The sequence below is a fragment of the Manis pentadactyla genome, chromosome 17 (genome assembly GCF_030020395.1).
Source record: "Manis pentadactyla isolate mManPen7 chromosome 17, mManPen7.hap1, whole genome shotgun sequence".
NCBI lineage: Eukaryota > Metazoa > Chordata > Mammalia > Pholidota > Manidae > Manis > Manis pentadactyla.
Genome location: NC_080035.1, coordinates 66,356,767 through 66,485,221, shown reverse-complemented (window position 1 = coordinate 66,485,221; position 128,455 = coordinate 66,356,767). Strand labels below are relative to the sequence as shown.

At 53.2% G+C, this 128,455-nt stretch overlaps 1 protein-coding gene and 1 long non-coding RNA gene across 7 annotated transcripts; one reads left to right on the top strand and one right to left on the bottom strand.

Moving 5' to 3' along the window:
- Nucleotides 1-12,394: 12,394 nt before the first annotated feature.
- On the bottom strand, nt 12,395-17,672 carry LOC118922273 (uncharacterized). 2 transcript variants are annotated; one of them, XR_008994507.1, is made up of 3 exons: nt 17,633-17,672; nt 16,205-16,503; nt 12,395-14,253 (listed from the first exon to the last, which is right to left on the bottom strand). It is a non-coding gene; the product is annotated as an uncharacterized LOC118922273 (long non-coding RNA). The 2 variants fall into 2 exon arrangements; XR_005028676.2 differs by lacking the exon at nt 17,633-17,672 and adding an exon at nt 16,721-17,140.
- Nucleotides 17,673-17,935: 263 nt separating this feature from the next.
- Nucleotides 17,936-124,177, top strand: RASA3 (RAS p21 protein activator 3). Of its 5 annotated transcripts, none has more exons than XM_036904823.2 (24): nt 17,936-18,103; nt 53,227-53,344; nt 75,403-75,506; nt 84,575-84,669; nt 90,773-90,849; nt 99,880-99,960; nt 100,270-100,342; nt 102,621-102,697; nt 104,378-104,482; nt 105,779-105,935; nt 106,508-106,656; nt 107,120-107,234; nt 107,999-108,073; nt 108,898-109,021; nt 109,883-109,989; nt 110,674-110,751; nt 112,083-112,160; nt 113,058-113,131; nt 113,810-113,916; nt 114,438-114,520; nt 117,429-117,637; nt 118,390-118,493; nt 122,063-122,246; nt 122,862-124,177. In XM_036904823.2, the coding sequence occupies exons 1-24, from the start codon at nt 18,049-18,051 to the stop codon at nt 122,935-122,937; spliced, it is 2,505 nt and encodes an 834-aa protein (XP_036760718.1). In that variant the 5' UTR covers nt 17,936-18,048; the 3' UTR covers nt 122,938-124,177. The 5 variants fall into 5 exon arrangements, with proteins under 5 accessions (XP_036760718.1, XP_057350470.1, XP_036760719.1 ...); XM_036904824.2 differs by lacking the exon at nt 17,936-18,103 and adding an exon at nt 51,665-51,752; XM_057494487.1 differs by lacking the exons at nt 17,936-18,103; nt 75,403-75,506; nt 90,773-90,849 and adding an exon at nt 51,660-51,752.
- The last annotated feature ends 4,278 nt before the right edge of the window (nt 124,178-128,455 follow it).

The following is a 128,455-nucleotide window of genomic DNA, read 5'->3' as shown; positions in this document are numbered from 1 at the left end:
TAACCTACCATACCCTTTTCTATGCCTACATGTACACTGGGTAACATTTTGAAATTGTATTTTTAACTTTCTTGTCCTGGATCTTTCCCTTCCCTTCTCCTTTCTCCCCACCCCTTTCATGCGAACAGGTTGTGATCAGCTCTGTGCTTGTTAACATGGGGAAGGCATGCAGCAAGGTGTACTTTGAGCTTATTTTCAATTGCTTCTTTCACTTAATGATACTTATATATAATTATGTGCATATTACCTCCTTAGGTTTTTTCTTTTGTCATATGTTACACATGAACACTCTCTTTACTAAAAATTTCCACAATAAAACTGTTTGCAGACTGGGAACATTCCCCATCTCTCCTCATCTTCCCAGAAAGAGTCACTGTGAGTTGAGCATTTTCTGCTCTCTGCTCTGTGCTTTAAATGGAATGTACTGTGTACATTTACAAATATATCTATTTTTCTTTTCTACAAAAATGGGTCTATAGAAAATGCAATTATTCTGAGAATGGGCTTGTTCATTGATATATCTAAGAGATCTTTCCGCATCAGAACCTGCTTTGTTCTTTTTAATGACTGAGAAGTGTTTCATGTTATATTCATCAGACTAGTCTGAGTTATAATACTATACAAATTAGCCCTTCAGGTCACACCTGAATGGCTATAACGGTTAATTTTATGTGTCAACTTGAATGGAACACAAGATGTCCTTATCTTTGGTCACAGATTATTCTGGTTGTGTTAGATGAAATTAACATTTGAGTCAGTAGATTGAACAAAACAGATTGCCCTACCCAATGTACATGGGCCTCATCCAATCCATTAAAGGCCTGAATAGAACAAGAACAATAGAGTAAGAGGGAATTTGCTCTCTATGTCTAACTGCTGAGCTAAGACTTGGAATTTCTGCCTTAGACTGGAACTCAGGGCACCGGCTCTCCTGGGGCTCTGGCTTGCCAACTGCAGATCATGGGACTTCTCAGCCTTCATAATCACATGAGCCAGTTCCTTTTAATAAATTACATATGTACACACACACACACACACTCACACACATATTTCCTATTGGTTCTGTTTCTTAGGAAAGCCTGGATTAGTACAGTGGCCAGTTCTTCCAGGAAATCCTTGATCACTCCAACGTGGGCTTATGTGTCCTTCTCACACTTTTTAGTAACTATTTCCTCATAGAAACACAATTGTAATTGCCTCTTTATTTTCTGCCACTATAGTCTGAAGACTCCTTGAGGGCACATACTGTGGGAGGATGTGAGGAGAGGAAAGCCAACAGAATGTCCTCTATTAGTCAAACCACCCTTGGGTATTTGAATGTTTAGTAGAGTCCCCGAATCTCCAGTCACTACCTGAAGTGGGTCTCCCCAGGCTAGCATCAAAATGCTGGCAGGGCCACCTGCCTTCTAGGAAGAACAGAGACCTTGCCTTTTCCAGCTTCCAGAGGCTTCCCATGTCCTTCAGCTCATGTCTTCTTCCTCCATCATCAGCAGAGGACTGTCTTCCAACCTCTCTGACTCTGACCCACCAGCCTCCCTCTTTCACTTAAAAGGACCCTGGGGTTCCATGACATAATCCAGAATACTTCTTTATTTAAAACCCTTAACTTAGTGACCTCTGCAAGGTCTTTTTTGTTAACTTGTAACATATGCACAAGTTCCAGAATTAGCTGTGGATGTCTGGGGGGCTATTACTCTGCCCACCACATTATCTAAAGAAGTCATCCATCCAAAGTCAAGCCTTTGTCATAACAGTGTAAGAAAATACAGATGGATCAGAGAAAATCCATCCTTTCTACTGGAAATGAACTCAAAGTGCATGGACCACCCTCCCCAGGACTATCTCATTTCTTCTTTCCAACACAGTAGCCAAGAGATTTACCCACTCCTTACCAGATCATAGCTATGGAGTGGGGCGGGCAGACCTCTAAGATGCAGCCAAGCAGGAGAGTAATAAAAGTGAAGGCTGAAGAACCCCTCTGAAAGAATTTGGAGCCTCCCTGCAGGGCCACACTGAGGGCAGAGACAGGAGACAGGCATTATGACTGATTTTCAAAATAAGCCAAGGTATGAACAGTATAGTAAGAACAGGAGGGATTCCATCTTAAGGCTAAAGATTCAATTATAAAGAAAAAGCCGAATTGAAAAGCAAGATTCCTAACGTATTCTTTCGTAAACAGCCAATACCTGAACCCACCTTAAAGGCAAGGCAAACAGTCTTAACTAATATGTTCCCAGAGGGAAGCACTATCCTGGAGAGGAACCATATCAATAAATTTCTTGTGTTAAGTTTATTTTACAGAATTATCTGGAGGACTAATAATGGAAGAGATGTGGTGTTCCTCACTGGAGATAAGCATCTTGAGATCGCTTGACAAGTTTACAGCCTCTGACCCTTTGTCACATTCCTGAAAATCTTTAAAGGACAGAATCCACAGCCTTTTAACTGTGCCTCCTCTCTGAGGTTGACTGCACTCCTCTTTCTTTAAGTGTGTGCTTTTAAACAGAGCTCTCTCGCTGCCCAACTTAATGCATTTTGTCTCTCTGCACTTCCAGTGGTAAGCGTCTTTGTCTCTTTGCTATTTCGTTCTATTTCCAAGTCTTCACTCTGTCTCTGTTTCACTCCAGATAAGTAGGGAAGGGCTTCTGAGAGCTCTGATTTGGGCCTGCAAGTTCCTGACTCCTGGGTGACCCGGACAGAACTGCAGCTGTACAATCACAGTCCTTAGTAGCCTGCCCAAAAGTCTCCTTTCTTTGGGAAGCTCTCAGAACATCATCTCACTCCATTCTGTCCTCTGTGGCTCCCCCAGAACCTGGGATGGTAGGGTCTTAGTCCCCATGCCATGCAGATCCAAGCAGACATGAGATGCCAGGTGATCCCGGCCTTAGGAGTTGGCAAGGGGATTTGCCATGTGCTGAGCAGGAGTTCAGTGAGTGTCTCTCTCTCTCTCTCCTCACCCACCTTCCCCTCCCTCTGCACTTTCCTGCTCTCTGCTGCTTGCAAGGCAGCTGCCATTCACTGCTACTCTTGATCTAATGAATTCCTTCCTTACCTACACTTGTCCAACATGTTTGAGAATTCTTTCTCATCCAGAGTCAAGAACCACCACCCCCAGCCCCATCCAGGTTGAGGTTTCACCTGGTGTGCAGGGAGAGACATCCCTGGATGCAGCTGCCCAGCACCACCACTGCAGAGGAGGCAAGAAGTTCGGGGAAAAAGGACGCCCTGGAGTTAGACTGCCTTGGCTCAGATCTCAGGCAAGTTCCTCGTCTGTAGAATGGGGATGATAATTGTTCATATTTCATTGCAGTGATGCATATAGGATTCAAAGAGATAATTTATGTAAAGTGCTTAGAATAATGCTGAACATATTGTGACAATATATACCAATATATATTGCATTCCATTATACTATTAATAGCATTTATTAGTAGTGCTAATAGCCAGACAGTCTTGCTAACAAATCTTAGAGACCCAAACTAGCTGCGTGGAAACCTATCCAGCCATTTTATGGCATCCATCTCAAAATTAGACAGTTTGCCCCATTTGGACGAAGGCAGTTCTTGCTTGTCTCTGGACTGCTCAGCTCTATGGAATGGCTAACTAGCAGTAACCGGGCCACCCAACACAGTTTCTGGGGCCTCAGACGGGCCGGGCGTTTCTCCATCACAGTGACTCGGACAGGGTGGTTTGTCACACCCCATTTCATGTTTACAGTCTTTATTGAACATTTCTTATTAACCTAAATGTCCTAGTGAAAGCCATATTTTTAAATGAATAATTAGTAGAGTGAATAATAAGTGAAATTACAAAAATGTCCAAACTTTTCTTTTGATCAAGCTCATTTTTAAAAAGAAAAAATAAAATGTGCATTTAGTTTGGATTACAAGCCCTTAGTAAATGAATCATGTTGACACTTGAAGTTTGAAGTCCGTACATCTTTTATTTCATTCTGTGTGGCCAGGATCCTCAAATATTTTCATATATTAGAAGCTTTGCAGCAAACGTGTTCAGTAAAGGAAACACATACCATTGGGAGCACAATTAATCACTTTCTTCCATTTTGTTCTTTCCTGCTCTTGATGGCAGCTCGAGAACCCACTCCCTCTGCACACATCAAAACGCTGGTGGGACGCTGCCTCTCTGAAGAACCCAAACCTTGGAATGTTTCATTCAAAGCCCCCAGAGGCTCTAAGTAATGACCAATAACCACATGAGACCTCTCCATCTCCACACTACCTTTCCTTGGGATGCCCTGCCCTCGCTCCCTCCCTGGCTGCCGTGGTGGCATAAGCCTCATGGCACAGGACAGGTGCTGAGACTGCCCCAGGGGCTGGCCGGCTCTCTCAGGGCTCCCCACAGAAGGTGAGCACAGTGTTCTTGGCTATAGTAGAACTTCTATCAATGGGTCCCAGAGTGCTCTAGTTATTATAATTTCTTGTTTCAAATGTTGTTGCTGGAAATATTTAAAATCCATATCGGTTTGCTTTAGTGAGTTAATCAGTGTGATAAAGGAAATATAACGATGGAGGCTTAACCTGCGGAGTGCTGCTCTAGGCTGAGCAATGGCAATGTGACAGTGGGTCACTGCAGGGTGCAAGGGGAAGAGCACAAGAATAAACTCTGTGCTGCTACAAACTGAATGTTGGCATTCCCTCCCAAATTCTCACATTGAAACCTAACAAAGAATTTGATGTTACTAATGCCTGCTCCCCACCCGCCCGCAGGAGGGGCCTGTCCTTTGCCCAGCAACTCCAGGCCTGTCTCAGCCTGACCGAAGATCCTCTCTTCTTCTTCAGTGGCCACAGTAACAGTGAGAAGGTGGCGTGGCCTCCCTTTCCCACAGAAGCTCCATTGCCCACTAGCCAGGTGTACAGGCCTGAGCCCTCAGGGGTCCTGGCTACCAAGACCCAGCCGGCCATTGTAGGGCAAGTGACCACAAAGGCCACCCACCACTATTTCCTCTCTAGAATAATAGCTTAGTCTGGATTTGGGTTTGCTTTCTCTGCCCTTCACGTTTCTTCAGATGACCACCTGTGGGCTCTGTGACCACCTCATCTGCCCTTCAGGGTTCTGACCAATGAGCTGAAGTAGGACAGCAGCTTGTGCCCGCGGGCTCTCCGGGCTCACCACGCACAGGTGGTCACGCTTGTTCAAGTATCAGCAGTTTACAAAGAGGTGCAAACAGGATGCGTGTGAGTGCATGCATGCATGCTGGTCCGTATATGGGAATGCATGCATGCAAGTGTGTACGTTGGGGACCTACACCTGTGCCTTAAATTCAGGGATTAGATGTCACCGCTCAGGTGTCTGGGGGCGATAGAGGTCAAGAAACAAGGGCCAGGGCAGTGTACCATGGGGGTAGGCAGAACAGCTTGTCTTATGCCCCTCAAATGGCCTGTTCTCCTGCAGGAATAATTTCCACCACCTTCAGAATGGAGCAAGGCAGGACCATCTGTAGAAAGAGAACCAGACATGGACAGCAATCAAGCCGAGCATTACACTGGAACTGCTGATGTCAGCAAACGTCACACTTGGTGATGGGACACTTTCTTCCTGATCAGGGCTCAGTATTCTGCATTAGTACATATTGGTTGTGAACAATCAATTATTTTGCTACAACTTACAATTTGATGGAGATATTGGGGAAAACATGAAAAAAAGAGTGTTAATTAGGGAGGTTGGAGTTGTGGGCTCCTTAAAATTTATTGTCAAACATGTGCAAAGAGGAGATGTGACATTCAGTGCCCGGGACCGGTGGTGCCAGAGCCCTGGGCCCAGAGGGCAGCGCAGGTGGTGCTCCTCCCTAAGGACTGTGGGGCCTGGCTGGCCTGGGGCATTTCATTTCTGTGGACGTCCCGGCTAGGCGGTGTGCACATGTCAGGCGGGGTCCATGGAAGTGCGTCATGAGGCCCAGGTCTCAGAGCCTCGGAGCCAGTGAGGACCCTGCTGGGGTTGTTTGCATTTTAGCATGGTGGGCACAGCAGTGTGGGTCACTGTGCCCATTTTGTTGCAGGTATGGAATCAGCCCTAGTCTCAGGCAAAACTTCGAATCATGGAACACAGAGGAGAAGGCATTTGTCTGGCACAGGGCTCTTGAGGGAGGATGGAAATGCCCGTTCTGGCTCCTGGGCAGCTCTCCTGCTCAAGCCCTGGAGCCGAGCACTCAGGGACCGCAGGCTTGGTGCTCCGCGGCAGCAGAGTCCCAGCTACCTCCTGTGTGTGTGGTTGAGTCTGCTGTTGGTCTGTCCCCCAGTCCTCATGACACAGGACACCTTCTTCAGCAGCGGGTGGCTGTCCCTGTCAATGACAGAGAGGTGCTCCTCCTCCAGCTGTGGACAGACGGAAGAGGCCATGAGTGAAGCTAATGCTGTTCAGCCATAAAATCCAGATGTGAAAGGATTCTACACACTGACATTAGAAAGTAACATGACGTTTTGTAAAATTTAGAGCTAAGACCTAAAGAAGTGAAGTATCTAAAATTCATCTTGGACGCACAATGGTTTCTAACGTTTCTTTTTTCTATTTCAATTGCTACCTCTTTCAAAATTCCTCTTTTTCAGAGAAAATTTCTTGTGAACAAATCCAGATTAGACATTAGGAATTTATTCTGTTATCTTCCTTGTGTATTTACATTGAAAAGAAGGAAGTCTACAGTGAAAGTACAAAGTTCTGAACAATAAATCTTGGAAGCATAACTCACCAGTGGGTGGATACTGCAGGTCAGTGTGGTCCCCAGGTGAGCCTCTTGCCCAGGTTTGCCCCAGGACTGCTCCGAGTTTAAAATCAAAGTCTCATTTCCAAGAACCCCCTCAGTGCCCAGCAGGTTAGGAATGTTGGTCACTCCATTCCTGGAGCAACAGCAAAGCATCACATGGGAACTTGACAGGGGTGCAAATTCTGGGCCTGCCATGGACCTGCTGAATCAGAAGCTGCCCTTCAGGACATGATGATGCAGCTCGGGACTGGGAACCTGCTCCAGGAGGTGCAGGGCTCCTGGCTAGTCTGATGAGGGACCACAGAGGGCTTGAGTTTCACAGAAGCACCTCTAGTAATGCAGTGGCTGGGCAGGATCTGGAATAACTCCACAGGGCTGGTGAGCCTGTGGTTTGCCCACCAGCTCGCCAGGGAGCCATCCCGACTCAGCCCCGGACCTGCCAAGAGTCAGGAGCCTGGGTTTGCCTGGGTTGCTCTGGGCCACCTTCCAGGGTTCTGTCTTCACTTGTGGGCACTGTCATTATTTCCAGCAGGTGGCACGGGCTAATTACTCTTGTTAGAAATCTGAGTGCACCCATGGTTGACTTAGTTACTGAGACACCAGATGTATGTATCTGTAAAGCGCTTACAGTCAAATCATGCCATCAGCAGTGATGTAGAGAAGCTTGTAATTGGCGTAATTAGTACTTATATGCAGTAGTGTGTAATTAAAGAGAATATTCTCCCAGGCTCCCAAAACACCAAGACTGGTTATCAAAGATTTTTTGAGGGAAAGGAAATAAAGGATCACATTCTGAAATTTAGCAACTGTTTACTGATCACATTTTAATTTACTGTGTTTTATAGGTGACATGCTGATGCTGCCCAGTACTGGTCAAAATCTGTGAAGTGCCTCCACTGGGACAGAGAAGAAAACGAGATGACTCAATGATGTGTGTGGGTGCCTAAACACAATCTCTTTTATTTCTTAAGGAGAAAATTTGAGACAATGTAAAGACAGTGTCCTTATAAATTTTTGTCTATCTCCATTATTCACAGTTCCCTTCAAATAAAACGTGATATGGGTTGTTTTCTGCCACCTGAGAAATTGTCCCATGTGGTGCCAACTCCCAGTGACTTTCATGTGTGATCGCCTGCATGCTCAAGGATTGGTGTATTTTGCAAAGGAGTAGAGAACAATGATTAGGGGCTGCTCTGAGCAGGAGCAGGAGCTGCAGGCAGAGGGGGCCCCCAGCCCTCAGATCTGCCATGGGCTAGCACAGGATGCTCAGTGGTCACAGCGGCCTGATGGGGCTGCAGGGGGCCCCCGAGAGTCCCAGCTCACAGTGGCGTCCCTCAGATGCATAGGGATGCTCTAGGTTCCTGGCACTGTGTCTGCAGGGTGCTGGCCCTTGGACGCCATGGCTGGTCTCATTCCCAGATTCTGTGAGAGACGTTAGGTTGGGATCCACAATGACATGGGCCTCTCAGAGTTTTGAGCAAATAGTCCTGTAACTCGTCCCAGTAACTCAGCCGGGAATAATGCACTTCATACAGTGCTGGGGAGTCAAATACAGCTGAGCCCCCCTCAGGGCTCTGTGTGGAGCTGGGCTTCGCCTGTCAGCTCTGAGAGTCTCAGAGAACAGCCAAGATTCAAGGGCATCATGAACATGGTTGGGGATTTTTTAAATTCTGTTTTTGCAGAAGGCTTTGAATACCTGAGTCTGTGTGAACAGCCTCATGCTGGTGATCACACAGCAGTGCTTATCTATGTGTAATAAAAGCCAGCATTTAGCTTAGACGACAAAAGGAATTATGAAAACAAAGATGAAACAGAAGTACGAGGTCCCCTCAGGAAAGAAGGACCAGATACTGTCCTTCTGAATAGGGATTTCAAAATGCTATACAATCATTTTTTCTGATTATTTCATTGGGAAACTAAAATGCAATGGTGCTAACATCTTAGCAAGTGAGAACAGAGCTGGGAACAAGATGTCAGTGCTCAGGGTTTGTTGTGAGCACCTTCACTTCCCAACTCTCTACCTTAAACCCACGTGAGTTCAAGAAAATAAATCTGTGATTCCTGCTCCAGGCCATCTCAGTTGCCTTTATAAACTCAGCATTGAGGGCGAGAAACGAATTTGGGGAAACCCACCAGCAAGGAGCTCCCCTTGGGTTATGGCTCAGAAACTGTGCTGGCAGCTTCCTATCTGCTTGCCTGACAAAACCACCAGAACTCCAACCTCTGGGACCCTTGATTCATTGCTTAAGAGGGTGCTGGTCGGCAGGCTGCAGAACAGCTATGAAACTGGTAAAGTCCTCAATGACACAAAATGATTATGATGTCATGATCTTAATTCTCACTTTGATGTACCTTTAAATTTCCATTTGGATCTAACTACTTTTCTTTTTGTCAGTTTCTTTTTCAGTGGCTAACTTGGATGGCTGTGAAAGTAGTCTGTGTGTGTATGTGTGTGCACATCTGTGTGCAAACGTGTGTCTGCGTGCCTGTGGGCACACTGTATGTGTGCACGCATGTGCACATGCATGTGTGCGCATGCCCATGCATGCATGCATGTGTGGGTAGGCCAGACCAGGGAAAACGCACACACACAAATGGCAGGCTCACTTGCTGGCATCAGACTGTCCTGAGCAAGGGTGTTGAGCAGCAAGTCTCAGCTCCCTTGCCTGGCTCTGGAGAGAGGAAGGAAGTGGCTGGCTAGCTGGGAGGTGTGAGCTCGGGCTGAGACTCCCTTCTGGGAGGGCCCAGATGTAAGCAGGGGCTGGTCAGCCCTGGGAGTTCTGACCAGCTCCGGAGCATCCCTGGGTCTCAGTGTTTTCTGCTCAGCTTCTTATTGACCATGGTTCAAAAACCACAGTGTGTGAGGTTCAGAAATCCTGGGCATGCAGAAACTGGGACTGCTACTGAAAAGTTCATAGACTGGGTGTGCAGCTTTGGAGAAGTCAGCAAGCCTCTGTTTCTGCACTTGGTGGGAGTTCGGCGAGGCAGTGTGTGACATCCTAGTGTGGCGTGCGGCATGTGGCAGATGGCAGATCTCAGGCCTTTCAGTGCTGTCATTCCTAGTGCTGGGTGGATATGCCAATTTATCCATAGAACAGATTTGCAGGACTTGAAAAATAGAACCTACAGAAGCATCATTCTGAGTGCAGATCAGTGCTGGCTGTTGCTGCAAAGTAAGGTCTAAATTAGATATTTTCACCTCACCAAGTCTGGGAGAGACAGATAAGCAATCAATTCCATATGTAATAGGTCAGGTCGTGATAAATAAAGCAGAGTGAAGAGCTGAAGGATGAATGGGGTGGAGAGGGCAGTTACTGGACATGAGGCCATCAGAGAAACCCTTCTGGCAGGTGTCATCTGAGCTAAGTCTTGAAGGAAGAGCGACATGTGGCTGTCGAGGGTCGGGGGGAACAGCCAGGGCAGGGGTCCCAGTGCAGGTAGCAGGGGGGCCAGTGGACCAGGAGCACAGGAGGTGAGGTCGGTGGACGCAGAGCAAGACCTGGTGGTTGCGGCTGCACAGCAAGCCTGACCGTTTAGACGGGAGGCCGGCAGGGTTTGAGAGGAGGAGGGAGTTGGCCTGCACCAAGCTTCAGAGGATGGTTCTCACTGTGAAGTCAAAGGCAGAAGTTTATTCCTGTGCAGTGCAGGGACCATACTTGAATTCATCCCAAATTTCTGGTCTGGTAAAATAGAAATGTATTCTTTGAAAATCTCCTCAGTGAGTCTACGTCCTCTCTCAACTCCACAAGTTCACTTTACAGGTGGCCTCAGGATGCAACAGGAGCAGTGACATCCCAGGAGTCCTCTCACCACCATGAATGTGTGCCCCAAGTGCCTTGGACTGTGGACCACAGTAGAGCGAGAACAACAGGGTGCCCAGGAATGGCCCCGCTGCCCAGCGCCCATGCACACTCGCCTGCTTGGCCACTGTTCTCTGTCTGTCCAGGAGCCGCTGTCTCCACAGCGGTCGTGCAAGAGGCAGAGACGCCAAGACTGGGCCTGTGGGCACAGAAATTGGAAATTCAAGGTTCCCCCTCCAGAGGAAGGGGCCTGCTTATGGTGTTCTTTCTTAATTGAACCTGAAAACTGCAGGAGAGCCAGGATGGAGTGGAACTGTGGCCTTGCGTGCCTGGTGCCTTGTCCCATGCAGAGCCCAGGTGGGCAGTCCCAGGCCCAGGCGGACCATCAGGTAAAATGAGGAGGGGACACAGTGGCTTCTAAAGGGGTGTGTGCCTCTAGCTGTCTGGGACCTGGGTTAAAACTATGGGGAAAGACACACCTGGGGCTCAGTCTGCTGGTATGAGTATAGGAACATGAATTCAAAAGAGGTTTATGAATGTGTTCTTTTAAATTTCCCTTACTCTTGCTTTTAGAGCAGTTGAAACTGGTGATGCAGAAAATGCTTTGGAATGTGGTAATTAAACACTTTGTGTCAGTGAAAGGATCACATCACCACGGGCATTTTGTGGGTCATATTCTCGAGGGGCTCCTGGAGTTGCAGCTAGAAGGACCCACACTCTTACTTGTTTTTTCCCCACTTCCTAACCGGTGTGTCCTGAATAAGCTTGGAAGGAGCAGATGCCCCTAGAGAAGACCACAGCAGCAGGATGGGGTAGAGAGCAGATCTCACCCCTCCGCCAAGATGGGTGCTGACCTCCACACCATCTCCTCTCACTCTGTACCTGGGAGCACCAGTGTCTGGCTGGCCGTAGGTTCTGGGGCTCCTGACGGGATATGGGAGGGCTACTGACTGGAACAGGGCATTTCAAACTGTGGGTCTCAGCCAGTATGTGCTGGTGAATGGAAATAAAGGCGCCAGTGTCCATGGTATACTCCAAGGTAGCAGGAAATGCAGAGGGCATATCACTGTATTGTATTTCCACCCTATAATAGGCAATGATGACTTCAAGAGCGTGGGTTTTTGTAAGCTTGTATCATTTAATTTTTAATAATGGGTCTGTTTAACAATCAGCTGCCAAAATCCCTGAAGTTTAATGGTTGGAGCTCGTGAGCTGGTACCTCCAGTGCACCAGTGGCTCACTATCTAATTGAAAATTTTAAATTAATTAAAACTAAATAAGTCATATTAGTTTAAGTGAAGCTAGGATAGAATATAAAATGTTGGGACACATTATATCGAGTCATTGTGTGCGTGTATCAGGTTGTGACCAAAATGCATTTACTTTCAATAAGTTTGAGCAGCTGCTTCCACCCAGTGTTGGTTTGGGTGCCTGTGGGGAGGGCCACATGCCCATTCATGTTGCCCAAACCTCAGCCTTAAGAGAGCAATCCCAGTGGTCTGCTTGCTTCCTGGTGGAAGCAGAGGTAGCCAAGCCTGGGTGATGGAGCAGGTTCTGGGGAATGGGGCCCTGCACACGGGGTGGCAGAGGAGCAGGCCTGCCTGGGCTTCCTGGAGCTGCAGGTGCAAGCGCAGTTGAGTCTCCTGAGGTGTTGCAAGAAAGGACCTTCCCTTGACACCATCAACCGTTTGCTCGCAGGGCAAGGTGAGTAAACACAGGGCACACCCTTCCTGTGGGGAGCCAGATTTCAGTCTCCCCACAGGAGTGGGCGTAGGCCTGAGTGGGGCAGCAGGAGAGTCAGCCAATTACTGTCTACCACTGTGTTGTCCTGTTCAAAACATTTTTATTTTGAAATGTAGATTCACATGCAATCCTAAGGAATGATACAGAGACCCATGTGCCCTTCAGCCAGTTTCCTCCAGTGGTGACATGGCCCAGGATGGTGGTGACCATGGCGCAAGGTCACAGCCAGGAGACTGCGCTGCCGTGGCCGCCCCCCTTGGGCTGCTCCAGCTCCACCTGGACTTGCGTGTGTCTAGGTTGGTGTGACCCTGATGCGAGTGCTCCGTGTGGCCACCAGCGTGGGCAAGGCAGACTTCTCTGTCCTTCAGGGTCCCTCCTGTTGCCTTGCTCAACCACAGCCACCTGTCCCTCCCCAACCCTGACACCCCCGTCCGTCTCCATCCTTACAATTCATCCTTTAGGGGAATTGCGGCGTGTGGGACGGGCTCTCCTCTCTCAGCCAAGATCTACCCAGGCCGTCATGGGCATCAATATTTTGTTCCTTTTGCCGAGTGAAGTCTGTGAGCCGGTCACCTGCCCGAGGACCAGCTGAAGGCTGTTTCTGGGTTTGGCTGTCCCAAATAAGCTGCAGTGGACAGAGGGCTTAGTGCTTACAACATCTTTTGCAGGGCGTCTTCTTCCCTGGGGGAAGTTGCTCAGTGTGAACCTGAGCCGAGTCCCTCAGATACCAGCCTCCCTCTGCACTGGCTGCAAGCAGGCCCAGGGGGCCTGAAGTCCCCGCTGTCGTGCCTGTGGGGGCCTGGGCAGGCCTGGCAGACCCAGAGCAGAGCCAGTGTCCGCACTTCACCCATTGCCCTGTCCTGGAGCTCTGTCCTGGCATCACCAGGCTGAAAGTGGAAGGGCCCCACCCTTGCCCCAGGGCAGTGATGTTTCTCATTTGTAGGACACTGGCTAGCTGCTGTACCACAGCCCACAAACCACCCGTGGTCCACGCAGTGGCAGGCACCACTGTTATGCCCATTTCACAAACTTAGAGATCATTGGGGAGAAGAGTCACGTTCACATCAAATTATTTTGAAGGAATAGAAAGTAATTTAAGTGGTATGTCACAGACCATAAATGTAATAGACACAGTGTCAATCATTTTCATACTCAAAGTCAAATGAACATGTTACCGCCCACAGCTTTGTCTCTGCCTCTCTGCAGTCGGGGCCTTCCTGGTGACGCAGTTTGGCAAATGTCCTCCTCAGCCAGCTGCCACTGTCCACTCCTCCATGCCACCCACACCCTGAAGCTCTCGTGGACCTTGCCGGGTGCCGGGCGGCTCTCCAGTCTCCTGTGGCCATCACATCTTGGAAACGGGCCTTCAGTTTTCATGCATGCTCCATTGTACCTGCCCCTTGGAGACTCTCTACACCAGGATTTCTCTGCTGTTTGTCTTTCTTGCCTTACCATTCAGCTGAGCTAACAGCAGGCAGACAGAGCTGCAGCAGGAGCTCACAGCCCTCAGATCCCTGAGGTCCCGGGGGCAGTTGGACTTCTCTGGTGTTCCCACAGGACCGAGCAGGTTCTGGACAAAGGTTTGCTAATAAATTAGTTGCTAAACAGAGTAAACACTCATTACAATAAATTATATGTCTACTGTGTAAAATTGTATGTAAATATTATTAAAACCTTGAGACGGAAATAAAAATTCTTGTGTTGTAATGGTGGGCACATTATACATTTTGCCTTTTTGAAGTTTCTTTGCGATTATGTCGCATCTCTAAATATAATGTTTCACAGAGCAACAGCTCTTGCTGACCATTGATGAAATCTGTTTTGCACAGTTCTAACAGTGAGGCAGTTTGGGGCTCACTCTGGGTTACCGCGGCTCTGCAGTCGGGTCCCTCTGTGGTCAGGTGCTGAGTTCTCTGGGGTCCCAGGGTCACTTCTCCTCAGAGTGGGTACTGTGATTCTGCTGTGAGAATCCAGTGTCAGAATAGAGTCTTCCTAAATGGTGTGAATCAGGAAGGAGGGAAGGAAGGAAGGAGGACTATTATCATCAAATAATACTTCTTTGGGGATAATTTGATGGAGATTTTAGAAGGAAAAAAAAATCCTATCCTCCCGCCATAGCTAAGAAGACGAAATTTGGGGTCTAGTTAATTGCTGATTTCAGGATGTCTTCAAAAATACCTTGATATTTGGCTAATTAGGATCAAGAATAATAAGCAATCAAGGCATTACACAAATCTGTTCAGCAGGTAAATCCATTAACTATCGAGTTATATTTCACTCTTAACTCAAACTGACATTTGTATTGATGTTAACCAAATGGTATCCCATAAAAACTCTATTAAGGTCTTATTAGTGAAGATCGGACAGGCTTGGGCTATACCAACAATTCCCAGATGGTATTGGTTTTACACACGGAACTTCATTTCTCGCATTCACGGACAGCCTGCAGTTGACCCCAGGACAGCTGCCCTCTGTGGAGTGACCCAGGGGTCCAGGCTGCTTCTGTCTTATCTCTGAGTTTCAAAATGAGGCCTCTCACTTGCCATAGCAGGAGAGGCTGGAGAACACCACAGCAGCTTCCTTGGCTGCCAAGAGAAGGGATTCCTTCATGTTCCCAGGTGTGCAGCTCCATCCTGGGCTTGGAGAAGGGTGGACAGTGTGGCCCCCACCCTCCCAGGAGGGAGCCGCGGGTGCACATTGGCAAGGCCCACCCCATCCTATGGTGGAGGGGCCACATGTGGCAGTGTGGCTCACGTGCCCCTGGGCCCTGGGGTCCCTTCCAGGAGCAGGACAGGACGTCTGGGCTCGCACACTCAGGGGAGCCTTACTACAGGCGCACTCAGTGCGGCTTCTCTGCTCTGTGTGGCCCAAACAATGCGCATTGGAGAAAAATTATCCAGGGCATTTGTCAGCTCTGTGGCCATACATGATGGGCTGGATCTGCCCATCGCATCACATGCCTGGTGGGGGCACATCAACACAGCCCTGCAACTGGGATCCCTGAGGGGCTGAGTTTGTGGGTCCACTGCCTCCTCCAGAACTGGTATTAGAGGTGGGGCTGCTGAATTAAATGACCCTTTAGGTCTTTATGGGCAGTCACTGGCTCTGTCTCTCCCCCAGGATGTGTCACTGCTTCTGATAACCCCCTGGTATCCACTTGGCCTTCTCTGCTAGAACATCTCCTAAGCCACCAGACGACCACTCCACACCCCTACCGCTGCCATCTGTGCAGGGGGGATTCACTTGGAAGGTGACTGGATCCATGGTGAGCCACTCCTGGGCTAGGGCTCCATTCATATAGACCTCCCAAGTCCCACTCTCACTGGGGCATGACGGCCTTCAGGTTCCTGGGCACCAGTGGTGACTCAGACCCTGTACCCAACGGCCCTCAAAATGTTTAGGTGTTTTGTTTCCCCTTCTCAGGTGTACCATTACTTGAGCAAATAGCCACAGACTCCTTTGGGAAGTCCTAGGGGAATCTCCCACGTACAACGTGGCCAGGTCCTCTGCTCCCACCAGTGGGCTCTGGGGACAAGAACAGGCTCACGTCTGGAAACTGGGCTAGGGATTGTAACGTTATATTAGGACAACTTTCTTTGGCTTCTTGACACCTTCTGGGATCTCCTTTGATTATATAAATCGAGCAATACTCTTGCTAGCTGGCTGCCCCCACTGCTGAAGGTCCCACCAGCACACTGTTCATCACTTTCATAAGTGGTGTGTCCTCTGGGCTTTCCAGGAAACCTAGTCAAAGGCTTACAGAGTTTATTTACCCTCCTGTGCCCACTCTGAGTATTCGGGTGCTTGCACTCAGATGTGTGGGAGAACATTTAAAGAGGTTCCAAAGGCTGTACTGGGAGCATGGGGTACTTGCCAGTGGCCAAATCCTGTATCATGGTCGAATGATCCCAAGACAACAAACTCTAACCTCGCCCACCTTCACCTCCTGCCTCTCCAAGTCCAGCGTTCTCTGAATCTGGCTCTGCACTCAGTCTCCCAGCTCCCACTGCGTGGGTTTCTTGGGTCCTGAAGCTCCTTTGCTGAACGGACCTTTCTCCATCGGTGGACCCAACACTTCTCCAGCTGGGTGAGGCTGATGGGGTGGAGTGCTGTGGCTGGAGGCAGGTCTTGGGGCACATGTATGCCTTACAGGGTTTCTGTGTCATCGTCAAGCACAGAGAGAGCATTGCCTTTACAGAGAGAGGTGGGACACCTGTTCAGGTCCAGAAGATTTAAGGATACCTGGGATTCAAGATTTTTAAGGGCATTTACTCCAGACGACCCTCTCTCAAGCGTTGGGGTCTCCCTTCCTCCCAAGAAGGGTCCTGACCCTGACACAGCTTCCTTAGGCTGAGCACCCCACCTCCCCTGGAGCACCCCTCTCCTCGTCATCAGGCCCTGGCAGTGGTACACAGCATTGTTTTAGGCTCTCTTGCAGGAGATGAGGGTGTGTACGTACCGAGGAAGCCCTCTTTCTCTCACATTTTCTTTAATGGCCACAGACACCTCCTGGGGTCCTAGAGTTAGCAGCAACATGGGTTTGAACAAAGAGAAGCTGCTTGCCTAAACTCCACGCAAACCACCCACAAACGCCCCACGCGAGGGTCTTGAGAGGATAAACTGCCAGTGACCGAGAACCAGGCGGGAGGCTCAGTGGTCAGGGCAAAGAATGGTCATTAATTCTTCCAATTCTAAGCATTTCTTTAGGAAGTGAGGATGAAGCAGTGAAACAAACAGGCATGTATTCCAGCACACGCAGGGTGTGTGTGGTGCCCGCCCTGTGCAGATAAAGGAGAGGAAGTCGGGAGGGGGCCTGGGGGAGAGGAAGGGGCCCTGCGGATGCCTGGGGGTCAGCGGGGCAGTGCGGCCCTCGCCCTCCCTCGGCTCGTGTGAGTGGGCGCGGGAGGGCGCAGCAGAGGGCGTCGGGGGGAGATGCGAGCGGGGAGCCCGGGGCTTTCCTGCCCCCTCCTGCTCCCTGGGGGTCATCTCTGGACACACTCCGAGAGAACTCAGCTGGGCCAGGGAGTCCTTCTACGGTGATACCTTTAGGTCTGAGTTTCTTAAAACCCAGAGCACCGCCACTTCCTAAATTTCTCCACTGAGCTAATCACACAGATCCTTGCAGTGTAAGAAACCCAGGAGGTGGGGGCCAGGCCGCAATCGCTCCTGTCTCCAGGTTCTGAGACGAGGGTGGGCCGGGAGACTCCCACCCCGCTGCCCGTCAGCAACCCCGGCAGCAGCGGGGCTTCGGAGCGCCCCCGCCGGCGCCTGCGGCTCTGGGACCCAGGCCTCCCCAGGTCCTCCAGCGCGCCTCCGTCCTCCGTGCCCCCAGCCCCGGTCGCCCTCCCCTCCGGTCCCCTCCGCTCCCCACCTCCGGCGCCCCTCCAGCCCCGGCCCCTCGGCCCCCGGCGCCTCTAGCCCTCTCCCAACCCCGACTGGGCCCTTCCGATCCCACCTCTGGCACCAACCCCGCCCCGCTCCGGGCCTCAGCCAGTGGGGAGCTGCCGTTGGGCCATGGGCGTGGCCTCTCCGCTCCCGCCTCCTAGCCCTTAGCCAATGGACAGGTGGGAAGCCCCGTGGGCGGCACATACACGCCCCGCCCCCATGCAGCCCCGGCCAATGGGGAGCTAGCGGCCTGTGGGGCGGGGCGGCGGGGCGGCGGAGCGGGGCGGCGGGGCGGCGGCGTGGGGATTGCGCGGCCTCGGCCGGGAGGCTGAGGTTGCTCCCGCTGCATCCGAGGCTCCGGCGCGTCCAGCGGGGCCGCGAGCTCCCGGCGGCCCAGCGAGTATGGCGGTGGAGGAGGAGGGGCTCCGCATCTTCCAGAGCGTGAAGATCAAGATCGGTGAGCCCGACCCGGGGCGCGACGAGCGGGAGGTGGGCCGTGGGGGGCGCGGAGCGGACGGCAGACCGCCGACCCGCCCTCAGCTGCTGCGCGAGAAACTTCCTTTCTTGGGGGTTTCCTTGGGGTTTCCTGGGAGTATGGGCTCTCCGCGTGCTCCGGGGCCGTGGGGCCAGCGTGCGCGGGTCTGTGCGGTGGACGGGTGTGCGCGCGTGTGTGTGCGCACGTCTGTGCAGGTGGATGCGTGTACACGTGCGTGCGTGTGAGTCTGTGGAGGTGCTCTGCTCCCAGCTCCGTTAGGGCGGGGAGCCGCCGGAGCCACCCCGCCCCCCTCCATTGAGAACTGGCTGCAGAGCTTTTGGCCTCCAGCGCTGCCATTCAGGCCCTGTCACCGAAGCTCTGCCCTTCTCCCCGGGCTCAGAGGCTGGGGGAGGGACATGACCGCAGATTCTGCAGTGGGCTGGGAGGCTATATCTGGACTTCCTGGGTTTATCTGGAGAGATTTGCTTTTTCCCAGTTCTGTTTTATTTTGGGAAGGTGATGTGCAGTTTTTCTTCCCCAAAAATGATTGGTGCCTGGAGTGACTGTCACACATTGATGCCATAAACGTGCCGGGTGAGGGGACAGCTCATGCCAGAGAGGCTTCCGAGGAGCCCACGTGCTGAGGTCCTCAGGGGCCACGGAACTCCCTGTCCCCGGGGAGTGCCCCACATTCCCATCTGTTCCCACGTGAGAAAGGGCCGCTGGGAACAGTGCCAGGGACCCAGTGACAGTGTGAGTGTCAGTCGTTGATGACATTCGATGCTGCCTGAGGAATGCCAGTCACCCCAAGTCAGCGCGTTGTTTCCTGTCCACTTTATTTTGGTTTATGGGTCACTGCTGAGACACTGTTGATACTTGACTCGGAGGCACTACTGGTAGGATGTGGTAGCACCTCAGCCTTGAGGAGTCTGCCCGGGGAGGGTTTCTCTTGTTTACTTGGTTGAAATCTGCTGTCACTTTCATACTAAGAGACTCAGCATTGCACTCCACCAAAGTGGTGGCAAGGGACGGGCCTCTGTTAGGGTCCCATCAGCCAAGAGCCTTCACTGAGTGCTGGGTCCAGTGAGCTGTGGGGGGGTCCTGTCACCCCAGAGGATTGGAGGCACTTCCTTAATCAAGGGGGGCAAAAGGGGCTTGGGATGTGGTGGGGGTGTGTGCCAGGCTTCCTGGTGCAGCAGACAGGAGTGGATATGGGGATACTGTGGTTCAGGCCCAGCACAGCCAGCCCCAGTTCAGCTCAAGCAGGGTTCTGGGACTGTGGTATGTTAAGCAGAGAGGATTGATTTCTTTCTAGGACAGCACAGTATGTGAAGCCACAGGGTGAGGAGACACCTGAAGGTCCAGGAGAGCAGCTCTCGTGTCCTGCCAGTGCACACTCCTGGTGGGGGATTTCTGCACCGCAACGTGGAGGGCCTGGTGTGGAAGGAAGGGGGTTTGTAATTGCTGCTCTGTTAGGCTTTTTCTCTTTCGTGCTCTACTTTAAACAGGCAAGGTGCCCGGCTTGGCTGATGATGAGTGCAGGGACTGAAGCATCGGGGATCTCTAACCCCTCACAGGCACTGGGAACTGGTACTGGAGCAGCCCCCACCTTTGTGGGCTAGAGTGTGAGGGTGGGCAGAATTGCCCAGCACCAGCTGTCCTGCTCCCTGGACGTGGTTCCACATCCGAGAAGCCCATTTTCCCTTGCCTCTCAGGGCCTTCTGCCGCTGTGCTGCAGGACAGAGGCATCTGCTTTCACAGCTGGGCCGTGATAGGAGCAAGGGCCTGCTCACCAAGGCAGGGTGCCCTCCTGTATTTGAGACAGAAGTGGTCTGGACTGCTGCTGAGGGAGAGCCTAGGCCACAGACTTGTGAGTGAGCCGTAGGTGGGCTGGTCTGGGGCGTCCTGTGCCTTGAGGGAGCCCATGTTAGCAGGGCAGGCCGAGGGTGACCCTGAGCATGGAAAGTGGTCGCTCCGCTCTCCGTTTCTGCCCTTTGTGCCCTGTCCGGGTGTGGCCTGAACACCCTGATCTGGGAGGCGCCGACAAGATGAGGAGGGCCCCCCCCCCCCCCCCCGCACTTGACTTGGAGGAGGGGCGGATGTGTGCGATCACATGCCCACTTGCCTCCCGCCTTGTTCCGGGAGACACTGGCCAGGCCGCCCATTCATCTCCCAGCCCCGTCTCTAGGCTGGCTGGCTGCCTGCCCTGTGTGTGCCGCTGGCTTGCTGGACGGCCCAGGGCAAGTGTCCTCCCTCCTCCACTCTCATTTTTGCACTTGCAGAATGCAGGCCGTTGTGGCCACTGCATCCGGAGGGAGCTACAGGCCCCTGTGGTCCAGGCTTACATGAACGCCCACCCCCTCACTCCCAGGAAGAGACAGAAAGAGACATTCTCCCTAAAGGTACACCAGTAAGCAATAGCACTACTCCTGTTGCTAAGAAAAAAGGCAGAACATTTCTAGGGGTTGGAGAGATTTTTAGGTGTGGGCACTAGGCCTTTTAGCTTTTTAGTAGTTTCGGAATGTGTGATGGTACTTGGTCTCACGGAGAGGCTAACGTTGGAGAAAATGGGAAGAATCTCTTCCTCTCTTCTCCTCCCTTTTCCCTTTCTTTTTCTTTCTACCTTTTGCAAATGAGAATGTACTTAAGAAAGTGCCAGATAAAGTAAGGCATTTTTATTGCAACTGTTTCCAGTCCCTGTCCTGCCAAACCTATTGCTTTTCCCACTTATGTCTCCTAGTTATTTTGGGTAGTTCTGCATGCACGGTCCTGAGCACTGTCTGTCTTTGGTAACAGTTGCCCTGTGTGCACCAGTATCTTATGTCCTGCGAGAAGGCTTTGAGGAAGTGTGCTCTTCCGACTTTCCGTGAGTCAGGGCTTCAGGAAAGCAGCTTGGAGATCTGCAGGCTATGTCTGCTGGGCAGTGTTGCTGTGGACGCAGCACGTCTGTGAGCCTGGTGATTATAGCTTCACTCCCCAGTGCATGTTTCCTTCTTCACAGTCATCACCACTGGTTCTTCCTTGATAAATGTGTTAAATTAAGAGCAGTATACAAAGCTATTTCTCTCAAGCTGAAGAAGAGCCCTAGCCTTGTGCCCCAGCAAGAGAGAAGCCCTCTTGTTCTGCCAGTGGTCTCCATCCTGGCTTGAGGGCCCAGTCTCAGTCAGCCTGTGTGTGCGCGTGTGTGTCCGGGCGAGGCCTCCTGCTGCCTTCTCCTGTCCTTGGGTTTGCATCGGCGAAGCAGCCCTGCGGGCTTAGAGCGCCTTCTCGTGACCCGTCTCTGAAGATCAGAACTTGTCCTCCGAGGAGGTCAAAGGCAGTCTGTGTCCGGACCGAGCACAGCAGCCTGCTCAGCCCCTGTTCTCCTTCCTGGTCACACACAGAGACCCTCCAGAAGCAGGAGGTCCTGCAGGCAAGGTGCTGAGGGAGATGAGAGCAGAGCCCCTGTCTGTACCTCCCTTGGCCATTTGGCTGATGAGCACAAGGCATGGTGAGAAAGCCCAGACCACAGGTGCTGGAAGCTCAGGTTCTAGGTCCACTCTTCTGAAACTGTGATATTGTGATACTTAACCCAATTTCCTCCATGGGAAGCAGTAGTGTACCTGCCACAGGGCCGTCCAAGGATCAGATGGGTGGTGGTCCTCCTCAATAATTTAAAATAACTATTGTTAGGTGCAGTGTCTTCACAGAGCTAAGAAGAAATTGCTTCTCAATTAGAAAACGTTTTATGACTCTAAAGGAATGACATCAGCAACAGCAGCTTTTTCCGAATGTGTGTTCGGTAGTGTGGGGAGGAGCTGTGTCAGCCACACATGGTTCCTGGCATCAGGGATTTCATATTCCCTTGAGCTCACTGATGCTAAAATTAACCTGGATATTTTATTAACCGAGCTCAGCTAGCTGCCTGTGCTATTTTTAACCCCTACAGACTAATGTGCCTAATGGGCTATGCCTGGGCAGCAGTGGGGCACAGGGACCAAGGGGTACTTCAGCCCCGGCTCCAGGTTTGCCTGGGACTGGGGTGGGTTTGTTGTGCATAAGTGGGAGAGAAGGATGCACACTGTCCGTGTCTAGTTTGTGCATTTCATCTCATGTTAATTTAAATTCCTACAACTCCATGACATTGAAGCTGAGGGAGGGAGCAGGTTTGGGGTCTGAGCCTGTCTTCTTGTCCTTACTACTTACTAGGCTGTCTGTCCTTTCTGTGTGATTGTGGGTTTGAGTGGCTGGGTTAGTGAAGGGCTGGGAAAGCAAGAGGTGTGGTGTCTGAGCAGGGAGGGGCAGGGCTGCTGACGCTTACAGGCAGACCACAGGGGGCAGTCGCTGAGCAAGGGGCCCCAGCGGAAGTCGGAGAGAGATCAGGAAGATGTGGTCTTGACCAGAACACAGAAATCCAGGGCCACTTTTAAGCAGAGCCCCTGGAAACCCAGGGAGCCCCAGGAACCCCGGGGCGAGGCGTGTGGTGCAGGGGCCAGCATGGAGCCGCGTGGCTGGTGTGTAGCACTTGGTGGGAAACACAGATCAGCTTCTCTGGAGAGAATGATGCATTGTGAGTGTGTAAACACGCGTGCCTTCCTCGAGGTGTCTGGGAGTCAGAACAGTGGTGCATCATATTTTAGTTGCAGACATGCACATATTTACAGAGGAGATGGATGCATTCACTGGGAACAGTCAGGAGTGGTGGCCGCTGACCCTGAGAAGCAGGGTTTACAAGTCACACTTCAGGGTGAACGCTGTGTGCTCCTCGCTCCCTGTGGCCTTGAGTAGTGCCCCCCACCGCCTTCCTGGCCTAAGCCCTGGGGGACAGGAGCCCCGGGAGCCAGCTGAGGACAGAGACAGCTATGCTTCTCACTGATTCTGCAACTTTAGAGACATCTTAGCCCTCTCTGCCTCAGTTTCCTCATTTGTCAAAGTGGAAAGTAAGAGCTTTATGTGGAGCTTGTGTGAACAGAGACCCTCCCTTCCTGGCCCTTGTATCGAGGACCAAACGTAGGCCTGCCGGGAGGGGCTCCGGAGGAATGGCCTTGAATCTGCTGTGAAGGTTCATGAGTGGGGAGTCGTGTGGGGCAGTTGGGCAGAGTGGCTGTGCTGTGCGGGGCTGAGCCTGGTGGGACTTGGTGATGCTCGTCACCCTGAATGGTCAGAGGTGAGAGGGCAGGTGCAAGGTCTTGGTGCCCTCATGGGAGAGCGCTCACCGGCATCTGGTCCCTGCACTCTGAGCCTGTCTGGGGAGCTCACAGCGTGACCGCTGCTCTAGCCTTGAGCTGAGGGAGCACACGCAGGAGCTGCCAAAGCCAGCAGGTCCTGACCAAGTAGCAAAAGGTGCCACTCAAAGGGTGACGTCACCATGGTGCAGCTGTCAGAGGGCTGGGCCAGAGCCAGGCCAGGCTGTTTGACATGCAGGGAGTCCCCTGGGGGTGACTAGGAGGAGAAGCCAAGTGCAGAGAGTCTAAGCTCATCCCTTAAAGGACAAGTCAGGTGTGTGTACAGATTCAGAAGTGAAGATGCACACAGCCGCTTGGGGGGCTCCCGGCGGGGTATGTAGACAGGCTCTGTGGGAAGAGGGAAGCAAGTCGGAAGAGGTCTGTTTTGGGAAAGCAAGGACATTATTATTATGCAGGCATATGACATTATGGAGTAGATAGGTAAATGAAGAGTTCAAAATTCACAACTTTAAAAATTGGAACAGCGTTCTGTAGGGGACACTGAGGCCCAGGGAGGCAAGGCAGTTTGCCTAGGTCGCAGAAGGCTCCTTCTGTGCAAGAAAAGTGCTGGGGAGATGAGAGCAGGGGACAAGTCCAGAGATGAGCGAACAGCCCGTGGAGCAGAGTGAAGGCTTCGGGGGCATGGAGCTGACTGTGAGGGGCCTCGGTCTGACCCCAGACTTCCTGGCTCTGTTCCAGAAGCTGGCATGGATGAAAGAGGCTTGAAGCAGATGACTGCTGCTTTTCTAAGTGTGAGGCAGCTTCCAGATTAACAGTTTACACATTGAAACTGTGGTGTAAATGCAAGCCTATGGTCATCATTAGAAAGAGGGAGAAGGGGGGTCTGCAGCTTCGTGGCTTCCCAGCTTGCTCCCTGGATGGGACTGAGGAAGTGGTTCTCACACGAGGGTCGTTCGGTCCAACTCAAGGGCCAGCCGCGCAGCAGAGCATCAGAAGCTTTTGGTTTGGGTGAAGTTTTTTTTTTTTTTTTTTGAGAGGGCATCTCTCATATTAATTGATCAAATGGTTGTTAACAACAATAAAATTCTGTATAGGGGACTCAATGCACAGTCATTAATCAACCCCAAGCCTATATCTCAACAGTCTCCAATCTTCTGAAGCATAACGAACAAGTTCTTACGTGGTGAACAAGGTCTTACATAGTGAATAAGTTCTTACATGGTGAACAGTGCAAGGGCAGTCATCACAGAAACTTTTGGTTTTGATCACGCATCATGAACTATAAACAATCAACTCAGATATGATTATTCGTTTGATTTTTATACATGATTTATATATGAATCCCACATTTCTCCCTTATTATTATTATTATTATTATTATTATTTTAAATAAAATGCTGAAGTGGTAGGTAGATACAAGATAAAGGTAGAAAACATAGTTTAGTGCTGTAAGAGGGCAAATGTAGATGATCAGGTGTGTGCCTATAGACTAAGTATTAATCAAAGCTAGATGGGCAACAACATCCACGGATGCAGAAGATTTCTCTCAAAACAGGGGGGGTGGGGTTCTAAGCCTCACCTCTGTTGATCCCCAGTTTCTCACCTGATGGCCCCCCTGCGACTGTGCCTGTCTTAGGTTCTGCCTCCCTTGAGGAATCTTACCCGTCTCTGGCTAACCAGTCATCTTCCGGGGCCATACAGGGAAATGTAAAGTTGGTAAGTGAGAGAGAAGCAATATTGTTTGAAAAGGTTAGCTTTTTACTTCTTTGCAGATTTATGCCCTGTGGCTTTTATGCCCAGCATTTGTCTTGAGGTATCTTTACCACTTGGAAGAATTATGATACTCGGTAATTTCGTTATGAGGCACGAATTCTACTTAAGGGTTGTAATTAGGAAGGAAGAAGAAAAGCTATAGAAGTAGCAGACGGAAGAAAACATGGGAAGATTGATTATTTCTTTGACATATCTTCTTGTAGAGTAACATAAGCATGTATAGGTTTTAAACTACTAATTAAATTGTGCACACACATTAACATAATAGGAATACAGCTACATAACCAAAGCAGACCTACAATTATCAGCCATCTCCAGTTAAACCAAGAAAACCAGTTAGGCACCCTAGGCATTTGTGAAAGCTTATCAATGATATGATGGATATTGTCTTAACTGAATTTGAATAGTTTGAGAAAAATCAGACAGATTAAAACAACACATTCCTGGAAACTGTTCACATCCCATATGTTCTTTTAACAGTAGATAGTCTGTAGTCACAAGATTTTGGAGCGCTGCAACTTGCACTTCTCCTAATTCTTGGTTGAGTTCCGACAGTATAGATCCAGTCAAATTTGTTGTTTTACTGTATGCACAGGCCAGCTTAGATATCCCCTTCCTCATTCCCATGGCAAGTCCAGGAACCGGTGGGATGAATGCAGCTACAACTGCAACAGCGCCAGTATCTTTGTTGAAGTTTTTTGATGTTCATCTTCTGGAATGACTTCCAGAGAATGTTGATGTTGGAAGTTCTTCTTCATATTGTATCTTAATTCGTTTTCTGGGTGGCCAAATTAGGCTTTGATCCTCTGTATAAACACAAACAAACCCTTTGCCACACTTTGATATGCCCTTTATACCATTGTGAAGAACTTATTGGGGATCACTGCACAGGAACTGCTTTTTTTTTTTTTTTAAGAGAAAGGAATATTATCAGAAAAATGTACTTCCATAACTGATCATCTGACCCCCTTTAAATGATCAAAATTATGGATATTTAAAGCATGCCTTAATCGTTGATTTACAGTTAGTTTTATCCTATCAGGGAGGAATCCCCCTTTTCTTTCCTTTTTTTTTCTTGTTATCATTAATCTACAATTACATGAAGAATATTATGTTTACTAGGCTCTCCCCTATACCAGGTCCCCCCCACAAACTCCTTTACAGTCACTGTCCATCAGCATAGCAAAATGTTGTAGAATCACTACTTGTCTTCTCTGTGTTGTACAGCGCTCCCCTTTCTCCCACCCCCCGCATTATGCATGCCAATCATAGTACCCCCTTTCTTCTCCCCCCCCCCATCCCTCCCTACCCACCCATACTCCCAGTCCTTTTCCCTTTGGTACCTGTTAGTCCATTCTTGGGTTCTGTGATTCTGCTGCTGTTTTGTTCCTTCAGTTTTTCCTTTGTTCTTATACTCCACAGATGAGTGAAATCATTTGGTATTTCTCTTTCTCCGCTTGGCTTATTTCACTGAGCATAATACCCTCTAGCTCCATCCATGTTGTTGCAAATGGTAGGATTTGTTTTCTTCTTATGGCTGAATAATGTTCCATGTGTATATGTACCACATCTTCTTTATCCATTCATCTACTGATGGACATGTAGGTTGCTTCCAATTCTTGGCTATTGTAAATAGTGCTGCGATAAACATAGGGGTGCATCTGTCTTTTTCAAACTTGAGTGCTGCGTTCTTAGGGTAAATTCCTAGGAGTGGTATTCCTGGGTCAAATGGTAAGTCTATTTTGAGCATTTTGAGGAACCTCCATACTGCTTTCCACAATGGTTGAACTAATTTACATTCCCACCAGCAGTGTAGGAGGGTTCCCCTTTCTCCACAACCTCGCCAACATTTGTTGTTGTTTGTCTTTTGGATGGTGGTGATCCTTACTGGTGTGAGGTGATACCTCATTGTGGTTTTAATTTGCATTTCTCTGATAATTAGTGATGTGGAGCATCTTTTCATGTGTCTGCTGGCCATCTGTATTTCTTTTTTGGAGAACCGTCTGTTCAGTTCCTCTGCCCATTTTTTAATTGGATTATTTGTTTTTTGTTTGTTGAGGTGTGTGAGCATTTTATATATTTTGGACGTCAAGCCTGTATCGGATCTGTCATTTACAAATATATTCTCCCCTACTGTAGGGTACCTTTTTGTTCTATTGATGGTGTCTTTTGCTGTACAGAAGCTTTTCAGCTTAATATAGTCCCACTTGTTCATTTTTGCTGTTGTTTTCCTTGCCCCGGGAGATATGTTCAAGAAGAGGTCACTCATGTTTATGTCTAAGAGGTTTTTGCCTATGTTTTTTTCTAAGAGTTTTATGGTTTCATGACTTACATTCAGGTCTTTGATCCATTTTGAATTTACTTTTGTGTATGGGGTTAGACAATGATCCAGTTTCATTCTCCTACATGTAGCTGTCCAGTTTTCCCAGCACCATCTGTTGAAGAGACTGTCATTTTGCCATTGTATGCCCATGGCTCCTTTATCAAATATTAATTGACCATATATGTTTGGGTTAATGTCTGGAGTCTCTAATCTGTTCCACTGGTCTGTGGCTCTGTTCTTGTGTCAGTACCAAATTGTCTTGATTACTATGGCTTTGTAGTAGAGCTTGAAGTTGGGGAGTGAGATCCCCCCTACTTTATTCTTCTTTCTCAGGATTGCTTTGGCTATTCGGGGTCTTTGGTGTTTCCATATGAATTTTTGAATTATTTGTTCCAGTTTGTTGAAGAATGTTGCTGGTAATTTGATAGGGATTGCATCAAATCTGTATATTGCTTTGGGCAGGATGGCCATTTTGACGATATTAATTCTTCCTAGCCATGAGCATCGGATGAGTTTCCATTTGTTAGTGTCCCCTTTAATTTCTCTTAAGAGTACTTGTAGTTTTCAGGGTATAGGTCCTTCACTTCTTTGGTTATGTTTATTCCTAGGTATTTTATTCTTTTTGATGCAATTGTGAATGGAATTGTTTTCCTGATTTCTCTTTCTATTGGTTCATTGTTAGTATATAGGAAAGCCATAGATTTCTGTGTGTTAATTTTGTATCCTGCAACTTTGCTGTATTCCGATATCAGTTCTAGTAGTTTTGGAGTGGAGTCTTTAGGGTTTTTTATGTACAATATCATGTCATCTGCAAATAGTGACAGTTTAACTTCTTCTTTACCATTCTGGATTCCTTGTATTTCTTTGTTTTGTCTGATTGCTGTGGCTAGGACCTCCAGTACTATGTTAAATAACAGTGGGGAGAGTGGGTATCCCTGTCTTGTTCCTGATCTTAGAGGAAAAGCTTTCAGCTTCTCGCTGTTCAGTATAATGTTGGCTGTGGGTTTATCATATATGGCCTTTATTATGTTGAGGTACTTGCCCTCTATACCCATTTTGCTGAGAGTTTTTATCATGAATGGATGTTGAATTTTATCAAATGCTTTTTCAGCATCTATGGAGATGTGGTTTTTGTCTTTCTTTTTGTTGATGTGGTGGATGATGTTGATGGATTTTCGAATGTTGTGCCATCCTTGCATCCCTGGGATGAATCCCACTTGGTCATGGTGTGTGATCCTTTTGATGTATTTTTGAATTCGGTTTGCTAATATTTTATTGAGTATTTTTGCATCTACATTCATCAGGGATATTGGTCTGTAATTTTCTTTTTTGGTGGGGTCTTTGCCTGGTTTTGGTATTAGGGTGATGTTGGCTTCATAGAATGAATTTGGGAGTATCCCCTCCTGTTCTATTTTTTGGAAAATTTTAAGGAGAATGGGTATTATGTCTTCTCTGTGTGTCTGATAAAATTCCGAGGTAAATCCGTCCGGCCCGGGGGTTTTGTTCTTGGGTAGTTTTTTGATTACCGTTTCAATTTCTTTGCTCGTAATTGGTTTGTTTAACTTTTGTGTTTCTTCCTTGGTCAGTCTTGGAAGGTTGTATTTTTCTAGGAAGTTGTCCATTTCTTCTAGGTTTTCCAGCTTGTTGGCATATAGGTTTTCATAGTAGTCTTTAATAATTCTTTGTATTTCTGTGGAGTCTGTCATGATTTTTCTGTTCTCATTTCTGATTCTGTTGATTTGTGTTGATTCTCTTTTTCTCTTAATAAGTTTGGCTAGAGGCTTATTTAGTTTGTTTATTTTCTCAAAGAACCACCTCTTGGTTTCATTGATTTTTGCTATTGTTTTATTCTTCTCAGTTTTGTTTATTTCTTCTCTGATCTTTATTATGTCCCTCCTTCTGCTGACTTTAGGCCTCATTTGTTCTTCTTTTTCCAGTTTCGATAATTGTGATGTTAGACTATTCATTTGGGATTGTTCTTCCTTCTTCAAGTGTGCCTGGATCGCTATATACTTTCCTCTTAAGACTGCTTTCGCTGCGTCCCACAGAAGTTGGGGCTTTGTATTGTTGTTGTCATTTGTTTCCATATATTCTTTGATCTCTATTTTAATTTGTTCGTTGATCCATTGATTATTTAGGAGCATGTTGTTAAGCCTCCATGTTTTTGTGAGTGGGTGAAGTTTTTTTTTTTTTTCAAGTTAGCATATTTTTTAAGTTTTTTATTGAAGTATAGTTGACATACAATATTAGTTTCATGTGTCCAGTATAGTGATGCAACAATTGTATACATTATGAAATGCTAACCACAAGAAGTGTAGTTACCATCTGTTACTATACTGAGTTACTACAATATTAGTGACTGTTCCCAATGCTGTACTTTTATCCCTGTGACTAATTTATTTTATAAGTGGAAGTTTGTACCTCTTTATCCCCTCCATCTATTTTGCCCATTCCCCACCCTCCTGTTGGCACTTTTAAAAGAAGTGAAAAAAGTGTAGCATCCTCAGCATGAGCCTGTATCTTCCATTCACTATAGTTCCTTTCTCGCCTCTCTTTGTCCAGAGTGGGTGAAGTTTTATCTTGGTTGGAAATGATGGATCAGCAGATGACTTTTGTGGGGTCACAAATAGTGATGCCTCATTCCTGAGTGCCTGAAAACATGAGGCATGTTTCCACACCCAGGGCTTGATTTCCTGGGGCCGTAGCTCTATCTGCTCCGAAATCTTGCATCATTGGTTTCAGTTCTCAGTAAGCTTTTGAACCTCACAGTGGGGACAGTCAGCTTCCTGGTGTAAGGGCCCAGCTGGTGAATGCCAATCTCAGTATCTGAAATGTTGTGGGGGGCGCACCCTCTTGGGAGGCTGGGAGGAGGCCGGATGCTCGCTCAGGTGGTGAATCGACTCTCCTTGAGATGGGACACACGGAGCCCGAGTCCGTTGAGGAATGACTCCGGTCCGTTTTCCCCTCTTCACAGCTCTGTTCCTGCTATCTGGATTTAAAGATATGTGAAGAATCGTTCTGCCTTGGGCCCTAATTGCTAGTGCGACAAATCCAAAGTAACAGAGTCACCAGGCCTTGCTCGGGCCCAGGGGACTCAGAGCCTGGGCCCTGGCTTCAGGGGCCTGCTCCCTGACCAGCACCAGAGGCAGCGTGAGGGCCCCAGCGCCTCTGAACACCTCCTCCCGCTTGCACCAGCCCTGGAAATGGAGGGGTCCTGGGACTGGGCTCAGGCTTCTGGATTCTCCCAGAGACATGGAACAGGGTCCGGGGTGCTGGTCATCAGTGTGGCTTTTCCTGGAGTTCCACTTGGGTTCAGCTAGGGGCACTCTGTGCGGACCGGTTGTCTAGTGCAGAGTCAGGCCGACCCCAGCTGCTGTAAGAGGTGCCAGGTGATGCCTGGCAGCCCCCTTGCTCAAGCACATCCAATGGTCAAGGACCCACATGGGCCTGGAGATCTCTGTGGCTTTGTTTTGTGCTGTTTTTTCCCTAAGAAAAAAGGTTTCATTTTCCTTTTTAGCTCTTGTGGTTTCTCTGGTTCTAAATCCACTCCTTTTAGGTCCTAGACCAGCTGGTTGGTTAGTCTTTGGGTCGTCTGTCCATCCTCCCGACAGCCGAGTCGCTGCTCAGGGAGCCATGGACTCACTGAGCGAAGCAGCAGTCAGCTGTCCTTGTCAAGTCGGGATCTTGTGACAATTCTGTGCAGTGCGCACAACAGCTGTTTTAACTGGCCCCTCCTCTAAGGCTCAGAGAAGCTAGGCCACTTTCCCAAAGTCACTCAGCAAGAGTTCACGACTGCCCAGGTTGTCCTCAGGTGAACCTGTACAAGCAAAGCCCATGCTTTTGTGGTTATAGAGGACTTCATGGGTAGATCACCAAGTCACTTCCTAGACGGAGGTAGCTGGCCTCCCACCGAGGCCTCCTCCTCCCTGTAAACCTTCAGATGAATGTTGTGAGACTTATTCAGCAGAACGATGCCTTCACATGGTCCCTGAGAGGCCAGGGTGGGTAGCTGGTGGCTCAGAGACTGCTGCTCACTCCCCGCCGAGTGTCTGGGGCCACCTGAGAATATGGAGGCTGTTTGTGTGGACAGCTCGCAGGCAGCCTGGGGAGGTGGCCCTGTTCTTCTTGACTCCCATCCTCTGGCTTCTGCCTGACCATTCCCTCCCCGTGGCAGGAGCGGCCCACACTCACCTCCAGGACCCAACTTGCCTTCTGCAGGGAAAGCCCCAGGGGCAGAGCAGGCGGCAGAGGGCCCTGTGCAGGCAAGTGGGGTGCTTTCCAGAGGGTGGTTCACCCCCAGGCTCCTGAGCTTCTGGGCATCTGCTTATTTTGGCCCAGCTAAATTGGGGCTTTCCACAGCTGGGGTGAGACGGCTATAGAGCTATTAGCAGAGACCAGGAAAATGAACTGGTTCTGGAAAATCCATCAGTGTGCAGACCCCAGGGGACCTGGCCAAACTGGCTTCTTGTTTAGAGGTCTGGGGAAGGATGCTGAGATGGGGCTGGCTCTCCCAGAGCCTCTGGGATGAAGGCTGGGCTGGGGAATTCCGGATAGCTCCAGCTCCAGCTGGCAAGCTCAGCCTTCTCAGGAGTCCCTGCTGGCCTGTCCCGAGGTGGACCACCATGAACGGTGTTTGACTTAAGGTCGAACAATTGGGTATTTTATCTGCAAAGGGTCAGTTTCAGGGGCAGTAAGCTCTGCCTACGTGTTGTTCACAGGAAAGCACTCTGTCTGTGTGAGATGGTGGGTCAGGGCTTGTGGAAGCTGGACCTCCCCAATGGGCAGAGGGTTCAGTTCATCTTTATGAGGCCTCCTGTTGTAGAGTCACGGCTCTGCGTGTGTGCACACGGGGCACAAGCACGTAGGCCCTGGGTGCGTCTCGTGTAGAGGTCCATGGAGCTGTGTGGTCTCGAGGTGTAAGTGGCCCGAGCTGACTCTTTCCCATTAGCTGAGGAACTGGCCTCCATGCCCCGTGAGGCCCTGCTTCTCAAGCATGTCTTAATCTCTTTGATTTGGCCCGACAGGGTGGAGGCTGCAGACGCGCTGCCTGTGGCCTCATGGGCCTCATCCTCAGGGGTCTGCGGGTGTGTGTTTGGGCCACCAGGCCCCCAGCCCTGGCCAGGATCCTTGCCCTGGAACATCTGCCTTTCTACTTTCTATGACTTGAAGCTTTTTCTGCGATTATTATTTTTTTTAATACTCTGTGTTTGTATAGGGAAACCTTTCAGTATTTTAGGCCTACAACTTGGGGTTTTTCTTACAATTTTTTCCCTGTTTGTTTCTGGCCTGCTCTCTCCCTGGCGGTGCTCAGGTGGCCATTTCCAGTCTTTGACCAGCCCCGAGGACCCTGCTTGGGAGAACATTCTGGAATCTGAGAGGCAGGGATGTTATCCTAGGGAAACATGGAATGGAAACCCTGGCAAGCATTGGTACATTAGCAGTGGTCAGTTGGAAGTGGCCTCACGACAGCCTGCGCCCCATGGATGGGGTCTGCTGCCAGCAAGGGAGGCGATCCTGGGACAATTCTGTAGGTTTTGGTGGGCAGTTCCATCCACTTGTTGCCTGGAACAGCCTCAGGGTGTCCACCTACAAGCTCTTGTGTCCAGTGTGAATCCTGGGAATTTACTGACCGGCTTCTTAGAGCCCCCAGCTGGCTGCCTGGTGGATGCAGATGCCTCCTTGCAAGTGAGGGGCCTTGCCTGTGGGATACGATTCCCTCTGAGCTGGTGGGCTACAAATGGCTTGACGTCCGTTGCAGTTACGGGGTGAGGTCCCTTAGAAATCAGGGCGGGGAGTCAGTCAGAGCCCTCGAGGGCCTCCTGAGCCTTCAGCCAGCTCCATCCATCTGGAATCTGTGCATTCCTTTCTCTGTCCATCATTTCCTGCTCCACTCAACTCCGAGTCAAGTATTTGGAGAAAGGGTTTCTCAGCATTTGGACCCAGGAATGTGTTTGTGCATGTCCTGACTGGAAATAAGGAAATAAGGGATCACGTGGGGAAAAAAACCTCTTGTCATTATGTTTTTGCTCAGTGTCTTCATCTCCGGTGTATCTTGTTTCATGGAGCACACTGCGGCATTCTCTCCGGAGGGCTTTCTGTCTTCCCTGTGCCTCCCTGGCCCAGTCCCGGGAGCTGGAGGCAGCGGCTGGCAGGGGCAGGAAGCAGGCAGTGTCTTTCTTCACACCCGGTCATCATTATTCACTGTAATTGGTGACAGCTTAGCTCTGTGTCTCCCATCCCCTTTTGGAACACGGAGCAGGGCTGTCCCCCCAGATGCCCCCTCCCTGCCCAGTTGGTGTGCCAGTGCTGGAACCTGCTGGTTTTGTGATGTGAGAACTTTGGTGTTTTAAAGTCGGAGTGTCTGCTCACTTTCTGCAGAGAGCTGGGCAGCGGGTCGCTGACTCATCATGCAGGGTACGGGTCACCACCACTGCTCCGGAAGCTTGACCCAGTTTTAGTGTCAGCGGGGCCTCAGTGAAGGCATTGTTTTCCAAATAAAACATTTCATAATTCTTTGGGAAATTTGGGGGTGCATCTAATCTGGGAAGGATTTGGGTGCCAGGAGGGCAGCACTGAGTGGTCAGGCAGCAGAGGGCTTCCTGGGGCTCACCGCAGGCAGCAGCATGAGCTCTTAGTGTGACTGTGTTAGTTATGAATACAAATTGGGGAAAAGTTAGCTTTCAGAGCGTTTCTCCTGCTGAAAAGTACTCATGGTGGCTTAGGTGGTGATTCTGAGTCGCAGGATGACCGTTGGCTGAGGCGAGCCCAAGGGGTTCTGTCGTGTGCTCCTTCAGCAAGTGGCTCGTGTGGGTTTATGGAGCCTGAACCTGGGGATACCATAGGATGCAAAAGACATACAGGCCTTTGCCCTCCAAGATTTTAGACTGAGAGATAAAAACAAAGCCCATCAAGGTCAAGCATTCACAGATAAAATGGCTGGGGAGTTTGCAAGTCTTGTGACTCGAGCTGGCCTCTACTAAGGACGACTGAGCCAGTCTAACACACTGCTCCTGCTCTCCCAGGAACAGGTACCCAGGTGTGTGCACATGTGCGTGCATTCACTGCGTGCGTACAATGTGTTTTCCAAACCTGGGGAATCCTCGGAAATCACAGAAACCACGTATACAGAGTTAATATTTAATTTATAAAGTGGCCCCATTGAATAAGGGCGGCACTTACTTTTATCATTAAAAATAAACAGTAACTCAATGTTTTATTTATCTCTTCTAAGGTTTCACTTATTCTAAGTGCAGCGTCCCCGCACTCTAAAAGCTCCGAGGAAGGGTGCCCTTGGTGGGCAGCTCCAGCGTCCTCCCTGCCAGGGGCAGAGGACACTGGCCTGTCTCACAGTAGAGGCCTCCTGGTCCCTTGACATGTGGCTTCTCCTGGGAGGCAGAAGTGGGGGTGCTGGCCTGGGACCTTGTCAGCAGGTGGCAGGACACCGCTGTGCATTCAGGGCCATGGACCACCTTCGGTACACCTGCTGTGTGCATTGCGCCGGAAGGGTAGGCTCACGTGAGTGCAGGCCTGGCTCAGGACCACCACAGGCACAGACACGTGGGTATCTGTCCTCGTCTCTTCTTCCTCTTGAGGTTTCTGCATCCCAGTCTTTCCCAGGAGCCTCGGCCTCCGGGCCGCTGTGGGCGACCCATGTCTGCCTGGGACTCAGCAGTAGCTCCAGGAAGTCGAGGAGCCTGTGGGAGTGGGAAGCCAGGGGGCGAGTCCCTTCTGGTCAGTCGTGCAGGGCTAGTGAACCCAGCTCCTCCCTTGAGAGCTCCCTGGGCTGGCAGAAGGGTGGGCTCCATCCTCACGTCTGGCTCCGTGGGGCCACCCTGGCAGCTGCAGTCACCTGGGCATGAGTGTGTCCAGATACAGAACTCCCTTTAGTGCCGGGTTTTAAACCAGGACAGTTTTGCCCCCCAGGGGACATTTTTGTTTGTCACCACTGGGTGGTGGAGGGGGCTAGGGGGTAGTGCCCAGGCTCCTGCCCAAGGCTGGCCACACCGATCTGGGAGTGGGGAGAGGGAGGTCTGGGGCTGAGAACCACGGGCGGGTCTGACTAGCCGCTCTGCTTCTCTTCAGGAAGGTGGCCTTGAGGGGCTGGCTGTCACAGTGGGGGCAGGGGCACAGCTGATGGGAAGACCCTGGAGACGTGCAGTCTGGGTGTGGACAGGAGCTGCCGGGCAGTGTGGCCAGGTGCTAGTGACTCCGGTTTGCACCTTACCAACCCTGTGACCTCCGGCAAGTCTCTGAGCCTCTCTGCACCTCAGTTTTGGTGTCTGAAGTGAGGGTGGTGGCAACTAGTAGGCACAGAGGGCTGAGTGGCATGAAGTCTATACTGTGCAGCTCGCATGCACCTCACCTGCCTGTCACCATCGCTGTCCTTTCCTGTCCCCACACCTCACCCAGGAGTGAGGCCTCACATGGCTGCGGGGAGTCATGGCTGCTTTCGTGACCAGGACAGAGGGAGCAGTTCCTGCGAAGGCCAGGCTGGTGGGGAGGATGCAGCTCCTGAGCACTGATCTGCTGTGTTCTGCGCCCCCAAGGCTTCGTTCTGCTCGTGGTTCAGGCTGCCCTCCATGGGCCCTGGGCGTCCCTGCTTCCAAGCCTGTGCTTCTTCAGGAGCGTGCCAGCCGCTTCTTCATGTATATGGGTCACGATGAATCAAAACACTAACCAGGAATCATAACTGCAGGTTTCCAGGCAGTTTTGTGGGGCAGAGGTGTCTGTAGGAACTGGCTAGGTGGCACTTTCCCTTGGGGTGCAGCAGAAGCAGGAAGTAGGATGTGCCCAGCTTCTAGGCTTGGTATACGGCACTTACACACGGTTGCATGTGCTGTGGAAGAAACTGGAACAGCAGTGGCCACCGTGGCCCCACTAGATTCTGCGGGCTTAGGTGACAATGAAGTTATTTAGGGTGTTGTTTGAATTCTGTAACTTTTTTCTGGATCATTCTGTGGTGTCATCTCCACGGCAGTAGGCTCCGAGAACAGGAAGTGGGTATTAATGACTCAGTTAGCGTCTTGGAAACTAGGAGGTTCTCTTCTGCACCTGCCCTTAGAGCACGAGGGCCCCCAAGCCCAGGCCCTGACCCAGGCCTCGCTTCTGTGTGCCAGCTGGATGGGGACAGACTCGCCTGGCCACAGCCTGGATCCTGGGGCAGGGTGCCTTGTCACTGGGGGTTGTTGTTACAGAAGCTGCTGCGTCTGTCCCCAGGGCCAGGGGTAAGTATGGGTGACGTCTGAGCTGCAGATCGTCCACCGGCAGGGAAGCCCTCTGGGGCCGGGGGCATTTCTTGGTGGCCAGTTGCTCTGTACTCTGCGGCATGGTGCTGGGCCATGTGCCAAGGGCTTTCTGCACATGGGTGCAGCCTGCTGGGATGGTCGCATGGCTCTAGCTCCCTTTTCCCCTCCTTGGGATGAAAGAGGAGTTCTGGATGCTTCCACTGAGGATTTAGAGAGTCTGCCTTCTTCCTGCACATGGAAATAGGGCTGCTGGGGAACAGACACCAAAAGTTTCTGCAGGAAACGTGTCCACCTCCCAGCAGGCTTACACCAATTTCTGTTTACATTTAAGAGTGGACAAAGACTAGTGAAGAATGAAGAAAAACAAATTGGCTTTATAAGTAAAATTAAATATATAATAATGTTCCACTCATTTTGGCCTGCACAATTAAAGACCAGCTGAGAATAAGGTATTATTTTTTAAAGGTAGAATGAGGGTCCTGGCCCATTTTGCACTATTTAGTGAGTGGCTAGGTTTTGTAGCTGGACCTCACACTGGGCCAGAGCTAGCAGACACCCCCTTCTTTGGGCCCTGCTAATCAATTCCCCTGTTCCCGTCCTCCGCACTCCCTCCATGTGCAAGGCCCAGATGGCCCAGAGTCTTTCCAAAATAGTTTTGGACTCATGGCTAATAAAGGAAACCCCAGGAAGTACAGAATAGAAGTCAGCTTGTGACAAGAGGAAGTCCGTTTTCAGCTCTGCAGATAACCTTGTGGTTCAGATCCTAAAGTAGCAGTGGCAGTGCTGCCCTCACGCTGAGGGTGGGGCGCCCGCACTGGCTCAGTGGCCCTGACCCTGCAGGGTGCCTGCTTGGCGCATCGTAAACGCTTGATAGCGGATGTGGAGGTCGGCAAGCTGACAATCTCCAATGTAGACCGTTTCACAATCTTGAAATTTGGGAAACAAAGGCTGCCAGTCTTGTTTCTCATGAGCGTGTCTTTCTCCTTTAGAAGTTTGGCAAAGCACCTGTTTGTTCCACGTGAGCTTAGCCGGGCCTGTGCCGTGAAGGTAGATTCGCCATCCCTGTCCGTTTCCCTGGTTCCTGGGACTTAAGAGTGTGCCATCTCCCAGTGACCCGCCAGGATGCCATGGCTGAATTCTGGGAGGGTGTGAGGGGGTGTGCCTGGGGACCCCAAGCCATGACTGCGGGGTCGGGGTGTCTGCAGGGTCAGGTGATGCAGGGGCAAGGGTCAGGGTGACTGCAGGGTCAGGGTGTCTGTTACTTTAGGGTGTCGGGTGTTGAGGGAGGAGCCCACTGGGCGTCCTCTGGCCCTGGTACCCTGTGAGCCTTCCCAGCAGGGTGCTGACTTGCTCGCTAAGCTCGCCCTGAACAGCAGAGCAGGAAAGGGAGCAGCTTTGAGTCCTGGGGTTCAGGTGGTTCCTTTGGGTGGGACCAGGACCTCTTTCACCTCCCAGGTCAGGAAAGGCTACCCCTTTGGCCTTGGTGGCCTCCTGGGCACTGTGGGAGCACCCGTCAGGACAGACAGGGTTCTGCCTCTCTCACCTGTGTCCTCTGCCACCACACTGGTTTGACCACACACCTGTCTTCCCGCATGGATGGCCCCGTGCATCCATCTGAGGGCAGGTGGGCCTGTGGCCCGGAGTTTACAGGAGCGCTCGGACTGCCTCGCAACCACGGAGCACATGCCCATGGAGCACACACAGGGGCCTCTCTGCTTTCCCATTTGTTTCTTCCACTAAACCCCAACACAGCCGGGCCTTTGGAATTAAAGGGTAGAGGGAAATCTCTATCCGCTCCAATAGTGTAAGTAGAAGACATTTTAGGTTGGTCATATCCTGGTTTGATTTCTGCTCCTGTGCACTGCTTCCGCAGCCAGGGCCTGGGACTGGACCAGCCCCGGGAGTGCCGTCGTGCTCGCATTGCGGTCGGAATGTGTGCTGCGGTATCCACGGGCAGGCGTGCCGTGGGCCCCCAACCCCCACGAGAAGCCTGCCGGGGAGAGCCAGGCGCTTTCCCTTGAGCTGGCTGCGCACTGCAGTCCCCTGGAGAGCTTTGGAACATGGGAGCCCGGCCCAGCTGTCGAGGACCTGGCCCCACAGCTCTGGGCTGGAGGCTCGCACACTTCCAGAGCCTCCTGGGGGATCCCTCCACCAGGGATGAGAGGAGGGCAGGCAGGCAGTGAGGGGTGCGGTGGGGCTCCTGGTGGTCTTTCTCCTTCTCTCCTCCTCTGCTGTGAGGGTCTCAGGTCCAGGTGTTCTGTACTCTCAACCTCTGAGGATGGCCAGCAGCTCTTTGCTTTGAGTCTTCTGGGTGCTGTGTGTGTATGTGTGTGTCTGCAAAATTAAACATTTTCATTAAAGATTTGGGGTATACTGAAAAGAAAATTTAGAATATGAAAAGTTGTAATTCCACATTGTGTGCCTTTCTATGGGCAAGATTGGCCTGTCACTATTGTCTGGGGGTGACCAGGATGCGAGCACATTCACGTAGCTCCTGCTGCAAGGGTGCTCTGCACACAGATGTGCCACATGAGTTCAAAACTGTCCTGAAGGTGGAGATGCCCCCCATCAAAAATCACCCTCAACCCAGTGCTCAGGGTGTCTCTGCTTAGGATGCTGGAGCCAGGAGGAGGCTGCTGCCAACTTTCCAAGGACTGAGGGACTGTCCTGCCCTATGGGGTGTTCAGGACCTCAGAGCAGAGAGGACAAGTGTAGTCAGAGGCCTGGCATTGAAGTGTAGGTGTGACATGTGCTATGGGAGAAAACAGCTGCATTCCCTGCATTGCATGTTGGCTGGGTGGAGACCGGCAGCCACCAGCCACAGGACCTGGTGCTCAGAGCACCTGCTGTTCACCTAACGTGCTTCTGGGGACCCGCCGCAGTGCCAGTTGGGACTGAAGGGTGGCCTGCCTGACTGACCAGGTGGTTCTAAGAGCCGTCAGGCCAGCTCTGCATTGCCTGAGGATTGACAGCTTCTCAGAAGAATTGTGGGGACTCATGGGGTTTTGACCCTGTTGAAGGCAGTGAGCAGTCTAAGGTGGGCACTGGGTCTGCACTTCCTGGAGCCACCCCTGGCTGCCCAGGCATCCTTTCCTTTCTGCAGACTGAACTTGGTGTCCATGCTGGCTGCGTGTGTGTTGTTCTGGAAAACTTCTCTGTAAAAATTGGATATTCACTGTGGTAATTTAGTGGAACCAGGTTTTGTAAATATTTTCTTTATTTTAGTGAAGTATAGTTGACATAATAGTTTCAGGGGCATGATGCAGTGATCTGACAATTGTGTAATCCAGGTGCTCACCAGGGCGGGTGTGGTGACCCCGTCACCATACCGTTGTTACGGCATTGTTCACCGCCTTCCCTATGGCACTTTCTATCCCCGCGATAAACTGCTTCATGATTGGAAGTTTATGCCTCTGTTTCCCCTTCGTCCATGCCTGTCCCCAGCCCCTCCCCTAAGCCTTTCTCTGTGTTTAGGAATCTGTTTCTGGTTTGTTTGTTCATTTATTTTGTTTTTGTACATTTCACATAGAAGCAAAGTCTTCTTGATATTTGTCTTTCTCTGCCTGGCGTATTTCACTTGGCACGATGCCCTCTGGGTCCCTCTTGTTGCTGCAAATGGCGGGATCTCTTTCCTTTTCATGGCCGAGTAATATTCCACTGTGTATATGCACCACAGCTTCTTTATCCATTCATCCATCAATAGACACTCAGGCTGCTTCCACATCTGGGCTACTGTCAATGCCGCAGTGAGCACAGGGGTGCAGATGCCTATTTGAATCAGTGATTTTGTTTTCTTTCGGTAAATTCCCAAAAAAGGAATTCATAGATCGTATGGTATTTCTGTTTTTAGTTCTCTGAGGACCCTCCATACTGCTTTCCATGGTGGCTGCACCAATGTACATTCCCACTGACAGAGCACAGGGTTAACAGAGTCAGATTTTTATGGGAGACCTATTTACTGTGGGAACATTTTGTGGTGGTTCAGAATAGCTCAAGTCGGTGCTGGGATTGGGGGACGTCAGGGCGCAGCCCCCAGGGCCACTCTGGGTGCACAGTTCTGTGACTCTGCTGTGGTCCCACTCGCTCCAGCTCCCGGGGGTGGAGGGTGGTGCCAGTGCCTGGCCCCAATGGCGGTATCTGTGCAAACTCCTGTGTCATGTGGTGGGGTTGGGTGGGACTGGAAGGCTCAGGGCGGTGGTGGGTGGTGCTCCCCGTGAGTTGCCAGGAGCCGTGGCTGTGTTCCACAGGAGTGCCATCCCTTTTGCTGATGGGGAAGCTGAAGCTTGGTGACAGGCACATACCTGAGCTTAAGGACCACGGCTGTTGGGAGGGCTGTTTCACTATGCTGGTGTGAGCGTGGTTATCACCCCCCTGCAGGGCAGCAGTGGTGGGGGACACCCTCGGGTTGTGCTGTGGTTGTTCAGCCCTTGCAGGGCCCTGCTCACCCTTGGGTCCGAGCAGCTTTGAGCTTCCAGGGAGGACTGGGGAGTGGGTGGGGGTCCCAGGATGCAGAAGTGGAGCCCACTGGGGATGGCTGCTGCCCCAGGAACCTCCCCCAGGAGTCCCTGGAGCAGGTTCCCTTTCCCAGGTCAAGGTGGATGTCCAGGACCAGGGTAGCCTCAATCCTTTTGGGGGGTCCCAGGCCTCAGTGGGAGGAATTGGCCCAGAGTCATGGCACAAGAAGGCAGGACATGGAGTCACATCTGCCCATCACAGCAATGGGGCACACGGGGCACGTGAGCTGGGCCGCCACTGATTGTGGGCTTTCTGCCTTTTCTGAATTTCAGGTTCCAGGTGGCCACTTGACTTCTTAACACACACAAGTGGTTAGCTGTTTCCCAGGTTCTAATTCAGGCCACTGGCAAACATTTGGGACATGACCTCTGCCCCCATGCCTTCACCTTCCCTGATTCCCAGCCTTGCCCTCTGACCTTGCAGCATTTGTCACCCTGCGTGGCCTGACCTCTGCCCCTGGGTCCCTGACACTGACTTTAGTGGCCCGCCTCCTTCCTCAGTGCCTGGCAGTGGGGCCCACAGTTCTCGGGGTCAAAACACTTTTCATTTCTTAGATGATGGTAGAGATTAAAATTGGGGGTTTCTTTGGATTCGGTTTATTTTAACTAATGGAAAATAGTGAATTGGTCCTTAGCTGAGTAACATGCAGATGGTCTAGACCAGTGAGAGGCTCCGACTCCAGAGCTGAAATAGCAGTGCTGGGTAAGGGGTGGGCTGTGCACCTGCGAGCGCCAGGTGGCAAATCTGTGAGCTGAGCCTCATAGTGCCAGGGCAGGTGCTGGGCCGCAGATCCAGGAGCCAAGCCTCGGAGCGCTGGGGGTGGGGAAGCCCAAGTCGGCCATCTATAATGCCTTAATCCATCGGTCCTGTTCTATAAGGGAGTGAATAGTTTAAATTGCCATAAATTAAAGAATAAATGTGGAGTTTTCATTGTTGGTTTATTAGCTGCAGCTAGACTTTAAACCAGAAGAGATTATTCGAAAGGTAAACGGGCGAGGTGCCTGCCTCATGTGTAAGTGTTGGGAATATGATAATAGCTTGGAGACTATCAAAGTGATAGTGTTTACTGCATTTGCATCATCATTTAGTATATATAACCAACTTTTACACTGTTAAGCAGGATATTCTTAGGTTCCTAGCAAACAAAAAATATCATAGAAAATGCAGAAGCAGATCGAGCAGAGCCTGATTTATGATAAAGATGGTATTTTAGGTTCCTGGGGAAGGAAGGTATGTTTAATAAATGGAGTTGGCTCAATTGGCTGCCTTGACAAAAATTACATTCTAACTCAAATCATATAAAACAAATTCATATGGGTTAAAGGTTACCTTATGAAAAAATAAAACAAATATCAGGAACATTTTGGAGACAATAGTGAATAACCTCTGGAACATGGGAGAACTTTCTAAGTTATCAGTGAGCTAAAAAGCTGAAGAGGAAAAGACAGATTTTACTATATAAGAATTTGAAATTTCCCTATGGCCTTAGACACTACATGGCAAGTGGCCCACTTGAAGAAGACAGCTGTGACCCATGCACGACCTGCCCCTGGGAGGGGAGCGCCCACAGGACGGACCTCCGACGGAGGCCAGGAGGTACAGGGCCCCAGGTCTGCTGTGGGACCCGTGGGGCTCTGCAGTGACACTGTTGTGGTGTCGGCCATGTGTCCCCCTCCCCATGGGCCCTGTCCCCGCTGCAGAGATGAGAAACCCCTGTGGGCTACCAGTTGGCAACAGTGCTCCAACTCGGCACTGGCAGATTGAGTCTGGCAGCAGTTGTGTGATGCACCCACTTGGGGCCGCCCAACTGTGGAACGTTGAGTCGCCCTAGAAAGGGCAGAGATGAATCGGCAGGTAGTCACCAGGTCTCTGTGCAGTTACGGACATCTTTATTACATTTTGGACTGAAAGGGTGCAGGGCCTGGAGGTGTAGGAGCCGAGCGGTCAGTGTGGGTCAGAGCTCAGGGGCTGGGTTCGTTAACGGGGAAAGACGGTCCTGTCTCTGTGCATACTTATGGTTCCAGTGAATATTTCTTTTGTAATTAAAAAGGATTGCAAGTACAAAAGAAAAAAAAGTTCCCTTATAAAACTGAATGTTAAACATAGAGCTTTTTAAAAGAGACCATGCCTATCGCCATGACTATGGCTTATGTGTCTGTTGTATGCATGGAATGGATGGATGATCAGGTAGCATGGGTCACAGTTTGGACCTTGCTGGTTCAGGAGTTAACAGAAAGCAGTTAGTTAATAAAATAATTAAAATGGTTAACTCAGCAGACAGAGATGGAGCATCTGTGTTTGCCAGGGACTCGAACTCTGGGGTAGAAAGCACCCAGCCTCAGTGGGGTTTGTAAGTGAATTTGTCATTTAAGGTAAATACAGTGGGCATGTATTCACAAAACTCTGAGTTATGTTTAATTTTACACTTAAATTTAATTACCAAGAATTGTCTTTATTACTACACATGATAATAAATTGACTCTGTCCGTGTTCAGTAGAAAAAGGAAGGATTTATTGGCAAGAGATTAGACCAAAAATTTTTATTTAAATCTAAGATGCTATTAAATTTATAAGCATTTCTATGTAATTATAAACATAATGCATACTCTATAGAAATTTTGGAAAAGCTATTTCGAGGTTTTCAAGAATGAGAAAAATAATGACTTATTCTCCCACTGTTAGTGTTTTGGTCCCTCTGTTCCATTATTTTTCTTTGATCTTGTTTTCCACGTGGAGACATATTGTGTGTGCATATACAGTTATTACATATTAGTCATAAATATACACACGCCCCTAGAACTCTGACTCCAGACACCCCCACGGTCCCTGAGAGTCCATGAAGATCCCCTCTGACCCGGCCCCCTTTCGTACCCATCCCGTGCCCATCCCATGCCCACTCCCTCTCTCCTCCCGCCGGGGAGTACTTGCCCTTTCCTGCCTGGGTCCCCAGGCTTCCATCCGCTCTGCAGACAGGGGCTCTGACCTCCCCGGCTGAGGTGCTCTACCTGCTGGAGTTACCCATGTTGAACTGCCATTTAATTGTATTTTTATTTGCCAGAGTGAATACTGTTATAAAAAACATTGATCATTCATAAATATTTGTTTCATAGATTTTTTCCTATAGCATATCTAGATAATTGATTTATTCACAGCCTTTAAAAAGTATCTTTAAAAGATTGAGAAGAAATGGTCCCAATGGAAGTCATAGCCAGGCACAAGGAGGGGCAGAAGGGTGGTCTGGAGCCTGGCGGTCCCTTCATTTTCCCTGAGTGCACAGCTCTGGTGACAAGCTTAGGTGCCACATTGTGGGATGCAGGTCGCTGAAAATGTGGAAGGTGAATTGGCGTCTTGTCAGTGTGGTCCTTTGATGTTATGGTGGTTTTTTTCGGGAGGCAGGAGGCTGGTGGGGAGGGGTCCCTATCCCCATGAGAAGGCAGGGGCTGCTCTGCCCCTGGCTGAGGGGCCTTAGGGCCTCTGTCCCCAGAGTTCCTAACACCCTGGGCACCCCTCCCGAAGCAGGGCTGCTCAGCAAATTCAGGGCAAAGTGCTTCAGAGACAGCTTCAGAGGTCCTGGGCTCTGAGCCTGGGCTGCTGTACACAAGCCCCGTCCCCCAGCTCACCCGTGAGCCACCTGCTGGGCATGGTGGGAGAGGCATCGGATGGTGGGTGGCCCATGTGGACTCAGCTGGAGCCCCTGGGAATGGGGACTTAGCACCCCTTCAGGCGTGCAGGTTAGGGCTCAGCTCCGACCAGCAGTGAGAGAGCCTGCAGAATGCCACCCCCTGTGCCAACACTGGGCCCGGGACCGCCCCTTCATTCCATTCTTGTGGGTGCCTCCGGGCTGCCGGGACCCCTGCCCCGCTTCCTGCCCAGGTTCCAGGAGGGCTCTTCTTCAGGGACCCCTGACCAGGGAGGGCACGGCCATTTCCACAGGTAGCCTCTGCGATTGCAGTCCTCCTCCAGGTGGGAGTGATGCTCTGTGCACGCAGGCCCCACTTGGGCTGGGCCTGCTGCGGGCGGTGTCTGCACGGTGGCAAGCAAAGGTCTGTCCTAGAAACCAAGGTGCACCCCCGACGTCGGGGGAGCCTGCCAGCCCCCTGCATCCCAGTTCCCCTTCTGCCTCCACATCGTGGTGGCTCTGCCTCAGTCCCCGTCTGTGAAGTGGCCCTTGGGGGAGGGCCGGGCGTGGTACTGCTGCTGGCGAGGTCTGTGGGGCCGGCAGCCTGCACTCGTGTGCTTGCTGGAAGCAGGAATTCCTGGCAGATGCAGGGGGACAGGGGCGGCGGGAGGGTGAGTGACCAGGCTGGCCGTAGCCCCCTGCAGAAGGGCGTCTGAATGGGGAGATAGGACCCTAGAGTCAGAGTGGAGTCTCTGCAAGTCGCTTTACTCACTTTCTGGTTCCATCCGTGTTCCAGCACCTGTGAGAGCAGCCTGTTTTCCGGGTCAATATGCTCTCAATTCCTGACTGTGCACAGTTCTTCCAGTGCAGCCGGTGTGTAAACTTGGCAGTGTTTTTTGCTCAGTTAGACCAAAAGTAATGTTAAAAAGGAATTTGGGCGGTTTAAACATGTCTTGAGCTCAGCAGGGAGAACCCTGACTCCAGTCTGCTGGTCGGGGCTGGGGCTCTGCGGCGGAGCCCCGGTTTGAACGCAGCCTCATCCAGGCCCCGAGGAGGGCGGGGCCGAGGCCAAGGCACATGCTGGCCAGCGGAGCCGGCAGTCACTCTTCTGCCTTCCTGTGGCTGGAGGCGCCATGCGAACATCTCTTCTCTCTGCACACGAATCGCTCCCAAAGAACATGCACAGACTCTTAGAGACCATTTTAAAGGCTTTACTCCTTCCTTCTCTCAGTCCTCCCAGAGGCCCTGCCTCCCTCATCCTGGGCTTCCCGGCTGCCTCTCTCCTTGCTGGCCTTGATCACAGGCAGGCCTGCATTCTGGAACCCCCCATGTGGCTCATGCCTCCGTGTCTATGCCGGCCTCCACCCGCCCTGCCCTTCCTGCGTCTCCCTTGTCCCCACAGAGGGCCCCCCACACTGCACGCCGGCCCGTGCCCCTCCAAGCCTGCAGTCTTCACGGGCAGTTGGTTTCTGCCCTGCATGTGTGGGAATCCACAGGGCCTGAGGGCCTGGTGCTCCTGCGACCATATGTCCAGTGTGGCCCTGGCCACGGGGACCCCTGCCTGGCCCCTGGCTCTGCTCAACATTGTTTGTGGGCTGGATGCTTGCTCCTGGCAGTGAAACCAAGGTGACAACAGAGCAGCCCCAGGTGGGGACACGCCCACCCACGTGTCCCCACAGCTGTCACATTTATCTGCCGTGCAGCCTTGTGCTGGCCGCATCCGAACTGACTTTCCTCTTGAGGAGATGCTCAGGAAGAGTCAGGAACAGGCCCTGCTAAACTGCCCTCTGCTCCAATGATGACTTGTGCGCCCACCCAGCTGCTAAGATGGTGACTCACACGTGGAAAACACAAGCTTTGGTAGAAGGCCTCTTGGCCTCTCCATAGCCCAGAATAACATATGGAAGACGACTTTGGTTTGTCAGGGCCTGGCGTGTCCCTGGCAGGCCCGATGGGAGGGCACACAGGGACGACGTTGTTTGAAGTTCTTTCCAGAGCTTTGTGTTTTGTGTGGGATGTATTAATGGTAGGTTCTGATTTTGTAAGGAAGAAAACAGGTTTTCTAATCATTTGTTAACATCTAAGACATTTTCTTTCTCAAGTCCAACCCAGGACTCTTTCAGAGAATGTCGAAAAAAGAAAGGCAAAAATAGCACCAGCACAGGCGGTGTGGGAGAGAGCAGGGCGAGAGTGCACTGGTTGTTCCCCACACGTGATCCTGGGTCTGAAGAAGGTTCTCTTCCCAGCTCACACTGGCAGGGGGCTCAGGGTAGCAGGGCTAGTAGGGGCTCCCCCAGAATTTGCTATTTCCGCCCTCCCTTCCTTCCTGGACCCCACATTAACACGTACTGCAAACTGTGGAGAGGTTTCTGCTCTTAGAATCTGGAAACCTGAACTGTGGCAGTGATGGCCAGCCCTTAACTGGTCCTCAGCACCCCCAGGAGAGCTCTGGTTGGAGTGTGGGCACCCCTGTAGTGTCTGGGCTGCTGGGGTCCTGGCCCCTCGCCCATGCTCCTTGGGTACTGGAGCTGGTCAGACATGGTGGATGCAGACACAGCTGGAAATACCAGGATCTGGCATGGAGATGATTTCACCTCCCCAAACTCTGTCCTCAAGGAGTCCAGCGGGGTGACGAGTGTCTAGTCACCATCAGGCTGGTTCGTGGGGACTTTGTCTCATGGAGGATGGAGAAGAGGGAGCAGGAAAGCTCGACCGGCCTGCGAGTGGTCTCAACCCCGAATAAATGGAACGGAACCAGCTCCTTCAGTAGCTTCCCCACTGCTTGTGATGACGGATAATAACTTAGTAATTTTAATCATTAAGTGTGGAACAGTGAAAGGAACATAAATGACAGTAAATGTTAATCCTTCATAGAAAACCTAGAGCACACATGCCACTCTCCACCTGTCAGATTGGTAAAGAGCCAGTTTTGATGACTCACTGTCAGCCAGGAAATGGGAAAATCATACTTAAAACTCAGTGTGGGCGTGACGATCGCTACCAGGCAGAGCTGTTCAACAGTACGACAAACTCTATGAAAATTACAAAATGCCCTTTGTGCCCAAATCCTAATTGTAGGAATCGATTGTTTGTCACACAGAAATGGACTCTGTGTGGGGTTCTTTATGGCCGCACCCCTGGTAATAGCAAAAGAGAAGAATACCACAGGGCCCACCCTTGGTGGGGGGGGTCACTCAGTGTGGCCCTGAAAGAGGAGTTCTTAATTGAGATGATCTCCTGGGGCTGTATTCTTAATGTAAGTCCAGGAAGTGGTGGTTTGACTAGTGCTCGCTGCCATTTATGTAATTCAGTAGCTTGTGCTTGCGTCCCTGCCCGGCGTGCGGAGCTCTGACCTGGCGGCAGTGGAGGGGCAGAAGGAGGCAGCGCCAGCCCTGCTGAGGCCTCCACGGTGTCCATCCAGGCCCTGCTCTGGCTTCTGTTGACAGATGGAACCAGGGGAAGCCGCGGGAGGCGTGTTTCTGCTTCTTGGGTACAGTTATGGGGAAACACGCGTGTTTACCGTCCCTGTGAGCACAGCGTGCAGTGGCTGTGGGCTGGCTCCCCCTGGGGCCGGGTGTGCCCCATCCTTCCACCTGCTCCTCGGCTGCTCGGGGGGCTCAGGGTTAAGTCGTCCCTGACTCACAAGTTTGGGGCCGCGTAGATGTAACTTCCCCTCCTTTTACCGTATTTTAAACTTTCGGTTTCCACACAAAGCCTGATTTTATACGCGTCTTTTATATTGTAACATGTTGCCTGTGCTTTTTGGAAAAATTGGAGGAAATCTGAAATTATGTGGCTGGGGACTCTGTGCCCTGGCCCTGGGAGCAGACGCCGCGTGGCTTGGACGGTGTATGGCGCCCGCTGGGTGCAGGCTGCCTGTACGGAGCGTCCTGACTTCCGAATAAGCAGAAGACCGATGGCTCAGAATGTGATTGGAAATCCAGTCTCATTTGGTTTTGCGGAGTTTTGCTCTGTTTAACATCCAGTGCTAAAATAGACAAGGGCAGTCAAAAACTCAAGGAAATAGTGTAGTTTAATTATGAAACTGATCTTTGTGGGGAAACAGAGTTTTATGTTGCTACAGTGAGCTTTATTGGCAGCCAGAATTTGTAGACCCATTTAGTGTAAATCAGAGAGGCCTGCTGACAGGTGGGGAGGGCTGGCAGCTACAGGTCCCAGGTGTTCTGTCTGTGCTCAGGGGCCACAGGGCAGGCAGGTGTTGCTTTTCTGGGAGCAGCGCTCGGACTCTCGTACCCTTTGCACGCCCTTCACCAAGGCTGACCTGTAGTGAGCCGAAGTCACCGTACCCAAGTAGGAAGGCAGAGTTCCAAAGCCGTGGGGACACCGGGAAGCATGCAAGGTGGGGGCCACCAGGGCTGTGAGCCCTCGGCCCCACCCTTCCCTCTGCCTGCCCACCGCTCCTTCCTTTCCCTGGGTGGTTGAGAGGTTGCAGGTCCCTGCATGGGTGCTGAGGGTAGCAAACACGGTCCCCCCCTCGGCGGGGCATGGGGCATGGTGAGAGACCTTCGATAGCTCCTCTCGGGGTACAGAGCACACTGTTCCCAAGTCCCCACAAAGGCAGTGTGCCTTCCAGATGGGCAGGGATTCCTTTACTGGGACTGAACCTGGTGGTGGCCCCTAGAACCCCCAAGGATCATGAGCCGCAGGCCAGCAGCCGGGGGTTGGGCTTTCTGGCTGTTCAGTGGCATCGGTGCAGGGATTGCTACCGGGAGCCCGGGAATTTCTGCTGGGAGCCTCTGCTTCCTGACCCCATTGCCTGATCCTGTGATGAGCAATCAGGGTTTCCACCCCACATATGTTACCATTTTTAAAGTGCTGCCATTTACTGCTTTTAGTAAATTAGGTGATTGGGTTTCAGACTTGATTATCCTATCAAATCTACTGGTGTGGCTGGTAAACAGCGTAAACATCAGAGGCGTGGTTACTGGGGTCATGAAACAATTTCGTGTTTGGCTCTTAGCGTGAAGCCAGATTTCACTTGTCTCTACCCTGTGGTCACATCCATCCATCGTTCAACAAATAACTCAGCACTTCCTGAGCCCAGATGGCCCTACTGTCCTGCGTGAACATCTCCACATATAAGAAAGAAGGAAAAGCTTTTCCCCTGAGAGACACAGGGCACCAAAATATGCATTACAAAGGGGAGCAGTCTTAGTCTTGGGGATGAGTAATCACCATGGAAGAAACAGCCGTCTGTCTGAGTGTGGTCAGCACAAAACAAGCCCTGAAGAGCAGACATCCACCCCTCTGGCCAGGCAGAGCCGTGGGGGCCATACTTCAATGTGGGCCTGTTTGGTGAGGGCTGTGTGAGGGCCCTGGGCAGTGGCCCCAGGCAGGGTGCTGTGGATAAAAATGAAGGTTCCTGTGGCCAGGATTCTCACCTGGCCCTGGTTGGCTGGCTCACTACACATGTGTGGGCAATGCGTTGCTATTGACTCTATTATATAAAGAGCCCCACCCAGGGCTCTAAGCGACATGGTGGCACGGCTGCAAGGCTGCAGGAGAGCAGAGACAAGGCTGGAGTGGTGGCAGTGCTGAGGACAGAGGCCCAGAGGCAGAGACCGGCTTGCTGTATGCAGACTCGCTGTGAGTGGATGAGATTTTAGTGATTGACCTGCCACCGTGGAAGTAAAGTTGGGTAAAGGCTTTCACCCCAAGAGTGTTCTACTGTCATTTCTTTGGTCACACTGAATCCATAGCAAACTTGCCTGGGGCTGAAGCCTGTTGGCAAGCTAGGTGTTGCTCCGGCTTCCCGCTCTCCTGGTCTGAGTGGCTGTTAGAGTCGGCTCTCTGGCATAACCATGATCATAGCAACCAGGATATTTCTGTGACAGACTGGGGCCGGGTGAGGGGTGGTCGGACGGCACTCACCAGCATGGGCGGGGTGGCACCTCCACGTCCCAGTGTGTTGTTCAGAGCAGGTCCATGTTTCCCTCCTGCCCTACCAGGCCCCCCCGTGAAGCGACATGTCAGCCACTATTGCCGCATTCTGGAACAAAATCCCAGTCTTTTATTTTCCAACAATGCCCCTCTCCCTTAAGACTTTCAAAAAAGGTTTGTTTCTTCTTTTAAGGAGAACTGACAGATAAATGTTTTGTTTGTTACAAAAAAAAAAAAAAATTCCAAAGGAAAATATGGTCCCTATTTCATATGATCAAAGCGTCAGCTGGGAAGTCAACAGTCAGGCTGGTTTTGAGGTTCAGGATCTGTGAATGCTGCAACAGTGTCCAGTCCGACGATCAGAACCAGCAGGCTGACGGGTGTGTGTGTGTGTGGAGGTCCAGGTGAGGCCAGAAAGCCTGTCTGCCCCCTCCCCAAGCCACTGGGCCACAGGCCTGCACACACACGTGTGTGCACAGACTGCCTTTCCCATCTTCCAGAAGACTTTAGAAAATCTGCCTTTTGACACTTAACTGATTTGAAGCTTGGCTCAGATCCACATGCCTTTTACCAAATTGGTCATGTTTTCTCGTGTTCAGTTCATGTTAAGATGGCACATTCTGGGAGTGTTGTAGCATTAAGGTGTTTAAGGGAAACAGTGTCTACGAGAAAGCATGTATTTATTTTTTTTTACCAACTGATAATCCTTGATGATTCCCAAAAGAAACATTTCCAGAAACTTACATTAGCAGAGTCTCAGAGCTAGAGGAGTCTTGGGGGGCTGCTCTAGCTTTTACAGGTGGGGAAACTGAGGCCCAGAGATGGGGACCCCGTGTTCCAGCCATGTGCAATAATGACCACGTGCACAGATTACAGCTGGTGTTATGAGTCCTGGAAACACTTGGGTGCATCAGCAGTAAGATTTATCGGCACAGGAAACACCTACCCACTCACTGAACAGCCTCTATTAATTTGCTGTTCGACTCTGTGTCTTAGTAATAATGCTAGTGAAACAAAAAAAGGAAAGTTTCGAACAAATCGAGCCCATCCCTACCCTCTGCAGGCAGTTTCCAGGAGCTGATTTTCCCGAGTGAGTTATGTCTACTTTATTGGGGTTTTACAAAGGAAGGGGTGTGCCTGGGGGCTTTGATGTGGGTTCTGTGCTGAGCTCTGAGAATGGAGTTCTCAGTAACTTCTACTCTGGTTTGGGCTTAGTTTCTGTTTTTTCAGTTTTACCCAGAATGAGGTAGTTTGGCCCTGAGTGGTACTGACAGGGTTCCAGGCAGGGGGCTAGGGGCTCAGACCTGGGTTCCCTAGTGCTGGGCCTGGGGCCTGCAGTTGCCAAGACCAGGCTCTTTAGCCCGAAATGGCTCAGAGACAAGGAAAGCCTCTGGGTGACAAGAGCCTGTTGGAGGCATTCCTTCCCCGGGCCACCTGGGCTGAAGGCCACCTCTCTCTGTTCACCAGCAGATGTAGCTCTTCTGACCCGCCATTCACGCTCCAGGCTCTGACAGAGGATGCCAGCAGATGTGGTCTTGGTGATCATCTCTAGGCAGATGCAGGGTCAGATGAGGAGCTATGATGTCGTGGGCATTTTCTGCAGGGCCAGCCAGGCACCCAGGCTGCCTTTTCGCCAAATGTGCTTCTTGGGCTTCTTGCGGAGTCGGGGCTTCCAGGAGGGCAGACTCACGACCTACAGCTGGCATTCCTTCTTGACTTTTGCCCAGCTGGCTGATTGCTCTATATTTCAAACAGCTGGAGTTCATAGTTTACTCTTATCAATAAAAAAGAGTCCTTTTCCTAATTATTTCCTGAACTTTGACCTAATAGTAGCAAGTTAAATTCAAAATAAAAAGGGGCCCAGGAGATGGGTGGATAAGCGAAATGTGGTGTAGATATCCAGTGGGATGTCATTCAGCTTTGAAAAGGAGGGAGACTTTTCACACCCGCTACAGAGCGGATGAACCTGGAGGAGAGGCGCCAAGTGGATTTCCAGATACGGTACAGATACTGTGTGACCCTGCTTCCAGGAGGCCCCCAGAGGAGTCAGATCCACAGAGACAGAAAGTAGGTGGTGGGGTCAGGGGGAGTGGAAGGGAGTTGTTATTCAGCAGGTGCAGAGTTTCAGTTTTGCAAGATGAGAAAGCTCTGGAGGTGGCTGCAGGGCAATGTAAATATGTGTGACATACTGAACTGCACACTCAGAGACGGTTAAGGTGATAAGCTCTAATTTATGCATACCTTACCATAATTTAATCATTAAAAAATTAAAAGGACTTTTATGGGTAAAACAAAACTAATGACCCTTAGCTCCTAGGCCGGCGGCCCCCTGCTTGTATCATTGCTAAAGAGGCCAGTGTGTGTGCAGGCACGTTCCTACCTGTGCTGCTGACTGGGGAGAGCAGGAAAACTATGGCCCTGCCAAGAGCTCGTGAGTGCACTAAGGTGCGAGCTGGTGTACTGCTGTGAAATAAACCCAGTATTTGGAAATGTGTGTGATCAGCAAGGGGACCAAATAATTCTATGCTAAGTTGATAATGTGTTTATTTACATTTGCTTTTTAGGGGAAGCCAAAAATCTCCCCTCTTACCCCGGGCCAAACAAGATGCGAGATTGCTATTGCACCGTGAACCTGGACCAAGAGGAGGTTTTCAGGACCAAAATCGTGGAGAAGTCACTCTGGTAATGCCTGCTATTGCCTCGTTCTGTCCTGCATGGGGAGCATCCCACAGGGTGCCGTCTGGCCATTTTCCACGTGGCTCAGTCCGAGTGCGAGCAGGAGACATGCGAGGGCTCTGCGCAGGGCGGGTGCAGGGGGGCCGCTGTCCTCAGCCGTGGGGGGCCTGAGTGGCCGTCATGTGCCGGACTGAGCAGCGTAAGGGGACAAAGCCCACGTGAGTAACTGCTGATCTGCCACACATGAGTGCTTCCTAATCAGAGGAAGTGTGTATGGGGACAGAAGGGGACCAAGGATTTTGACAGGTTAAATATTTGGAGAGCATTTTTTTTTTTTACAGTATCATAAAGAATAATTTTATTTTATTTATTTATTTTTTTAAAATAATTTTTTATTGAAGGGTAGTTGACGCACAGTATTACATTACATTAGTTTCAAGTGTACAACACAGTGGTAGAACATTTATATACATAATTCTAGGTTCCAGCTATCACCCTACCAAGCTGTTACAATATCTTGACTATATTCCTTATGCTATACATTACATCCCGGTTACTTATTTATTTTACCATTGGAAGTCTGTCCTTTTTTTTTTTTTTTTTTTTTTTTTGTGAGGGCATCTCTCATATTTATTGATCAAATGGTTGTTAACGACAATAAAATTCTGTATAGGGGAGTCAATGCTCAATGCACAATCATTAATCCACCCTAAGCCTAATTTTCGTCAGTCTCCAATCTTCTGAGGCATAACAAACAAGTTCTTACATGGAGAACAAATTCTTACATAGTGAATAAGTTACATAGTGAACAGTACAAGGGCAGTCATCACAGAAACTTTCGGTTTTGCTCATGCATTATGAACTCTAAACAGTCAGTTCAAATATGAATACACATTTGGTTTTTATACTTGATTTATATGTGGATACCACATTTCTCTCTTTATTATTATTATTTTTAATAAAATGCTGAAGTGGTAGGTAGATACAAGATAAAGGTAGAAAACATAGTTTAGTGTTGTAAGAGAGCAAATGTAGATGATCAGGTGTGTGCCTGTAGACTATGTGTTAATCCAAGCTAGACAAGGGCAATAAAACATCCACGTATGCAGAAGATTTCTCTCAGAACGGGGGGGTGAGGTTCTAAGCCTCACCTCTGTTGATCCCCAGTTTCTCACCTGATGGCCCCCTTGCGACTGTGCCTGTCTTAGGTTGTTCCTCCCTTGAGGAATCTTACCCGTCTCTGGCTAACCAGTCATCTTCCGGGGCCATACAGGGAAATGTAAAGTTGGTAAGTGAGAGAGAAGCCTTATTGTTTGAAAAGGTTAGCTTTTTACTTCTTTGCATATTTATGCCCTGTGGCTTCTATGCCCAGCATTTGTCTTGAGGTATCTTTACCACTTGGAAGAATTATGATACTCTGTAAATTTGATATGAGGCACGAATTCTATTTAAGGGTTGTAATTAGGAAGGAAGAAGAAAAGCTATAGAAGTAGCAGGCGGAAGAAAACATGGGAAGATTGATTATTTCTTTGACATATCTTCTTGTAGAGTAACTTCAGCATATATAGGTTTTAAGCTACTACTTAAATTGCACACACACATTAACATAATAGGAGTATAGTTACATAACCAAGGCATATCTGTAATTACCAGCCATCTCCAGTGAAACCAAGAAAACCAGTTAGGCACCTTAGGCATTTGTGAAAACTTATCTATGATATGGTGGATATTGTCCAACTGAACTTGAACAGTCTGAGAGAAATCAGACAAATTAAAACAACCCATTCCTGGGGACTGTTCACATGCCATATGTTCTTTTAACAGTAAATAGTCTGTAGTTGTAAGAGTTTGGAGCGCTACAATTTGCACTTCTCCAAATTCTTGGTTGAGTTCCAACAGTATAGATCCAGTCAAATTTGTTGTTTTACTGTATGCACAGGCCAGCTTAGATATCTCCTTCCTCATTCCCATGGCAAGTCCAGGAACTGGTGGGATGAGTGCATCTACAGCTGTAGCAGTGCGTGGATCTTTGTTGGGGTTTTTTGATGATCATCTTCTGGCATGAGTCTTCCAGAGAGTGCAGATGTTGGAAGTTCTTTTTCATATTGTATCTTAGTTCATTTTCGGGGTAGCCCAATTAGGCTTTGATCCTCTGTATAAACACAAACAGACCCTTTGCCTACACTTTTATATGCCCTTTATACCCTTGTGTAGAACTCGTTGGAGGTTACCACACAGGAACTGCCCTTTTTTTTTTTTTTGCTTTGTTTTTGGTATCACTAATCTACACTTACATGACGAATATTATGTTTACTAGGCTCTCCCCTATACCAGGTCTCCCCTATAAACCCCTTTACAGTCACTGTCCATCAGCATAGCAAAATGTTGTAGAATCACTTCTTGCCTTCTCTGTGTTGTACAGCCCTCCCTTTTTTCCTACCCCCCCATGCATGTTAATCTTAATACCCCCCTACTTCTCCCCCCCTTATCCCTCCCTACCCACCCATCCTCCCCAGTCCCTTTCCCTTTGGTACCTGTTAGTCCATTCTTGAGTTCTGTGATTCTGCTGCTGTTTTGTTCCTTCAGTTTTTCCTTTGTTCTTATATTCCACAGATAAGTGAAATCATTTGGTATTTCTCTTTCTCCGCTTGGCTTGTTTCACTGAGCATAATACCCTCCAGCTCCATCCATGTTGCTGCAAATGATTGGATTTGCCCTTTTCTTATGGCTGAGTAGTATTCCATTGTGTATATGTACCATATCTTCTTTATCCATTCATCTATTGATGGACATTTAGGTTGCTTCCAAATCTTGGCTATTGTAAATAGTGCTGCAATAAACATAGGGGTGCATCTGTCTTTCTCAAACTTGATTGCTGCGTTCTTAGGGTAAATTCCTAGGAGTGGAATTCCTGGGTCAAATGGTAAGTCTGTTTTGAGCATTTTGATGTACCTCCATACTGCTTTCCACAATGGTTGAACTAACTTACATTCCCACCAGCAGTGTAGGAGGGTTCCCCTTTCTCCACAGCCTCGCCAACATTTGTTGTTGTTTGTCTTTTGGATGGCAGCCATCCTTACTGGTGTGAGGTGATACCTCATTGTAGTTTTAATTTGCATTTCTCTGATAATTAGCGATGTGGAGCATCTTTTCATGTGTTTGTTTGCCATCTGTATTTCTTTTTTGGAGAACTGTCTGTTCAGTTCCTCTGCCCATTTTTTAATTGGGTTATTTGTTTTTTGTTTGTTGAGGCGTGTGAGCTCCTTATATATTCTGGACGTCAAGCCTTTATCGGATGTGTCATTTTCAAATATATTCTCCCATACTGTAGGGATCCTTCTTGTTCTATTGATGGTGTCTTTTGCTGTACAGAAGCTTTTCAGCTTAATATAGTCCCACTTACTCATTTTTGCTGTTGTTTTCCTTGCCTGGGGAGATATGTTCAAGAAGAGGTCACTCATGTTTATGTCTAAGAGGTTTTTGCCTATGTTTTCTTCCAAGAGTTTAATGGTTTCATGGCTTACATTCAGGTCTTTGATCCATTTTGAGTTTGCTTTTGTATATGGGGTTAGACAATGGTCCAGTTTCATTCTCCTACATGTAGCTGTCCAGTTTTGCCAGCACCACCTGTTGAAGAGACTGTCATTTCGCCATTGTATGTCCATGGCTCCTTTATCAAATATTAATTGATCATATATGTCTGGGTTAATGTCTGGATTGTCTAGTCTGTTCCATTGGTCTGTGGCTCTGCTCTTGTGCCAGTACCAAATTGTCTTGATTACTATGGCTTTATAGTAGAGCTTGAAGTTGGAGAGTGAGATCCCCCCTACTTTATTCTTCTTTCTCAGGATTGCTTTGGCTATTCGGGGTCTTTGGTGTTTCCATATGAATTTTTGAATTATTTGTTCCAGTTCATTGAAGAATGTTGCTGGTAGTTTCATAGGGATTGCATCAAATCTGTATATTGCTTTGGGCAGGATGGCCATTTTAATGATATTAATTCTTCCTAGCCACGAGCATGGGTTGAGTTTCCATCTGTTAGTGTCCCCTTTAATTTCTCTTAAGAGTGACTTGTAGTTTTCAGAGTATAAGTCTTTCACCTCTTTGGTTAGGTTTATTCCTAGGTATTTTATTTTTTTGGATGCAATTGTGAATGGAGTGGTTTTCCTGATTTCTCTTTCTGTTGGTTCATTGTTAGTATATAGGAAAGCCACAGATTTATGTGTGTTGATTTTGTATCCTGCAACATTGCTGTATTCCGATATCAGTTCTAGTAGTTTTGGGGTGGAGTCTTTAGGGTTTTTTATGTACAGTATCATGTCATCTGCAAATAGTGACAGTTTAACTTCTTCTTTACCAATCTGGATTCCTTGTATTTCTTTATTTTGTCTGATTGCCGTGGCTAGGACCTCCAGTACTATGTTAAATAACAGTGGAGAGAGTGGGCATCCCTGTCTAGTTCCCGATCTCAGCGGAAATGCTTTCAGCTTCTCGCTGTTCAATATAATGTTGGCTGTGGGTTTATCATAGATGGCCTTTATTATGTTGAGGTACTTGCCCTCTATTCCCATTTTGCTGAGAGTTTTTAACATGAATGGATGTTGAACTTTATCAAATGCTTTTTCAGCATCTATGGAGATGATCATGTGGTTTTTGTCTTTCTTTTTGTTGATGTGGTGGATGATGTTGATGGACTTTTGAATGTTGTACCATCCTTGCATCCCTGGGATGAATCCCACTTGGTCATGGTGTATGATCCTTTTGATGTATTTTTGAATTCGGTTTGCTAATATTTTGTTGAGTATTTTTGCATCTACGTTCATCAGGGATATTGGTCTGTAGTTTTCTTTTTTGGTGGGGTCTTTGCCTGGTTTTGGTATTAGGGTGATGTTAGCTTCATAGAATGAGTTTGGGAGTATACCCTCCTCCTCTATTTTTTGGAAAACTTTAAGGAGAATGGGTATTATGTCTTCCCTGTATGTCTGATAAAATTCCGAGGTAAATCCATCTGGCCCGGGGGTTTTGTTCTTTGGTAGTTTTTTGATTACCTCTTCAATTTCGTTGCTGGTAATTGGTCTGTTTAGATTTTCTGTTTCTTCCTGGGTCAATCTTGGAAGGTTATATTTTTCTAGGAAGTTGTCCATTTCTCCTAGGTTTCCCAGCTTGTTAGCATATAGGTTTTCATAGTAGTCTCCAATAATTCTTTGCATTTCCGTGGGGTCCGTCGTGATTTTTCCTTTCTCGTTTCTGATACTGTTGATTTGTGTTGACTCTCTTTTCTTCTTAATAAGTCTGGCTAGAGGCTTATCTATTTTGTTTATTTTCTCGAAGAACCAGCTCTTGGTTTCATTGATTTTTGCTATTGTTTTATTCTTCTCAATTTTATTTATTTCTTCTCTGATCTTTATTATGTCCCTCCTTCTGCTGACCTTAGGCCTCATCTGTTCTTCTTTTTCCAATTTCGATAATTGTGACATTAGACCATTCATTTGGGATTGCTGTTCCTTTCTTATATATGCTTGGATTGCTATATACTTTCCTCTTAAGACTGCTTTTGCTGCGTCCCACAGAAGTTGGGGCTTAGTGTTGTTGTTGTCATTTGTTTCCATATATTGCTGGATCTCCATTTTGATTTGGTCATTGATCCATTGATTATATAGGAGCGTGTTGTTAAGCCTCCATGTGTTTGTGAGCCTCTTTGCTTTCTTTGTACAGTTTATTTCTAGTTTTATGCCTTTGTGGTCTGAAAAGTTGGTTGGTAGGATTTCAATCTTTTGGAATTTTCTGAGGCTCTTTTTGTGGCCTAGTATGTGGTCTATTCTGGAGAATGTTCCATGTGCACTTGAGAAGAATGTATATCCTGCTGCTTTTGGATGTAGAGTTCTATAGATGTCTATTAGGTCCATCTGCTCTACTGTGTTGTTCAGTGCTTCCGTGTCCTTACTTATTTTCTGCCCAGTGGATCTATCCTTTGGGGTGAGTGGTGTGTTGAAGTCTCCTAGAATGAATGCATTGCAGTCTATATCCCCCTTTAGTTCTGTTAGTATTTGTTTCACATATGCTGGTGCTCCTGTGTTGGGTGCATATATATTTAGAATGGTTATATCCTCTTGTTTGACTGAGCCCTTTATCATTATGTAGTGTCCTTCTTTATCTCTTGTTACTTTCTTTGTTTTGAAGTCTATTTTGTCTGATATTAGTACTGCAACCCCTGCTTTCTTCTCACTGTTGTTTGCTTGAAATATGTTTTTCCATCCCTTGACTTTTAGTCTGTACATGTCTTTGGGTTTGAGGTGAGTTTCTTGTAAGCAGCATATAGATGGGTCTTGCTTTTTTATCCATTCTGTTACTCTGTGTCTTTTGATTGGTGCATTCAACCCGTTAACATTTAGGGTGACTATTGAAAGATATGTACTTATTGCCATTGCAGGCTTTAAATTCGTGGTTACCAAAGGTTCAAGGTTAGCCTCTTTAGTATCTTACTGCCTAACTTAGCTCACTTATTGAGCTTTTATATACACTGTCTGGAGATTCTTTTCTTCTCTCCCTTCTTGTTCCTCCTCCTCGATTCTTCATATGTTGGGTGTTTTGTGCTGTGCTCTTTCTAGGAGTGCTCCCATCTAGAGCAGTCCCTGTAAGATGTTCTGTAGAGGTGGTTTGTGGAAAGCAAATTCCCTCAGCTTTTGTTTGTCTGGGAATTGTTTAATCCCACCGTCATATTTGAATGATAGTCGTGCTGGATACAGTATCCTTGGTTCAAGGCCCTTCTGTTTCATTGTATTAAATATATCATGCCATTCTCTTCTGGCCTGTAGGGTTTCTGTTGAGAAATCTGACGTTAGCCTGATGGGTTTCCCTTTATAGGTGACCTTTTTCTCTCTAGCCGCCTTTAACACTCTTTCCTTGTCCTTGATCTTTGCCATTTTAATTATTATGTGTCTTGGTGTTGCCCTTCTCGGATCCTTTCTGTTGGGGGTTCTGTGTATTTCCGTGGTCTGTTTGATTACTTCCTCCCCCAGTGTGGGGAAGTTTTCAGCAATTATTTCTTCTAAGATACTTTCCATCTCTTTGCCTCTCTCTTCTTCTTCTGGGACCCCTATAATACGGATATTGCTCCTTTTAGATTGGTCACACAGTTCTCTTAATATTGTTTCATTCCTGGAGATCCTTTTGTCTCTCTCTATGTCAGCTTCTATGCGTTCCTTTCTCTGATTTCAATTCCATCAATGGCCTCTTGCATTCTATCCATTCTGCTTATAAACCCTTCCAGAGTTTGTTTCATTTCTGCGATCTCCTTTCTGGCATCTGTGATCTCCTTCCGAACTTCATCCCATTTCTCTTGCGTATTTCTCTGCATCTCTGTCAGCATGTTTATGATTCTTATTTTGAATTCTTTTTCAGGGAGACTGGTTAGGTCTGTCTCCTTCTCTGGTGTTGTCTCTGTGATCTTTGTCTGCCTGTAGCTTTGCCTTTTCATGGTGATAGGAATAGTCTGCAGAACTGGGACGAGTGACGGCTGGAAGGACTTCCTTTCTTGTTGGTTTGTGGCCCTCCTCTCCTGGGAGAACAGCGACCTCTAGTGGCTTGTGCTGCGCAGCTGCGCGCAGACAGGTTTTCTGCTTCCTGCCCGGCTGCTATGGAGTTAATCTCTGCTGTTGCTGTGGGCGTGGCCTGGCTCGGGCAGCTGCTCCAAAGTGGTGGAGTCGCGTTGGAGCAGGAGCTGCTGGGAGGCTATTTATCTCCGTAAGGGGCCTCCCTGCTCCCTGCAGCCCAGGGGTTAGGGTGCCCAGAGATCCCGGATTCCCTACTTCTGGATTAAGTGACCCGCCCTGCCCCTTTAAGACTTCCAAAAAGCACTCGCCAAAACAAAATAACGCCCACCAAAAAAAAAAAGAAAAAAAATATTTTTTATTTAAAAAAAAAAAAAAAGGTGGTCGTTCGTTTTTCTTTATTCTCCGGTGCCAGCCTCAGGCCTCTGCTCACCGGTCTTTCTGCCCTATTTCCCTAGTATTGGGGTCCCTATCCCTTTAAGACTTCCAAAAAGCGCTCGCCAAAACAAAACAGCAAAAAAGCAACAAAAAAAAATGGTCACGTGCTTTTCTTATGCCCTCAGTCGCCCAGCCTCCAGTGCCTGCTCACTGTTCTTGCTGCCCTGTTTTCCTAGTATCGAGCACCCTGCACTCTGCCCCGGATGGCGGGGGCTGGGTGCTCGGCAGCCCTGGGCTCCGTCTCCCTCCCGCTCTGCCTGCTCTTCTCCCACCGGGAGCTGAGGGGAGGGGCGCTCGGCTCCCGCGGGGCCGGGGCTTGTATCTTACCCCCTTCGCGAGGCGCTGGGTTCTCTCAGGTGCGGATGTGGTCTGGATATTGTCCTGTGTCCTCTGGTCTTTATTCTAGGAAGGGTTGTCTTTGTTATATTTTCATAGATATATGTTGTTTTGGGAGGAGATTTCCGCTGCTCTACTCACGCCGCCATCTTCCGCCCCCCGTGTTTATTCTGGCAAGGTATCTATTGGCTGTCCAGCAAAGGCAGGAGAAAGCAGTCCTCCAAGACTGTGGAATCCAGAATAATTTTATTGCACTACAAATAATATAAACTTTTTATAATCCTTTATAAAATAGTTTACAGAATAGTTACTTATAATCCTTTATGCTCTGCCTGTTTATCTTTCCCTCTATCCTCCCACTTCGGGTCTCCATGGTTTACCTTTCCAGAATGTTACAAAGTATGTAGCCTTTTCAGACTAGTTTCTCTAAAGCTCCTCCATGACTTTTCATAGCTTGATAGCTCTCTTCTTTTAACATTGAATAGTATTCCATCGTCTGGCCGCACCAGGGTTTATTTATATATTTTCAAAACTGCATATTTATTTATTTATTTTGGTATCATTAATGTACAATTACATGAGTAACATTGTGGTTATTAGATTCCCCCCATCACCAAGTCCCCCCCACATACCCCATTGCAGTCACTGTCCATCAGCGTAGTAAGAGTCTATAGAGTCACTACTTGTCTTCTCTGTGCTATACTGCCTTCCCCATGGCCCCCACCCCCTACATTATGTGTGCTAATTGTAATGCCCCTTATTCCCCTTATCCCTCCCTTCCACCCACCCTCCCCAGTCCCTTTCCCTTTGGTAACTGTTAGTCCATTCTTGGGTTCTGTGAGTCTGCTGCTATTTTGTTCCTTCAGTTTTTGCTTTGTTCTTATACTCCACAGATGAGTGAAATCATTTGGTACTTGTCTTTCTCCACCTGGCTTATTTCACTGAGCATAATACCCTCTAGCTCCATCCATGTTGCTGCAAATGGTAGGATTTGTTTTCTTATGGCTGAATAGTATTCCATTGTGTATATGTACCACCTCTTCTTTATCCATTCACTACTGATGGACACTTAGGTTGCTTCCATTTCTTGGCTATTGTAAATAGTGCTGTGATAAACATAGGGGTGCACATGTCTTTTTGAAACTGGGCTCCTGCATTCTTAGGAATCCCATTCCTAGGAATTTACCCTGGGTCAAATAGTATTTCTGTTTTTAGTTTTTTGAGGAACCTCCATACTGCTTTCTACAATGGTTGAACTAATGTACATTCCCACCAGCAGTGTAGGAGGGTTCCCCTTTCTCCACATCCTCGCCAACATTTGTTGTTGTTTGTCTTGGAGAGCATTTTTTTAAACCATTTTCCTTTAAATTTTTCTGCAGAGGCATGCCTAGGATGGGTAAGAGGCCTAGAAAATATCTGCTAACGGCATTTGAGGAAGGGGCCTGGGGAGAAAGCATTTCCTAGGTCTCCAGACTGAGGAGCTGGTTATGTAATCAACCCATCAGGGCTTTGCACCGCCTCTTGCCTAAGAACCAGTTGGTGGGCTGGTGAAAGCCAGTGTCGGCCCCAGTGCACCTAGCATGGAGCCAAAGTTTGCTTTCTGACAGCTCCCCAGATGCTGCTTCTTCACCAGACCACACCCATGGGGTGGGGAGGGATCGCACCCTGAAGTCAGGTGTTTACATCAGGGATGGAGGAGAGGAACCACACATGCAGACAGGGAGGGTCAGCAGGTGAGCAGGGGCAGGGACCAGCAGCTTGCAGTCTGGGTGAGACACACCAAGGCCAGCACGGGGCTCTGAGCACCTTGTTTACAATCTAGTGACTAATGGAGCGAAGAACCCTCATGCAGCCAGCTGCTCTACCATCAGGCTTAGAACTGTGGACTGTGTGGGCCCATCAAGACAGCTATTTTGAGTTTGAGATCATTTTTAGCAGATGAATTGTATCCTTGCATCTTGCTTCTTCTAAGTGGGAACAAGCAGCATGTTCTGACGACTTACTGAATTTAATTTACAGAAAACTGTTAAGGGTCTTTGGCCCCTGGATGTGAAGACTGGCTCTGTTTCTCCTCTGCACAGTGCCCACCAGGGCTGGCAGAGCTACTCCGAGGCCAAGCGATGCCAGCCGTGTGTGTTACTGTCATGTGCTCAGCATCTCTGGTCTAGGTTGGTAAAGCAAAAGGGAGAGACAGGAGTTGGTCAGGGGTCAGGTCTGGCCCTGGGGCTGATGATGAAGGTCACTGGTTTGACGAGGTCTGCTTATATCTGTTACCCTGGTACAAGAGAGATTCTTTGTGTCTAAAATGGTCGAGGCCCATGGGGAATGGGCCTGGGGAATGGCTGTGAGTCTGTAAAGCTGGGCTCTGCCCAGATCTCTGCGTGAGGATGTCTGCAAAAGGAATCTATTTGGGACCCTCTGTTCTGAGGTTGAGGGATCATCATCCTCAAAGTATTTTAGACAAATTGAGGAAGGGTGTCTGGTTTTGGTGGCACTAGAAAATGCTTCTGGAGCAGAAAGGCTGAGAGTTGAGGAAAATAGTGATGAATCCTCTCCTGCCCGGTAGTGCCCTGTCTGTGATCCAGCCAGGGTCAGGTGACTTTCCCCAATACTGTTCTAAGAAGCACTTAGCTCTGGCGAGTGCACGGAGGCAATGCTTCAACCTATCGGGTTTTCAAACCCCTTTGCAGGATATGCATGCTTTCCTTACAGACACTTTTAATATGCTTGGCTATTTTTGTTTATTCATTAGCTTGATGAATATCATTGAGTGCTTATCTAATATACCAGATAAGGAGAGTGGTGCTATAAGCAGAAAGTTAAAACTGACAGCAAAGAAGAGAGAAACCTACTCAAAATAATTCTCAGAGCTTAAAAAATATGGGTATATGTGGTCCTTTAGTATTGAGGCAGAAACCCTATTCACACTGATGGGCCATGGAGCTGGCAGCCCCGAAGTTCTGCTCCATTTTTAAGGGCAGAAGACCTGCTTCACAGAAGGTGAAGCAAAGAAAACTGCCTCCACCTGCTGCCAAACACTTGAAATAAAAAACCATCTCTTTCATGAGTTTGCAGCCTGAATCCACACCACATCTGTGGTCCAAAAGCCTAAACCCATACATACATATTAATATAGTCCTGGATTAAAACTTCTTAATGTCCACCGAGGCAACAAGATACCAGTTCAAAGCAAATCCAGTTATCTCTTTGAATCCAGACTCAAACAATTCTCCTGAAGTTCCAAGAAACATGAGCTCAAAGGAGAAATTCACAGAACACAGGCAACAGAGTGTCTGTGCCAAGAGAAACGACAGACCGCAAGATCAGACCTGCTGAGCTTGTAGACTGTCAGCTGACAAAGTTTAATGAATTTCAAGGAATGAGAGACAAGATTAAAAACAGCAGCTTAAAGGAACTCATATGACTCAACATGCAAAAAACAAATCACCTGCCTAAAAAATGGGCGGAGGACCTGAACAGACACTTCTCCAAAGAAGACATACACATGCCAACAGGCACATGAATAGATGTTCCACATCGCTAATCATCAGGGAAATGTAAGTCAAAGCCACAATGAGCTATCGCTTCACACCAGTTAGGATGGCCAGCATCCAAAAGACAAGAAATAGCAAATGCTGGTGAGGATGGGGAGAAAGGGGAACCCTCCTGCACTGCTGGTGGGAATGTCAGTTGGTGCAACTGCTATGGAAAGAAGTATGGAGGTTCCTCAAAAATTTAAAATAGAAATACCTCTTGACCCAGTAATTCCACTTCTAGGAATTTACCCAAAGAAAACAAAATACATGATTTGAAAGGATATGTGTACCCCTATGTTTCTGGCAGCATTATTTACAATAATGAAGATATGGAAGCAATTGAAGTGTCCTTTGATGGATGAATGGTTAAACATGTGTTATATATGCACAATGGGATATTATTCAGCCATGAAAAAAGAATTTCAGCCATTTACAACAACATGGATGGACCTAGAGGGTATTACGCTCAGTGAAATAAGCTAAGCAGAGAAAGACAAGTACCATATGATTTCACGTGTGGAATATAAAAACAAAGCAAAACAGAATGAACAAAACAGCAGTAAACTCACAGACACTGAGAAGTGACTTGTGGTCACCATGGGGGAGGGGCTGGGGTGGGTGGAGAAACAGGTGAGGGGTGAAGAAGCACATGATTTATGTCAGTCATGATAGAAATGGGTCACAGGGATGGAAGTGCAGCTCGGAGAACATAGCCAGTGGTTCTGTGATATCTTCCCGTGTCTGCAGTAGCTGCACTAGCTGGGGTGAACATCTGATGACATAGATGACTGTTGAATCACTGTGTTATATACTCGAAACCAAGAAATAAAAAATGAAAATAAAGCAGGTTAAGAAATGACAAAGAAGGGCTGAACCAACTTGAGAAAGAGCCAAATAGAATTTCCAGAAATTAAGAACACCAGTGGATGGAAAACTCAGTGGATGAATTAAATAGCTGGTTAGCCATGACTGAAGGGAAAGTTGGTAAACTAGAAGGTAAGTTTGAAATACACCCCAGAGACACAAAAGAGACTGAGAGACGCAGAAGGCATGATGTCCAAGCTCAGCTGGGGAGCCCCAGGGGCCTGGTGCGATGGTGGCAGGGAGAGGGGACACACCCTCATGCGACCTTGGTGGAGGGGCAGAAGTCAGGGTGGGAGGGTGCAGGCCCCTCCGGGGAGGTCAGGGGAGCACCCACCAGAGAGACTGGCCGTGGCACAGTTGCTGCCGCCCGCCAGCCGGGCTCAGTGCCAAGACGTGGCAGATTCCAGGGGGAAGCACACAGCACCCCCTGCTGAGCCTCCAGGCCTCGCAGTGCTTTGGAGCCTGGTCACTGGACCTCTGACCTGCCGAGGTGAGGGCATGGTGGCTGGCAGAACCTGCTGTCCCCCGAGGCCCTGGCCAGGAGACCAGCCCTGAGCTCAGCTGCTGCCCGTGTCTGTTTTCTGACTCTGCTGAAGTGTGGTGAGCGAGAGGAGCTCGCTTCCCGGCTGAGACTGGCTCCCCAGCCAAGTTCACCCAGGGCTGCAGGAGAGACCCCTCAGGCACCTTTTTCTTCCCTTTCTCTGTTGCTGGTGGGAGGGTCGCAGGTCTGTCTGTAGGAACCCCTTACATCAGACACATTCGGAAGAATGGCCTTGCCCTTCTCTGAAGGTGATTTGGGCCCAGTGTCTGTCCTGCTGGGACACACATCACACCTTCTAATGGGAAGGAAGGACTTGTTTGTGTTTAACTTTTTATTGCTATAACTTTTTAATCACTTAAATAGCACCTCATCACTGGTTGTCTGTTTATATAAACTAAGTCTTACCTAGTGGGGCCTATAAGACTTAACGTGGACTCCGCTGCCTGGCTGCCTGGCTAGACACAGGAAGCATCTGTGAGAGCGTCCTGGGGTTCCCCCAGGAGCCGCTCTGGCCTCTGAAGTGGGCGGGGAACGTTGCATCACAGAGAAAATCCCTGCTTCAGCGCAGTGCCGAATCCTGATGTGAACAAAGGGAGTTGAAAATGAGAGGTCCTCCCTTGCTGGGCTGGTGCAGTCACAGGCGAGAATATTCCGGAAAGCCAGTGCTCTCGCTTCCTTTTGTCCCTCTGAGTGATTATGGTGAGGATTCATCTGCCCTTGCCCGTGAAATCCCACGAAATGTGTGAAGAGAGCAGCTGCCCGGCCTGGCCTCGCCCCCCCAACCCCCCCAACCCCCCCCCCCCCCGCCGTGGGGCCTGCTGAGCCCCTCCCGGGCTTGGACCCCCGCAGCTGGGCCCAGAAGTCCTCCCCTCCTGGCTCTCGCTCCAGTCTGAGCTTAGTTGCTACCTGGAGGGGAGGGCGCTGAGGCAGGGCACTTCCTGGGTAGGAGCCTCCTGTGCTTCCCCAAAGGCAGAGCCTGCGGCTGCCATATTCCAGCCCTGACGTTTCTCAGCTTACGTCTGTTGAATGATGGAGGCAAGTCGCACAGCTGCATCTGTCGCAGGATTCCTTCTTGTTTAAAAAAATTGGGATTGCTCCAAAATGCTCAGGAATACGTGGACCAAGTGTCAACGTGGCTGTTTTTTCTAGGCAGTGGGATTGGGGTGGGGAGTATTTTTGTTCTTTGGTTTGTGTTATATATTTTTTTACTTAAAATTAGAAGTTAGACAGTAAAATAACCACTTTCTGGAGCAAAGTGGGGCAGGGCTGGTGCACCACGATGTTCGTGGACAGGGCATAATTACAGAGTCTCCGCTCCCGCAGTTCTTGCTGAGAACTTTGCCAAATGAAGGACTGTTCCCAAGCGGACGGGTGTGCACCTCCGATTTGAGATCCAGAAGGTGCCATGGGTCCATGACACTCATCCTGAGAGACATTTGCTCAGAAAATAGTACCACGGCAGAAGTGGAGAAGTGACAATACTCAGGAAGGCGTGGCGGCCCCCGCTGTGTCAGGCGGGGAGCCTTGGGGCTGGAATCCGGAGGCACGGGAGGGTATGTTTTGGGAAGACAATATTTTCACAGATGTTTTTAGTAAAAACCAAGTTGTTGACTAGGAAAAACCAACTTTGAAATTATGAGGCTATAAATAACATTTTCTCTCCTAACATTTACTTTTCTAATTTCTTAAGTTAAAGCTTAAATAAAAAGTATTTTTGACATAAATGCAAACCTCAGGCCAGACGTTTCATTCTAGCTGGAGTAGACGGATCTGTCCCCCGCAGCTCTGGGTGCTCTAGGTGGGGATCCGTCCCCCGACGCATCCCTGTATGGCAGGGGCCCATCCCCCCACGTGTCCTGTGTGGCAGGGGCCCATCCCCCCACATGTCCTGTGTGGCAGGGGCCCGTCCCCCCATGTGTCTGAGTGGCAGGGTGAATCAGGATTCTAGTTCACTAACAACAGATCTGGTCTGCAGTGGGTTTTCACAGAAAGCCTGTTTTTCTGGTCATCTAGCCTTATTTATGATTGCTCTTTCTATGGGTGAGTCTTGTGGAAAGGAATTTTCTGGACAGCTCTGTGTAAAGCAGGTTTTATGGTCTCATATGTTTTCCATACCAGCATTTGTAGTCCTTAGTCTCTGCTGCAGATAGAGAGCTGGGGTGTTTCATGCTGGACCCCAAGGTCCCAGACTTAGCACCCTTTGGCGTAGGACCCAGGGCAGAGCTGGAGGGCAGTAGGGGTGTCTCTCACCGCCAGGCACCTGCTCGTTCCAGGCCTCGGGAGGGGGCATCTGTATCCAGGGCGGTGCTTGCAGAAGGAGCCCTCTGTGTCATTTCTGTGTCTAGGAATTGTTGGGCTCTAGGTAATCTAGGTGAGGGCTTTCTCCTCAGCTGGGAGGTGGGTGAAAGCCGTTGGGGCACGGTTCCACCCATCTTCACATTTCAGGGTAGGCTGGGTGTCGAGGGGCTTCCCTGGGGGCAGGGTGGACTGGCACTGTCCATGCCTGCTCCTGACACGTGGCTTCAGGCCTCTGCCAGTTCATCCTAAGTGGGGCCCTGTGTGAGAACATGAGGGCTCTCCAAACTTCCCAGGGACGCTCAGCTGGGGACCACTCCGTGGACCCCCCACTGGCCTCCCACGGGGCCTTAGCAGTGTCCTGAATTGCAGCCGGCCTGCAGGGAGGCTGCACTTGGTCAGGGGTCCCCGTGGGAGGGCCAGGTCCACGTCACCCCTCCTGCCCCACTGCCCTCTGAGTCCCTCACTGGCTGGCAGGATGCTGGAGTCAGACCTAACCCCAGGGAAAGTTCAAATCCTCTGTAGGAGACCCTAATGCCTCCCCACTGGCTGGTGTCCCTGCCCTGGGCTCCTCCCTCCCTCTCTCCTTCTTTGCCAGGCCCTCCTTCAAGTTTTGGAGTTTAAAAGCTTTCTGTTGTCACAACTGGCCAGTGTGTGACTGGCTTCTAAGAGTCATCATTTCAGCCTCCTAAAAAAGCATGGTTGGGCCATAATAGATCAGTCCGGTCATGATTCACTGGTAAGGACCTGGGATTTCTGCTCAGGAGATGTGGGCCAGGGTCTCCTTGGCGGTGGGGCTTGGCTTTTAGGAGCCCATGGTGTAACTGTCCTGCAGACCCACCATAACCCTGTGGGCAGGTATTTTTGCAGATGGGAAACTGAGTCTCAGGGGAGGTGATGCCCAGCCGGGGGGCTGTGTGCTTAGAGCTGGGTCAGGCCAGGAAACAGCCTCAGGCCCCCACAGGTTCACTCCATCTCTCCAGACCCAGTTCGCATCGGCAAGATGCACAGGCACAGCATGCGCCCTGTCTCCTGTGGTGATGGTGGCCCCCTGTCCTGGGCACCCCTGCAGTTCAGCACCAGGCTGAGCATCCTGCTGTCTTACTGAAGCCTCAGGAAAGAGCTTTAATGAGAGCCCACAGATGCTGAGGGCCTTGCTACTCAAGGACTTTTAAGGAGTTGTGCAGTTAGAATTCTGAGCGCAGAGGTTCTCCTTCGGCCTGTCGGGCATCTGGCGGGAGAGGCCTCGCCGGCCGCAGGCAGCCCCTGAGCTGCACCTCTCAGGGTGGGAGGCCACGTGCTGCATTCCGGCTTCTGGGACCCAGTGGGGTGCGTGTGGGGTGGGCCACTCCCCCAGCCCTCAGAGGCTGAGGTAAGACAAACGCCCCCGACCCTGGGCACCTCCACACAACCCCAGGCCCAAGACATCCACAGCGTGCTCTCGCCTGGGCCTCCCTGCAGGTGCCCTCAGTCCGTGCGGGGTGGGGCTGCACGACTTCCTTTCTGTCCGTTCTCCTTTTGGACTCCATCAAACACAGTATTTAGTTCAGTGAAATTCTGATCCAGCTGTGAGTTAATGACTTAATCACACGCAAGTTTTATTGCTGGATTCTGAGCTGTTCAGAGAGAGGCTGCTGCTCTTTGGGAAAACTCGCCCACCTGCTCGGTTCCCATTCACGCTGGGCCGTGAGGTGGGCCCTGAGTGCCCCTGGGAGCCGTGGGCCGCTGCTTCTGGGTGCTGGGCCTCCCTGGAGGTGGCGTGTCGGTAGCTCAGCCTTGAGGTGCGGAGGCCACCTTAAGACAGACCTCAGGGAGGACCCAGTGTGGGCCGCTCATTCGGGGCATGTGGCCTCTGTATCTGTCCGGACTAGAGAAGTGGGGCAGCTCCCCACCTCCCAACTGGGAAGTGATTGCAGACGTTTGAGACACAGGACAAAATGGGGAAAACCAGGCACACAGCTGCTTTCTCCTGAGCAGCAGCCTGGGGGTGGGATGGTGCAGCTGCTGGGAAGTGACTCACGGGGAGACTGGAGGTCTCTCTGTGGGTCCCAGACAAACCCCGGCTGGCCCTGCTGTCTACCCATGGGCTCTGGGAGCCGAGGGGCATCGCAGGTGGTGGCCCTGGCTGGTGGCTACTTGGTGGCCAGCCCAGGGCTTTTTCAGGGCTTTTTCTTTTTTCCTTGTGAGACTTGGCTGGATTCTGTGAACCTTTGAGCTTCTCCCGATAATTACTGAGGGAGAAAGCTTGTCACTCTGGCTGGCCTCAGAGGCGGATGCCTCTGCGCAGCACACATTCGTCTCCTGTCAGATCGTGGCATTTAAGGCAAGCCAAGTCCTTTGGGTGGCCTCTCTTCTTTGTGCAAGTGGCCCACAGCGCAGGGCATTACTCATGCATCTGCTGGCTGCTGACCTGGGCTGGGGACAGAGCTGGGTCTCTGCAGAGGCACACCCCAGGTTAAGCCACTGTGGGAAGAGCACATTCAGGGCTGTGCAGCCCTTTAAGTTCACCGACCCAAAGGCGTCCTGCCAGGCTTACTGGAATGTGGACTGGGAGACTCATCCCGCTCCAACTATCGCCAGCTTCCTTTTCCTTTGGGAGTGACTTGTGACTCTGCTCCCCACCAGAGACGGTCTCTGGCCGACAGAGAAGGGGCAGGTATCCAGGCGAGAGCACGCTGTGGATGTCTTGGGCCTGGGGTTGTGTGGAGGTGCCCAGGGTCGGGGGCGTTTGTCTTACCTCAGCCTCTGAGGGCTGGGGGAGTGGCCCACCCCACACGCACCCCACTGGGTCCCAGAAGCCGGAATGCAGCACGTGGCCTCCCACCCTGAGAGGTGCAGCCCAGGGGCTGAAACGGCCTTTCTGGGGCAGCCCCCACTCCCCTGGTGGAGAGGCGCAGGTCACACACCCATACCTCCCTGCGAGGGACAGACGTCCTTAACGAACTGTGGTGTTTCCAGTTAGAAAAGGTATTCTGATATGTTGTACACTCGTTGTTTGTCTTTTAATTTGCAACATAAGCTTAAAAGCTCTTATGCTTAGTATACTGAATATGAAAAGATGGGCATTTAATAGAAAATAGGCCATCAGACTCAGTGTTGCTGGCCCTTTGGGGTGAATTTGTCCCCACATATGCCACCAGCACAAAAGCCTTGGGCAGCTCCCCCTTGTGGGACTTTATTCAGAGGAGACTGGGGGGCAGCTGGGCAGGGGACGCCGCTGGCCATCAAGGCTTGGCACCCATGCGCCAAGCAGGTACGGTCATTAGGCCTCAGGTGCTGTGTGGCCACTAACATTCTATCTACTTATTTGGAAAGTGGTCCATGGCTTGACGTTAAAAGAAAAAGCTGAGTATGTACCAGAATATATAATCGAATCCCACTTTTATTTAAAAAGCATGTCTCTATCTCTATTCTGTTCTATATCCATGTATCTTTAGAGGAAAAAATATTTCCAGAAGGATATACCCTAGAATGTTAATTCTGTTTTTCACTTCTGACATACATAATATTTAAAAATATTATGTATTTAAAAAATTTTTGTTTTTTTAAAATAGCTTTATTGAACTGCAATTCATTTATCATATAATTTACCCATTTATAATATACAATTCCATGGTTTTTAGTATATTCAGAGTTGTGCAGCCATCACCACAGACAAGTTTAGAATGTTTTCATCTCCTTAAAAAGAAACCTTTAACTGTCCCCATTTCCCACCAACACCCTGCCTGTCACCAGCAACCCCCAATCTGCCCTCTGGGCGTTCCCCCTATCTGCCCTCTGTCTGTGGGTCCACCTGCTCTGGGCGTTCCCCTGATCTGCCCTCTGTGGGTCCACCTGCCCTGGGCCTGTCTTAAAGGGATAGCACACTGGGTGGTCTTGCATGTCTGGCTTCTCTCCTGAGCCCCATGTCTTCCAGGCTTGTTCATGTTGCTGCGTGTCAGAGCTTCCCCCTCTTTATGGCTGATAACACTCATTGTGTGGTCACAGCACGCTGTGTTTATCACATCAGCTAATGGACATTTGGGCTGTTTCCACCTTAGGCTTTTGTGAATAGTTGTGTAAACTTGTACTGGCTTTTATGTAGAAAACAGACCATGTTTTAATTTCTCCACAGGGTGCACCCTGCAGTGGGTTTGTCTGGCCACGTGTACCATTTTGAGGAACAACCACTGCTTTCCAAAGTGGCCACACCAGTTTATGGTCCTACAGGCCTTGTGCAAGGGTCTAGATTTCTCCACATCCTCACCAACACTTGTTACCTGTCTTTTTAATTCTGGCCATCCAACTCCACCTAGGATGTGAGCCCCACAGGCCAGAACTTGCCTGTTTCACTGTCCCCAGTGGTCATGGCCCACGGGCCACTCACAGGGGGCCATTCAGTTGTCTGATCTACACTGGGAGTCCTCTCCCGACACACGTCTCGGGTCGTGCAGAGCCAGGAACGCGGCCTGTGAACACGTGCCCCACGTGGTGCGTCTGTGCTGGGTGGGGTCTCAAGTGCTAAAGTGTGGCCCCTCCCTGGGAGTCTTCAGCTTTGATTTCGTGTGGGCCCCAGGGTGGGCCTGGTGGTTGTTCATCCACCCGGATGGGTATCCCAGGAGATTGAATGCTTATGTCTAAGTGTTTCAGAGTCTTTCCCACCAGGGTGGGGCCAGGACGGGAGGAAGAGCCTAGCTGCTGACCAGGCCACGCGTGTCAGGCGTCCCACTGTCTCTGGAGAAAGGGGCTCACCAGTTAGCTCAGCGGCCCAGGCAACACAGACACACTGCCATTCTGAGGGAAGTGTGAGCCGCTGAGTCATGCGGACTGATCCCGCTGGCAGCCCCGGGGAGAATCCATTCCCCGGACGGACGGGCTTCTAGAAGCCACCATCCTCCCTGTTGGGGATTATAGCCTCTGCTCCTGTCACTGGGTGCCCTCTCTGACTCTGACCCTCCTGCCACCCTCAGAGGGCCTGAGATGCTCTGGGCCCACCGGGCAACCCAGGACACCCTCCAAGCTCAAGGTCCTCGCCTGAATCCCGTCTGCCCAGGCCCTGTGGCCGCACGAAATGACACAGTCCCAGGCCCCAGGGATTAGGGCCTGGGCATCTTTGGTGGGATGCTGTTCTGCTGACACCAGCCCAGGTCCACTGCCTCTGCTCGTGAGCACGTGCAGCTGAACTGCCGGCTGCCTCAGTTTCCCCACCGTCCGGGGGGTGGGGCTCAGAACAGGCCCTGCATGTTGTATACACCAGCTGGAGCTGCCCACCACTGGAGCAGGGCTTTGGGGAGGCAGTTCTCGGGGCAGCACCCAGAACAGAGCACCCTGTCTGGGCTGGCCTCTTGAGGGTGCTGGGGAGGCTGGGAGGTGGCAGGTGTGGGGGCAGCAGGGCCTCCGGGTGCCGTAAAGTCATTTTAAAGCTCATAGTTGAATGCCTCTTCATAAATTTGCAGTGTGTCACTGTCACAGTCCAGTTAGTGGACTGTTTCCCTCACAGGCCTGCCCCCAGTAGCCACTGCGGGCAGCCGCCTTCCTGACGGCCCAGATGGAGGGTGAACTCTGGGGCCCTCTTTCCTCCTGCAAGTTGCCACTGGTTGTCTGTCTGCATCTGAAGGGGATTTTGGCTGTTCACCCTGGGCTCTCGTGGCTGTGAAACTGCCAACATTTACGAGTATATTTCAGCCCTTGCTTGACTACGCTGGGCCTTAGCCACCCATGTGCATGGACACGGAATTGGCAGGCCCTGAGGGCCCTGTAGGTGTGCCCAAGTCACTCTCCATTCCAGGGCAGCCCGGGGCAGGTCTCCATGTGTTCCTGGGGCTTCCGTGAACCTGCACTTGCAGCCCCTGCCAGAGCAGCCAGGGAACTGCTCAGTGGTGGGGCCCCCGGCTCTCTGCCCCTCAGTTTGACTTTGCAGTCTGTTTTGTCTCCATCTCTGGTGATGCACGCATGAGCCACGGGCCGGTGGAGAAGGTCAGTGGTGTTGTTGGGGGTCCTCTCCCTGGCAGGAGGTACAGACGGCCACCAGTCTGGATTTTGCCCTGAGTTCTGGAGAAAGAGGAGTGCTGGGTCTAACTTTTATAGTGAAGCCTGCCACTGGCTGCCCTAGGCCTTCAGGACGTCATAGCAGTCAGTCCTGGTGCACCTTGCTGACCTGGACACAGATGCTAGACGTAATTCTGCTAATGCCACCACTGGTGTCAAGCTCCCCATTCCCTGGGCTGGTGCTGGCCAGGTCCACAGTGTCTTCATTTGATGGGACACGCCCCTGGGACCATTGCTGGGGCTGCACCTGCCAGGGATTTGCAGCCTGCCTACTGCTGGGTCCATTCCCATCCCAGGATGGATCTGCATTGTCATGTCTCATGAGTGCAGTGCAGAGTAGCATGTTTAAGATGAGGTCACACGCATGTGCCCAGGATCAGTGCTCGGTCTACGGACCTCACTGCAAGGCTGTGTGGCTGTGGATGAAGGGCCGCCACCCAACAGACACTAACGGTGCTCCTCTGTTTATCTGTGCAGCCCCTTCTATGGAGAAGACTTCCACTGCGAAATTCCTCGGAGCTTTCGCCACCTGTCATTTTACGTTTTTGATAGAGATGTTTTCCGGAGGGACTCCATCATAGGTGGGTACTCCGCGGGTATTTCTGTCACTCTGCCTCTGATGAATGAGCCATCCTCCTGGCAGAAGTGGGGCATCTCTTCCAGGCACGCTTGTCTGAGAGTCCAGCAGCCTTTTTAGCCTAACCCCCAAGGCTGGGATGGGCCTCCTGGCCCCCATCTGTGTGGAGGAACTTCACAGACTCCCACGGGAGGCACGAGAACAAGCTGGCAAAGGTTTCAGAGCTGCCCTTCACAGTGAGGGGACGGCGACCCTCAGCACGTCCCCACATACCTCCAAGGACTTCTCTGAGGGGCTGGTGTGCAGAGGAGCTCTCCCCACGCTCTGGGGCCTCACCCTCTCCTTTTCTCTGGGGCTGTGGTAAGTCCTGTGCATGCCAGGGGGCCAGATTCCCCAGGGTGACATGGAGCCCCACACTGTCACTGAGCCCCTCATGTGATTCTTGAAGTCAGATGGAAACTAACACCCATGGCATGCTTCCTAGCCACTGCCCACCCGCCCCCTCACCCAGCCACCACCTCCACCCACCAGCCACCATCTACTGCCCCCCAGCCACCACGTCAGCCTCCAGCCTTCATCCTTTCTCTTGACCATCAGCTTGGTCCACCATTTCCAGCCCCACCTATGTCCCTGAAATCTGCTTGGTGCAACCCTGTAACCCAGGAGTTATCCTGGACCCCCTACCCCATTTAGATCTGCCCCAGCCCCTGACATCCACCCCTTTCCTGGAGGGAGCCACATGATCATGCATCACGTTCTAACCTGGAGCTGAACACCAGATCCCCTGGGCGGGTGGCTCTGTGCACAGTCAGCAGGGTGGCAGTGCCAGCCTGAGTGGGGTGGCCCTCGGAGCTGCTTCCAGAAGGGAGTGCTGTCCACTTCCGCCAAAGGCTCCTTCCTGCTGCGCCGCCTGGTGCGAGCCCCCTGGGATGCCAGCCCCCTTTGTCTTCCCCGCTGGCAGAGGTGCCTGGGTGGTGGGCTCCATTCGACAGGTGACAAGGAAGTTGAATTCAAACTCCAAAGTGTGAGGGCAGCTTGGACGCTAATGAAGAGGGCTCGCCTCTGGCAGCACCTCTGGTGTGCAGATCGGAGTTTTGCACTCTTAAGAGTCAGATGCTGATTCACAGGTCTGGGGCCGGGTGTGGGAGCTGCATCTCCAGCAAATAATGCCCTTGAACACCGCTCTGATCTAAGTGGAGAGGAACAGAGTCTGTTAGGAGATACTCGGGTGCAGATCACATAGGAGCCCAGAGAATTCACACCTGACTTGTGTTAAGGGGGAGCTGTGATCTGGGCTTCCCAGCAGAACCCGTATCTCAGGATCACAGCTGACGAAGGTTGTCTGGTTGGCTGTGTGTACGTTCTGGGTCTTGTGGGTCCCTCTGGGCCTGGAATTCAGATTGGAGCACAGCACCCAACCACCAGGCCCTGCGGGCTCCTTTGCTGTCAGGGTGAGGCCCAAACCCTTAGCCTGGCTGTGGTGCCCTTCACAGCTGCTCCTGCTGAGGGATTCCTTCCTCAGCCGCCCCCCACCGTCAACCTGCAGTGTGGGCCTACAGCCGCCCGTCACCGGCTGGGTGCACAAGGTCTGTTCAGGAGGAGAGGAAGATGCCGTCTCACCCAAGGGCGCTGTGTCTGTGTGGTCCCAGTGCGCTCAGCTGGGGCTGAACCTGGACGTCAGTATGAGTCAGAGTGGCTCCAATTACCCAGGAGTGAAGAGGGACTTGTTTACTCCTCAGAGGTGCATGAGAGCCTTTTTGGTATTCCTAAGGAAAAAGAAATTAAAAGGTATTTTGCACATTTTAATGAGAGAAACTGATAGAGTTGGCTCTGGGATTATTTCCCTTCAAAATAATCAAATAAGGTGTTCATCAATCATTCTGTTTAATGTACTTGCCATTTTTAAAGATAACCAGCAAAATCATGGTTCAGCACTTCTCTGTGGCTTTAAAGTCATGGTGCATCGGTGTGGTCCGACCGAGGGGCTCCCCCCACCATTTTCACAGCTGTGGAAATCAGTGGCTGTCTGGATTCCATGAAAAATTTGAAGTTATGACTAGTAATTCTGTTGTTACCAGGATGAGAAACCAGGTTGTGTCATGGAAATGAATGTAGTATCACCAGCTTCTCGCGGTCCCGTGTCAGATCCAGCACCTCCTGTGCCCAGAGGAGCCCACCCTCACCTGGGGGCTTCCTGCTGCAGCCATGGGTGTGACCCCACGTTCCGGTCCAGGAGTGGGGTGCGCCGCACTGGGGGTGCAGCTGGACATGGGCAGCATGGAGTAAATGGAGGACTGTGGGAGGGGTTGCAGTGACTGGGTGCAGGGAGAGCCGGCCTCACTCTCCTCTGATCCAGTGTCCCCGCTGGCCCCACTGGTCAGGTGTAGGCAAGAAGGGCACAGAGTGGACGGGGCAGATGGGTGTCCCGTGCAGGAGGCACAGCTCGGACAGGACTCCCCTTATGCTTTGGGTGTCGTGGACCCACAGATACCAGCACAGAGGAATCTGTTCCAGAGGCAAGACCTTCGCACATAGGTGTCGAGGTGTTGGATGGCCTAGAAGCTGCTTTTGGGGCTCCCAGAGCCCGGGAGATGTCCTTGACTTGGATGAAGCCACTGGACTTGCTAGGGCCCCGTGGCTTCCCTTTGAGTGGTGACTGTACCCACCAGGGCCCTGTGTGCAGGTCCAGTAATCAGGTCAGCATGTGTGGTATTGATAGGCAAAGGGGGTAGTTGGCGTCCATCTAACGGGTGCTCCTGGGCTGGTGGGGTTCTGTTAAGTGGCCAGCTGCATGGGCGGCTCCAGAACTTACTAGCCTCACCTGCGACTCGGGCCAGCCCTCGCTCCCAGCAACCTGGCTTCCAGCTAGGTCTGGGCTGCTGGGCTGCTGGGCTGTGGGGAGGAGCCTGGGCATCTCTCCTTGCACCTCTGGCCCTGGCAGTGCCCCGTCTGGGCCCTCCCTGACCTCATCGTCCTCTGGGTCTGCTCTTCCCACCACCTCCCACTGTCCTCCAGCCCCAGCTGGCAGGCGCTTCCTGTAGACTAGCTATCACAGGGCAGAGGGGTGAAGTGATGTGGTGCAGCTGTGTTATCCACACCACGACGAAGGTCCATTTACAGCAGTTGGATAGGCATCTGCCCCGCATCCCCAGGCCTGGCAACCACAGATCTGGCGTCTATTTCTACAGGGCTACATTTTTCAGAATGCCACAGAAATGAAACCACAGTGTGGGCAGCAGCATCAGGCCTCCCCCACTCAGCAGGCCCCCTCCTGAGCATCCCGTGACCGTGCACCATCACTTCCTGTTCAGGGTGTTGGCGTTGTTTCCAGATTGTGAATAAAGCTGTTGTAGACGTTGTTGTGCAGGACTTTGTTTTTATTTCTTTTGGAAATAAGTAGCAGTGAGACTGCTGGGGCACACCCTCTATGTTAAAGGGCATCAGAATCCGCCCCAAATCTGCCACTTTGCCATGAGGATTAGCCTGAGCTGAAGGCAGTTGAGAAGTGCAGTCACCACAGCCCGAGGTGGCCTAGAGGGGGCCTGCTCTGCAGACTGAGCAGCCCTCTCCCCCACCCGCTCTGCTTCCCTCGCTCTGTCATTTTTTCCTTTGCCTCCTCCTGAGAGTGCATTGTGCCGACTGGGGTGCTGCAGAATCCCAGCCCCCAGCACCCCTTGGGCACTCGCTGAGGCCCTGTGTGATGGACATGACTGAACTCATGTCTTTCTGCTGGTTGCAGAGCCCCAGGGACCCTAAAAGGCAGACGGAGGAGGGTTTTCCCACCGCCTATGTTTACCTTTGTCGGGAGCCTCCCCTCCTGGAGCGGGAGTCCAGCTGCTTCAGCACCTGCGTCTCTGCTTTGACTCAACTGGGCGTTGCTGTTCCATCTCCTGTGCAGCCCCCTCCTTTGGGTCTCAGTGCATTTTCAGTTTCTCGCAGTGTGTGGCTTGCCTTTTCATTTCCCTACCATTGTCTTTTGAAGAGCAGAAGTTTTTGATTTTGATGAAGTCCTGTTTACCAAGTCTTTTATTTTATGGTTCAGATTTTTGGTGTTGTGTCTAAGACAGCTTTGCCCACCCTGGGGATGTAAGATTTTCTTCCATTGTTCCTTCTAGAAAGCTTATAGTTTTAGTTCCTACATTTGGATCTGTGTCAAGCACATGTTACCTATGGCACAAAGTAAAATGAGCAGGTGGGTCCTCGTGCACAGCCAGTGGCACAGTGACATTTGCTCAAAGCTGTCCTCTCCCCACTGAGTTATCTTGGTACCTTTTAGAAGGTGAACTGACTTAATAGGTGTGGACCTATTTCTGGCTTCCCTCCTGTGTCCCGCTGGTCTGTCCCTTGCCTCACACCAACACCCTGGCGGGATTCCTGTAGCTTCAGAGCAAGCCTTAAATCAGCGGTGTGACTCCCCAGTGTTCTTGCCTTAAGTCAGTGGTGTGACTCCCCAGTGTTCTCTCCTTGACTTGTTTTCTATACTAGCTCCTTCGAATGGTCACTTACATTTTGGAATCAACTCCCCAGTTTCTAAAATGGTCTGTAAACCAGGTTGGGGCAGAGTTAACGTCCTATGCGTGAGTCTCTGGACCCTGGACAGGGCCGCTCTGTGTGCTTGGGTCTGAGTTTCCCTGCAGTGTTTTGTGATGTGTTTCAGCATACTCATCCTGTACGTGTGTATGTGTATTTGTATCCTGGTATGTTTATGTTTTCCATGGAGTAGACAGATTTCTCAGGTAATAGAGCAGAAGCACAAGCATCGTTTTGTGAATGGCTCTGTTAGGTTTTCTTGAATTCTAGTTTTTGTAGTTGTTGCTTGTTTGTACAATTATGGTTGGTTTTCACATATTGATTTGTGGTCTTGCTGAACACACCTGTTCTACTAGCTTTTCTTGTAGGTCTTCTGTAGATTCTGTGAGTAAATACATTCATCTCCCTTTTCCAGTCTATGAGCCCATGTGTCTTTTCCTCGCCTCTGTGCACCAGGGTGAACAGACACCTCTGCCCTTGCTGGTCTTGGGGAAGCACCTGGCTGTCCTGCACCAGGTCTGACCACAGCCAGCCTTCCACAGGCCTTGTCAGGTCCCTCTGCCTTCCCTGCACCCTCTGCCACTGGACCTGGCTCCCCAGTCACATGCCTGAATTTCCTGGCATGCTTCTCCCTTCTGAGCAGACCCAGACAGGTGCGCACCCCTCAGAGCAAGTAACGCCAGGCTTTTAATGGTGAAGAAGCAGGTGACACCTCTGTCCTAGTGAGAAAGTGGAGCCCAGAATGGTTTGGTAACCTTTGATGTCTCTCAGAGTTTGTGACAACTTCTTGGACTATAGCACATTACAGACATTAAGTGGACATTGTGGCTTGTGGGTCATGCATTCTCTCAGAACAGCATTTAGAAGCTCTGATGCACAGGTTTTAAAGAGGGCACATTCCTATATTCTTGAATGTGATTGATATCTGGGAGGACAGACTGGAAGCTGGGGACAGAGGTGACCCTGAGTCAGTAGACAGATAGGGAGAGAGAGACTTATTCTTGGCTGTATTTTATATCTTTTTGCATGTTTCAAATTTTGTACTATGTTTCCATATTACCTACTTAAAATTAATTATGAACTTCCAAAAATAGTGACAGTGATGTGTGAGTTGTAGGATTCACATGAGCATTAAATATGAGACTCCCCCTATTCCAATTAAACCCATAAAAACATTGCAGTTACTTAAAATGTCCAACTGCAAACATAGTCTTCTGAACAGCTGAGCTAATCATGAAATCTGAAGATTTCTTTATCCTTTTTCAGTAAAATATATTGCCCATTTCGGTTCCGAGATGTGTTTGTTTCATGTGGCTTTATTCTTGTGAGATTCAAGATCTATTCCTACTGTGGGAAAAGGACAGAATCTTGCAGGGGCCAAGCAGAGAGAAGGGGAGGCTTCTCTGGAGCCCATTCCTCCTGGAGACAGGCTCTGGAGGGCACTCGTCAATGGGGCCCCCGTCTAGACCTCAGCAGAGGGGCTCCAGGGAGGCCTCATGACTTGGTCCCAGCCGGAGGAAGCCCCACGTGGCCTACAGCTTGGACTCCTCTCTGCATCTCTGTGCAGCCTGCATCTGCTGCATGTTTTCTGTATCTGCCTTTCCCGCCTCAGCCACCTCCCTTCCGCCCTCTCCCACCTGCTGCCTGTGTGCGGAGGCTAGGCCAGGTCTGGCTCCGGACAGCTCTGCATGGGGACAGTTGAACCAGGCGACGTGGGCGATGGGTTGACCCTTCAGCGGCTGGGTGTGTGGTGTCCACTTCATGGGGGGTGGACATCCTACTCTGTGGAGTTCACCAGCCTTGAACCCTCGGGCCCTGGCTGTCTGGTGGCGTGGGAAGCTGAGGTACAGTCACTGTCCCCTTGAGAACACGGCACATTGCAAATACGCTGAAATGACGAGACGCCCAGCCAACAGGAGGTGGGCTGCGGGCAGGTGGCAGTAAGTTGTGCCCACTGCCTTGGTGCCTCGGCCCCTGGCACCTGGGACAGCCATCTGTGTTTGCTTTGCCTCCAGACTTGCCATCTGTGCCCCAGGGGCAGGCTCACGGGGTCAGGAGTCCAGAGCAGGGACAGGCCGACCGAGTCCGCAGAGCAAGGGTGAAGACCCGAGGAGGGATCTGGCTCTGCTCTCCACGGTTCTCCGGCTGGGCCTGTGAATCTGTTAACCTGACAAAAGACAGGTTAATAAGGAGCAACAGTTTATTGACACAGGCAGTGCCCCCCAGCAGGAGAGACCTCAGTGACGAGCACCTGTGAGGGTGCGTGAGACTCCGGCTCGTGTGGCGTCTTAGGGAAGGAACCTGTCTTCAGAGATGGACAAGACCAAAGAAAGAGATTTAGGCTTCCATGGGCAGCAGACTGAGGGAAGGTGCATATATGGGGGCCGGGTGGGCCTAAGTTTGTGCAGGAGCATCATGGGGCCAGTGTTCCATCTCACCACCATCACTTGCCAGGGGAAAGGTCCCACCGCCCTCACTTCTCAGGAGTTCCAGCTCATAGTCAGATAAGGGAGCTCTGGGGGGGCTTTTCCTGCACCTGTTGATGCTCAGTTGCCTCCGGCTCAGACAGTCCTCATGCCCAGGTGGCACATATTATTAGGGTGGCCTATGCTGAACTCCCAGACCAGACAGCAGCTAAGCGCCATCACCTTTTCCAGAATGGGCTGGATCCCCAGTGAGGCCTCGTGTGAGCCTTTGGGAGCAGAACAGGGTCCAGGCCCCATGGGGAGGCACCTAAGATGAGGCGGTGTTGCAGGGGCACCTCACAGGGTGAAGACATTTAGGGAAGAAGAAATGATGGAGAAAAATGAAGCAAAGCCATGATGTGGAGGAGCACGGTTGGAGTCCTGGGGGGCTGCATCCTGGCTGGGGTCGTCTGTGACCTGCCCCTCTGGGATCACACCAGATGGAATGAGGAGGACTGGCGGGTAGAATGCCCGAGACATTGCAGACAGCTGGAGACAGGGTCAGGCCTCGCGGTGAGGCTGCTGGACGGCAAGCTGCTCAGGCAGGAGCCCGGGGGGTTTTCGAGGACTGTCTGAACGAAGGAGAGGCCTTCCTTTGAGGACACCTGCAGGTGTGTCGACAGCATCTGGGTCAGACTGGCAGCCTCGGGCGTGGTGAGCAGGAGGCCGGGGAGTGTCCACAGCAGTCGGACCTGCAGCGGATGGCACGGTGGGGAAATGGGCTCAGAGGGGACCCAGAACCCTTGGAAATTGAACCACCACCCTAAATTAGACTGTGTGTGTCCCAGGGGTACAGAAAGAGTACATTTGAACTTAAAACACTACCATATCATTTCTATTTTTGTAATGATTTTAATATGTGAGCATCATGTGCATATGTGTGCATCGCATGTGTATCATGTATGAACGGGGTGCTCATGTGGCTGGGACACCCAACTGTGGGTGGTTCCAGTGCTTGGAGGCCCCTGGGGTGGGGGGGCAAGGCCGGGACAGGGGAGCAGCTCGGTGCACCTGTGTCCTCCCGCGCTGTGGTGGGCACCTCTGCCTGAGTGCCTCTCGGGATGAATAAGGAGATGCCTACTGGTATGTGCACTAAGTCTTGCAAGCCCACGCCAGATGATGTATAATACACAATCCTATTTATATAAGTATTTCATTGAAATTCTAGTCCAAAGTACCAAGTCTGTATAAGGGACATAAAACTATTTGTACGAGATGTCCTCAAACTTTTGGGGCTGCAGAGGCTCGCTGAGCATTCTGTGAACATGAGGATTCTCAGCCCCCACAACTCAGACTCTGGGATGGGACCTGGGAAACTCTCCTGGTGTTTCAATGAAGGTGGCACTTTGAGACACTGAGTCATAGACCCGGGTGGGGGATGGGAGGCAGCAGCTCCTTCCAGCTGCATCTGTAGTTTCTGTGGTTGCTGGGAGCCAACGTGAGTGCACACGTTGTTGTCACAACTGTGGATGGGCCTGGCACACACATGTGTGCACAGCGCTATATAAGTTAAATACACACACATGCACCCTGTACAAGCTGACATGTACATGTGCACACACATGCGCACACCTTGTATAAACTGACTACACAGCATGTGCACACGCACACACGTGTTCTGAGCGGTGGTCTATACGAGCACACACACACGTTTCCATGAAATCCTCCTCAAAGCCCGCAAAGCAAACACAGCCCTGCCCCTACTTTGCAGTGCGGATGACAAGGCAGGTGGTGTCTCCCACCTGCACGGCCCCTTCGCACTTCTCCGCCCATCTGACCTTGCCCCCAGGTCCTGAATGGGTCCCTGAGCAGATGCCACTTTCTTAAATGTGGGAAATACTCCCCCCCAGCCCCCACCCCACTAGACCACCCAGGGTACGAGGCACAGAGTGGAAGTGCCCAAGAAAGGCGGCCTTGTCCAGCCATGGCAGGGTTCCCTCGGAGCAGGTGGCTGCATGTCCCGGGAGTGGTGTGGGGGCACTCTGCCCCAGCTGGGGCGTGGCGTGTGTGGGCCTCGGGGAGGCAGCGTGGCGGTCGGTGTCCCTCTCGTCACCGACTATCCTCTGCATTGTTTCAGGGAAGGTGGCCATTCAGAAGGAAGACTTGCAGAAGTACCACAACAGGGACACCTGGTTCCAGCTGCAGCATGTGGACGCTGACTCGGAAGTGCAGGTGAGACTCAGCGGAGCCTGCAGGGTGCAGGGGGCTCTGGGAGACCTGCGGCGGTTAAGGAAGCAGGTGGGGGCATGGGTCCTGAGTGGGAGGACAGTGTCCCCCGTCGGCAGTGAACGAGGCTTGTCGGCTTTGTTTCTTCTTGGGTCGTTATCACACTTCATCACGCATGATTGAGGCAGACTCAAAAATATAAAATTCCGAAGGACAGTAATTACACATAACTGAAAGTAATGACAAAATATGGGAAGAAGTAGAGCCATGGAGGACAGGGTGCATAGGCCTTGCACGGGGGCAGGTGCCATACACCCAGCCAAGAACAATGTAGAGCTGAAGAGGCAGCGGCCGCTCCCAGGAGGATCCCGCTGAGTCCTGGGGGCTCAGCCCGGCTCCCCATGCAGTGCGCTGATGGGACTCCCACCCCCTTGTCGTGGGAAGGAGCTGCCATCTGCCCCAGGCCTGGGCTTTCTTCCTCTATCAGGGGAGCCTGTGGGGCTCTAGTCCCCAGCCCTTTCCCAGTGAGGCTGCTCCTGACATGCCTGCAGGGGGCTGTTCCCCATGCTGGGTGTCTAGGGCACCAGGGGACACCTGCCAGAAGTGGCCTTTACCTCCTCTTCTTTCACAACCCGGGCACCTGGGGCTTCAGGACAAGCCTGCTGCCGAAGCCGTGGTGGTGTCTGGATGCTATGACTGGGAGCCACAACCAGACAGTACAGTGGCCCCAATGCCAAGTTGCTCAGGAGTTTTCATTGGCCATGCTGGGAGCCCAAGGCTTGGACAGCGCAGGTGGGCGATGCAGAGGCAGGCCTGGCTCGACGCAGGGCCCGTCCACTGGTGACAGCTGGACAGTGCCTGACATGTCCGGGGGTGTCCAGACAGAATGCCCAGAGGAGGTGCTGTGAGGACCCCAGGGCTCCTGGCCCAGCGTCAGAGGCCTAGCTGCCCTCCGAGTCCTCATGCTGCCTCGCAGAGGCTGTGTGGCTCACAGCCCCCTGGTGGCCACTGGGACTGAGCCACAAACTTTGACACAGAGGCAGCCAGAGCGAGCGGTTGAGGAGCTGAGCCAAGGAAAGGCATCATAAAGGTGCCTCACTAAATTAATCCCAACCAAGGGTCCCAAGTGCTGTAGAAATTGGAAGACACAGTAACACTGCAGAACTAAGACGGTACCTGACGTCAAAGAGCTGGGCTCCGAGGATAAAGGTGCACGTTCACACCAGGAATACAGTGGCCATGCGCTCCTGCTCAGCTGTCCAGAAACCTGGTCTTCAGAAAGGTTTCAGAAGCCACGTCTATGCAATGGTGCTTTACAACTGAAGCCATTTCTCCTTTATTCTGGAATAACACAGCCTGCGGCCCCGTGATCAGAAGCTCTGTAAGCAGGCTGCAGACGTGTGACTTACACGTTCCTCACACACATATCTCACCAGTGCTGCATGTATGGGCGAGTGCGAGGGTGTGTGCATGTGTGTATATGCATGCGTGTGCAGCTTATCGTGTGTGGACACAGTGTGCACGTTTGTGTAGCCACCGCCACAGTTAAACCATGGACAATGTGAACACAGGTTTGTGCGTTAATTGTACAGCCATGTGGGGCATTCGGGCTGTTTCATAATTGATGTCCTTGCATGCCTGTGGACCAGTGCTTGTCCTGCTGAGCCAGTTCCTGTCCCATCTGAGGTGGGTACAGATGCTCACTGGGCCTGTTTCCTGGGCATTTGTGTGACTAGTGGCTCATGGGTGCCCTGCTTCCCCTGGGGCGGGGAGGATATGCCTGCTGAGCACGTGGGGCTCCTTGGAGGCCCCCCATGAGGTGGGGGCGTAGAGATCCCAATGTGGGGAACTGCCTCCCTGGATTCTAGCTGGCCTTTAGAAGTGCAGTGAGGATCTTTTCATGTTGAAATGTCACATATATGGTGTTTAGAAGGCAGAGGGTAGCATATGGTTTCTTGAATCTGTCTGCTATAATTCACAGTGAAAGGTGTGTTTCAGAGTCACAGAAATGGAGGAGAAAGGTGATTTTAAAAACTGCTTGCTTCCTTCTGGAATTGATGTTTTTAAACGTCTCTGGTAAACCGCCTCACTGAAAGAACTAGTCCCTCCGTCCCGTCCCCCTCGGAGCGAGGCGGTGGCCGGGGCGGGCCTGACACCTGCATTCACAGCTGTGTCGGGCGTGCCCCTTCCCCTGGCCCCTGCAACCTCACCCCTGTCCCAGTGCTGGGGCCGCCCCTGGTGCCTCCTGCCCGCAGCACGTGGGGCATGGAGTGCGGCCGTGCCTTGTCTCTGATGCTGGAGGACTTCTGTCCTGTCCGTCCTTAGCCTAGCCAGAGGTGTATTCATTGATTGCATCTTTTCAAAACCACCTTTTGGCTTGGTAGGGTTCTCAGTTAGTTTCTGTTTTCAGTTCCATTGGTTTCTGCTCTCTTACTTCTTTTCATCTGCTTGCTTTGGACTTAATTTGCTTGTCTTTTTCTAGTTTCCCAAGTGGAGGCTTAGATTACAAATGATCGATTTTAGATATTTCTGCTTCTCTAACATACACTTTCACTGCTCTAAATTTCCATCTAAACACTGCTTTTGCTGCATCTCACGTTTTGATGTCTCATTTTCATTTTCATTTAAGAGAAAAAATAAATTCAAAATAGTTCCAGTTTCTCTTGAGAGATTTCCTCACTGACCTATTTGTTATTTGGAGGGTGTGTTCTTTAATCTCCAGATATTTTGGGATTTACCAGCTGTCTTTCTGTAAGTGATTATATTGATTTCCACTGTGGGCCAAGAGCAGGCATTGTATGGTTTCTGTCCTTCCAGACTTGTTTGTGTGTCCGCTGGGTGGCCCAGGGTTCGCAGGGCTCATCAGTCTTGGTGAGGTTCCAGGTGCAGGGCCGTGTTCTCGGGCGCTGTTACAGGCGGCACTTAGATCTGCTGCGCTGGTGACTCTGGTCGGTCCCCACGGGCTTTCCTAAACTTCTTGGTTTCATTATTCACTTCAAATAAAAGTGGGAACAAACTGTCAAATCAGTGTTTTTAATGCTCTGTCCTAAGGTTTTTCTTCTTACAGACCAATGCCTGAGTCTTCAGGGCTATTAGTTAACCCGCACAGTTCAGCTGGACCATCTGTGGGTCAGGCCTGCCCGGTGGGTCCTGGGAGCTGTGCAAGGCTAGGCCAGCCTCCCTGCCTCAGCTTTGCAGGGATGTCTGTGACTTTATCTGTCTTGGCAAGAGTTTCTGTTGGGGGTAAAACAAGCCTGGGGGGCCAGTTTCTCCAAGGGAGGCATAGAGCTTATGTGGCTGAACCAGCATAAGCTCAGACAGGCATGTCGAGGTCAGATGCTCCGTGAGCAGATGCCAGCCGGGCAGAGCCTGAGCCTAGAAAACCCACACTTCCTGCCTGACTGCAGGTGGAGGGTGTGGCCCTCTGCCCCTGGGCGTTGGTGTTTGCGGCTGGGTTGTTTGTGTGGGAGGTGGTGTGTCTCCCACACCAGGAGAGGTGCTGCCGGGCCATCAGTGAGGCCCCGTGGGGCGGATGTGAACTGTCAGTGGCAGGTGCACTGAGCTCAGTTCTGGGGGACATCCTCTCGGCCATGCACGTATCCTCTCCCAAATCACCAGCAAGCGGTCTGATGCCAAGTAGCTGACAGTATCTGTGCCTCGTAAAGGAAGCATTTGCCCCTCGCGAGGAAACCCCAGCGGGCATGGGGGTCCGCCTGGTGGACGTGCTCACCCTCTTCTGGGAGAACAGGAACAGGGAGTGAGCTGCTGCTCTGCTGGCCGCCCTCGCACGCTCTGCGCAATCAGAGGCACACGGAGGGTAACCGGGGGTGGGGGGGTCAGCTGAGCGCCATGACCGATTTCACCAGTACAGCCCCGAGAGGGCCTGAGGTGCAGGGGCTGCAGTCAGACGCCACACACTCCTTGGGAGCTCGTCCTGGGCAGCCTAGAGGGCCTAAGGGACATCCTAGCATGAGAATGGCAGTGCACGCACCCACCGATAACAGGGAAAGTGCTAGGCGCAGCCAGTGCTCAGCAAACGGGAGTCACTTCAGTGTTGGTGTCCCCACTGGCCAGGCTGTGGTGGCACTGAGGCCCTTCTGCAGTTACCAGCCCTGAGTGTTTGCTCCTGGGCTTGGTGGGCAGGTGAGTCTGCACGGCCCCTCCAGGCTGCATCGAGAGCCTGCTGTGAACACACCTGCCAGATGCAGCAGCTCCCGGCGGAAGTCGCCTGCTTGCAGTCCTGCAGTTCCCGGCATCCCAGGCAGCTGGTCACGCTTTTTGTAGATAATGGCTCTGCTGTGGGGACACTGGGAGCATCCAGGGCCCCACAGTGTGATGCTAGCCGGGGGCCCCACGTCCTGCCTGTCCGGCAGCCCCGCCCACCCTACGGGTGAGGAAAATGCCTGAAGGCCAACCACCCTGCCTGCAGCTGGGACATGGCATGCGCGGGGGCTTTGGGGCTTCCGCCTATCACTCAGGAAGTCAGCCCTGGCTACTGGGCAGGGAGCCCACTGCCCTCCAGTATGTCTCCTGGGTCTGTGTGAGGCATGGCAGCCACCTAAGCTGTACATGCAGGGACCGGGAACTGGCCTCCCACCGTGCTGCAAGCAGGCCTGGACGTGGCTTTGGGAGCAGCAGCTCGTGTCTGGGCTCTGTGGTACCTGGCTGCTTTGCTCTGGTGAAGAAGGTTTCCATGTGTCACATGGGTGCACAGGGCATGCAGGGCCACAGGGCTCGGGGCCAGTGAAGGAGGCTCTGCCGCCCCTTCTGGCCACCACATCCCAGCTTCTTACTTATTTCTGATGAGGGGCTCGTGGTGTACACCCCACTTCACCTCCCTCCTCCTCAAGCTGTTGTGACAGGAACACCCCAGACGGCCTCTTTCTTAAAAAGCAGTGCTGCAGACTTCCAGTGGGATGCTTGCCGGCGGCCTGGAGTTGAAGTTCAGGATCCAGCAGGCCAAGGGCAGCAAGGCTGTTCAGCCTGCTTCCTGGAGGCCTGTCCCAGGACGTGGCTAAGCAGCAGCTTGGGGAGGTGGGTCCAAAAGCCCTACGTCGTTGGCCAGGTGGTTTCTCTCAGGCCAAGCGCGGAGCCAGGGTTCTGCCAGCAGTGCCCTGGGGCCCCATGCTGGGGTGGCAGGGCTGGGCATGGGGAGACACATGGTGGCGCTGGACTGCCAGCCCTCAGAAGAGGAGGGCGGTGGCTCCTGCGTCCACACGTGGGCCGGGGCCTCCCACTGTGTGTCTGAGCTGCCGTGGTCTAGTGGCACAGGAGGTCCAAGTGTGCAGAGGTGTCAAGCAGCCCAGCCACATTCTCCCTGCCCCACCTGCTGGGCTCTTGCTTCCGGAGTCCCTCTGAGATGGGGCAGCCTTCCAAGGGCTCCCGGCGTAGCAGGGTCCAGGAGGACCTCGGAGGTCATCTGGCTCTGCAGCCTGCCTTTAATTAGGGTGCCTTTGCTTTTGCGGTCCTAACATGACACACACTCACGAGTGCCTGAGTGCACCCCAGTGACCATGGCGAGGTCTCAGCAGCTTGTTTTCCTTCTCTTCATGGCCCCTTCCCACTTCCGCTGTGACCCCCGACCCCGATGGTGACCTGCTCGTGCCATCCCTGTGGCTCCCTGCACACGCAGTCCTCCAGCTGCTGTGACCCTTTGTGAAGGTGCAACCAGAGGTGGGACCGTAGGCGGTTTCTTCCTATTACCCCAGCTACCCCTGCGCCCCATCCTTCTAGAAGCATCGCGCGCAGTCACATCCTGCCCTCAGAGCAGGGCTGAGTTCCCGGCTCGGATCCAGGCCTCACCACAGACACAGATGTGTCAGGGCGTCTGGGCAGAGGGCTGCCCAGGCCGGCCCTGGAGGCTGGGGGTCTGCGTCCAGCCTGCGCCCAGTAGATGAATAGCCGAGCTCGGGACACTGGGTTCTCGAGGACCTTTCCTTGCCCATTCTGACCTTTCTTCTGAAACAGTGGCCAGCTGTCATAGAGGTGGGAGCCAGACAGGCCGAGACCTCCAACTGCCGGGGCACCACGCCTGTGGGTCTCTGGGTCTGAGTGGGGAGGGTGGAAGCACACGTCCACCCCCATGACCCTCTGTCCTTGTGCCTTGCAGGGCAAGGTGCACTTGGAGCTGAGGCTGAGTGAGGTCATCACCGACACGGGCGTTGTCTGCCACAAGCTGGCCGCACGGTAAGACACGGGCCATGCGGCTGGTCCCCACAGCCCCCAGGGGTGGGTGGGTTGTTTCCAAACAAACGAATCAGAATTCCCAGACTTTGCAGTTCCCTGAGATGCCATCCTTTTTAGAGGTCCTGGCACATTCTTAACGTCCTCATAAATCAGAAGCTCATCCATGCAGTAGTATGTTGTCTTTTGCAAACAGCCAGTTTTCAGAGTAGCGTTCAGTTGAGAGGTCGGTGTCTGGCCCCTGGGATCATAAATGAGGAAACAGTTTGGGGCTGATGGCACAGCCTCATCTCAGACCTGCAGCCCTGAAGCAAGAGCTCCTTCTACTCCAAAGTGCCTGGTGGACACATATGTGCGGAAGGTCCACAGGCTCCCTGAACCCCGTTATTCATCGTCTGATGGCTGAAGACAGCCTCTGGCCAGTTCAGGCTGCAGGGCTGTCCCCAAAGAACATGTAGGAGAACAGGGTGTAGGAGCACGTATAGGGCACAGTGTAAAGGGGAGGGGAGTTCTCTGTTACCTGAAACGGGGCCTGGCACGCACGGGAGATGGCGCATCAAGCTTTTCCCTCCATCACCCCGACTCTTCTTAAAGTGGTTGCTGTGCTATGCTGTCTGATGCTGCAGCGGTGAGGGCACAGCTGCCTGAATTACTGCTTATTTATTGGTTTATCCCTTGTTCGGAGGGGACTTAAGGTTGCTTAACAGAAGCCTCACATAGAATAAAAAAGTGTGAGTTGGTGCAGACAGAATGGACCAGGCTGGGCAGAGAATGGAGCCAGGAGGGTGAACCCAGGGGATGTGGGCAGGGAGCCCTGTCCCAAGAGCAGCCTTGTTGAGCCCCACATCTGCCTGATGGAGGGGCAGTGATAGTTGGTACAGGGGCCACACTACTGACCGGATGACTACCGGGGCGCCCCTGCGGAGGAGACCGGGTGAGACAACGAGGAGCCTCCTCATCGACATCACAGCCCTCCATCTCTCCATCCCTACTGTATGCACTGTCCCCACTGTCTACTCTGCGCACCATCCCCACCATCTGCACCCCGCACTGTCTACTCTGTCCCCACCACCTCCCCATCCACACTGTCCACTCCATCCCCGCCATCCACACCATCCCCCCTGTCCCCACCATCCTCACTCCCTGATGTCCACACCATCCCCCCTGTTCCCACCATCCACACTTCCTACTGTCCACTCTGTCCCCACTGTCCCTCCATACACACTGTCCACTCCGTCCTCGCCGTCCACACCATCCCCACTGCCCCTGCCGTCCATTCCATCCCCACTGTCTACCCCCATTCCCACCTGTCCCTGCCATCTCTGCTGTCCACACCATCCCCAGGGTTGCCCACATCCAGGGCAGGACGTGAGGGACCTCACTTCAGTGGGAGTCAGGCATCCTGGCCAGGTGGGTGCCCATGCTTCCCTCCGTCCTGGGCTCCCTTGGAAACTTTCCCAGATCGATGGGGCCTGTCTTTGGCAGCAGTCTGTAAGCACCTGCACCTGCCCACTCAAGCCCCCAAATGCTGAGTGGACCCTGGAGATGCCCTGCCTGGGGCCCATTGGAACTTGGGTTTCTCATCTCGGCTAGTGGGAACTGTCGGGAGTCATGGGGGGAACCTGCTCATCCTTGGTCCGTTGTCAGCTCCAGGAAAGAGCAGGTTTCTGGGATAGCCAATCCCAGGACCTCCCCGGCCAATGAGTGTGCTCACTGGTGGGCGTGCCAGGACACCGCCCTGTTTGGAGGTGGCTCCCTCTGTGTCCAGTCTTGGTCTTTCGCATTAAGGGCAGTATGTAACCTTAGAGGCTCCTGCTGTCCTTGATTCGTGAGGGGATCTTAAAATGCTGTGACTACTGGTTTGGAGGAGCTGGGACGGAATCCAGCCTTATCAGCCACTCGCCCCTTTGTCCAGCACGAAGGAGCGGGCGGGCAGCAGGGAGTCAGGAGCCAGAGGGCCTCCCTGGGCCTTGCTCCTCCATCTGCGGCAAGGGAATGGCAACACCTGCCCTGTCGCCCAGACGCTCTGAGAGAAGGGAGTTGGTGGAGTTTCCATGGGGGGCTCTGTACCCCTGGACAGTAGGGGAGGAGGTTGGTCTGGGCAATGAGGGGTTTGGCCCCCAGCCCAGTGTGGTGGAGGTCACTGGAATGCAGCACTGGGGCTGCCCTGCTGGCCAGCGAACCCGGCTTGCCCCTCTCAGAACGTTGGCCAGAGCACCTGTCCCTGCTGTCAGGCCCCGGGACCCAGGGCCCACCTGGGAGAGAAGGCAGCCCCCAGAAAGCTGCCCATGCAGGGGGCAGCAGCCTGGGTAGGGCCAGAGGGAGGGGCCCGCTGCCTCTCTGGTGTCCTCTTCTGGGGTGCTTCCCACTGAGGCCTGTGGGCCTCGTCAACTGGGGCTTCCTGACCCTCCTGGGAGGAGATGTGACATCACAGGCGTGGAGAGGCCCACCTGCTGGTCCCCCCAGCAAGTGCTGCCGGCCCAGGACCCTGGACTGACACTCAGCTTTGGGCATGGAAGCTCCACCTTGATTTACCTTCCGGGCACACCCACCCCACATCCATCCACGCTGGGTCCACGTGTGACGTACCAGGGCTGTAGCTGTGTAGCTGTGGTCCTGTGTCTCCTGCATTTGGCTGTTGTTTCTAGGAACACAAATACCTGAAGTTGAGACCGTGCATGGGTGTGCCTGCCTGAGGGGCAGCGCCCACTATTCCCAGACTCCTGCTGCCAGCACGTGGGCCTCGGGGTGACTTGGGCTGAAGGCTGAGGGCTTGGGTTCTACTATGAAACGTGAGCAGGCTGTGCATGTGACCTGTTTTCTGGTTTTGCTCTTGTTAGGAGCTTTGGTTTGAAGAGAACATTTGGGTGGGAGCTGGGGGATTTCTCTGCATCCTGCTGTTTCTAGGGAGGAAGGGCCTCCTGCAGCCTGAGCCAATCCCAGAGGCCTGATGGCCTCAGGCCGCATGGGCTGTCTGGGGTCTGAGCAGACGCTGGGTCTGGACCGGGTCTTGCCAACGCTGCTCCTCTAACCCAGCTCGGATCCATGCAGGAGCGCAGTCTGCTCGGACAGCACCATCTGAGGTCTGCCCCCTTGACTCCTGTCGTTTCCTGCTCAGACGCCTGTGTAGTGCCCAGAGGGTCCACCCTGCCTTGGCCTTTACCAGGAACACCCTCCTCCAGATCGCCCTAGTATACAGCATACCCATGTACACCTGCATGCATGCGAGGAACACGTGTGCACACACTAGCAGAGCACTGGGAAGGGGGCCCCCACACAGTGCAGTGCAGGAGAGAGCCTGGGGTCCCGCAGGGCTTGTCCCTGGGAAGTCAGGAGTGTCTGCACCGCTGGGGGCTTGTCTCTCCCACTTCGCCTCCTGCAGATTTTGTTTTCACTAAAAGTGCCCCGTGTGGCAGGGCCGTCTTTGTTTTCCTTTCCCCAGAAGGAAACCCACCGCCTGCTCTGCGGGCGCCTGTCGTGGACGTTGCGTGTGCAGGCATCACACGTGTGCCCTGGGGACCAGACCAGCTTCTTTTCAGGCTCATCCATGCAGCACATGTCTGAGCTCCATCCCTTCCCATGGCCGAGCGATGGCCTTGTGTGTGGTGGACACCTTGTGTCGGTCCATCAGTGCGTGACGCACTGACGGTGGGGATTGATCCCAGTTTCTGTCAATTGTGAGTGATGCCTGGTGGGAAGGTGGTTTCCGGATCCTCTGAGTTGCCGGGTGAGGTCTGAGGGTTGCATCTGAGCTGTGTGAAGCTGCCAGGCTGCCTCTCCCAGAGGCCTCCCCTAAGCTTGGGGTCCCCTCTTTTTCTTGATGGGTCTGGCCAAGGACTTGGTCTTCTCAGAGGCCCCACTTCAGTCTCGTTGATGTTCCTCTTGCTTCATAGCCTCCGTCTCGCCGCCTCCACCCTCGGCCCCGGCATTCATTTCCTCCCTGCCTGCACTGACTCAACTTTGCTCTTTTTCTGCTTTCTTAAAAGTTTAGGTTCTTGATTTGATACCTTTTTTTCTAGTTTAATGTGGGCATTTGTAGCTACAAATCTAATGCCACAGTAGCTTTTATATTTCATAACTTTCTTTGAGCTAAGCTGTCTCTGCACACCTGAGACTCCCACACATTTAGCTCTGAATCAGGACTAAACAGGAGACAGCAGGCGCCCCAACTTCGATCAGGTGCAGAAGGCCTGGGCCCCCACCCTGGTGTCCAGAGTCAGCAAAATCTGACCTGTGGACACTGGGCCGGCTGTGACCTGCGCTGAGTGTCATTTCCATGTGTGAAATTAATGTAGTAGCATCTCCCTGGGATGTGGAAAGGAACCCACATGGTGTGTGCGGGGGGCTACCCCTGTGGCCTGGTGTCTGGGGGTATCATGGTGCGGGCCACCTGGTGGCATCATGGGCTCAAAATGAATTAAGAGCTGGGGTGATGTGCCATGAGGAGAGGCCGCCAGGCAGAGGCCAGCCCACTGTAAGTCTCCCCTCCTTGCTGAGAAGCCCCTCATGCCCTCCCTTCTGCCAGCTGCTCTGGAACTCACCCTGCACCACACGCTGGGAGGAGGTGGGGCTGGGGCATCCCCATGCGTGCTGTCCCCTCACTGTGGGCAGGTTGGCTTCCTAGCTACTGCAGCAAAGTGCCACAGTCTGGGTGGCTCAGTGCAGTCACTGGGGCTCTCACAGCCTGGGGGCAGAAGTCTGCAGTCCAGCTGGGCTGCCTCCCTCTGGAGGCTCCCTGCCTTTCTCTCCCACCTTCTGGGGCTCGTGGCCATGTCCCTTCACCCTCTGCCTTACCTTCACATGGCCCATCCTGTCTGTGAAATGTCCCTCCTGTAAGGACACTTGTCATTGGGTTGGGTCCACCCTAAACCCAGGAGGACCTCCTCTCAAGAGCCTGAACCTGATTGCGTCTGGGAAGACCCTTTTTCAAATCAGGTGGAATTCACAGGCTCCAGAACTGGGACAAGGACACATCTTCGGGGCCACCCAGCCCACTGCAGTGGGTTCCCCGCCCAGCCGCTGAGCCCTCCTGGGCTCCCCTCACCCGTCCCCTGGCCCTGATGGCCTCTGTGGGGCCCCAGGCAGGGCTGAGCCCTTCTCAGGGCTCACCTCTCTCCACCCCAGCTCACCCCCAGCTGCTGGGCCCACCCACCCCTGCTTGCCTGAAGATGGAGGTGAGGCCTCATCCACCTGCCCTGAGTCCTTGAAAGTCCTTCCCCGAAGTTGTACACCCCATGGCCCAGCCCTGGAGCCCGTGCCCTCCTCCACCCTCCCTGGTGACAGGGTTATCCCGGCACAGGACAGACGCACCTCCCCTCACCTGCCTGGATCGGCGAGTGGAGGCTGCTAGCCGGGGGCCTAAGAGCAGCAGTTGTTCACAGAATGAGTCACAGCAGGAGGCTCTCCCCAGGCCTGCCTGTCTGCTCCATGTCCTCTCGGGTCTGCGGAGGCCCCCAGGTGTGCTCGAGAGGCCTCGCCCTCCCCTGCCCGCCTGCTTCTCCTGACCCTTGCTGCTCTCTGCCTTGCTTTCCCTGCTTACGTCTCAGCTGCTGACCTGGACGCCTGAGAGGCAGGCAAGGCCTGACTTCCTCATCTGCATGGGGGCTTGGCAGCTGCCAGTCCCTGCCTGGCACAGCTGCCTGTACGCCTGGCCTCAAGCTTGGACTCAGGGTCTCATCTCACGCTTCCCTTTATTTCCAACAAAGATGTACACAGTGTCTTTTGGTCAATCATTTGGAAATGTGTAAGGAGCCCCTGCTCCATGCCAGGCACATGCCAACCTCCAGGGGCACATGTACTGGTGAGACATGTGGAAAACACACTGGCACTGCCCTACATTGGAGTAAAGGGGGACTGTGCGTGCAGACCATGGACGCTGTGGCCACCAGTGCCTCCTGCCTGTGATGTGGACTGTCTGCAGGGGCGGGGGGCTTGCTGCTATGGGAAGTGACCCGTCACTGCTGAATGTGACCCGGGATCCCGAGTTACCTCCTGTGGGCGCAGAATGGGGGACACAACAGGGGATGCAGCCACCCTCCTGCCCATGGGCACAGACTGGGGGATGCAGCTGCCCCCCCACTTCTGGGCACAGAATGGGGACATGGCCGCCTTGCCCACCCGTGCCGCCTGCTTTGTCTGCAGGCTTCTTCTGTTCTACATCCCAGCTCTGTCACCTCACAAGCAGATAGCAGACCTGTGCACAACCTTACCAGCCTGTGTTGAGCCATCCTCTTGACTGGCAGTGGGAGAGTGGGAGGATGGGGGGGTGAGGGCAGACGTGGTGGCCAGACTCAATGCCAATGGCCAGGAAAGGTGGCAGCCACTCTACCTTGAGGGGCAGCCAAGAGGGAAATGACCTCTTGTCAGGCTTCTGGCGACATCACAAACCCAGTAAAGACCTTATTTTCCAGTATTAGGGGAATATGGAAAAGAAAATCAGCAGAGGGGCATCAATCTGTGGCTTTTCTGGGTTGGGAAACCTTCTGAAGTTGGGTGAGCCCGGGTGCCCCCCGCTGCGACTGCAGACGGCACTCTGTGAGGCGGCCAGAGCATTGCAGCACCCGCAGGCTGCCCCTGAGGCCCAGCAGGCTGCCTGCACTTGCTCTCGGCAGGGCGGGGAGTGGATGCACCAGCCTTGCCCGCATCTGCAGGGAGGACCGCGGAAGCAGGAGGCCGCGGCTGTAGGCTGTCACCCACTGTGAAGCACAACCCCTTTTTTAGGCCAGGTTGAATATCAAAGCCATTTATGTAAATGTTAAAATACATACAAAACAGTGTACTTCTGGCAGTTAGATTCCTGGTAAGTGGACTGGTCACTGTGTCTGCATCAAGGCATCCTTTCAGGACAAAGGTGTGCCCGATTTCCCTGTGAGCCCCTTGCGTCTATGGGTCTGTTTTGCACAGAGCAGGCCGAGATGTGCTCGTGTGGGCACACCTTCCAAGTGAAATGGACCGTGGCCCTGCGTGCTCCAGGAATCCATGCGTGCCCCCAGGCCCGGCCGTGCCTCTCTCACCCAGTGCCATGGGATGCTAGTGCCACGGTGCCGTGGGAGGGCTGCCGTTTACTCCAGCTTGTGCATGTGCATAAAGGGAGAGTGGACTTTTCTTTTCTCCCAGGTGTCTTTGTGTGACTAAAGTCACTAGTTAGAAAACAGCATTTCTCAAGCTGGTCTTTTTGGAGAAAGTGTGAAGGTTACAGTCACATGCTTCAAGTGTGGCCCCCCACGTCTGGCAGATGAGAGACACGGAACCAATTGCTTCCTGTGAGATGCTTAGCAAAGGAGCTGACCATTCTCTCTGAGGACCCCAAATATGACTCTCTGACTTCTTCCTGATCAACTGTGAATGGGGTAAAAATGTGTTTGCATTAATGTGTGCCTCTGGCCACACGGATGTGGGAACAGCCCGGGGATGGTTCACTGCCCCGACCGACAGAGCTGAGCTTCTCAGAAGTTTCTGTCTTGCTCAGGCTCCTGGAGTGTCCCAGAAATGTGACTAGAGCCCAACAAGCATTTATGCATTGATGAGTTACTGGAGGGAGGGAGAAGCCATCAGGCCACATTATTAATCTGGGAGAGAGACAGAAGATTCCAGAAAGTAGAGTAAAAAGAGAGTACCAGCTAAAGAATAAAGGGTCAGTCCACAAGGCCAACCACATCGCACCAGAGTTCATAAGAAAACGGTAGAGAAATGGAGCGAGAAGAAATTTACAGAACCCCAGCATGCAGGATGGGAGGCACGAAGGAGGCGGGTGCCCCCCAGACGGCAGTGTTCCTGTGGGGCAGCCCCAGCCGCCTGTGCCCACAGGAATGAGGGACCTGCTGCCTTCTGGCCTCCTGCCACACGGAGGAAACGCTCTGAGACACTTGAGGGAAGTGACTTCGGGCTCTAGGCCTCTGCCTCTGGCCACGTGGATGGCGGGAACAACCCCTCCCACTACAAGCAGCTGAGAGCTGGATGCTGGGTGACTGTCAGGTGTTGGGCGGCTCAGCTGGGACACCCAAATAAGGGCAAGCCCAGGTGCGCCGCTGTGGACACAGTGTTGGCCTGGAAGCATGCTGGTGACATGGGGCAAGGAGGGCCAGCGGTCCTGGGGTCTGAGGCCCCTGTGGGCGCATGTTCTGGCGAGGAGGGTCTTCACAGCGCCCAGCAGCCTGTGTGAGTGTCCAGGGTGAGGGGCCCAGGTCAGGCTGAGCAGGGGCACCGTGGGATGAAGAGGCTTCCGAGGGGCTTGGCTACCAGAATCTGCACCACCCCTGGGGAGCCATATCACCATGGGACACACAGCAGCCCCGGGAGGCTGGCTGCCCGAGCAGCTGGCCAGACTGTCCTTAGATATGGCTGCTGTGCTGGTGCCTCCACATCATCAGCCAAGCCACCCAGCAGGGCCTGCAGACGACAACAGAATATGGAACCAGCACCACAAAATTCACTCCACCCAGCATCTGCCCCAAAGCCAGAAGCTGGTGACTGCGCCCTGGGGGAGGGGCAGCCGACAGACCCGCCCCAGGGTGCAGAGGTGGTGGGGACTGGTGAGAGCGGCATCAGAGCGAACTGACCACATTCCAGAAGCTAAAGGGCACCAGGAGCCGGGTCACAGGCCTGGACCTTCCAGAGCTGCCCAGCTTGCTTAGGGCCAGGGCTGGAGGTGGGTGGAGGTGCCAGCAGCACCGTGCAACCCCCCGACTTGCCTGGGCCACAGTTTGCCCATCGTAATGGGAACTTAGCAGGGCACTACTCCTAAGCCGTCAGGGATAGGAACCTGAGTCTCGTGGGGTGTTGTGTCCTCAGCCGGGCTGGTTCCCTGATGTGACACAGTCTCTCCTGCCCCAGTGCATTGATGGGTGTGAGTCAGTGCGTCCCTTACTGCTGACAGGTGGGGGCTCTGGCGGCTGGCAGCTGGTGCTGAGCCAGAACTCACGGCTTCGGCCCAGGCAGTTAAGACAGCTGCCCTCTAGGACTCCAGCATGGGCTTGAAAGACTGCCCATGGCCCCTTGTCCCTGCTCCTGACTGCTCCCCACTTCTCTCCTCAGCATCCTCGAGTGCCAAGGCCTCCCCATTGTGAATGGGCAGTGTGACCCTTATGCCACCGTGACACTAGCAGGTCCATACAGGCAAGTGGTCGTCACAGGATATGTGGTGAGGACATGGCCAGAGGGGGCAGGATGTGTGGCGAGGCAGGGTGTGAACAGTTTTCTCTTGCTTTTCTTTCTTTTACTGCCCTAAAGTGGCTTTGCCAGAAAGAACATCTCTGTCCTTCACTTTGGGTATTTTGGACTCAGTAAGGTTCCTGATCTGCCACCTGGGGTGGGGCCACGCAGGGGACAGTGACGACCATCAGGCGCTATGCGTTTCGTAGCTCAGTCTTAAGGCCGAGAGAGCAGGCACCAGCGTTGATGCTGACCCTCCCTCCTTGGCCACAGGTCGGAAGCAAAGAAGACGAAGGTGAGGAGGAGGACTAACAACCCTCAGTTCGACGAGGTGTTCTACTTTGAGGTCGGTATTCATGGGCGTCAAGTTGAAACCCCAAACCTGAGAACATTTGGCAAAAAGTGCAGATTTGAAGGCCCCTGGCTTCCTCAGGGGCTCTCCGAGTGACTCTCCGCCTGACCCCAGCCTGCGGGGTTTCGTCCTGGGTGCCTCCCTTCTCTCCCTGGAAAGAAGGGGCTGGGTAGCTTCCGGAATGGGCCCAGTGTTACGCTGAATGCTGAGGAGTTAATACTTCGTACAAATTACCAGGACTTTGGGGGTTTTGTTTATTCTTGAGTTTTGGGGTTTTTTTTTTTTTTTTGCCTTCCCCTCCCAGTCTTTCCTGAGCTGTGAAGCTAGTGAGGGTTTTGAAGCAAAAGATGAAGTGCATTTGGATGGAGAGCCCTGGCTGCCTCAGAATGTGAGCCACCGGAATTAGTGAGATGGAAGCTATGGGCCCCAGGACAGGGCAGAGCAGAAGCCAGCATGGCTGGTTGAGTTTTGTGGCAGCCCCTGAGTCCTGTGTTCAGGCAGGTGTCCTTCTGTCCCAAGGGGGCCTGCGTGCTTCATGTGCACCTGGCCTTGAGACGTACAATCAGCGAGGCCTCCACCATCCTCATGGCTTGCTGCCTAGCAGGAGAGCGCACGAAGGTGCCCTGTCGCCCTTGTCCCATGACTAAGGGGTTTTGGGAAAGAGATGCAGCCAGAAGTCCTCTCTGGGGCACAGCAAGCTCCCTAGGGTGGTGACACCTCATGGTCGGGGGCTAGCCTGCAGTGCGAGGAGCTGGGCGTCATCTGGAGGCTGCAGAGTTCATCTGGGGAGGAAGCACAGGTTTGGGAAAATGGGGTTGGAGCAGAGGGCTCCTGTGCAGAAGCCCAGGCCCTTCCCCCAGCATCTGGAAGCCCCTGCCCGCGTCAGGGAGGAGGGGTGTTGGGGGTGGTTAGAGGCATGGAGAGCGCAGATGAGCCTCTGTTGCCGGATGGATGTGTTGCTTTATTTCCAAGTGAAGAAAGTGGTTTTTAAGCTGCTCAAGATGAGGCAGGAAGCCAGTGTAGTCCCCCTAGCCTCCAGGATTTGCTCCCCCAGGAGCAGGCGCACACAGACGTTTTTAGTAGTACTTGTGCACAGGACTGCCTCTGGCTTAGATACTCACTTTCCAGACCTGTTTCCTTTGTGGCTTGGTAGAGCCACGGCTGTGTGGCCTCACCCACACCAGGCGCATGCCTGTCTCCAGTTTCACACACTTCCATTTCACCAGACAAGTTTGGTGATGCCAGATGCATGCAGTGTACACCAGTCAGGATCATGACCTGCAGGCCTCAGGGAGGCCGGGCCGGGCACTCAGCACCAAGGTGGGCTCTAGGGTGTCTGCTTCACTGTGGCCTCGGGCCTATGGCTGGGAACAAGCTCCTGTTTAGGGTAAAGGTCCTTTGATCTTGAGGCCCAGTCTGCACAGCAGTGAAAACCCCCCAGCTGGGGAGCGTGCAGTCCGTGTGCTGGGCTAGGGGCTGGCCAGCAGCTTCTGACAGGAGTTTGAACAGAACCTTTTCTTCCAGGGTAACAGCTAGACTTACCTAAACACTCTTAAATATAAATGAAGTTACTTAAAGTCCTGTAAGAGCCACCTCCACTCTGATAGATGTGTTAGATGACAGGTGGGAATAAGACAGAGGAGAAAACACATCAGGCTCTGTGGCCATCATGCTGGAAGCCAGATGCAGTGACCTCGTCACAGCACCAGGCAGTGGAGGCACTGAAGGGCCTCCTGGAGGAGGTGGCACTTCAGAGATACCTTCTAGTTTCCCCACATGGGCATGAGGGAGGCAGAGACCCAGTGGTAAGCTGGGGCACGGGTGCAGGTTGTAGAAAGAACCCCATGTGCTAGGTGAGAAAGGGTGGCCACCAAAATCTTCAGCCAAAGGTGGATGAGGCCAGGGCCATGCTGGGTGTGACTGGCCGGGACCCCTCTTGCGAGGCACAGGGACAGACTCCTGACAGGTGGAGGTGATGCAATGGGTGGATCTGGCACACAAGGGAGCAAAGGGGGAGGTGTTGGACTATGGCACTGAGGAGGGGGTCCCTGGGACAGGGTGCCCAGGGAATAGGGAGGGTTTCAGGCAGTAACTGAAAAGTACCAGGCCCAGCCTCATACCCCCGCCTGCGGGAGGCTGGCCTTGAGGCATGTTCCTGGATTCTTGCCTCTGTTCTTCCATGGTGAGTGGGGACATAGGGTCCAGACAGAACAAGGTGGGTGTTTGGGGGGCAGTGCGAGGTCTGACCCTCTGTCCCTCCGTCTGTGACCAGGTGACCAGACCCTGCAGCTACAGCCGCAAGTCCCACTTTGACTTCGAGGAGGAGGACGTGGACAAACTTGAAATCCGGTGAGAATAGGGGTTTCAAGATGCCTGCCTGGCAGCCGCTTGTTTTTGTTTTATTTAAAAGGGGAATGGGTGGAAAGAAATTTGAATTTTCTCGGTAACTTAATACCAGAATGTTGGAGTTTGTGGTTGAAGCTTCCCAGTTATGTGGGTGGTGGTCACCCAAGGGGCAAACTTGGTTTAGTTCACTTCGCAGTGCCCTCTAAGAGGTGAGGGTCTCAGGCTTTGTGCTTCTTGGCATGCGTGAGGCTCCGCCCTCCAGACAGCCTCTCCGCACCCTGCGCCGGCCGCTGCCACAGGATGCCTTCATGAAGCCCCCTAGATGGTGTCGCTGAGGTTCCCTGGCACCCTCTCAGGAGCCACTGGGGGTCTTCTTCCCACCAACTCCCTATCCGGCAGCCCCGCTGGCCTGCAACGCCTCCCCAGGCGAGCAGCCCTGGGGGAGAGGAAGCGTCCCCTCCCGCTGCTGGCACCTCAAACTCTCAGCTTCCTCCTCTTTTCAGAGGAAGGAGTGTTTATGGAAAACAAGGCTGTGAACTCAAGTGTTTTTAATGCATACAAACCAAGAATGTTTTATTAGAAAGCAGAGATGCAGGGCGAGTCTTGTCGTAGGGCTTATGCTGGCACCCGGCAGAGAAGGATTCCTCTTCTTTATTCCTAAAGTGCCGTGCCACGGAACGTTGCTCCCTTTCGTGTCCCTCACGTGCACACATTCCCGCGGAACACACTTTACCTGCAGAGTGTCCACTGTTCCTGCTTGGACTCATGAGGGTGGTGCATCTTCTAGAATTTTCCCCCGACCACCAAGTGTGGTGAGAACTGGGCATAGACTGTCAGCTCCTGGAGTAACCTCTGGTTCAGGGATTCACCCTGGGTGCACGCGATGGTCCTCATTAGCACGGGGACCTCCACCCCATCCATCCCTCTGGCTGTCGTGCCCGAGCAGTCGCCATGGCCCCAAATCATAGGGGACACTGAGCATTCCACCTGGGAGAAAGGGTTGCTGAGTGACCTGACTCCAGGGGGGTGGGCGTGCACATTCACAAGTGTGTCAGTGACTCATGCAGCCGTGGACCAAGCACCGCCTCTCCTTCCCTGTTGGGAGGTCAGCTCCTCGGTCACGATTCACACTGGGGCCCAGGTGCTGGGTGCCAGGTGCTGTGGGAGTAGTTGGGTCAAAACACCCAGGTTTTCTTTCCAGGTGTACTGTTAGGTGATGGAAGGAAGGAGCTCCCTGGCTAAATTGGCACCATTCCCTGCAGTGGCCTGGCAGAAAAAGGCTCCCTTCATCCCCTCCACTCTGTTGGGCCTGAAGCCCAAGGTGGCCCGCTGGGGGCTCCTCATGTCTGGGACACTCCCCCCTCTGGGGTAGTAGGTCCTGCTTCACTTGATCCCTGCAGATGAGGGGACACGGAGCAAGCTGTAGGCACAGCAGGGGCCTCTCACCCCAACACGGGGCGCAGGATCTGCCTCACCGCCTCCCCTGCCCCTGATGTCAGGGAGGCATGCGTCTCCATTGAAGTCATGTCCTGCTTTGACCTCACATTTTAAGTGTGCTCGGTGCAGATCTCCGGGGGACTGACCCAGAGGGACTGAAGGCTCCACCCTGCTCCAGCCCTCCTGGGGAAGGCCTCTGCCCTCCCTGGGTCATCCTATAATATCTGCCCACCTGTTGTTTTTCAGAGTTGATCTCTGGAATGCCAGTAACTTGAAATTTGGAGATGAGTTTCTGGGGGAACTAAGGATCCCGCTGAAAGTGCTGCGGACATCTAGCTCCCATGAAGCGTGGTAAGGCGGCCAAGCACCTGCCGTGTCGGCGAGCCGCTGGGTGGGTGGCTCAGACAAGTCACGAGGAGACAGAGCTGCATCTCAGCAGATGGCATGAGGCACCATCAGCCCCCACCTCACCACCTGCCCTCATTTTGCACAGAGCCCTACCTGGCTCGGGCATGGGGATGGATTTGGGGTATCATGCCAAGTGGCAGCTAAGAGCTTTCAAACAGAATGGCACCTGCACGAAGGCCTTGCAACTCTGAGAACATCTTTTGGGGCCTGATGACTGCAGGGTAGACGCTGGCACACCTGAGAACATCACCATGCCAGGCTCTGCCTGTGGTGGGTACCCATGGCCTTGGCCTGTCATCAGAAGTTTCACCTGATAAGGTGTGCAAGGGTGTGAGTTTCAGGCAAACCTCCCAGTAAATCTACACAACTAAACTGGAGGGTCTCGTTGCTCACATTCCTCGGAGACCAAGGTTTCATCACCTGCCTTCTTGTTTCCTGGGGATAAGGAGGCGCCCTCACGTGGAGCTGGGGTCAGGACGTAAATCACACTGACCACAGGGAATAGCACCATGAGGGGGCCTCTGGCCCTGGCCCCACATCTCCTAGGACAGACATGCTGTGGGGGTGGGGCGTCCCATGCCGCACACCAAGAGCCCCACGTGTCTGGGGTCACCGTGCCCGGGCCTGAAGGCAGTGCCCATCAACAGGGGACTCTGTCTTTAATCTCATGAAGACAGCGCCAGCCCAGTTCCTGCTGGGCTGTAGTTCCTGCTGGAGTCACTGCTGAGCTGAGCAGGCCCTGGCCTTGTGACTAGGATGTGACACTGGCCTGGCAGCCAGATGGAAGCCCCCCAGAAAGCCCCTCGACCAGACACAAGTGCTGTCCACATGGGTTCCCAAACTGCCTGGCCAGTAACCCAGAGCAGACGGCCCCTGCATGGCCATGCTGGGAAGGACCCAGAGCAAAGGGTGGCAGCCGAAGTGACTGTGTACCTGGTTCTGGTGCCTTCTAGCACGGCTCACCACCTCTCGTGGCCAGAGCTGCCCCACACGCTACCAGGATACTGCCCTTTGCTGGCGTTGCCCGGCATTAGTCCCCACGGGCTGCTGCAGTTTCCCCTCGCTGCCGCGGTGCCGCCACCTCATGCCTCCCAGCCGCCCTGCCTTCCCTGACTGCGTCTGCCCCCACCTGCAGGCGGGCCGCCGCCTCCACAGACCCCGACGCTGAGAGCCCCCGCAGGAGGACCAGCCTGAGGCTGCTGCCTCCTCACCCGCCCTCTCTGCGTGTCCTGCGAACAGGTACTTCCTTCAGCCCAGAGACAATGGCAGTAGGAGCCTGAAGCCGGGGGACTTGGGGTCCCTGCGGCTGAACGTGGTTTACACGGAAGACCACGTCTTCTCCTCCGACTACTACAGCCCACTGCGTGACCTGCTGCTGAGGTCTGCAGACGTGGAGGTACCGTGCCCGCGGTCCCGCCGGGGGCCCCCTGCACTCCCTGGGATGGACGGCCCCGCCTGGCCCCGCCCCCACCTGCCCAGCCCACCCGCTCGGCCCCGCCCCTGTCTACGTCACCCCCAGTTCCTACCTTGCCCCGCCCACCTGCATCCCTGCGTCTCCGGCCTGTTTTGTTCTCGGGAATAGCTGCGTCTCCCTTTGCGGGGGGTGGGGGGTGGTGGTGGGGAGGATGCCCAGCCCCCAAGCTTGCAGTCAGAGCTGGTCTGCAGCCTGGCACGGCCTGTGGCTAATTGGTTTGTGACCCTAGGGTCATGGTTCCCCGCTCACCTCCGACGACTGGATTTGGGGGGTGGAGAAGGGGCAGCCTGGTGAGGAGGCACCCACAGCACGTGTGCAAATTGGAGGTTTTAATGTGGGTTTTCACGACATGCATGTTTTCTGCTTTACCGAAAAGCTATGTTCGTCGTGGTGGGAGGCAACCACAGAACCGGGTGGGCCTGGGGCCCCTGGGGGCGGCCAGCTGGTGGGGGACGGGGTCTCAGGCCGTCCCGCATCACCCCGGTCTGTCGCAGCCCGTCTCAGCGTCCGCAGCCCACATCCTGGGCGAGGTTTGCCGGGAGAAGCAGGAGGCGGCGGTCCCGCTGGTACGGCTCTTCCTCCAGCACGGCAGGGTGGTGCCCTTCATCAGCGCCATCGCCAACGCCGAGGTCCGGAGGACCCAGTGAGTGCCCGGCGTGCCCCGCGCTCCCTGCGGCTCCACGGCCCCTGCGTCTGCGCCCCCTGGCCCCGCAGCCTGCCGCTCCCGCGACAGCCATCAGGAGCGCACCCTGGCGGAGCCGGGGACAAAGCACGCCCGTCCCTCTGCGCTCCGGCCCCGTCTGTGCGACCCGTGAGGGTCCTTAGAGGCGCTAATTTCTCGACGAGTCTCGAAAAGTGCAGGCGAGAGTGGCTCCGCTTGCTCTGGGCGGGCAGCCGGCGTGGCCCTGGCGCCGCTCTGCTGAAATGCCGCCGCCTGTGGGCAGGGTGATTGTGACAGGGCCCCAGCAGCAGAAAACCAGGCTGCCCTCCTGCACCTAAAAATCTAAAAGCGGCTGATCAGGGTAGGCCGACTGGGGCCGTGTGAGCTCCAGAACCGGCCTGGCCGACTTAGGAGGAGGTGACAGCCTCCCGGTGCTGTTTTCCAGGGACCCGAACACTATTTTTCGAGGAAACTCGTTGACATCCAAGTGCATTGACGAGACGATGAAGCTGGCAGGGATGCACTACCTGCATGTCACTCTGAAGCCCAGCATAGAGGAGGTGAGCCGGGGTCCTTCTCGGACCCCAGTGCAGTTCTGTGGGGACGAAGGGTCATCCAGGAGCCAGCATGCCCGCCTGGAAGAGGGTCGTGCATGGTGCGGACCCCCAGTTCCCAGTGAGGGGCTGTCGCCTACTGTCAGCTTCTTTCCAGCTCCCTGGGGGGACTCTCCGTGGATACTCCAGAATTGTCCTCACGTTCTCAGATTAAAACCTAAAAGATACATCGTTCTGCCAAAGAGAGAGGACACGAGGACTAAACCGGTTCTTGGCAGCCCAGCCTTTCCCCAAGCACCGGGTCTCCCCGGGTTCCTGAGGCCGAGGTGTGCCCACAGCTCCGTGTAGCCCAGACAAACAGCCGCGTTCTGTCTGGTGACACAGTGGAAGGCCACACCATTCTTTCCAGGCAACCCAGCACTTCTTACCTGATGCCATGTGGGGCGCCTGGCAGGCAGTGTCTCCCCAAACCATTTCATGAGAAATGGGCCCTTGGCAACATCAGGAAACCTGCAGTGGCATCATCCTGGTTTGCTGATTGCCAGATCCCAGCACAGTTTGGAGTAAACGTTCTGGAGAAACATGGCTTGCGTGGCTCGCTGGTGGAGGCCCCCAGGCTGCCGGAGTCCTCACCGGTGCCCTGGGCTCCCTCTGGGGCTGGTGGGCTTGCCCAGCAGCTCTCTTCTGAACGAGGCCCATGCCAGTTCTGGGCCGCCCCGCTGACCCTGGCCCGTCCCTCACTCCCTCCTCATCCTCAACACTCCCTCCAGATATGCCAGAGCCACAAGCCCTGCGAGATCGACCCCGTGAGGTTAAGAGACGGAGAAAACCTCGAAAACAACATGGTAAGGCATTCCTTAGTGTGCTCCGGGGCCAGCGCCTGCCCTGACAGCTTTCGGCACAGCCTCCTCAAATGTTTCATGTCACTAAGATTCAGGGCAGGGTGGGGACCACCAGGGCGGGAGGTGGGGGGGGACTGTTCCAGCCAGTGGCAAGTGAGCAGCTTGGCAAGGACTCGCCATCATATTTCTTTGCCCTTGACTCCCCCCTGCTGGCAGGTGTGGCTCCGTGGTCCCCCCACCAAGCCACTGGCAAGCATGCCTTTGTGGCCTCCGCACTCGGCTCCAGCTCCTTCCCTTCTCCCGGGGGTAACCAGCAACCCCAGCAGCCTGACCAGTCTCCCCACTGGTCTTCCTGCACCTGGGCCACCTCAGGCTGCTCCAGGGCTGTGTCCTGTCAATCAAAGCAGCAGACACCCCCGCTGGACACGTCACCCTCATGTCTTAGTCTCCCCTGTGATTTCTTCATCTACATCATGCTCGGTCTCCGTCAGGCCTGTAGGAATGGAGACAGGGTTCTCACCCTCGGGGCCACAACCTGGTGAATTTTACCTGTTAAAGAGAGCAGGGATGGAGGGGGATGCCACATGGCTTCCCCACAGCCCACAGCTCCACCCTGTTTGCACGTCTGGATTATAGACCCTCAGTACACCTTCTGGGAGCGGTGTCTCCAGCAGACACCTGTCCGTGCTCTCCCTGGCTGCCCTGAGCAAACCTGGGGTCCTGTTCCCTCCCCGGGTGTTGTGTGCACCACACAGCCAGCGGGGCAGCCCTAGGAGAGAGCCAGTCCAGATGGGCACTGCTGGGATGCCCTCTGCCTCCCATTGCAGGAGAACCTGCGGCAGTATGTGGACCACATCTTCAGTGCCATCACCAAGTCTGGGGTGAGCTGCCCCACCGTCATGTGTGACATTTTCTTTTCCCTCCGAGAGGCGGCTGCCAAGCGCTTCCAAGGTGAGCCGTCCGTGGACGCTCTCATACAGTCCCTCCCTCTGCTGTTCACCTCAAAACAGAGGAGCTTTAGGGCTCTGTAGGGGTGGTTCTACCGCAGCTGCTGGCCCACTCTCAGGTGTTGGCATGGAGCCCACACAGCACCTCCCATCTCTGTGCCTCTGCACGACACTTCCGGAGGGCCCCCGACCCAAGAGGGACGACCAAGCTGTCTTGGGGCTTATGTAGGACGTGGCACTAACTCAGCCGGCAGAGCAGCCGTGCCCCCCATTCACCTGCAGTTTCCTGGTGGTGCCTGCTCAGTGCCTGGGCATCTGACGCTGCCTTGCTCCATTTTTGGGAAAGACAGGATGAACTCTTTGAGGAACTAGGGCAGGAGGGGTCCCAGGGATGAACCCTCTCCCTAGTTATGCTGATTCCTCAGGAGGCACCAGGTGCCCTGCCTGGGGAGGCATCAGGCCAACTGTGGTGGACCTGGCCCATCCCGCAGGTGCCATGGCCACCTGCCCCGCCCATCCCTGAGAGCCTGTGCATCAGCTCAGGGGTGTCCTGGGCCATGTGGGAAGCCAGTGGGAGCTTGGCACCTCCATGCGTTTCAGTGGGAAAGTGAGGGCCACGGTTAAAGGTCAGACCCCTGCCTTCAGGGTCGCAGGCTCCTTTTGCGCTGAGGAGCACCTGGTGTCTGGGAGTCCTCTTTGGAGTAAGATGGAAGTAAATAAAAGTTAAAATCAGACACCCCCACCTCACATGTGAGTAAAGAGCAAATAGGAGAGCGGCCAGGGGCCGGCTGGGCCTCCGGGAGGCCCCAGGGTCTAGGTCGTAGGCTCCCAGCCCACAGAACTGCTTTCTGTGTCCCGGCCACAGACGACCCAGACGTGCGGTACACGGCCGTGAGCAGCTTCGTTTTCCTGAGGTTCTTTGCGCCTGCCATCCTGTCCCCCAACCTCTTCCAGCTCACGCTCCACCACACGGTAAGGGGGCAGCAGCCTGGTGGGCCAGCCTGCCCGGGAGGAGACAGCCCCACGGGGACAGGCCAAGAGCACATCTCGCACCGAGTTTATCAGTTAAAACATAACCAGAAGGTGTGAGCAGGGTTTTAACAGGAGAAATGGAGTCTTTACAGTCTTGTCTACATTTAGTCGCTCAACAAATATTTACTGCCGCCCATTTTCCAGGTTAACCACATTGGCAGAGAAAGTGCCAGGGTTGGCCCTGCTTGGCAGGAGGCCCAGAGCAAGGGGATTTGAAGGGGAGGGGCCCATTCCATTTTAATTAAACCTCCAAACCATGTGACTGGCATGAGGGAGGCACTCGGCCAGGGCATGTGGGGGACACAAGTGGGGAGGCCCCCAGGAAGGTCACTGCCACATCAAGATGCTCCTTTGGGGCATCAGCTGAGCCCTGACTCCCAGCTTCTCCGGGAACCTGGAGTCTGGGCTGGGAGGCTGCATTTTATCAAGTCGTGGGCTGGGAGCAGGGATGTGCGTGCACACCTCAGAGTCCAGGGTTTCCCTGTTGGTCCGCTCCCAGACAGCATCCTCGCGTCCCCCGACTCTCGGAGAGGCCAGTCGTTCTGTCAGCTGTAATTCTGAGCTCGGTCAAGCATGGCAGCAAAACTGGGTGGAAGCTCACGTTCTCTCTCCTGGCTCTGGCAGGACCCGCTGACGTCCCGGACACTGACACTTATCTCAAAGACGATTCAGACTCTGGGCAGCTTATCCAAGTCTAAGTCCGTAAGCCATTTATTTTAGTTTTCACCTCTTTTTAACACAAAAGAAAGAGTATGTGTTTAATGCAGTCATAGGATAAAGAACAAAGTTGGTATCCCCACCACTGAGCTTAAGAGACGGCACATACCAGCACCTTCCAAGTGCCCCTTAGCCCTGCTGAGCTCTGAGAGGAAAATCATGCTGGCATGCGGTGCATTTACCGTGTGAAGGGGGCTTGCGCTGCCACCTCCGAGATCTAAAGAACCAGTCCTCAGTCCCGCTGAGTGAACCTGATAGTGGCCTCAGCCTCAAGTGTCGGCAAATGCCCCACCCCGGGGCCTCAGTGCCACCCGGGTCCACGGTTCATCACACTCAGCCAGCAGCCCCTCTCCCTCCCTGGGCTCCATGTCACCCTTCGGTGACAGAGCTCCGTCCCCAGCACTGTCACCCACTGCAGGCTGGACTTTGCTACAAGGGCCCCTTGACCAGCAGTTTTGAGGACTTTGGGTGCTGACATGTACAGATGGTGTGTGCAGGCCCAGGTGGGTGTATCCCCGGAGTGGGACAAGGCTGGCCCCACTGCAGACCAGGAAGCCCCTCGGTATGGAAGGGGTTGAGCAGACATCACAGATGCTTGCTCCCAGCCCACCACATCTCTTCTTTGTGGGGCCACAAGGGAGTCAGGGTCCCATAACTCCTGGCGAGCAGCCCCCTTCAGGGAAATGTCTGCTTCTCTCTGACCCAGAGTAAAGGAGGGGTGTGTGGTGGACAGCAGGCATGGACCAGCAGGAATGGCTCTTCTCCCTCCGTCAGTCCCAGCTTTCGCTGGCTGGAGGCTCAGATAAGCAAGCGTCTGTCTGGGTCTACACAAAACCCACCTCAGTTCACACCCAGAAACAGTAAAGTGACCTAAGAATGACAACACCGGGGGTGGGGCACAGGGTGGTTGCTTTGGAGGCCCCTCCCTGAGTTCCTGTGGCCCACCTGCCCCAAGCCCTAGGACGTCCTCCCCCAGATGCCTCCTGGCTCCCAAGCAGCCTGTCCCAGCAGCCAGGACTGGGCGCTAGTGTAGACTGCGCAGACCCGGAGCCCAGAGGTTGGTGACCACGTGGGAAAGGGGGTCGAGTCTTTTGTGACGAAGAGCTGGCCAGGATCCTGCGCTCGAGATTCTAAAAACACAGCGTAAATGGGGTTCCTCTCACGGGAGCAGCCAGCCTATGTCATGATCCGGGGTGGGCAGGCCGACCCAGGCGGACTTTAGCACTGGCAGTCCTGGGCTACGAAACTGAGGCTTGTCACGATCCAGGCCTTGACTCCAGATTTGGGTCTTCACTGAGTGATCTGTTTCATTCTAGGCCAGTTTTAAGGAATCATACATGGCTGCATTTTATGAATTCTTCAATGAACAGAAATACACTGAGGCGGTAAAAAACGTAAGTGTGGATGTCACTTAGCTCCAACTCACCACCCCTGACAAGGTCTGCAGCTTCTGAAAAGAAACTGAGTTAAAATTCACATAACATAAAACTGGCTGCTAACCGTTTTGAACCCATCAGAGCTTGTGGTCCTTTGCAGTGTTGTGCGACCACCCTCCCCGAGTCCCAGGCCTCCTCAGCCAAGCACTGCCCCTGGACCTGGCATTGGGCCGCCTGCATTTCTCCTCCCTCAGTGACTGTGCCCTGACCTCATGGGGCTCTGCCCATGGCTCCTCTAATACCCATGCCCTGCCCGTCTGCTCCTGATGCCCCAAAATGCATCAGGGTCACAGTCCCTGGGACACGAGACCCAGAGTCAGGGACACAGTGTCCGGGAGAAACTCTTCTGGTCCTAAAGCTTTGCTTCGCTGCTTCTGTTCAGAGGCAGTCACACTGATCTGTCACCCAGAAATCACATACACTGTGATGCAGAGTGGGGCGAGGGGGACAGGAACAGGGCAGCCGATGTTGACGAGACGGCTCCAGATAGGCCGTGGGCAGTCGCAGAGAGCAGGGGGCAGCTGCGAGAACCTGCACTGCCTCGGGCTCCGCTGGAGGCCATCAGAACGACAGCTCTCTGGTGTCACCTGAAGCCTTCGGCCGAAGTGGCACCTGATGCATGGGGACCTTCCCGAGGGCCAGCAGGTGGTCAGGTCGGGGCTGGAGGTACCTCAGCCGCAGCGGAGACGAGCTGACCCCATGACTCGTGGGAAGACCCTGTCCGGGCACCTGCTTCCCAGACTCCCTCCCTCTGGTGCTGAGGGAGGGCCCCTCTGTGGGCACCCGGGGCCTGGCCATGGTGGAGGAGCCATGTCGTCCAGCCTGCCGACCCCCCAACAGTCTCTCCCACTCCAGTTCTTAGATTTGATCTCGTCCTCTGGGAGAAGAGACCCCAAGAGCATAGAGCAGCCCATCCTGCTGAAGGAAGGGTAAGACGTGCACCTGCCAGTGGGAGGACCACAGTGGTGCTCCTGGGCTGGACTCCTTCCAAGGCCCAGCTGGCCCTGGTGCTTTTGGGGTCTTGAACTCCCAGCACTGCCCCGGGCTTGCCTGAGAGCGGGTGCTGTGCCCATCCATTTCTCTGCTGAATTTGCAAGTGGAGAGATGCCTCCGTGTGGGGAGAGGCCCGGAGAAGTCTGGCGCCTCAGCGGAGCCGGCTCACCCCTCAAGATCTCCAGGCCCTGCCTCCCCAGCCCCTCACGCCCACGCTGCTGGCAGGGGCCCAAGCAGGGCCTGTCAGGAGCCAGCTCAGTGGCCTCTGCTTGCCGAGCACCCCTCCGTGGCCCCAGTGGCCCAGCGTACTGGATGGTCTCCTGCCAATTTCAGTTCTTGGGGGGAGGCTGCCTTGCGGGAATCTGGAAGCCCACTGTCACCAACAACTTGGCACCCAAGGTGACACCAGCACAGGGGCTGAATTCTCAAAAGTGGAGGCATTAGCATTTTGGTTTCTTAATCCTGTGACTCAGAAGGAATACTGTAAGGCACTGAAAACGGTCACAAATACGGAAGTGGCAAGCTTCTTTGACCCTGCTGTGGGGCAGGGGGCCGTGGAGACGTGCCCCTGAGCCACGGATGCTCAGCCTGCTAGTGTGTCCCGTTTACAACAGGTTCATGATTAAGAGGGCGCAAGGGCGGAAGCGTTTCGGGATGAAGAATTTTAAGAAAAGATGGTTTCGCCTGACAAACCATGAATTCACCTACCAGAAAAGCAAAGGTAATGAGATTCCTCTGTTTCCTTGTTTCCACCTTTTTTCCACGGGGCCAGAGACTGTTTATGCCCCACTGGGGTCACTGTCTGCTTTCCTGGACTGAGACTAAGAGCAAAGGTGTCTCCCAAGGAGGGAGCAGAGGGTCTTCAGGCAGAGGAGCTCGGGGGGCAGCCTGGGCGGGGCGGCGGGGAGCAGGTGGGCCTGTGCCCTGGCGCCAGGCATAGGAGTCAGATCACGGGCAGTGGTGGTCTCGTCCTGTTTGGCTGCCTCCTCCTGGACCTGAAATGGCCCAGGTGTAGACAGGAGTATCGAGAAGGTAATTCTCTCCATAAAAATGTGGGAACGTGGCTCCAGAGACCGCATGACTGGAGGCTCTTGCACCAGGATGGACACCGGCATGGGTTCCGCGGGGTGCAAGGGCATGAGGTTGGGTGCTCTGTGCTCAAGCTCCTCGCAGGCCCGGCTTGCCGGGATCCCGGCCGCTCGCCTCGTCCTGGCCTGCCCCTCACCACACCTCTCCACACAGGGGACCAGCCACTCTGCAGCATTCCCATCGAGAACATTCTGGCCGTGGAGAAACTGGAGGAGGAGTCCTTCAAGATGAAGAATGTGAGTGCACGTCCCCCACGAGTCCCTCAGGGCATCTTCTGTCAGGGCCCCACTTCCCCAGGGTGCCCACAAGGCACCACGTGATTCTGCATCCAAACCACAGAGCAAAACAGTCTGGTCAACCAGGGCCAGCAGAATGTGCCAGAAGGTGGCTTCTCTGGCAGCCCCAGGGTCCATAGACCCTCTGCTAAAGGGCACCGGACACAGGCTCTGGGGCCTGTGGGATTTCTTTGAAACCTTCTCTTCTGATCTAGTTTCGAACTAGAAAAGATACAGGAGTAGAACAAGGGCATCATGCTGGCCACCCAGGGCCATGGGCATTGGCGTTCTGTCCCATTTGCTCAGTGAATGTCTTCGCTCTTCTCCCCGTGTTTCTGTGTATAAACGTCCACACCCAAAGGTCGCCGTGAGTGCCCTGAGCACCCGCTGCAGGGTCACCCCATGTCCTGGGATCGCCCCCCACGACCATCCTGTGGCGCAGCTATGACGGAGCCCGACCCGGATGAGAGCCGCACCTGCGGGAGGGGAGGAGCTTGAGGCGTCTCCACCCCTGCAGCCCTGACACGTTCTGTTCTGTCTCCGGGGTGCTGCCTCCCCCACAAGGGAATCAGGCCTTCTGGCTGCTCCGATTTGCCTGCAGACCTGTTTCAGACCACAGGAGCCATCCCCAGGGACCCCTCGCCCTGGGAGGACAGCCCTTGTCCATAGCCTGTGGCCCTTGCACACCCGGCAGCTGTGCCCCCCATGTGGAGTTCACAGCTTAGGGCCAACCCCGAGTGGGGCTCTGCCCCCTGGAGCTGGCAGGGCTGTCTTCCTCCCTTCCCTGAGTCTCCGCCCCTTCTTCAGCGACACGGCTTGGTGGCCGGGACTCTGCAGGTGCCTACAGCTGCACCAGGTGTGGGGGCACCGGGGTCTGTCTGGCCTGGGCCACGCCGATCTCGGCCCAGGGTCGCTGAGGAGTCACGAGGAGCTCACATCTCCATTAGGTCGGAGGTCGGCCGTGACCAGGGCATGGCATCCACTGGGCAGATGGAGGCGAGGCGGCCGGACAGCCCGGCTAGTGGACAGCATCTTCCCCTCGCACGGCTCTGTCTCCTTCATGTGGCTTCTCGTCTCCTCCAGAAGTATTAGAGGCTGTTCCTGGGCCAGCTAAGGGCCCCAAGGCCAGTGGGAGTGCTTTTCCTGGACCTGAGGGATCAACACCTTCACACCTGCTCCTGGCCTGGAGGCCACCTCCTCTGTGGGCAGCGCCCTGCAGTACCAGGTGTCTGTGCCTCCCGTGGGCCATTCCCAGGCCTGTGACACGATGTCAACAGGGGTCTCTGTGCCACAGCCTAAGGCATTCCAGATGCCCCGGAAGCACACAGTGTGGAGGCTGTCCTGGAAGCAGCTGTGAGCTGTTCCATTCCACAGGCCCTTAATTTAGGTTGAGAATAATTCCCTAATTTTGGCATTTACTCATTGGCCTGTTTTTCCCACTGCCTTCCTCAGAGCCAGCTTCTCGTGGCACTGCTTACCAGGCTAACATCCTGTTCCCTTTGGGAGACATTTTCAAAGGCCTGTAGTGCATATGGGGGTGCGTGAGGGGGTACAGCCTGTGAAGACAACCAGGACAAAATTCCATCTAGAGGTTCACCCTCCACCGGGCACTGCAGCCATACAGACTCATGCCATCTGAAGCCTGTGCCTTAGTTCTTGTGTAGACTAGTGGGGCGGGGGCCTTGGTCTCTGTAAACGAGCCCTGACTGTTCACTCAGGAACTCACACCTCCATCTCCCTGAATCCACTGACTGCTGTTCCTCCTCTGGGTGCACACCCCCACCCCTCGGAAAAGGCCCCATTACTTTTGATGTCCTCTCACTTTTGATGTGCTCTGGCCTGACTGCCTCCTCACTCACCATCCTTCATTTGTATGCAGCACAGCCAGTTGCTGCCAGGAGCACGTGACCCTTCTTGGCCTCAGGACCTTTGTTCCTGATAGTCTGCTGCCCCAGGACCTTTGAGCCTGCTTTCCCTGCAGCCTCTGGACCTTTGTACCTTCTTACCCTTCTAGCTAGGACATTTCCCCATTGAGCCTAGTTAACTCTTAGCAGTCCTTCTGAGCTCAGCTGCTTTAGCTAGAGGGTCTTTTCCTGACACCGCCAGACAGCCCCTACACTTGTGTTCACTTTAATCTTTCTTGCTGGCTGGAAGCACACAAGGGCAAAAACTCTGGACCATCCTGTGTTGCCAGACCTAGGACAGTACCTGGTACTCAGGAGTGTTTGCTGAATGAAGGATAAAAAGGAAAGGCGGAGGAGGCTTCTAGAAGCTTCAGAGAGGAAGTAGTACCTTCCTGGAAGGAAGAAGAATGCCCAGGATGCCAGTAGTGGGAGGGAGGAACCTTTCAGATAAACAACAACACATGCAAAGGCCCCGGTGCTTGTCTGGAGTGGTGACAGGAAGGAGGGTGGCGTGAGCTCTAATGCTTCTTGCACAAAAGCCCCAGCTTGAAAATAAGGGGCCCTGGAGAAGCCAGCCTATTTGTGTAAGGCCACATCCACTGAGGAGGAACCCCACAGGGGTCCAGCCCTGCTGCACCCTTGCTTTGGAGGCCTCTAAGGCCCCAAAAGAGGAGGTGCTTGGCCTGCTGGGCAGAGCTGACCCAGCTGAGTCACACCAGCCTCCTCAGTCCCCAGGGCCCCCGCCACGCTTGTCTCCCTCAGCAGGAGGGATGTGGCTTTGCTCCAAGTCTAAGGGCAGCAGAAAGCCACTTGGCTTCTCTGGGCTTCTTGGTTAGAGCCAGACCCCCGACCCCCTGCAGCCCTGGGCTTGAGGGCACCACTGATAGCAACCAGCACCTGCCGACTGCTGTGGGTCAGGCAGGGGTCTTGCTCGAGACCCACCAGCCTATTCCCTGTCTCCGCAGATGTTCCAGGTCATCCAGCCCGAGCGGGCGCTGTACGTCCAGGCCGACAACTGCGTGGAGGCCAAGGCCTGGGCTGACACGCTCACGAAAGTGAGCCAGCACAACCAGCAGCGTCTCACCATGTTCCACCCATCTGCCTACCTGAACGGCCGCTGGTTGTGCTGCAGGGCCTCCTCAGACATAGCTGCTGGCTGCACGCCCTGCACCGGGTAGGCCTGAGCCTCTCCAGCCTGCGACCCCCAGGGCTGCCCAGTGTAGCAAGCAAGTGGTTTGGCTTGTGCACCATACAGGGAAGTCGCACTAAGATGCAGCCCCTGCCCACTGGGCGAGCTGCACACAAGAGGCTGCTCTCCAGTACACCCAAGGGGGCCTGGGGCTCACCTCACAAAGCCTCTGTGTGGCCCGGCAGGAGCCCGGAGCCATGTCTGGGGTGTGTGCGCACAGGGCGGGGCTCATGCACAGAAGGCCCCCGGGGGTGTGCTGTCTTGTCTCTCCCGAGAAGAGTCCACGAGCTCCACCGTGCTGCGCACACACCCCTCCTCGGCAGACTGAGGCAGCCCTTCTCTCCTGCCCTTCTGGCTGGGCTCCTGCGGGTCATGAGTGGCTTTCCTTTCTGGTCCTGGGAGGAGGCCTGGGTAGCCCCGGCCCAGTTGGGCACACTCAGCCAGGCCCTGGGCCCCTGTAGGGGCTGTTTTTATTCTAGGTCATTTGTTACAGCAGAACAAGTCCGCCTTGTCTGCGTGTTGCCTTGGCAGATCCGTGGGTGCTGAGCAGCCCCCAGGGCTCTGAGACCACAGTCATCCTCTGAGTGCTCATGAGCTATTTCACAGGCCACCTGCTATGCCCCAGCCCTGGTGGGAGATGAGCTCAGTGTGGGTCACTCCGTCACCTCCGGTGATAGTAAGCACTCAGCGTCATGACTGACACACACCTTTGTTCTGTTCTCCCTGTGTCTGGGCAGTGGCCTCCCGGCGAACATCCAGCTGGACATTGATGGGGACCGAGAGACGGAGCGTATCTACTCCCTCTTCAACCTGAACATGAGCAAGCTGGAGAAGATGCAAGGTGAGGGCAGGCCTGGGGTCATGGGGTCGCCGGCGGCTTTTGGGGTGGCTGCCCAGGGTTCCGAGACTCGGGGGCTTTGCAGCAAAGACAGGGAGATAAGCCCTGCTGAGCCTCTGTGATGTGCGTGGGGCGCTGTCGTCGGTACCACTGGTGGGAAAGGCTCTCTGCAAGGGAGGCAGCTATTTGGGGAAATTTAACTTAATAACAGGTTGTGCAGATAAATTTTAAGGAGTTCATTTTATAACCTATCAACTGACAAATTCTTGGGAAAATCTTCTCTTGATACCCTCCCATACCCCCAAACCAAGAATTTCATTCTTTTGTGTTTTGCATAGGGACATGTACATGTGTGGGTGGATGCGTGTGTGTGTGTGTGTGTGTGTGTGTGTGTGTGTGTGGACATGTGTGCATGTGGACACAGTGCACATGGATGTGTGTGGACGTGTGTGAGTGTGTGTGCATGCACAGCAGCTCCAGGCATCATTTTTACCCAGCTTCATCATCCTTACGATTAACTGCTTCACATGCTCTGCAGAATTGGGCGGCGCAGGCAGGACATGTGGGTGGCATGGATGCCCATTCGGGACTGTGACTCAGGAGAGGCAGGGGTGAGAGCTGTTGGGAAGTTGGGAGGCTACCTTGTCCTTGGGGGGCTCTGCTGGCTCTCAGAGTCACCGAAGCCCCACTCAGAATGTGAAATTAAACTAAATGTGCCTGGAAATAAGCTTGTTAAACATTTTTCCTTCTCATTCTCCTGATCTAACCCAGAAAGGTCAGTCATGGGCTGTGGCCTGGAAAACACTTATCTGTGCTTGGGTGGCCATGTGGCTTCCCACCTGTGCCCACTGGTAACTTCAGAGGACTCATTCCAGTGCATGCCCAGGCTCCCCACCACCACACAGCCACACACGTGTACACACACATATGTGCACATGCAAGACAACCGTTGACACACGGACACTCACTCATGTGTAGACACGCGCACAGACAGCACACAAGTGCACATGTACAGGCACACACACACCCAGATGAGAGGGTGGTCCCTCAGCAAGCGTGCCACACACAGTTCTGGCTCTGAGCTTCCAGGAGGCTGCGCAGCGGTGGACTTGAGGCTGCATGAGGCCTCCAGGCAGCAAAGACAGAGCAGCCAGAACAGAGGGGGTAGGATCAAGGACTCTTGAGGAGGCTGAGGCCACTGTGTGAGACCCAGGTTCACAAGGAGGCTGGGTGGGCCTTCCACAATCTGCCACCTCTCTCTTGCGTGGGCTTGCCCAACGTCACGTCGCCACAAAGCCCTGTCCTTTGCTGCTGGTGCCGCTCTTCAGCCTGGCTAATGCCTGCTTGTCTCCCGTGAGCTTTTCTTACCTGCCCTACGTCCTGAAGGCTGTGCCTGTCTCTGCGATTGCAGCATATTCACCCCTAACCTGCTTGTGCTCAGAATGCGCCACCCTTTGCAAGAAGAGGCATTACACCAGTGCCCAGCCAAGGGACGGATGAGTGGAAGGACCGGTAGATGCACAGGTGGACAGACAACTGGAAAGGGGTCTAACACCTTCAGCCTCCCCTCGACGTAAGGGTCACTGATGACAAAGGTCATCTGACATCAGCGATGCGAGGCCTGCAGCTCCCCCCACAGAGGCGGCAGAGCATAGATCTCCTCCACAGGCCTTGGGCCCTGCCCGCAGTCCAGTGCTCTCCTGAGGCAGGTCATTATCAGAGGCTTGGGGCTGTGAGACGCTCCCTTTACATCCTGAGCATGTGGCTGCGGGCTTTTCCCACCTGACATAAGTCCTTCCCTCTGGGGCCTGGCAGCCCTTTGGTGCCCAGAGGCGGCTGCTGCAGTCGGCTGAGGGAGGGGAGATGGTCTGCCCAGTGTCGCCGGCCACCCTCCGTGGGGTGCTGTCCTCTAACACTCCTTGAGGTGTGGCACAGGGTAGGGCAAGTGCAGTGCCTGGTGGGAGGGCTGACATCTCCGGGTTGGGGCCTCTGGATGGGAGGTCAGTGCAGACCAGCCCCTCAAGGCAGCGCAGGTTGCGGCTGTGCACGTGTCCAGGCATAGCACTCGCTCCCCTCTCTACAAAGCAGGGCCACCCCCTCGGTCAGGCCTTTGGGCAGGTGAGGCAGGGTGGCTGATGGCATTGAGGGCCATGACCCTGTGGAGTGGCTAGCATGGCACCAGAGCAGATGGGCCTGGACCCTGAATCTCGGCTCTGTCACCAGTGTGCATACCCTCCCAGGGTGCTGGTCCCACAGTGACTCCTGCCTCTCGGCATCTAGCTGCAGAGACGGGAGATGCTCTCATCAGTGAGGATGCCAGCCTACTCTCTGCCAGTTCTGTGCCCTAGCGAGAACTGCCTCGTGCTTCCTGTTGCCTTTACCAAAGTCCACAGACTTGCTTGGGGGGCCTTTGCCCCCCTGACCTGTTCCTTCTGACTGCGGCGCTCCTGTTTGTCCATCCCTTCCCTCTGTCTCTGTGAGTACAGTGCACATGTGCTGCCAGGCACCAGCCGGGAGCCTCGTGGGAGCCCGCACCTCTTGGGGCAAGTGCCCCCTTTTCCAGAAGGGTTCAGTAAGGCCCAGGGCTTAAGTGATCTGCAGAGGCCAAGCAGCTGCAAGTAGGGGCTTTGGGGAGGGAGCCAGGCAGTCACCGTGCCCTGCGCTTCCCTCAAAGAGTTGGTGGGCGCCAGCCTGGCCCCACTCCCAGCCCTTCACCCCTCACGTCCAGAGTTCTCCATCTTTCCTGTATCTCGGTTCCTTTTTATGTGACATTTTAAATCTTGACAGTGTTCCTTGGCACAGACTATGATTTTTCAGTGAGAATTAAGAGATTTTCTCTGAGTTGGAAGTAAAGACAGTCAAGTGGACACCAAGGCCCTGTGACGATGACATAGCAATAGGCTGAGAGTGAGGACCCCAGACACTGGCTCGCTGAGGCCAGACTGCAAAGCGCAGATTCCACCTGGTCTCTGTGACCCTGGAGTGGGGGGCCCAGGTCAGGTGTTGGGCGCTTCCCAGGGGGCCCAGAGGTCACAGCGCAGTCGTCAGCAGGAGGGAGGTGGTGCAGAGAGGGTGCTGCATGGGTGGCGGTGACGGGCTCCTCGTCAGCTGGCACAGGCTGCCTGAGAGGTCGGCTGCCTGGCAGCTTCTCCCCCGCCCTGTGGCCTGCGTGGTCTAGCCTTCGGCGTCTTCATAAACGCTGGGTGAGTGGAGTAAGAGCAGCCTTCTTGAGATGGGGTATTCCTGGAGCTCAGCCCTACAGACTGACCCTAGGGGACCCCACAGCCTGTGAGCCAGTGCCCAGGAGCCTGGCTTGGTGAGCCGGTGAGGTGGATGGACGCAGGTCACTGGGGAAGGGCTGGTGGGAGGTGGGGCTGGGCCTGGCGCTTCAGGCCTCAGGGGCCTGCCTTCTGGGCCTGGCTGTCCAGCACCTGCCGGCTCCTCCAGGAGCTTCTGCTCTGTGCGCTTGCCTGTGAGTGATGGGCCCTGCCGGCAAGGCTGCGGGGGTCCAGGGCGCAGCCTGTCTGGGAGAGCCCACCTCATGCTGACCCCTGCCCTTTCCCCACATGCAGAGGCCTGTGGGAGCAGATCCGTGTACGATGGGCCGGAGCAGGAGGAATACTCCTCATTTGTCATTGACGACCCCCAGGAGACCTACAAGACGCTGAGGCAGGTCATCACCGGGGTCGGGACCTTGGAGCAGGAGCATGCCCAGTACAGAAGGGACAAGTTCCAGAAGACCAAGTATGGCAGCCAGTGAGTGCACCCGGCCAGCGGTCGGTCGGCTGTGTGGGGCGCCGGGGGCAGGGCTGTGGGACGGGACGGAGGATAGAGCCCTCTGAGCGGACGCTGGGGCGGCTCAGGCTTCCTGCCTCCTTCAGAGCAGGGCCTCATCGCCCTGGCCGGGGCCCTGCGGACGATGTCGGGAGACGGCTTTGGTCGGGGAGGGGCCCCAGGAAAGACTTGGCGTTGACGAGGTTGGTCGTAGGTGCTGAGCACCAGCGCCCTCCGGGGGGCGCCAACCGACTTTGCTCCAGAGGGTCTGCCCGCCCCTTTCAGCACCCCATCAGGAGAGCCCCCGCTGACCTTCTACAGAGTGTTGCCTTTTTAACGTGGTTTAACGTGGTAAAGCCACAGGTCGAAACAGCCCATGAGCACGGTACCATTTCCTGTGGTGGCAGCTAGTAGGACCGAGTGCCCGTGATGTGCCAGGCGTGCCATGCCCTCCTGGAGCTCTGTGTGCACATGCCTGTGGTCACACAGGACGGCGCCACCGTGGCTGCGTCCCCAGGCAGCTTCTGGAGAACCGCATGTGCTGTCGCGTCTGACAGGGAACCTGCGCCTCACCTGCCTCCCCGCCTCCCGTTGCAGGGAACACCCCATCGGGGACAAGAGCTTCCAAAGCTACATCCGGCAGCGGTCTGAGACCTCCACCCACTCCATTTAAGCTGCAGAGAAGGAGGAGCTGCGGGCGGGCGGCGCGCTCAGCTGCACAGCGGCTCTCGGGTCTCGCGCTGCCCCGGCCTCCGTGCTGCCGTTTTGTTCACGCCCGCGGCCGGTGTCCCAAGCCGGCCCGCCCTCTGCGGCGCGTGGCCCCGTGTGTGTCCTCGCCTTTGCTGGCTCTGCAGCGTCCGCCCCCAGGACGCTGGCACCTGCCTAGACGTTCTGCTTCAGCACTGCCGGGACGGAAGAGCCTCACTTCTCTCCTCGGAGCCTCCACTGGAGGCCCGGCAGACGGCCCTTGGCTTCAGCTTCTGGGGTGGTGTTCCTGGCTGCAGAGTGGGTTTTGTGGCTGTGCACAACTGCACAGAGATACCAGTTGGAGGATGTTCTTCATATTTTGGGGGGCATGGGGCTTTCTGCAGAGAGCTCCTGGGGGCATCCCAGTCCCCCTTCTCAGAGGCTGACTCCAAGACGCACCCACAGCCTGCAGGTGCCAGAGACGGGCTGAGCTGGGTATCTGTGCAGTCCCCACTTCAAGCACAAGACGTGTTGTTCCGCTCTCGGGATTAAAGCAGGACCCACGTTTGCCACCCCTTGTGGAAGTGTGGGGAAGATTTTAAAATTGGAAATGTGCGTAATTCTCAAGCTGTTTTTCTTAATATTTTTAAACTCTGTCTTTGATATAAAGTGCACCCAGACCTGTACTCATCAGAGGGGAGGTCACAGCAGGGCCATAAAGGGAGCAGGCAGCATCCTCATGCGAGCCAATTAAAGGTACCCGGGGGAAATTGAGGGAAAGAGGAGGCGCAGAGCTCGAAGGGTCACCCTCGCCGGTCAGGTGTCTGGCCCAGGCCCTTAGCAGCTGTGAAGCCCAGAAGCTCTAGGTCAGGGACCGGCTTTTTTTCTTTTGGGCAGGGGTCCTTCCACAGGGGCAGTGAGCCCCCAACTGGCATCACGGCAGCAGGCGCCAGCATTGGAAGCCCCGTCCAAAGAAGCAGGACCACGTGCCCGTGCTCATCGCTGTCTGCATCTGCACATTCTGTCATTCAGACCCATTACTGGATGGCAGACTTACAAAAATAGGGGAGGAAATGTTACAAAAAAACCCTTTGGGACACACAGCTATGAGGCTGCACAGACGTGTGGTTTTTAACATGGGTTTGTAACTTAATGTTTCTGTTTATAAGATACTAATGACTTGTGATGTATTTTACTGGCCCATTAAAGTGGACGTTTTATTCTTTTCTGAGGACTGGCTCAGTTTCTCAGGAGTGCCCATAGCTGCCTACGGGGGAAATGGGGGCATGTGTTGGAGCCAGGCAAGTAGGGAGCTACATGGGGTGCCTGTGATGACAGGTGAGGCCCAGCTGTGGGGCTCTGAGTCAGGCTGGAGACCAGGGTGCTCTCTGGGACAGAGTGTGGGTCCAGCACTCTGAGGGTGCTCTCCTGGGACCATCCGGTGTGGATGGTGATGGCGTCCAGGTCAAGGAGGGCAGGAAAGAGGCTCAAGGACACACATGGGCCAGTCCCCCAAACGGAGGAGGACTGGGAGGGCCTGAGTAGGGCAGGGAGGAGCTCAAGACAGTGGACAAGGATGCCCCCATCGCTTCGGTACCCCATTTCTCCTTTGTTTGGATTTCACTCTGTTGTGTTTTAAGTTCCAGTCTGAGTCAGCTGTGAAGTGAAGAATCAGGGGGTCTGCCTCTGGGGACTTGGTCTGACGTGCCCTGGGTGGCAGGGGTCGGCCTCCCTCCCCAGGGGGATGGACTCGCTGCTTTTCTCTGGCCCCTCCTATCAGCTCCAGGGCTGGTGGGGTGACAGGTTGCAGAGGGGAGCCTGTGGGGGACGCTGGGGGCCCATGAGGGCCACAGGGCAGCTCCACAGAGGCTGGCAACTTGTATTCAGGGACCAGGAAGTTCTGCCCCTGGAGAGATATGGGGAATCCTGGGGATGTGGGCCAGAGCCCCTCTCTGGGGACCAGGAACAGTTCATAGCTGGCTTTGGGGACTCACTCTTTCTTCAGACAGCCCGTTACCTGGAGAGAGAAGCCTCCCCTGGCAGCCACTGCCCTGGCTTCCGCCTGGGACTCCAAGATCGGCACCTTCTGGTGGGAGCAGGTGCCTCTGAGTCATGCCACGGGACCTGGCGCCTCCGACTGGTCGCCCCCTGGAACCGAAGATGCTGTGTGCTTGCTCGTGGTAGAAGTGCAGGGGGTTCAGGGGGTCACTTTGGCTCCATTCTGAGTATTTATCACACCAAATGCGATCAACTGTCTGCTCAGGAAGGCAGCTACTATGGTCCTGCATGAGTGGAGGAAAACGGAATCAGACATTTTCTGTGAAGCTATTGTGGGCTAGTGGGTGTTGTGGGCTGAGTTGTGTCCCCCCAGTGGTGAAGTCCTGACCCCAGCACCTCGGACTGTGGCTGTATCTGGGGATGGGTCTTTGAAGAGGTGAATGAAGTCACATGAGGTCCTAGGTGGGCCTTGCTGCAACGTGAGTGGCGCCCTCACAGCCAGAGGCTGCGTGCAGGGCGGGAGGGCCCAGGGGCCCAGGCGCAGGAGGAGCCAGCCCACACACCTCCTGGGCTCTCGGCCCCACATCTAGGAGGAGATGCCTGTCCAGGCCCGGCCGACTGGCAGACTGAAAAGGCAGCAATGGGGTTTTGGTGGGCGCTGTCTGAACCCACCTGCCCCAGATGGCCCTGCCTTCCATGTGGGGGCTGCACAGAGAGCCTCTGCCCCTGTGCTCCCTGCCCTGCCATCTGCAAGTGCCCACATCACTGCCACACCACTCGAGTCCATACATTTGATCCAGTTTGGTGCCAGATCTGTCCCTGAAAAGAAGAAGATGCTTCAATACGAGAAAACCATCCAAAGGCGTCCATCAGACATTACACAAGTGCCCACAGTGTCCACACAGAAGGCCCATTGGCTGCCCTGGTCCCCTGCCTTCTCTGCCAGAGGCACCAGCCAAGGCCCCAAAGGAGGGGAGCTGAGCAAAGCCCGCTCCCCAAACCCACAGCCCACAGGAAGGGTTGTGCTGGCTGACCTCTGAACTCTGACTTTGCGGTGACGTCACAGGGGCTACTTAGCAACAGGAGGCCCCTGGGCACATAAACTACTCATGGTGAGAGAGCTTGGAAGCCATGTGCTCTGCCTAAGGGTGTGCTGAGAGCCAGTGTCCGTCTTTTCTAAGACAAAGGCATGGAGGGCGATGGAGAAGGACACAGCAGCTACACCTGGGAGGCCGCCGCTGGGCCCCAGAGCCCCTCCCTTGGGGGTGGCCCCCTCACACCTCGAGGCAGCCAGCAAGATGGTGGGGCTGCAGAGGACCAGGAGCCTGGGCAGCTTACACCATAAGGGAGACCCGCCGAGCCGCATCCAGAAGCTGTGCAAGGAAACAGGTAAGGCGGCCATGCCACCGCTCCTCTGGGCCCAGGTGCGGCCCTCCCGGCAACAAGGCCCCAAGCCCCAGAGGTGCATGTGTTGGGCACTGAGGTCCACAGGCAGACCCAGCCTGGGGTGGTGGCCGGGCTGCCTGGAGGGCCAGCGACCCATCGTGGTGGCTGGGTAGAAGTGGGGTGAGGACAGACAGGCCCCAGAAGCCATCAGTGCATCAGGAAGGCTGCATGGGAAGTCTTGTGGGGCCACTCGTGGCCTTTGAGGTGAGCCTCAGTCCCGCTCGGGGAACCACGGCCCCCAGGCCCAGGGGCAGCAGTGAACCCGCGGAGGCAGCACGAGCCTTTGGCCTGGCGCTCGGTGGCTTTGGAGTCCCGCAGTGCGTGTGTCCAAGTTTGCGTCCAGCGGTGTTTGGCTCTCTAGGACTGCCCTGGACGTGCTATGGCATGGGTGCACAGACCTCCCTCGTCCTGGCCTGTATGTTGAATCCTGGCTCACCAGGGGCAGCCCGTAGGCACCTCGTGGCACTTTCCTCAGAGCAACAGGACCTGAGTTGGCTGAGAAAGGAGTTTTTTTTTGAAGCAGTGGCTGATTAACGCATCGGTAGGCCGTCTGCAGTCCTGGCTGGGAAGTCCAGCCAGCAGGGCCCCCTTGCAAGTGGTCTGTGGGCCATGGAGGTGAAATAGTAGGAGGGGATTCATTTGCTCACTCAGCCCTAGGGGCGGTAATAAGAGGTATCGGTGTGAAATATTTTCTTCTTTTAGTTTAAGAATCTAAAGACATGTTGTTTCAGGAGGAGGGGGCACTAGCCAGCGGCAGCATAGGGAGAGCCAACGGTTCTGAGCCCCACCTCCACCCTGTCAGCCTCGAGCCTGGCCACGCGTTCTCAGGCTCACTCAAGAGGAGTGGAGTTCCACAAGGAGAAATCAACCTAAGTCAGCTTAGGAAATGCTGCAAACAGACACCGAGGGCATGTCTCACACAGTGCCGTCACAGGGTCCTCCCCAGGCCGGGACACAAACAGGTGAAGAGGTGCAGGAAAGTTCAGTCCATGGCACTTGTGGACATTCCCACCCAGCACCACCGGACGTCCCTGGAGAGGATGAATGGCAGAGTCTTCCCAGCGGTGCACACATGCACCCCCTCCATGCAGCTTCCAGGGCCCACTGCCTTCTCCACACTGTGTTGGAGGGGCTCACCTCTCAGAAGCTGAAGAGCCTGAAAGACATCTCACCAGACACATGCCCTTACCAGGCACACACACCCAGCGGTGACACAGCCCCCCAGGCACACGCCCCTACCAGCCACATGCCTAGGAAGGCTGCTCCAAGCTTTGCTGTCCCATCATAAAAGGAGACAAGAAGGAGCCCTGCCAGCTGCCCAGGACTGACTTCCAGGACTTGACACTCGCCCCTCACACACTAAGATGCTGCCTGAATCCACAGGTACTGCGATGGCATGGATGCCAGTACAGTATAGGACAGTTCACTTAATGGGTGGGGCAGAGGGGGTGTCCAGAGATGGTCTGAGATGGGCACAGGGGGAGGAGTGAGCCGGCAGAGGACAAGCCTCATCTAGAAGAGGGACGGAAAGAACCCCTCTGCTGTGTCCTGGAGCCCTGGGTGCCCCCCTATCCTCACTCACCCCAGGACCCCCCATCTGTGCAAGGGTGCCCGGCAGGCCCCAGTGCCCCACAGCAATGACATAGGCAAGGTGGGGGAGTTGCTCCCACAGGATGGGCTCCACGCGAGGGGGCTTACCCTGGGCAAACAGGACCTGCCAACATCTTCAGCTCCCTCTTGTTGCAAAGGGTGTGCAGGGGCACTCATGGTGAGGTACCATCAGGTCTGTGCCTTGGGGCCTCGAGCCACCCCCATTACAGATCAGTGCTTGTTAGAAGAGGGTCTCGGTCGCTGTGCCGCCCCTCGTCCTCAGCCAGCCTCACGCCTTCCCCGTCTCCCTGGGACTTGGCTGCTGAGTGTGGCCAGGGCTGGCCCCGCCCTGCTTCCACCAGGCTACACCAGACCTACAGGGGGACTACTTCTCACTCAAAAAATAATCTGTAAGTGGCTGGAAGGTAGTTTAAATCTCACCTGAACATAGGTGAGGATGCACAGAAATG

Excerpts from the sequence above, each read along its gene's own strand:
- RASA3 (XM_036904823.2), top strand. The coding sequence starts at position 18,049 with ATGGCGGTGGAGGAGGAGGGGCTCCGCATCTTCCAGAGCGTGAAGATC. Across the intron at positions 113,132-113,809 it reads CCCATCCTGCTGAAGGAAGG|GTTCATGATTAAGAGGGCGC; the intron begins GTAAGACGTGCA and ends CGTTTACAACAG. Across the intron at positions 114,521-117,428 it reads AGTCCTTCAAGATGAAGAAT|ATGTTCCAGGTCATCCAGCC; the intron begins GTGAGTGCACGT and ends CTGTCTCCGCAG.